Source organism: Trichomycterus rosablanca, chromosome 3 (assembly GCF_030014385.1).
Source record: "Trichomycterus rosablanca isolate fTriRos1 chromosome 3, fTriRos1.hap1, whole genome shotgun sequence".
NCBI lineage: Eukaryota > Metazoa > Chordata > Actinopteri > Siluriformes > Trichomycteridae > Trichomycterus > Trichomycterus rosablanca.
In genome coordinates, this window is record NC_085990.1 from 33686530 (window position 1) to 33799276 (window position 112747).

Genomic DNA, 112747 nt, shown 5'->3' on the forward strand with positions numbered 1-112747 from the left:
TCACACCTCTCACAATCCGCATTTTTCTTTTGCCTAATGGTACAAATTTCAGCACAAGTGTAGATCCCATATAGGCATAGTGTGCTTGTGTTTTTGGATAAAATTAGACTCCCGGTTTTCATTCAGCCTCAACTACCCCACAACCAAATATTACCCCACACTCATGACCAAAAACAGCAGAAGCATTCAAACACAAAGCAATACATATTTGCACACATACACAATCACCTGTATGAGCAAAAGTATTCACACACAGACCAAATACGTGCTTGCGCACACAATCACTTGTATGAACAAAAGTATTTGCACACAGACCAAATATGTGCCTGCACATCCACAATCACCCATATTTCCTCTTGGAGAGTTTGCCTTTTTAAGTTCTGCCTAGTGCTATTTTGTGTTATACTTGCATCATGTTTTATAGTGAGAGCTTTAACAATCCCTACTGCTGTTGTCCAAACCAGATAAAGCTTACCCTGATTTATAATCAGATACGATTTCATTTCAGTTAATCTCTTACTTGGTAAGTCCCTGATGTGTACGCTTTAGTTGGATTCATTTGTGTGAAATTGACTATAAAGCTTTAGAGTGTGAACTGTTACATTTTTCATATTTGGATTCAGGGAATTGACTCCCAGCTCTACTTACTGTGGTATTGACTCAATTGACTCAATTGTGGGGCTACTGTAACTCCAGAAGCAAAGTTAAAAATTTTATCAGTTACGCTTTTCAAAAGAAAGGGATGCTATACTGACTTAACTCTGAATTAAATATGTTTAATGACCTACTTGAAATCATGTCTTTTGTGTTTCTTTTTGTGTTTGTGTTTCTTGGTACATACAGATCCAGGATGGAGATGAGTCTGCATATCGGCAGGAGATTGAACGGTTGGTGCTCTGGTGCAGTCAGAACAACCTAGAGCACCTGAACACTCTAAAGACTGTACAGATGGTAGGGGATTTTAAAAGGAAACCCTTAACACTGCTCCCCATTATCATGTCTACTGTGGAGACCTTTAGGTTCTTGGGAGCTATAATTTCCAATGACCTAAAGTGGGAGTACAACACCAACTCCATCCTCAAAAAGGCCCAGCAAAGGATGTACTTTCTGCATCAACTGAGGAAACACGGTCTGCCTCAGGAGCTGTTGAAACAATTTTACACCGCAGTCATTGAATCTGTCCTGTGCACATCCATCACCGTACGGTTCAGTGCAGCCACAAAACAGGACAGATGCAGATTGCAGTGAGTGGATAGAGCAGAGAAAATCATCGTTGCTCCCTTGCCCACCCTACAGGACTTGTACATAACAAGAACCAGAAAGCGGCAGGAAAAATAATCATGGACTCCTCACACCCTGGACACTATCTTTTTAACCTTTTACCCTCTGGCAGACGCTACAGAGACCTGCACACAAAATCAAACAGACACAGGAACAGTCTTTTCCCAAATGCCATCAAACTTATTAATAACCAGAACTGAACTGTTGTTTACATGCCACCCTGCCGCACTTTATTCATACTGTACAATACTGTAATTTCATTTAAATTTTTTCCATTTATCTATGCTATTTTTCTATTTTCTGTATATATACAAAATTCTGTCTAGCTTGTACATTATCTGTATAGTCTTGTCTGTATATTGTATTATTTGTATATTGTAGAGAGATAACAACAGCTGAAAACAAATTCCTTGTGTGTGTAAACATACTTGGCGAATAAAGCTGATTCTGAAAAACACTTTTTGCCAAAAGGTATTGCATTAGTAAGACACATTTCTCTATCTTACTGGTACAGCATGGAATTATTCATTTTGAGTCCATTACTTTTTCATGGTCAAATAGTTTTTATCCTAAACACCTAAATCAGAATTTTCATGTTAAAGGAAAGATTCAGCTAAATGAATCTTATATAAAACAGTCACCATTTTATTTTTCTTTCCATTGGCTTACACAAGTTAGACATTTGAACTATACAAGGATTTGTTAATGCAACAGAAATGGTAATGAAAACATTAAATTGACTTTATACGTCATTCACAGCAACAATATATGCATTTTAAAAATAGTTCTTTTCTTGTCAAATTTATTTCTACCCAAATGCAAAAGTTTTTTTTATGAATTGCAAATCCATAATCCAATTTAGAAGTCAGAAACTAACATTTTTGTGTACATCATTACACTGAATGAATCGAAATGTACATACTGTATCTACAGTATATAAACTGAAATTATAAACCAATTTACATAACTATAATGGTACACTTACAAATAATTATGCTGCCAACAAACATGAATAAAACTCAAGGGCTTTAACCAAAGCTTGTTTGACTGAAATAATAAAAGGAGCATAATTAAAAAGTGGACAGCTCTAGCAGAATCAGGTGTATAGCTGAAAGGAGTTTAGGAGGCAGGGCTAAAACAAAAAAAGTGTTTGTGAAGTAAAAGCCAAATGTTTTGAACATTCACACAAAGAAAATATTTTGCTAATGGAACTGATTAACAAAATGGATTATGGAGTTGTAATTCATAAAATATTCATGTCATTTTATTACCTCCAAAAGAAGGCTGTAAAAACAGAGGAAAAAATAATTTAAAACAATGTTAAAATAACAATACATTAGCATGACACAAAAATGATAATAATAAAAAAAAAGTAATAGTGGTTATATCATTCTTTGATAGTACTAATGGAAATAGTGGTTTTAGGCTTCACCAAGAAGCAACTCTGTGTGTATAACATTCTAAATACAAAGAAAAGAATAAACTAAACTATAGTGGTTATACTAGTTACAACAATGATTAGAACATTTCATGTGACCAGCGTACACAAGTTGGAGCCATTGCAGAGGTAGCAGCATGGCAGAATTAGTAAGCAGAAAGAGAAATGCAGCTTAGCAATTCTGCTATGAAAGCCCACAATGGTTATTTCAGTCTACCTTCATATCTATTGAGCTTCAAGTTTAAATGGTCATAAGTGGCCTCAAAAGTTATCGATTTCAGAGCTTTGTTTGACAATATTGAAAATGGTTTGACATTTTATATCAGATTTAAATCTTTTTACTAGTCCTAAAACTAGTTTCATCTACATTTAAAACAGCACCATTAACAGTGGTGTTTTACTAGCCTGAAGTCCCAAACAGACAACAGGATGTTCTGGAGAAATACTATATACAACCCCAAATCAGAAAAGTTATTTTTAACTTATTTTTAATGGTAATCAAACAAACCCAGCAGTGTTTCTTACATTTACTTTGACTTTTATTTCATTGCAGACAGTATGAACCCAAGATATTTCATGTTGGGTCAACTTAATTTCATTTGTTATTATACATCCATTCCTGCATTTCAGGCCTGCAACACATCCAAGTCCTCTAAAAAAGGCCGAGACAGGGCAATTAAAGGCTAGTAATGAGGTTTAAAAATGTGATTTCACAGTGATTGTAATCATAGTTTGGTACAAAAGCAGTTTTCATGAAAAACTGAGGAGCAAAGATGGACAAAGGATCTTCAGTTTGTCAACAGATGCATTAAAATATTGTAAAAAATATGTTTAAAAATGTTTCTAGAAGAAATTCTGGAAGGGATTTGCATATTTCTCCCTCTAAGGAGATAATATCATTAAATTATTTAAGGAATTTGGAGGAACTTCAGTGCTTAAAGGGCAAGGACGCAAGCTAGATGACACTGCATCAAGAACCGCCACTCAACAATAGCTGATATAACCACATGGGCAAGGGATTACTTTGACAAACATTTGTCAAGCACTACAGTACGGAGTTACATGCACAAATGCCACTAAAACTTTACTGTGCAAAAATAAACACAATAAATCCTTTTTATGTTGACCTTGTCAAGTTCTCTGGGCTCTGAGGCATTTGGGATGGACCATCACACAGTGGAAAATGTGTATTGTAGTTAGACAAATCAGTATTTTAGATCTTTTTTGGAAAAAACAGATGTTGTGTGCTCTGGACCAAAGACAAAAAAGGACCATCCATGTTATAACCATGTTATGAGTAAGAAGTCCAAAAGCCAGAGTCTGTTATGGTATATGGTTGTGTCAGTGCCTGTTTTGAAATGTGGCCAATACAGAATGTGTGGAGAATTTTGAAATGAAAAATGTGACCACGACAACCCTGTAGGGTTGCACAGCTTAAGACGTGTTTACAGGAAGAATGTCCTCGATGCCAAAATGTCTTTTAAGTGTTGTGAGAGGGACTGGCAACATTACAAAGTGGCAAATGCTTTTACTGTCCCAACTTTTTGGATTGTGTTGCAGGTCTGAATTGCAGAGATGGATGTACAGTATATTACAAATGAAATGAAGTTGACCAGTCAAAACAGGATATATCTTGGGTTCATACTGTCTGCAATTAAATTTATATTTATTTATTTATTTGCATTTTCTATACTGTCCCAACTTTTTTTGTTTTAAGTTTTTGGGTTGTATATGGTTGCCAGGAGTTGGAATTGACTTGACGGCACTTAATCAAAATTATACATATCAGTGACAATTGTAACAGTGTTACAGAGGTTACTGGCTTGACCTTTTTTAAAGAAATAAAAAATAATATGTCAGTGTGGAGGTTGGATTCCCTCTACAGTAGGTTAGTGTTTCTTAAGCTACAGCTAAAACAATATATTTTGCTGCCACACAGTTTTGGTAAGCCATGCAAATGGCATTTTACAGTGCTAAAAATTATGTAAAAAAGGTAGCGTTACAAAAAAAAAGCTACATATACATCAATCCAAACAATACAATAAAACTATTATATGTTTAAAATGCCTTAAATAAAACACGATATTAAAACAATTTCTAGTAACAATGACTGTGCATTTAACTAAAAATGACATATAGTGTACAACAGCCACATTCACATAGCACATACAAAACAACAGAACATTGTAGTGGTGCTTCACAGGGCAAGAACAATAGTTTTTGTAAACTGTATCTGACGTCTGATCAGCCTATTTGCAAAATGGGCACATTGAGAAACTACAATAAAACCACACATTAACAGTGTTAATAGCTTACACCAGGCAAGGAATCTTCCCTGCAAACTGCTAACAAAGAGAAACAGAGCTGGGAGTGGAAATTTAGTCCACTTTACATTCAATATGGACAGCAAGGCCTCAGTTAAATGGACTAAAATTGTTCACACACAACTTCCTGTTTTCAATTCACACTTCTCAAAGAGCTGACAAAAAAGGTTAAACGACACTGGCTAGAGATTTAAAAACTTTAGTCTTCTGTGGTTAAAGAAGTACGATTTCAGTCAAACTCCTGTGATCAGCTGGATTCTCGGCTAAAAGAATGTTTAGCAAAACATGCAGTTAGCAGTGGTTGTAGACATAGTGTACTGTTGTAGAGCTAATAAAGCAAGTGTGCACACGACATAGCCCCTCTATGTGTGAGTGGGTAAATAATGGCATAACCTTTCTCTAACTTTTAAGGATACTTCTAGGATATAAAATATACTTTGACAATAGTTTTAAGGAGACTTTTCCACAACTCCAATTCCTGGACTTTATTGTTCCACCTTAAATAAAAGAGCTCCTCAAGAGCTTCACCTACAAACTATTTGACTTTAAATTGACTTCAGCTGTGACGCATAAACAGGACGATGCTGCACATGACTCCACACACCAGGATTATCTGGCAGTGGGGTCAATTTTCAAACATATAGATATATACATATTTAAAATTTAAGGGGAAAGTGTTATACTAATTGTTTAAGCACTATTTACTATAAAATGCAACATCTCTCTCGAATTCTTTTAGCCAAGCTTTTCCTCTTCTTTTTCCCGTTCTTCTCCTTGCTGTCCTCCATCTTCCTGGCACGGATTTCCCTCATTAGGTCAAAGAATACCTACAGATACAAACAGCATTCACATTTACATGCAGCATTAATGCCATCAAAAATCCAAACATTGTAAATGGGTATTAAAAATAAAAAAAATACATAAATAAAAAACAAGAAAGCAGAAAAACTATCCCGAAAAAAAAACAACAACCTTGGGACAGTATGGAAAAATGCAGTATTTACATTTACTTTGACTTTTATTTTATTGCAGACTGTATAAACTCAAGACATTTTATGTTTTGTCTGGTTAGCTTTATCTTATTTGTTAATATACCTCCATTCACATTCCAAAAAAGTCGCAACAGGAGCAATTTAGGGCTAGTAATGAGCTTAAAAAAATTATTTGATTTTACACATGTGATATCAGGTGACTGTAATCATGATTTTAAACAGAAGCAGTATTAATGAAAGGCTGAAGAACCTTTCAACTTTAAACGATTCAAACAATCTGGAGAAATTTCAGTGCATAAAAGGCAAGGGTGCAAACCTAAGCTGAATACCTATAATCTCTAATCCCTCAAACAGCACTTAATCAAGAACCACCACTCAACAATAGCTGATATACGTAAAGGAATTATTTTGGCAAAGATTTGTCAAGCACTACAATGCAGAGTTAGATTCACAAATGCCACTTAAAACTTTACTGTGCAAAAAATACATTATGTTAACCATGTCCACAAGCAGAGTCGGATTCTCTGGGTTAAGAGGCATCTGGGATGAACCATCACACAGTGGAAATGTGTACTGTGGAAAAATCAGTATTCCAAGAAATTGGAATTTGGAAGTCCACTGTGTGGAACAGTGATGAAAAGGACCATCCAGACTGTTATCAGGAACAAGTCCAAAAGGCTGGGTTTTGGTATGGGGCTGTCAGTGCCCTTGGCAAAGGTAACTTAAGCTTCTGTTATGGCAGCACATAAATACAGAAAAGTACACTGAGATTTTAGAGCAACATATGCTGCCTTCAAGACAATGCAAAATCACAACCTGCGCACGTTACAAAGGCATGGCTGCTAAAGAAGAGGCTCTGCCAGAGATAACGTGTGGAGAATTTTCAAACAAAAAACGTGATAATGACAACCCCATATTGATGCACACCTTAAGACGTGTTTACAGGAAAAACTGAAAGAAATAACCCCTAAAACACTTTATTGCTTGGTGTCCAGAACTGTCCACTGTGCCAAAACATCTTTTAAGTGTTGTGAAAAGGAATGGCAGCATTACAAAGTGTTCAATGCTTTACTGTCTTAAATTTTTTGGAATGTGTTGCAGGCCTGAAATGCAGGAATGGATGTTTATTAATAAATAAAATAAAACTGACCAGACAAATTATACAATATCTTAGATTTATACTGTCTGCAATGAAATAAAAGTCAAAGTAAATGTAAGAATCACTGATTTTATTCTATTAGAAGTTTCCATACTATACCAAGTTGTTCCGATTTTGTGTTGTAGAAAAAAAAAAACAATAATAAATGATCCTGGTGTTGGGCACCCAGAACAACTTCAATACTAAATTATTAGTCTCTGGAAATGTAATATCAGAATGGAACAGCTACTGTGGATTCTTATGAATCCTTTTAAAATACATTTGAATCTGAATTAGTTTTAATGTTGGTGGTGGTGGAGAACACAATTAAACGTGCTTCAAAATTTTGTGTGAGATCTGTAATGGCCATTTAATTACTCATCAACATATAATAAATTAAATCTAAATCTAAAGCAGTAACAGAAAAAATATTCACAAACAAATAGATATCCATTACATCACATGTACAGTGCCTTGCAAAAGTATTCAACCCCCTTGAACTTTTCAACCTTTTGCCACATTTCAGGCTTCAAACATAACGATATGAAATTGTAATTTTTTGTGAAGAATCAACAACAAGTGGGACACAATCGTGAAGTAGAACGAAATTTATTGGATATTTTAAACTTTTTTTAAAAATAAAAAACTAAAAAGTGGGGCGTGCAATATTATTCAGCCCCTTTACTTTCAGTGCAGCAAACTCACTCCAGAAGTTCAGTGAGGATCTCTGAATGATCCAATGTTGACCTAAATGACTGATGGTGATAAATAGAATCCACCTGTGTGTAATCAAGTCTCCGTATAAATGCACCTGCTCTGTGACAGTCTCAGAGTTCTGTTTAAAGCGCAGAGAGCATCATGAAGACCAAGGAACACACCAGGCAGGTCCGAGATACTGTTGTGGAGAAGTTTAAAGCCGGATTTGGATACAAAAAGATTTCCCAAGCTTTAAACATCTCAAGGAGCACTGTGCAAGCGATCATATTGAAATGGAAGGAGTATCAGACCACTGCAAATCTACCAAGACCCGGCCGTCCCTCTAAACTTTCAGCTCAAACAAGGAGAAGACTGATCAGAGATGCAGCCAAGGGGCCCATGATCACTCTGAATGAACTGCAGAGATCTACAGCTGAGGTGGGAGACTCTGTCCATAGGACACAATCAGTCGTACACTGCACAAATCTGGCCTTTATGGAAGAGTGGCAAGAAGAAAGCCATTTCTCAAAGATATCTATAAAAAGTCACCTGGGAGACACACCAAACATGTGGAAGAAGGTGCTCTGGTCAGATGAAACCAAAATCGAACTTTTTGGCCACAATGCAAAACGTTATGTTTGGCGTAAAAGCAACACAGTTCATCACCCTGAACACACCATCCCCACTGTCAAACATGGTGGTGGCAGCATCATGGTTTGGGCCTGCTTTTCTTCAGCAGGGACAGGGAAGATGGTTAAAATTGATGGGAAGATGGATGGAGCCAAATACAGGACCATTCTGGAAGAAAACCTGTTGCAGTCTGCAAAAGACCTGAGACTGGGACGGAGATTTATCTTCCAACAAGACAATGATCCAAAACATAAAGCAAAATCTACAATGGAATGGTTCACAAATAAACGTATCCAGGTGTTAGAATGGCCAAGTCAAAGTCCAGACCTGAATCCCATCGAGAATCTGTGGAAAGAGCTGAAAACTGCTGTTCACAAACGCTCTCCATCCAACCTCACTGAGCTCGAGCTGTTTTGCAAGGAAGAATGGGCAAAAATTTCTGTCTCTCGATGTGCAAAACTGATAGAGACATACCCCAAGCGACTTGCAGCTGTAATCGCAGCAAAAGGTGGCGCTACAAAGTATTAACGCAAGGGGGCTGAATAATATTGCACGCCCCACTTTTCAGTTTTTTATTTCTAAAAAAAGTTTAAAATATCCAATAAATTTCGTTCCACTTCACGATTGTGTCCCACTTGTTGTTGATTCTTCACAAAAAATTACAATTTCATATCGTTATGTTTGAAGCCTGAAATGTGGCAAAAGGTTGAAAAGTTCAAGGGGGCTGAATACTTTTGCAAGGCACTGTATATGATCTAAATAACTTCAGATCTTATGCACACATCTATTTTATTAACTACATGAATAGTTCAGGACATTTTTTGTCACAAATGACTTGCCTTGTCTACGTTGGCGCGGGTCTTGGCGGATGTTTCCACATAGCACACACCCCACTGCTCAGCTCTCGTCTTGGCCTCGTCTGCGCTCACCTGTCGCCGGTCCTCCAGGTCTGATTTGTTCCCCACCAGAAGGAAGGGGACGTTCTCATCCTCCTTCACACGCAAAATTTGCTCTCTGTATGAGGAAAAACAGGTTCATTACTTTTTTTTTTTTTTACATTATTTAAGTTTAATTATTTACATTATTTACATCATTCATTATCAAAAATATCTAATTTCATCCCTTACTCTTAACTAAGAGCCCTAGAAACACCCAGAGCCCATATTTAAGAGCCATTACCAGCCGAAGCTAACTGACGACTTCTGTGACCCTGAGTTATTTAAATAATAGAAATCGAACTCAGGACCTTCTTGCTGTGAGGCGACAGTGCTAACCACCGAGCCACTGAGCCACCCGACCAATGTAGAAGCATGACACAAAATCACAATTCAAGCAACAGAGTGCATTCCATATATTAAATTAAGACTGTCTTCATTTTATGCAAATTAGGCATGACTTATACTGCATATATGTTGTACTGGTTTTAAGACAATAACAAAGTAACACAGTGTAATGTGTTCTTTCCAATACAAATACTATTTATACATGAGCATTTCCTGGCCAATAATAATGATTATTTCTTTCAGTTGCTCCCATTAAAAGACACTACAGCAGATCATTAATCTATTCTACATATTTGATTTGGCACATTTATCTAGGCATTGGAACAGTACAAAAGGTGCTCTGATGTATAACTCCTCAATGGTTAGGTTCATGTAACACCATGCGCCTTCTGTATTTAAGAAATGACTTAATTACATCCTTGTGGTTTCAGGATGACTGGGCTTTTGTGCCCAAAGTTCCTGAAGACAACATCAGTACCTGCCATAAACCAGTAAGAGCAGTGACACCCTACATACCCAAAAAAACAGACCATGACTGACATCAGCCACTTCTGTAGCCCAACACACACACACACAAAATGCTGCTTTACCTGAAGTCAGCAGTTGCAGCAAATGACTCCAGCTCTGTAATGGAGAAGACACAGAGGAATCCCTCTCCACTGCGAAAGTAGTTGTCTCTAATGGCAGCGTAGTCCTCCTGACCTGCTGTATCCAGAATGTCAATCTGAACCTCTTCCCCATCCAGCACCACCTTCTTCCTGTAGCTGTCTGCCTTTGTGGGTTCATAGTCCTCTACAAACTGAAATGGACAAGGATAAAGGATAAAGTCCAAGCACACCTTTAATGGACAGTTAGGCATAGTAATAAAGACATTAACAGATAAACTATTTATTTTTCTTTTATTTTTTCACATATTCATCAACTACTTTATCCTGGTTAGGGTTTCAGCGGGTCCGTTACTATTGGGAAAAACTGGGTGCAAGGCAGGAATACACTAAACGGCTTTGGCCGTCCCACCGCTCCCCATCATCTGTGTAGATGCCCGGCCGACCAATGGCACCACTGAGATTTAAATGCGTATATCAACGGTACTGGCTAGAATAACAGACCACCACACCACCCAAGCAATTACATATTTATCAATGCCAATTAAATCTGGTTAATTACATTGGTTTTATAATTGAATCACATTGTTGTCTCTGTGCCATGTTTTAAAAACTCAAATATTCATTTTCCAAATAGATTTTGGTGGATAACTCGTTTTAATATCCATTGCAGACAGAGCTTAATTAAGCATTTTGCAGACTGGTATGAAGGTGCAGCTAGTAAAGTGATTGCAATATAGCAAAATGGGTCCTGTGACCGTAAGTTCCTTGTTTATGTTTTTTTTAAATACTTTTTTGCTTTTTGTTTCCAATGGATACTTCAGTTTCCTTCCAGCTACCAAAAAAACAAAGTCGAAGAGAATCTGGCAATTTTAAATGGTTCTTTAGTGTAAGTAAATGAGAGAAAGTTTGAGTCTGTATTTTAAAAGTGTTTTCAGGTGGCACCTGCCACACTGCAACCCTGACCAGAATTAAGCAGTTAGTAAAAATAAACAAGAATTCCATCTCATATTCAGCAAGTACTCAATTGTTATTATTAGTGTCTACAGACAAAACAGTACTAAAATAGTGGTGCTAGTTTAAAGACTATGTTTCTACATCACAAAGTCAATTTAATTATTTCAGAAATAAAACATCTGATGGTTTGTAAAAAAGGAGTCACTACAGCAGATCTGACCCGCATACCAGACTTGGCACAGTTTTTACGATAGATGCCCTTCCTGACACAATCCTCCTAGTTTTTACGATCCTGGGACGAGCACTGAGAGCGCACAGACAAGCGTACCTTCCAGTGGATAGGCTGTTTCGGCCACTCACCTGGGCATTAGCCAATAATGTTGGTGCTGATGCCTGACCGGCCGATAGCACTGCTGAGATTCAAACCACAGATTTCAGAGGTAGTGGGCTAGCATACCTACCTGAGTGCCCTCATGTCAAAAAATATATTTGTATCAAACAACTAGGATTTTTAAGCTTACCTCATCATACATAAATTGCAAGGTGAGTGCTGACTTGCCCACTCCTCCACTGCCAACCATGATCACCTTATGCAGGGCCAGTGAGTTCTGCCCTTTTGGCTTGGCAGCTGCCATGGCAGGGTTATAAAGGAGGATGACGAGAGACTAAGTGAGTGGGGTGAAATCACAGCAAATGCTGTAGTCACTGGGGAAGAAGCTGTATACCTGTAAGGACAAGAGCACTGGTAAATTTTACTCAAAATTAACATAAAATTGAGAAACCTTAAACTGATCTGATACAAAGCAAAGAACTTGTTAGTAAGATGAAGCCGAAAAAGTGATATTGTGGCCAGTTATTAAAGAATGGAATAGACAAGCCCTTTAATTTATCAAAATTTCAAAACTTTCAGCTATAATTTGAAATTGCATACTTTGGTCTTGCATAATATGTGTATCCTTAGTCACCACTGCAGCCCAATTAAGGTCGGAGTATGTCTGGAAACACTGGGTGCACTGCCATACTATACCAAAGACAGGGCACCAACCTAATGCAAGGTATCACTTATTTAACTGTTTACTTGGTCAAACCGAAGCACAATTTAGAGTAGCCGGCCCGCGTGTTTGGTATGTTGTCTGGAAGTGGGTGGATGGAGTAACCAAAAGAATTATAATATCTAGGTATTATTTGGGTGGTGGATCATTCTCGGCACTGCAGTGACACTGACATGGTGGTGGTGTGTTAGTGTGTGTTGTGCTGGTGTGAGTGGATCAGACACAGTGTATGCTCACTGTCCACTCTATTACACACTCATGCCTAGTTGGTCCACCTTGTATATGTAAAGTCAGACACGATCGCTCATCTATTGCTGCTGTTTGAGTTGGTCATCTTCTAGACCTTCATCAGTGGTCACAGGACGCTTCTCAGTCCAGCAGTGACAGTGAGGTGTTTAAAAACTCCATCAGCATTGCTGTGTCGTATCCACTCATACCAGCACAACACACACTAACACACCACCACCATGTCAGTGTCACTGCACTCAAATAATACCTAATCTGTGGGGGTCCTGACCATTAAAGAACAGCTTGAAAGGGGGCTAACAAAGCATGCACAGAAACAGATGGACTACAGTCAGTAATTGTAGAACTACAAAGTGCTCCTATATGGTCAGTGGAGCTGATAACATGGACAGTGAGTGTAGAAACAAGGAGGTGGTTTTAATGTTATGGCTGAGAATGGTCCTCCAGCCAAATTATATCTGGTCAGTGGTGTTTGGGTGGGTGACAAATAGTGGACTGCAACAGATGTGCACCTTCATGGTATGTGTACAAAGTAAAAATCAATAAAGATATGCATTTGGAAATTAAAAACGTCAGGTTATAGATAATGACAGAACTAGGATTTGCATATGAACTGTATGGATGGCCAGATTTCCTCTTGGTTGGGTGTATACATTTTTATTAGCAGCAGGCTAATGTCAGTGGATAAGCTGGATGATTCACCGCTAAATAGCTAAATGGCTCTTTATTGAACACGTACTGCACTAAACAAGGTTTAGAAGACATTATTTAATACCCTTCGCAGTGCACTTGATATCACCTGGGAGTCTTTTTGGAACTGAATCCATGAGTTTGTAAGGCGGTTAGCTGACAGGCTATGTGACTTGTGCGCTAACTAACCTATGCTAGACAATATTATAATTACGTATTTATTGTTACGCTGCACGTTTATACATTTTTTATCATTTCTAACAAATTTCACATTAAATATTTTTCTCCACACGCATATTTACACCCTTCAAACTTACCTTTTCCTGCCAGTAGCCCTTCAACAAAGGGGAAATCAAAAGTAAATCCAGGAGTAGCTCCTCTATTTCAACCTAAATTGATTCTTAGTGTCCCGACACTCCGGATCTCAAACGTTTCTTTTTATTCACGCCCCTCTGTTTATTACTCTAAAAACACACTGGTGAATAAACCGACAATCATTAGCCAAATGCTAAGCAGGGCTGTGAGTTGATCCCAAAAAGAGTCAATGTTCCGATTCCAAGAATTAAGAATTAGGAGTCGACTCCAAAGCTCCAGAATCAAATCAGCATATTACATGTACTTAGGCTCAAATTCACTTGTTTGTTTGTTTATTAGGATTTTAACGTCATGTTTTACACTTTGGTTACATTCATGACAGACGGTAGTTACTCATTACACAAGGTTCATCAGTTCACAAGGTTATATCGAACACAGTCATGGACAATCTCCAATTCACATCACTTGCATGTCTTTCGACTGTGGGAGGAAACCGGAGCACCCGGAGGAAACCCACGCGGACACGGGGAGAACATGCAAACTCCACACAGAAAGGACCCGGCAAATCTCAAATCTCAGCTCCGCTACCAGCAGGCCAGGTGCCAACACAGAGAAAGATTGGCTCGTCTGTGAGGTAGGACTTGTGTAAGAGGATTCTTCATAACTGCTGCTATTACGACCTCTGCTGGCGCCTGCTCGGACCTGAGGGATAATATGCATTACTACTCGTGTGTTAGTCACAGCTCTCCTCGGTCAAAAATAGAGGTCAGCAGCAGTAGAGGAAGCGAAATGCAATTGGGTAATTGGACATGACTAGTTTGCTTTCTGCAGTATCTGGTGGAGAATTGTGTCACAGATTTAACTCCTGCAAACTCATCCTACTTTCATAAGTACCCTTGCACAATCAGAAACATACAATTCACTTTTATGGCATTTAGCAGACACTTATCTAAAGTGGCTTACAATTTTAACAGAATGAAATTCAAGCAGTTGAGAGTTAAGGGCCTTGCTTAGGGGCCCAACAGTGGCACCGCTGGTGGTGGTGGTCGTGGCGGTGTTTAGATTCCTTGTCCTGTACCTTAACCACTGAGTTACCACTGCCCTAAACCATGGCAAATGAATTATGGTACGAAGAGTTCTGGATTTGGATCGATACCTAATTGTACTGTAAGGCCCCATATGTTGTGGTTTTTGTGTTTTAATTATTCATTGTTTTTATTGACAGCTTTATCCTGGTCAGGTTTGTGGGGGGTCCAGTGCCTCCTGGAAACACATTCTTACTCACATCTAGGTGCTAAATAGCCAGTACACGTTTTAGTCAATCAGAAGAAAAGTAAAGTAGTTGACTCTATTTCAAAAAAACAAAAAATGTCATAAATGAAATTTACTTTACTTTAATAGCATATGTAACAGCATACAAACTGTGTATTGCAACATTAAGAAAACATGAGATGAGATCAGTCTGTGTGGACTTCCTCTTGCCTGTTAGAAACATTAATACATAAACTGACTGTTAAAAATTTCTCTTAAATGTGAGTGTGTTGCCCTGTATGTGTAGAACGTATTTAAAATTCCAAACCCACCGCGATTCTGACCTGGATCAAGCTGTTAGTGCAAATGCATTATATTCAGATTAGATTAGATTTAACTTTATTGTCATTGTGCAGAGTACAAGAACAGAGGCAATGAAATGCAATAGCAATAGGTGCAAGATAGAGATTATTTACATATAAATAATCATACATTTTATTTGACAATTCTTACAAATATTTATTTTAATCGAACTATGAAAAATGATCATTGAATCGACTCTTGGAATCGACTTCCTTATCCACCAATTGAATTAGAATCAGAGTCGACTCTGGAATCAAACAGCACGATTAATGAGAGACCCCCGCCCAAGATAGGCGGGTCAGAGCGCATAGCTGTGGAGACAGAAGGGAGAACAGACTGTGGGTTTGCGCATGCGTAAATAGTGAAAATACTTCAATTGCACCACTTTACTGATTAATCCAGCAGTTTGGAAGTGCTAAAAGACGCGAAAGAAACATTATCGTTGGTAACTGTTTACTTATTTTATAGAAACGTTTAATATCAAGCTGTCAGGGTATTTTGCATTGACTCAATACACTTTGTTGCAGTGTTTCATTACTCCTTATTAGAAGATACTTAAAAACTAACTGACATGGAAGCAAGCGTGGACGGTAAGAGAAAAAGTTAAGAATAATAAACACCTAACACATGCCAGACATTTCTGAGGGATTTAATATTTAAACACATTAACAGTGTTGGTTTCTTGGCATTATAGCTCCATAATCACAAAATAAGTAGAAATTTTGTTTATTGTTCACTCATGTATCTACTTAAACCGTAACAATGATAATGAAGGTTCGTTTAGTTATTTTAAATTAGGTACCTCAATGTTATCACCAGTATGTAAAGTTTTCATCAGTTTTAGCAGCTGTTGATAAAATATCTGGTTAAAACTCTGGTGTTCATTGTGGTCCCAGACTCTGTAAACTGGGGAGAATGATTTAGGCCATGTACAGAAAATATGGACAAGAAAGTCTATTTTTAAAAGAGTTTAAACTCACTTGACTAGTTAGAGTCTTACATTTTTATCAGCCTCTAATTCATGGCCTTTTTTTTTGTTTTTAAACAAATTTTCTTTCAGCATAACATAACGTGTTTTAGTTCTGTCTTTGTCAAAAGACCACTTTTCCATGTAGATTTCATTTGTTAAAGTTAACATCTGTTATAATCGTTAATGTATTAGAATTTAGGAGGCCATGCCACAAATTTTAATCACATTATAGAATTTGTTCGAAATATTACACTAAATTATTAATGTTAGTTTCTGTGTGTGTATATTTGACACAACAATTTGTTTTAAAAACTCGAGTAAAGTTATGAAAAAAATAGAATCTAAATTTTTTGGCAAAAAAGTGTGTTCCTGTTATTCAGTCACAGCAATAAATAGATGTAGAAACCCCCCTTACAGCACGGACCTACACTACATATCCTTTAATATGCATGCAGACTTTTGACCATAAGTACAACATTATGAAATGGATTGGTTTTCCAATTTTTTTCTTTCTTTTTTTTCAAAATTTTGAGTTTCGAAACTTCAGTCAACTTTTTTTTTTTTATCTGTATTATGGTGAATCCTTAAATTTAAGGATGGTGAATCCTTAAATAAAAAGTAATGTTCACCTGGTCACTGAACATTACAGTGACCAGGTGTTAATCAGAGTGTCGTGTAGTGTAAACTTGGCATAAGCTGTACAACAGCCAGGTGTATGTTTACATTACATTTACAATGTTGTAGCATGTCAGACAATGTAAATTGTAAACATACACCTGGCTGTTGAATGTTACTGTTTTCTGTTTTGGATTAATTATTTATGTAAACAAAATACACAAATATTTTTAATAATGAGTGTTCTTTGTACAATTATCACATTCGTTCTCTGAACATCTGTACATATGTAAACAAAACCTGTTAATGTAACTCAAATATGCCTAAATGTGTTGAATCGAAATTGGATCGAAAATCGAATCGAAGATCGAATCGAATCGGGACCTGGTGAATCGGAATCGAATCGATCCAGGAAATTGGTGGTGATACCCAGCCCTAGTATTAATATTGAATTATTAATGGTGGTAGTACAGTATTAACATGGCAAACTTTACTAAGAAATATTTGCATTAAATTTTAAAATATGATTGCTGCCACATAGACAAATAATGAGGTGAAGCACTGAGGTTGCACGTTAAGGCTCGCTCATGTATTATAGTTAATTTAATTTATTTAAAATGTGTTCAGTACTGTAATCACTTTACTGGAATTAATGATCCCAGCACAAATCATGTAAAACAGACCTCTATTATAACCTCTTTCACCAACTGTTTTGTTTCTCTGGTATCTGCCTAACCTATATGTGTTTGTCACTTCAGAGTATGTGTTTCCAATGCTTATGAGTCTAGTGGTCTTATGCTTTAAACTGTTTCAAATGCCTGTGTGTAAGATGTTTGATCTAAACTTTATCCATGAATCTTAGAAAAAAAACTGTTCTGGGGTCTTGTTTCCATCTAGTGAGTTTTACAACCAAGGGCAGATGATTATTATATGGTACAGCACTCACTGATCCTGTTTTGTGAGTCTGTGTGGCCTAACACTATGCATTTACATTTACAGCTGAACTGTTGTTGCTTCTTGATGTTTCCACATGAAAGAAGCACTTAGTTATGTTGTAATGAACTGATTTGTTGGCAAGGTCACATCCTGTATTATTACATTTTGTACTGAGCTTTTTAATACAACACATTCTTCTGCCAGTGTTTATTTATGGTGGTTGCAATGCTGTTTGCTTAGTTTGATGCAACTATTACATTGGTGCTACTGAGATAGCCAAATAGACACCACTTAAAGGGGTGTCAACATACCGTTTGCAGTAAAATGTCAATAATTAACTTTTCTGTATTTGTGTTAATATATATGATATATGATAATATATAAGTTGAAAACTATTTTACCTGTGTTATCTTGCCTTAAAATCTACCATAATCAAATAAAACATACCCTTTTCATCTCTTCAGTCAAGAGAAAGCCTAATTTATCTAAACTAACCTCCAAGTATGCAGATAAACCATGGAGTGAAACCTTTCAGCTGGTCCACAGATGCATGGTAAGTAAACCTCCACCTTATATTATGAACCTGTTCTATTCAGGATGATATATGATGTGATTTAACTCAAGGTTGAGTCTAGTATTGACTATCTGCCAGCTGCACTCATATGCTTCAGCTGCGCTCATAAGCTTGTCTGTTATTGCATGCTTCATCCAGTTACGCAAGTGATGGCCTATTGCTCTGACCGCTGCTGTGCTGAGCCAGTTGCGTGCTGAAGCCTAACAAATGTTTTCCAGATGCACAGCTTAAGTACAACTGTTTAAGCCGGAACACCACTCTGCCAAATTAAAATGTAACCATGTGTCTTTGGGGTTGAGGAGCATATTGCTTCTGCATGCTTGTAAATGCATATTCATTTATGCAGCTATAAAATGTTTATTTCTCCTGCTTTGATAATCTGGGTGCTCCTAATTTATTACTTTTAACAATGTCCTGTAAATGATTCCTAAACCTCAAATAACATTTTCAATAGCTGAATTCAGGAAAATAGACAGAAAACAAATAATAAAAAACACAAATGTAATTTTTTTCAGATGCCCCTGTTAGGGGTCGCCACAGTGAACTTTTCATACTCGTATTTGATTTGGCACAGTTTTTATGCTGGATGCCCTTCTTGATGCAACCCTTTTATTTTTCTGGGCTTGGGACTGGCACTAAGGATGTACCACTGTTGCCCCTACCCCCTGGCTAGGTTTAGACAATGCTATGTACTTATATGTATTTGTTAGACTAATTTAGATTTTGAACCCCCGGAATACAGGCACTTCTGTTACCAGCTGCGTGACTTTTACCATTGCGCCACACAAGCTCACAATAACACAACACAATTGTCTTAGTAAAATGTTGGACAAATTCAGAGCATAAAGAGCAGACAATGAGGGTTTTGCACCAGTAAACTCTTTTGCCAACTTGATTAAAATAATCAGTTAAAAGGGTTTGCTCAGCATTTTATACACGCCACAAAATGCAGTATAATGCTAAGTGATTTATGGTATTGTGCAATTCTTTTATCTGAAAGCTCCTGTGCTTGTTTTTCTTCCACTCAATTATGTATAGCAGATGGTAAAAAACCCTGCATTAAGACAGATTCTTTTTAAACTTTTAAATTTTGGCACAAAATGCTGAACCATGACCCATGTTTTCTTGCAAAGAGTAAGCCTTTGTTGATTTTCCATTTATACCCAATAATAATTCCCTCACCTGTCAACAATTCACCTGATTATTGTGGAATGTTTCTAAATGGTGTAACTTAAATATTGCATATATCATGCTCATTTTGGCCCATCTCAAATTTTAGTCTGTGTCGTAGGCTTCAGCTTCAAAATTGGTTTATATTTACAAAATACAATCAAATTGGTCAGACAAAACATTAAGTTATTTTTTTACTTTTGTCAGTATAATAAATTACAGAACAGACATCACAGATTACTGTTTATTTACATTTTACATTGCCCAACTTTTTATGAATGATAAATGAGTTTTTATTATTTACACATTCATAAACAAGTTCTTAAAAATTCAAAACAGTTTGCGGACTGATCCCTGCTGTGCTTAAACTTTTAAACTGCTTTTTTAAAACAGTTTTGGATGGACACATGTACTCCACTACTCAGTATTCAGTACAGTGCTTTCATGTAGTTTTGGTTCATACACTGTATGTGGATAGCAATACAGTAAAAATGATTTTTTTTTTTTCTACCTTCCTACAGGAGAAAGCTAAAGCAGATGGTGAGATTTGTGAGCCGATCATGAGGTGCTTGCAGAAACTTCAGGAAGTCCAGAATGGTGAGAACGTGAAGTACATCACTGAATACATCACTAAAACATAGTGAAGTAATACAAATGCAGTATAGGGATAAAATAATGTGCATGTTTTTAATTGTTCTGTAACTCTTATTTGTAGTGACTTCTGTTAGTGCCATGGTGACCAGACTGGAGATGATTGCCAAGCAGAAAGGGTTAGAACTGTTAATTATTACTATCACCTTAAGTACCTTAAGTTTGCATCCTTATTTCCACTTACTGCATCTGCAGTGAATTAGCGATTACCACAGTGAAGTAAAAGTGCAGTGCAGAGGCACTGTGCCACAGAGCCTCTGGGAAGTGTGCCAGAAACAGTAAGCACAACTCCAGGGTTTTGGGGACCTGGGTTCAAATCATACCTGTGTGTTTGTTCTGTGTGTTTTATACATGTCAATTTTCCTTCCAGTTTTTCATGTGAAATTGCAACCTTGCATTACTCCTAGATGTGAGTGATTAAAGGAACAACTTTATATTTCTCCACTATAAATTTACACCCTGTCCGATGAGTATTTGTGCCTAGCACCCAGTATTTCCAGGTAAATAAATAAATGGACGGCATGGTGGCTTGGTGGGTTGCAATTTTGGCTCACAGCAAAAAGGTCCTGGTTTCGATTCCCAGGTGGAACGGTCCGAATCCCTTCAGTGTGGAGTTTGCATGCTCTCTCCATGTCCATGTGAGTTTCCTCTTTTCCAGTCCAAAGACGTAGTCAGGTTAATTGGAGCTACTAAAATGTGTGTGTTTGCCCTGTGATGGACTGGCGATCTTTCACCTGGAGGAATGTATCCACTACGACCCTAGATGGGATAAAGCGGTGGTAAAACAGACAGTGAATGAATGAACACATGATTAATTTCAAATGGATTACAACTTGTTTTTCTATACTGGAAAATTGTCGTTAATATTTAATAGAAGTTAATATTGTAGACAGTTTTTGGCCAGACCAATACACATGCATGTAAGTCATTACAGTAAATAAACGCCTTCCTTTAGGAGGAATAATTTGTGGTCGGGTTGTGTGGAACTGACTGGGCTGATACAACGAAACAATAATTAAGATAAATAACATCGTCTTTTCCATTGTAAGTTGAGTAAAGCTTATTGTTTGGTAGTTTAAAACAGTGTTGGTAAGACATCATTATTTATTAATTTAACAATGCTACGCTAACCAACAATTAAGTGCATGTAGTTTTTAAAAATGTATGTGTTTTTTCTTGATTGGACATTTTACCTTTGTAGACTGGGTTCTCATCTGAGTCCCACAGAAACTGCATGTTACCTGACAGCAGATTTATTCTATGTGGAGGTGTTACTGCATTCTGGAGGAGAGGTTAAAGATGTAAAGGTTGCCCAGCATGGTGAAGCTCCTGAGGTAATATTTGAACATGTATTCAAATAAGTGTTCAGTCACTCTGTGAATAGATTGTGAAATCCAGCTAATGACTTGGTATTTTTTTTTGCATTTTAGTCAAATACATCACTTCTTCAGCTGTTAAGGTAAGAATATGCTACCTAATTCTTTCCTATTGTGGATTTTTTTTTTTTCATAAAAAGCAAACCTTGTTGAGTTTAAAGAAATACCTCAGTATTTCACCTCATCAAAACTTAACAGTTGGTCTTATATGTAGCCCTTCTTTATTAGATTGGACCATGTAAAGGTATGTTCAGTATGGTTAGGGATTCATAATGAGTCTTAGTCTTCTTAATAGTGAGGTTTAACCGTCATTGAACCTCAGTGGAAAATTCTGAAAAAGTAACATTTTAGTATTTAGTATAACGGTATACAAAAATAAAAAGCTTCAATAAACAAAATCTGAATATGCTGTAGTTAATCCACAATAAAAAGCATTTATGCAATAGTTTTAATAATAATGATTATGTACTGTAGAAGTACACTGGTGTAGTTTTTAAGTACATTTGAATATACATGCCTGCAAATCAGCATAACTTTTTGTATTTGTATAGGATGAAGAAATTCGAAGAATTTTCTTTAAAGCTGGATGACCTTGCTTCTCTCTACAACATACCAGGAGACAAGTATTATTTTCTGATCATACATTTACAGTATTGATTTACTTTATTCCAGTTCTTGTATAGGTTATTTGTTTATCTTACAGTGATACTAAGATAAAGGTGTATACAGCTCTTCAGCATCTACAGAAAGACCTGCTCAAAATCTCCAATTTACCAAGGTCTGAAAATGTGCCAACATTTCAGAGCAAATATGTTTAACAGTTAGAGGAACTTACCATGAATTGTTTAGAAATGTTTTCCTTGATTTAGAAGTTTAAAAGAGAATGATGTACATGTTGACATGGTTCTGAATGGACGAATTGGGAGTGTTACACCCTGCAGAGAAGGTATTATGCCAGTCGATCATTTATGATACAGTATTAATGGCAGTATTTAAATGTAATGTTAACTCTTCCCTTTTAGGAAACCCAATGGTCTTACAGTACTACATCAGCCGATCAGATGCTCTAATAAACATCTTGCATCCAGGTAGAATCAGACACTTCTATACTTTGATCACAGAGCATTTTTGATCACAGAGCTGTACAATTGATTCAAATAAAAGTTATATATATATTTTATTGTTGCATTAATTATCCTGGGTTTGTTCCTTGGGTGGAACGGTTTGGGTCTTTTCTGTGTGATGTTTGCATGTTCTTCCTGTGTCTGTGGATTTTCAAAATAACTCAAGACTGGTTTCTGTAAAAGGTCAATTTGCTCATCTGACCTAACATTCTATTACATGAATCTCATTAAAAATGGGGATTTTACAATTGCACATCTATTAAAAGGTTATTATTATTAAATGTTATTAATTGTGGTATCTGAATGTATATTTTAGTAGTCCAGTCTATTATGACTAATTTTGAAGTGAATATATGAATGAACCTATTACATAAGAGTTTTTATTTCTGGTTATTATAGTTGAGATTATTTTGCTCATTGTTGTGCATATACACAGCATATATAAGAGTACAGTCTTTGTAAGTTTATGTTTGGACTTTGATAGGTGAAGGCAGCCTGGCCATGTCTGCTAAGGTAGTGGTGAGTGCTAGTGCCACTACACACAGGTTGCAGATGGAGTCTCTGATCCCCTCTCCACCTCAGGTGGACTCTTTGGGGTGTGTAGCTTCTACATAATTTTTTTTACTTAGTAATTGTTTTGGAACACATTTGCAGAGATCTCTCTCAGCATTATGAATTTAAATGAATTAATGTTGAAGTGTGAATATTTTTCAGGTTTCCTGTTTTCAGCCCACTGTCTGAGAAAAGTACAGAGTACCTGCCAGCCTTCTTTCTTCTGAAGCTTCAGCCACCAGTGCCTATGCTCAGCTCCTTCATCCACAGAATGAGCCAAATCACAGGTCCAGGCATTACTCAAGATGTCGTCTTTGTACATCCTTCTGGCCAAACCTAATTTCACCCAGCAGTGTCCTCACACAGAGCTTAACCTGTCGGAGCTGCAATTTTAGAAAATGAAGTATTGCTTTGGCAGTTGTCATGTCCTTGTCACTGTCTGATAAAACGCTGAGTTTGATTAATATTGTGTAGGAATTTGTCCTGATGCTGACCTGCAGAGGGAGCCTCTTATCCAGCTGCTCCAGAGGACCATTCTGGAGGACCAGCACAAGAAGTCCTCGTCTGAAGGAAAAGAATCACATTTTCTCAAGGTTTGTACCGTATTAGTCTCTCTTGAGTCTTGTGTGTGTGTGTGTCTGGTTTATATGTAAAAAAAAGAAATCACCACATATATCTTTTTGTAAATATTTGCACATTCCAAATGCGATGCCTGCAACATGTTCCAAAAAGGAGCCTGTTTACCTGTTACCTCTTTTGCTTTATAATTGTATGGCGATTAAAGACACAAGCTGATCCACTTTAAATTTATTTATTTATTAGGATTTTAACGTCATGTTTTACATTTTGGTTACATTCATGACAGGACAGGTAGTTACTAGTTACACAACATTCATCAGTTCACAAGTTTAATGTCAAACACAATTTCATCATAGACAATTTCGTATCCAGTTCACCTCATTTGCATGTCTTTCGACTGTCTGAGGAAACCGGAGCCCCCCGGAGGAAACCCACACAGACACAGGGAGAACATGCAAACTCCACACAGAAAGGACCTGGACCTTTCGAACCCAGAACCTTCTTGCTGTGAGGCGACAATGCTACCCACTGAGCCACCGTGCTGCTGATCCATTTATAAAAGAATATTTTTGTCATTCTTTAGTTATGTAAGACCTTTGCTGAGCAGAATATGGAAGATCTCTGCTGGAAGATGGGTCTGGACTACAGGCACTTTGTAGTTCTACGTACAATTAGTGACTGTAGTCCATCTGTTTCTCTGCATGCTTTGTTAGCCCCTTTTCATGCTGTTCTTCAATGGTCAAAACTCCTAGGACCACTACAGAGCAGGTATTATTTGGGTGTTGGATCATTCTCAGCACTGCAGTGACACTGACATGGTGGTGGTGTGTTAGTGTGTGTTGTGCTGGTATGAGTGGATAAGACACAGCAATGCTGATGGAGTTTTTAAACACCTCGCTGTCCCTGCTGGACTGAGAATAGTCCACCAACCAAAAATATATCCAGCCGACAGCGCCCTGTGACCACAGATGGTCTAGAAGATGACCAACTCAAACAGCAGCAATAGATGAGCGATCGTCTCTGACTTTACATTTACAAGGTGGACCAGCTAGGTAGGAGTGTCTAATAGAGTGGACAATGAGTGGACATGGTTTTTAAAAACTCCAGCAGCACTGCTGTGTCTGATCCACTCATACCAGCACAACACACACTAACACACCACCACCAAGTCAGTGTCACTTCAGGGCTGAGAATGATCCACCACCTAAATGATACCTGCTCTGTGGGGGTCCTGACCATTGATGAACAGGGTGAAAGCAGGCTAAAAAGGTATGCAGAGAAATAGATGGATTACAGTCAGTAATTGTAGAGCTACAAAGTGCTCCTATATGGTCAGTGGAGCTGATAAAATGGACAGTGAGTGTAGAAACAAGGAAGTGGTTATGTGGTTATGTTATGGCTGATCGGAGTACATTTAAACAATACAGTTTGTATAGTAGCTTCAGAGACCTATTGGGTTGCAGATTCGACTTTGGAAATAACTGCAATTTTTCTGCATTAATCTACACTTATTCAAAATTCAAAAACTACAAAAATGAAATCTTATATTCAAGTATTCTGAATCTTTATTCACTACTTTGTAGCCCAATTGGCAGCAAGGTTTGCATACAAGGATTTAGACAGTTTAGCCCATTTTTCATGACTGGTCTTCTCAAGCTCTGTCAAATTGGACGTTGGGAGTTTGTGAACTGAGTGGCTTCGGCTGGTCCACTCACGGACATTTAGTTACTCCGTTTCTGGGAAAATTGTTGTTGTTTTTTGTATTTTTAGTCTTTACCAGATGGAGAACTTCACAGCTATTTCTTTGCACTTCTTGAATGGAATTGTGATTCATGGAAAGGAGCTCTAATTCATACAGTTCCGTTCACCCATCCTGCCCATGTGCCTGCCTTGCTAGCTGTCCTTCGGCATCAGTCAGCCATCAATGTACTGTTAGCAAGCTGCATCACTAACTTTAAACGTCATCCAGGTACTAAAAGATTAATGCAGATACCTACTGAATTTATAATCTAATATATTTTTCTGATAATGCATACATTCAGTTTACATTTCTTTATTGTAGGGCTAGTATGTGAACTCAGCTGTGAAATTTTACCCGAGTCTGACTGCAGCTTTTCTGTGACCGTTGGCCTTCCAGGCAGTGACTCTCTGGCAGTTTGTATGTGTTTACGAAATTCTTTTGTTTCTACAGAGTTCAATGTTAGATATTATGTTTGACCATCATATTTTGTGTCCTCTCTTAAACATTTTGCCTTTTCTTCTTGTCTTTTGTCCTCTCATCACTTCCCAGTGTTTGTTTCAGTGACAGCCTTTAATCAGGTTTGCTGCAAGCTCTTAATGGCTGGTTTAGTGGACCCCTCCTTAGATAACTACATCTCCAGAGTCCTCACACGGTAACATTTATTTTTGCAGATGATTTCTCTAAAAGTGATTTAACACTGTCATGAACTCACACTACATGACCAAAAGGTATTGATATAGCAATGGGTGTGGCTGAAACAACAAAACTTAATAATAAAGAGGGGTGTCCACATACTTTTATGTACATAAATCAAACACCCGTGGCTGTTTTTTTGTATTTAATTTAGTTTTAGGATCTACAACAAAGACAATTTGTTAATTGATTGTTTAATTAACTGTGTGGGCAGTTTTCTTTTCTCTTAATAAATAAAATCACTTGTGTTTAACGACTTTCATGCCACTGTTACTATGTATGTATTTAGCAGTGCAATAATTACACATTCTATGCAGAACCCCAAATCAGAAAAAGTTGGGACAGCATGGAAAATACAAATAATAAAAAACACATTCTTACATTTACTTTGACTTTTATTTGATTGCAGACAGGATGAACCTGAGATATTTCATGTTTTGTTTGCTCAACTTCATTTCATTTATTAATAAACATCCATTCCTGCATTTCAGGCCTGCAACACATTCCAAAAAAGTTAGGACAGTAAAGCATTTACCACTTTGTAATGTTGCTATTCCTTTTCACCACACTTAAAATAAATTTTGGCACAGAGTGATTTAGTGTTTCAGCTTTTATTTTGTCCCATTCTTCCTGCAAACACGTCTTAAGATGTGCAACAGTACGGGGTTGTCGTTGTCGCATCAAAATTCTAGACACATTCTCTATTGGGGACAGGTCAGGACTGCAGGCAGTCCAGTACCTGTACCCTCTTCTTCCGCAGCCATGCCTTTGTTATGTGTGCAGCATGTGGTTTTGCACTGTCTAGTTGAAAAATGCATGAACGTCCCTGGAAAAGATGACGTCTTGAAGGCAGCACATGTTGCTCTAAGATCTCAATGTACTTTTCTGCATTAATGCTGCTATCACAAAAGTGTAAATGACCTTTGCCAAGGGCACTGACACAGCTCCATACCATGACAGACCGGATGGTTCTTTTCGTGTTTGATCCGAAGCACACAGCGTCCATTTGTTCCTGATTCATCTGTCTGCAATCAAATAAAAGTTAAAGTAATGTAAGGAACACTGCATTGTTATTTTATTTGCATTTTCCATACTGTCCCAACTTTTTCTGATTTGGGGTTGTAGTATAACAGGATACAATTTAAATGTACCTTAGTTTATTTATTTATTTATTTTTTTTTTATTAATTTTTTAATTTCAATTTTGTCAGAGACATCCACAAACAAGTGAAAGACACAAAGTAGAGGATATCCTAAATAAAGTAAATGAAAGAACATTGTCAATTTGCAAGAAAAGAAAAAAAAAACAACACCATACAATTGTGGGTCTCCATTTTAACATTAGAACATTTCCAAAGAAAACGTATTTCCATAAATAAACAAACAAACCTACAAACAAAATAAAACAAATAAAAATAATAATAAATTAAAAAATACGTAAATAAATAAAACAACAAATAATATTTTTAAAAGAGAATAGATAAATAGATAATAAATGAAAATATAAAATAAATAAATAGATAAGATAAATGATGAATAAAAAAAAAAGGGGGGGGGGGGGGTGGGAAAGTGGAGGGGGGGGGGGGGGGGTACTCAGTCTATCGATAATGAAGATAAAGATGCAATATGTGTAAGAAAAGGGCGCCATTTGTCATAAAAGAGGGAGGTGCGACCAATAGAAGTTGCCAAGATTTTTTCCATTCTCAAGGCCTGCAACACATCCGAAAGCCAAATTGAAATTAAAGGAGGTTTGGAAAATTTCCACAAACAAAGAACGCATCGTCTCGCCATCAGGGAAGTAAAAGCCAGCACCCCAGACTGCATGGTTGACATATGAGGGAGGTTCGGGGAAAATCCAAATATGCCGAGAGAAGCATCTGGGACAATATTTAAACCAATTACCTTGGAGAGGAAATCAAAATAATTTGTCCAAAATACAGACAGTGTGGGGCAAAAATAAAACGTGACCAAGATCGCAAGGAGAAGCACCGCATCTATTGCAACAATCATCTACTGCAACAATCATCTACTGATTGTGGATAAAATTTGGCTAATTGCGATTTTGATCGATCCACCTGTGTAGAACCTTGAATTGTAAAAATTGAAGTCTGACACAGGGCGCACACGTACGTACCACTTTGATCGCCCCGCCCCACAAGTCATCCGTAATGTTAATCCCCAACTCTCGCTCCCATTCATGTCTAGCTCTAGAGGGCGTGATATCAGTTAATGCCATGAGCTGAGAATATATTGAAGATATAAGAGATTTCTGAAAGGGGTTCAAACTAAACAAAGATTCCCAAGGCTGGGGCGACGGTAAAGTGTGATATGAGGGAAATAATATGGACAGGCAGTGTCTAACTTGCAGATATCGAAAAAAGTGAGAAGAGGGCAGCTGGAAGTCGCTCTGTAATTGGGCAAAACTACAAAAACTGCCCTCCTTGTAAAAATCACAAAGGGAAACAAGACCCTGATCATGCCAATGTCGGAAAGCCAGGTCTGTACGGGAAGGGGGAAATAAATGGTTATCTAATATAGGTAAGGATATAGAAACTTAGTGTTGCCTGAATTGGAACCAAATGCGAAGTGAAGACCTAACCACCGGGTTACCCACCAAACCCACCAGTGACTGTGGCAGAGACGTAAAGAGAAGGGCCGGAAGAGAAGAATTTGACACGGATAAAAGTTCCAGTCTACACCATAGTAAGTCCGGGGCCTTCATCCAAAAAAGGATTCTATGAATATGTGCAGACCAATAATAAAATAAAAGGTTTGGGAGAGCAAGCCTACCCCGAGATCTGAATCCCTGTAACAGAGACATTCTAACCCTGGGTGACCTGCCATCCCAAACAAAATTGGTAATCAATTTATCCAATTCAATAAAGAATTTCTTGGGCAGAACTACCGGGAGAGTCTGAAATAAGAAAAGAAATTTAGGTAAAACATTCATTTTTACAGTGTTGATCTCCTTTTAGCTTACAAATTAGAGGATCAAAATTAGTACGGATAGCGGCTTCTAGTGAATTAGTAATAAAAACACCTAAATACATGAACCCCTCATCGGAGAACCGAAAAGGGACATGAGTCCTAGCCATAGACCGAGCCAGGGAGTTTATAGGGTAACATATACTCTTCTGAAGGTTCACCTTATAACCTGAGAAGGACCCAAAACCTGATAATGTGCTCAGTATAGAGGGAAGGGAGTTAATCGGGTCAGCTACATATAATAACAAGTCATCGGCATAGAGTGTAACCTGCATAGTAATGCCCGCACGACAGATCCCCTGAAACTGATGCAGAGATTTCAACGCCACTGAGAGGGGCTCGATAGCCAAAGCAAACAATAAGGGGGATAATGGACAGCCCTGTCTAGTTCCCCTAAACAGGGGGAAATAAGAAGATTGTGTGGTATTAGTACGAACAGAGGCACACGGAGCAGTATATAATAGTCTTACCCAAGAAATAAACTTGGAACCAAAACCAAATCTGCGCAAAACTTCAAATAGATACGACCACTCCACTCTATCAAAAGCCTTCTCGGCATCTAATGAAATAACAATCTCTGGGTGGACCTTAGAACCATCCATCGATATCACATTGAGCAATGTCCGAACATTAGAAAATAAATAACGACGTTTAATAAACCCATTCTGGTCCGTCGAAATAATCCGAGGGAGAACAGATTCCAACCGCAAAGCTAATAATTTGGCTAGAATTTTATAATCCCGCCACAGTGAGAGTGGGCGGCAATGCACCCAGGGACAGGGCCTCATTATAAACTCGTAAGAGAAGGGGGGCAATTTTGGAGTTAAATTTTTTATAAAATTCGATGGGGAATCCATCTGGACCGGGCGCCTTACCTGATTGCATTCTAGAAATAGCTACAAGTATTTCCTCTAACCGAACAGGTGAATCGAGATCAGAGACACGTGCTGGGTCAACTGTTGGGAGGATTAAATTATCAAAAAATCTGTTCATTTCAGGATCGTCTGCAGTCGACTCGGATGTATATAGCACTTTATAAAATTCCTGAAAAGAACGGTTTATCGACAGGGGATCTGTGCACATGCTACCATTCTTATCCCTAACCTGTGAGATAAATCTAGCATTTGTGAGGCCCTTCAGACGATGAGCTAACAGTCTTGAGGGTCTGTCCCCACTCTCATAATATTTGCTGCGAGAGCGTAAGAGGAGTCGCTCAGTCTCCTTTGTGGTCAGAAGATCAATCTGTAATTTTAACTCAACACGTTGCTTATGTAAGGATGGAGATGGAGAGACAGAATTAAGACGATCCAGGTCAGCGAGCCTGTCTGTGAGACTCCGCAGGTCAAGTCTATATTGTTTATTGGAGTGGGCAACATAGGATATAATTTGGCCACGCAAATAAGCCTTAAGAGCCTCCCAGGCAAGGGCCGCCGAGACAGTGCCATCGTCATTGATGTGTAAGAAATCATCTATAGAGGAAACAATATAAGCACAAAAATCTTCATCAGCTAACAGTAGAGAATTGAGCCTCCAGGGAACGGTAGAACGAGGAAAATTAGAGAACTTTAGATCTAGAGAAAGAGGAGCATGATCAGAAATAATAATCGGGAGGTAATCGACAGAGGACACGTAAGAAATGAAAGAGTTAGAAATAAACAAATCAATACGGGAGTAAGACTTATGAGCATAGGAATAGTGAGAAAATGATTTACTTGCCGAATTATAATGCCTCCAAGGGTCACTGATACCATAATTAGAAAGAAACTCGGCAATAACTTGAGAAATCTGGGAATTAGGAGAGGGTGTCGAGGAAGAACGATCTAGTACAGGATCAATTACAGAATTCAGATCACCCCCCATAATCAAAGAATGAGTATGCAGGAATGGAATAGAGCTAATTAATCTACGCATGAAACCAGGATCATCAAAGTTAGGTGCATAAAAATTTACCAATAATACCGGCGTGTTAAGCAGTATACCACTCACGATCAACCACCTCCCTGATCTATCAGAGATCACTTTTTCCATTACAAATGGAGTTCCCGATCTGATCAAAATAGCAACTCCCCTGGTTCTGTAATTATACGAGTGGAAAATCTCACTTATATTAGGTTCCCGTAGTTTGCAGTGATCGGAATTATTCAAATGCGTCTCTTGTAAAAAAATCACGTCCGCCTTTAATAGTTTCAAATGTGTCATAACCCTAGATCTCTTGATGGAATTGTTAAGGCCATTAACATTCCAGCTAACTATTCTTAAAGACGTCATAAAAAAAGTTTAAAAGGTAGAATAATAGAGACGAAGAGTACCTGGGCAGAGAAAGGGTAAAATAAATAAAAACAAACGAAAAGAAAAAAAAAAAAAAAATCACACACACACACCACCCCTTTGAACATACCCACCCATTATATAAACTATAAAACAAGTCAGAAAACGAAGTCTCAACAAAGCTCAAACACAGAGCTATCCCTAAAGTAGATATACTCCCGGTAAGCTAGCCAACCTAGCCAGGGTAACCAGCAAAGCAAAATGTACACATTCAGTGTGCAAGAGTGTCAGTCTCTCTCAGAAACCAAAGATACAATCTTAAAATAACATTTCACAAAAGAGCATAAACATTCCAATAACAAACAGCCACCTAACTCAGCCCACCCGCAGCCCCCGCACAAACTGTTCAGCCTCTCCAGGAGAGGTAAAGACATGACTCTCACCGCCAGCAGTTATACGGAGACGCGCGGGATAAAGCATACCATAACGCACTCCGTCCATTGAACGAAGAGTGTTGCGCACGCCGTTAAACGCTGCTCGCGCCTTAGCAACCTTCGCCGTAAAGTCCGGGAAAACAGAAAGAGTCATGCCTGAAAACGAGCTCCGGGGCTGCAGCCTGGCTTGTTTGAGGATAGTGACGCAGTCTTCATAGTAGTGAAGTCGCGCAACAATCGGTCGGGGAGGCTGACCGGGGTTCGGCTTAGGGGCTAATGAACGATGGGCTCGATCGATCCGCGGCGGCTCGGGTAAGTGGAGCGCGTCTTTAAGTAATGTGGACACTGCAGCCGCTGAGAGGGAAAACGATCCGTCCTCAGGAACTCCGACGATACGTATATTCTGTCGCCGTGAACGAGATTCCAAATCCTCACATTTGGCCTCCAAATCAGCTACAGTCTTAGTCAGGGAAAGAACGGTAGTCTGAAGCGCCGACAGATCATCCGAGCACGCCGAGAGAGATCGCTCGACCCCATCCACGGTAGCTTGAAGAGTGGTGACGTCAGATTTCAGATTCGAGAAATCGCGAAATAAATCTGTCTTCAAAGCGAGAAGATCCGTCTTAATATTAGAATAATGCTCATTCATCACATCGCGAAATTCAGCCACCACAGCCCGAACGATCTCAGACTTAAAAGCTGCTATATCTGGAGTCAAGGCCGAAGCGAGAGGCCCACCCGACGGGCCGGATGCCCCCCGCGAAGGCAGGGATGTGGCGCAAACTGCAGGCCGGATCGAAGACTGTGAAAGTCCGGCGGTTTTAGCTGTTTTCGGTGGCATGAATGCAGCGAAAAATCGAACTGAACAAATGTAGATATGATATAGTTCACAAAAAAGTAAAGACGGACACTCAAGCACATGAAAATAATAATAATTAAGATAGGCTTTGCAGGGCCCTAAAAAAACACTGCTACTCCATGCGCTGTCGAACCGGAAGTCTGTACCTTAGTTTATTTACTTGTTTTTCCTTAGAATTTCCTTAGAATTTAAATGAATTTAAACTGTAAGACAGTCCTAGTAAGACATTGTTTCCACTCACCAGTAAACCATAATTCATTGCAAGTTTCTCCAGACATTTAAACTGGTTAAAGTCTGGCCCAGCAAAGCTGCGTTTACAATTATAGTACTTGACAGTGGCAGCTGTAGCAGGGTGGAAATTTGACAAACTGGCTTGGAAACGAGAAACCCTGGCACTGCAAAACCAATTTTCCACCATTGATTATGAAAGTTGATTTTATGCACCTGTTTGCAACGAGTCTGGCTAAGATTGCCAAATCTACAAGTACACATAATTCCGACATACCACTGGCCTTTAGACGTTAATCAATAAATAAGTCTTTTTTATGAGTAGTAATTTAGGTTTGATTTTAATCTGTTTGTTTTTTCCAGGTGCATGTCCATCCCCATCACCATGAGAGCAATTCGGAAGAGGATATCCAGCCTCAGGATTCCAGCACAGCCTCTCTCTGAGCCTGATTCCACTCCTGTTGCTGAGGGTTTACCCTCCACACTGCCACACCGCGCTGAAGAAAATAGTCCGGCCATACTCTCTTCAGCCCCTAACTCACCAGAACCCATGGAGCAGGAAGAGCTCCCCTCGAACCCCAGCCACTATGTCATGTCTGTAGCTGCTACAGCGGCGGTTGATTGTACTAATACAGAGGTGATTGCTAACCGTTCCCCTTGTGCCTCTGTGGGTGTCTATTCACACTGGGTGGCCAGCAGCATTCCGGCAGAGCTTATTTAGAGAAAAGGACAAAGATAAGAGCTGTCTAGTAAAACGGTCTAGTAAAATGAATAAAGATAATATTTTAAAAGCAAGAAATTGTGATGCAATTTGGAGATTTTTATTGGTAAAATATGTGTCATGATTAAAGGAAAGGAACATCTTTGTAACCTACAAACCTCTAGAACAGTTTTACTATGGTTCTAAGATATATTAATGTGCAAACTACCATGGGAATTTAATTGGGTTGAGATCTGATGATGGCAAAGGCCATAGTACACGGGTTTATACGGATCAAAACATCAGTCCCTTACCTTTATGGTTGGGGACCATGTCATTTGTTAAAAGACCACTCAGCTAGGACAGAAATGTTTCATTATGTTGGTCAAGTAATCAGGCCATTTAAGGGTATTATTCCAGCAAACACTCCCTCCTTTGCCTCATGGCATAACAGCCACCAGACCCACTGACTGCAGGGTTCAAGCTTTCAGGCCTGTACTGTTTTCATCATGCACATTCTGTGGTGTGACAAATTAGCAAAAATAGAAGGAATCAGGTGAAGGGCAAATACTTTGTCAAATTCAAATGTGTCAGATCTTTCAATTGCAGTAATTTTAATATCAATAATAAATAACACAGGGCGCTCAGGTGGCACAGCGGTAAAATACGCTAGCACACCAGAGCTGACATTTCAAACTCGTCGGTTTGAATCTCGGCTTTGCCATCCGGCAGGCTGGGCCTACACGAACAACAAGTGGCTATTGTTCGAGGGCAGGGTGCTGGAAGGGACCTCATAACTGATGGAATTACGACTTCCGCTGGCTGCTAATGCGTTAATCAGGTCGTGTCTCTCCATACACAAAGCTGATCCACATATAATCCCGCCTTGTGCAGATGAAAATATGCAGTCAGCTACTGCACACATGTCGGAGGGGGCGTGTGATAGTCATGGTTCTCCTCAATCATGGTGGAGATCAACATGAGTAGATAGGAAGCGTAATGCAATAGGGCAATCAGATACAACTACTGTAGATTGGAAGGAAAATTGGGGGAACAATGCAAAAGAACAATATACAATTCATAAAATGCAGCTTTTAAATGACTTTCATTTATTGACGATAAAAATTTTTTTATTATTTAAAACCTGCATCATTCCAAGAAAAGTAATTGCCACACTTGGCAGTAATTTGTGATATTACATCACCATAGAATTTCAGCCCACTGTTCTTTGCAAAATTAATTTCATTTAGTTTAATCTGGCTGCTCCGGTCACTCCAAAACCTTAATTTTGTTTTTGCAGTGTAGAGGGGAAAATATGCAAATACGTTCCAGTCTTTTTTAAGGAACATTGTTTTTAATCATTTCAATAATTTTCCTTAAGCATTTGTTGACAAACTGGAGATCCTCTGTCCATTTTTACTACTTTTACTTAAAGACTTGAGGATACTGCTTTTGTACCAAACCATGATTAGTCACTTGATTTCATCAACTGCTTGAAATCAAAACATGAAATATCTTGGGTTCATACAGTCTGCAATTAAATACAAGACAAAGAAACACTTATAGCAGGACTTGTGGAAGGAGTCAAAAGATGAGGGAGAACAAGAACAAACTGGATTGACAACATCCTCACATGGATTGCATTATCAGGGGATAGTCTGCTACAAGCAATACAAGTCAGAAGGTATTAGAGAAAGCTGACACATCTGTGCAGCCAACCGTTGTAAAGTGATAACATAGTAACATGTAGGCTTTGTTTAATACCCACTATGTATATAAAATAAGTATGTTTGTGCCTTTTTACACTGTTTATGCCAAATTCTGAGCCAAGTATCTGCATACTGTGGCAAAATGTAAGCGTAACAAGTCAGCGGTTTGTGGCTTGTCCCTCTTTATACCACTATTAGTAAGTACATTAGCTGGGTGGCATGGTGGCTTAGTGGGTAGCACTGTTGCCTCACAGCAAGAAGGTCAAGGTTTTGATTCCCAGGTGGGGTGGTCCGGGTCTTTTTTGTGTGGAGTTTGCATGTTCTCCTGTATCTGTGTGGGTTTCCTCTGGGAGCTCCGTGCAAGACGTGCAAGTAAGGTGAATTGGAGATACTAAATTGTCCAAGACTGGTTACATTCATGACAGAAATCGTAGTTACTCATTACACAAGGTTCATCAGTTCACAAGGTTATATCGAACACAGTGTAAAACATGACATTAAAATCCTAATAAACAAACAAGTACATTAACTCAATTGTCATGTCATAATGGTTTCGCCCTTATCAAAGTCACTCAGGTTTGTTGCCTGATTATATCTGCTGCATTTAACAATTGTATGAGTAACTACCATCAGCCCAACATTTATTATATTCCTGACCATGACATGGCAATGGTGTGATTATCCTAATGTTTTAGCCTATTATTTATAACTATTATAAATAATATTATAATAATAATTATTATTATTATTAAGCCTATTATTTACAGTATAACTATTACAGATAATATTATAATTATTATTATTAAGCTTATTATTTATAACTATTACAAATAATATTATAATTAGTATTATTAAGCCTATTATAAATATTACAAATAATATTATAATTATTATTATTAAGCCTATTATTTATAACTATTACAAATAATATAATTATTATTATTAAGCCTATTATTTATAACTATTACAAATAATATTATAATTATTATTATTAAGCCTAATATTTATAACTATTACAAATAATATTATAATAATTATTATTAAGCCTATTATTTATAACTATTACAAATAATATTATAATAATTATTATTAAGCTTATTATTTATAACTATTACAAATAATATTATAATTAGTATTATTAAGCCTATTATAAATATTACAAATAATATTATAATTATTAATATTAAGCCTATTATTTATAACTATTACAAATAATATAATTATTATTATTATTAAGCCTATTATTCATAACTATTACAAATAATATAATTATTATTATTAAGTCTATTATTTATAACTATTACAAATAATATTATTATTATTAAGCCTATTATTTATAACTATTACAAATAATATTATAATTATAAATATTATAATTCTTATTATTAAGCCTATTATTTAAAACTAAATAACTGCAGAAAATTACTTCTAGGTCTCATGTCACACTGCTATTTGATTTTTTTGTTTATAGTAATCTCTGCTGGTAAGTTCCTACGGAGGAAGTAGGTAGCATTCTTGGGTTGCATACCGCTAAGCGTTTGGCTGTAAAGGGTTTCTAGGGCTTGGCATTTGACCCTGTTCCAGACAGCCAGTAAAACACTGATTGGTACCATGCAAAACAAGTAAAAAAGTAAAAACTTGCCCAAGCTAGCATTTCTCTAATGTGATCTTGGAAAAACATCTGCTCAGACATTTTGCATGGTCCACAAATTGAGCAAGTCTGCAATGAATGGTTAGATATGTCCTTCCAAAAAACATTTATAATGTTTAGAGATGTTGTGGTTTGCTAAATTTAAAAAATGTTGCTTACTGTGCCAACAAAGTGAAGTTAAAACCTTGCAGACTTGTTCTCATGCAGGTTTACTAGCCTGAATAAAGTAAGTGATAGCAGTGAAACAACACAGAGTAACAGGATTGTATCTTAATTTCATCAGCTCTTATGTGTAAGCACAGAAGCCTTGTTGTCAAACAAATGTGTAATTCTACATTTTGTATTTAAATTGAGGTATTTTAAATGTTTTCTTTTTTTGAATTTTCTATCCCCCTCCGTATTGTCTCCCGCAATCTAGTCGTGTCCAATTACCCTGATTGCATCCTCCCCTGATTCAACCATCTACCGCTGACTGAGGACGCTTCTCACCTGACACAAGCCCCCTCTGACACATGCTCAGTACAGACTGCATTTTTCACCTGCACGAGTCGAGTTCATATATACCGATCAGCTCTGTGCACGGAGAGCCACACCCTGATTAGCATTTTGAGGAGGTGGAAGAAATCTGTAATGCTGAAGGTAGCCTACACAGACACACGAAAAGCAGATAAAACACCTCAGTGTGCAGAGAATAGGTTCAAGACCCTGGATCTGTGCAACACCCACACTACTTGTTGGGCCACCATGCTGTGTTTAATTCAAATCATACCCTTATCTTACCAGGCATTTCTAAAATAATAGTGGAATGGACCTTGTACTTTCTTTAGTACATCACCAAGGCCATACAAGTGATTGATATGAATGTGAAGACATTAATTTAATTCCATATGACTCCGTCCTTGGTTGTACATAATTTCCTGTTCTGCAGTACAGAGCACAATAAAGTTTCCGTTGTTAAAGGTCAGCTATTTAATTCTGTTCAGGAAGTCTCAGAGACTTACAATAGAGCAGAATGAAAGTCCACAATCAGTGACTTCTGGGGAGAGATCTGGGGTCAAATATAATACCGCTGAAGTCAAAAGTTTTCATTCATGTCTTGGAATCTCACTAATCTCTGCAGCTAATCTTTTACTGTTACTGAATAACACCACTTCTAATAACTGAGTTCAGGTGTTTTAGACACTCATTACTAACAAATGTATAAATTCAACTATAGAATAAATGAAAAGCGTTCAACCTTTTTGAGGAAGACATTTTCCTGGTCATACTGACAGTGCCCTATTCACAAAGACATGGTTTGACAACTCTGGTGTAAAGAAACTCTTTTAAAGAAATACTTTGTGTAAAGAAATACTTTTTTACAGTATTTAGCAGATACTTTTATCAATAGCAACAAACAGCAATCACCGAGTACAATGCAAGGGGTTAAGGGCCTTGTTTAGAGACAGTGGCAACTTGACAGTGGAGGAGCTTGAACCAGTCACCTTCTTACTGACTTAACTGTTGAGCTAACACTGCCTTCCAGTGGCTTGCACAGAGCCCTGGCCTTAACCTCTGCCTTCTCATCCAACATCTCTAGGGCCCTACTAAATTCACAGGAAGATGTGCTTTCATAGAACTCGATTTCACACATTTTTAAAGAAAAGTGCTACATTTCACGGCAGTCATTAAGTAACACTCTAATCTAACTACATGATAGAATAGATGGAAGCTACAATACACAGCACAGCCTACCTTAATAGATTAATTTAATCTAGAACATCCAGCAACGGTCTCAAATACAACAATACTCGTCCATGTATCATTTAGACTTTGTACATTTTAACTAACCGATTGCTAACTGAATTGCTGTAGGATTGCTAGTGTAACAGACTTTTCTGTGGTGTAGTGTGCTGACAATGTTTGATGTACTGTATGTGTTTATGTATTGAGTGCATTTTGTCTCTTTGGGGATTCCATAATCAATGAAAAAGTGTGCTCCTCTACACACGTGATCATCTCTATGTAGTCTGTGCTGCGCCTTAAAAGAACAAGCCTGTTGCCTCCGGTCGGCTGGGCGCCATCTAGCAGGCACAATTTGCAGTGCCTGCAACAGATAATAATTGGCCACCGTATCTGCAGGGTGGGGGCCAGACTATGTGTGGGTGGGTGGGGCTTCTTACGCTGTGTAAGGACCCTGATTGGCGGAAGAGACGCCTGTGCAGAATGCAGGGGCGAGAAGAGGAGGGCTGTGCACGTGTCTAAAGAGGGCGTACAGCGACGTGCTCTCCTCGGATGCAATCTGGCATCTCTCAGCAGCAGAAGACAAAATTAAGTGTGCTAAATCGGGAGGAAAATGGGGAGAAAATGCATTAAAAAAAAAAAAAAAAACAAGCCAGTAAAGTATTTTTTCTCTGATGGTTTGTCTGTGTACAGTTTATTTCTTACTTTATAAACTCAGCAAACTCTAAAGATGCTTGGTTATACTAGGAACGGCTCATAGTGCAAATTAACCAGTAAACGTGAGGCACCTGAATGCTAAGCGAATAAAAAACATTAAATCGCTAAACACAAACCTTAAATTTTGAATTTCACAGCAAATTGCATATTACACGGGAAATGGCTCATTTTGATTTTCATGGCTGTGAATTAGGTATGACCTCAAACATCACACATTGATGCTGTTGACTAAATGAGTACAAATTTCCTTAAACAAACTCCAAAATATTGTGAAAAGCCTTCCCATAAAAATGGAGGCTGGCGCCCAGGTGGCGCAGCGGGATACTCCGTTAGCACACCAGCGCCGAGATTCTGAACTCCTCGGTTTGAAACTCGGCGTTGCAACCGGTCGACTGGGCGCCATCTTGCAGGCATAATTGGTAGTGCCTGCAGCAGACAAGTTTCTGTTAGGGTGGGATGACCGACTATGTAGGTGGGCTCTTCAAACGCTGTGTAAAGGACCCTGATTAGCAGACTGAGAGGCGCCTGTGCAGAATGCATGGGTGAAAAATGGTTCAGGTGAGGGCTGCGCGTGGGTCGTAGGAGGCGTGAGCAGCAATATACCCACCTCCACTGCAATCAGGGATCCCCCAGCAGCGGAAGACAAACTGACTACGCTAAATTGGGAGAAACTAGGAGAAAATGCATAAATAAAATAGAAAAAAAGTGGAGGCATGATTTTGGAATAGGATGACCAACACAGTCATGGTCAGATGTCCACATGTTTTGGCAATATAGTGTTCTTTCTTACATGTCAGATGGTCCGTCTGCTTTTTCTTTGTCTTGGCTATCAGTATCAAATTTTAGTACTAATATTAGCCCAGGGCTTCTTTCTTACAAAGCTAGAAGCTTACTTGACCGGGGACAGTGTCTCACACATTCCAACAGCTTCTAATTTATGATAATTTAAGTTTCCTTCCCATCCTTAGCAAAAAGATGATGTATGTACTTTTTATGCACTCTCTCACTGACATGGAATTAGGAGACTGTCACAAAATTAAATGAGATTATAGAAGCTACCAAATGAAAAGTCTAAGTTGCATAAATCTAATCTAATCTAATAGAAATGTCATAGAAATAATTCTAGAGCACCATTTGTACTTTGTGAACCCAGAAAAAAACACACCCATTGCCTTGCTGGTGCATATGAAACCATTTTAAAAGAACACATTGTTTTAATTTATCAGCCTTTCCTGACACATGGGTTAAAGTTACATTATTAATCTAAAACTTCAAACATTTTCTTCTTTATGTGATTATATTGAAGTATTTTTTAAAGACTAGCCGCAGCAAAAATGTTTTTATGGTCAATAAAAAAACAGCTTCAAGTCTTTTGGTGACTAAAAAAAACTACAAAATAAAATGTCACAAGCAGACACAGGCAATATAGTGGCTAGCTGGTAGAGCGAGTACTTAAGATAAATTGGCAGCACTAAACTGCCCAGGTATGTGTGACTGAGTGTGAGCTTGTGTTGCCCACCGGTGTATTAATGTCCTGTCCATCCAAGAAGGGCTCCTGCCTTGCACCCATTGTTTTCTGGTGCTTATAAACTCACCGTGATCCTGACAACGATGAGGTCTTTACTGAAATATAATGAATTACCGCTGGAGTGTTTTGCATTAACGTTTATTTCAGTGGGGTCTGTCTGAAGTCCGTTAGTAAGTATGGATACTGAGCACTGCCATCATCAGTTTATAATTCTCTTGTTCCAAGGAACATAAGTTAAGCTAATGACCAGATTTGCAAATGTCATGTTGCTCACTTCACTGAGGTCACCATAGGAAGGAAAATGTTTTTGATGCTTTATGTGCCCACCAAACACGATCACTTAAAATATATTCACTGTAACAAAACACAAAGAAAGAAAGAATGTCTTAAATGTCAAAAATAAGTAAATAAATAAGAATAAGAAATAAATTAAGAATGGGATGTCCAACAAGTTTATGGTTCCTACCAAGTGATTTATTTTCAAGAGCCAAATGCTGCCTTAAAGCAAGGATGGTAAAACACTCTAGCATACCAGAGCTGACATGTCAAACTTGTTCGAAACTCAGCTCTGCCATCTGACCGGCTGGGCAGCTACATGAACAAAGATTGACTGTTGTTAATACAGAGTGGGAGCCGGATAGGGAACTCCTTGTAACTGAGGCAATTGCAACCTCTGCTGGCTGATTGATGGCGTCTGCACAGAGTCAAGGGATAATGTGTTGATCAGGGTGTGGCTCTCCGTACACAAAGCTGATCCACATATGAACTCGCCTTGAGCTTGTGAAAAGATGCAGTCGGCTACTGCACACATATACAGTGTATCACAAAAGTGAGTACACCCCTCACATTTTTGCAAATATTTGATTATATCTTTTCATGGGACAACACTATAGAAATAAAACTTGGATATAACTTAGAGTAGTCAGTGTACAACTTGTATAGCAGTGTAGATTTACTGTCTTCTGAAAATAACTCAACACACAGCCATTAATGTCTAAATAGCTGGCAACATAAGTGAGTACACCCCACAGTGAACATGTCCAAATTGTGCCCAAAGTGTCAATATTTTGTGTGACCACCATTATTATCCAGCACTGCCTTAACCCTCCTGGGCATGGAATTCACCAGAGCTGCACAGGTTGCTACTGGAATCCTCTTCCACTCCTCCATGATGACATCACGGAGCTGGTGGATGTTAGACACCTTGAACTCCTCCACCTTCCACTTGAGGATGCGCCACAGGTGCTCAATTGGGTTTAGTCCATCACCTTTACCTTCAGCTTCCTCAGCAAGGCAGTTGTCATCTTGGAGGTTGTGTTTGGGGTTGTTATCCTGTTGGAAAACTGCCATGAGGCCCAGTTTTCGAAGGGAGGGGATCATGCTCTGTTTCAGAATGTCACAGTACATGTTGGAATTCATGTTTCCCTCAATGAACTGCAGCTCCCCAGTGCCAGCAACACTCATGCAGCCCAAGACCATGATGCTACCACCACCATGCTTGACTGTAGGCAAGATACAGTTGTCTTGGTACTTCTCACCAGGGCGCCGCCACACATGCTGGACACCATCTGAGCCAAACAAGTTTATCTTGGTCTCGTCAGACCACAGGGCATTCCAGTAATCCATGTTCTTGGACTGCTTGTCTTCAGCAAACTGTTTGCGGACTTTCTTGTGCGTCAGCTTCCTTCTGGGATGACGACCATGCAGACTGAGTTGATGCAGTGTGCGGCGTATGGTCTGAGCACTGACAGGCTGACCTCCCACGTCTTCAACCTCTGCAGCAATGCTGGCAGCACTCATGTGTCTATTTTTTAAAGCCAACCTCTGGATATGACGCCGAACACGTGGACTCAACTTCTTTGGTCGACCCTGGCGAAGCCTGTTCCGAGTGGAACCTGTCCTGGAAAAACGCTGTATGACCTTGGCCACCATGCTGTAGCTCAGTTTCAGGGTGTTAGCAATCTTCTTATAGCCCAGGCCATCTTTGTGGAGAGCAACAATTCTATTTCTCACATCCTCAGAGAGTTCTTTGCCATGAGGTGCCATGTTGAATATCCAGTGGCCAGTATGGGAGAATTGTACCCAAAACACCAAATTTAACAGCCCTGCTCCCCATTTACACCTGGGACCTTGACACATGACACCAGGGAGGGACAACGACACATTTGGGCACAATTTGGACATGTTCACTGTGGGGTGTACTCACTTATGTTGCCAGCTATTTAGACATTAATGGCTGTGTGTTGAGTTATTTTCAGAAGACAGTAAATCTACACTGCTATACAAGCTGTACACTGACTACTCTAAGTTATATCCAAGTTTCATGTCTATAGTGTTGTCCCATGAAAAGATATAATGAAATATTTGCAGAAATGTGAGGGGTGTACTCACTTTTGTGATACACTGTAGGAGGGTGTGTGTGTCAGTCTCGCTCTCCTCAATCAGGGCGGGGATCGGCATCAGTAGAGAGGAAGCATAATGCAATTGGATAATTGGACACGCTAAAAGTCCAGAGAAGAAGGGGAGAAAATGCATTAAAAAAGCAGGGATGGGGTGCCCAGGTGGCGCAGCGGGATATTCCGCTAGAACACCAGCGCCGAGATTTTGAACTCCTCGGTTTGAAACTGGGCGTTGCCACTGGTTGGCTGGGTGCCATCTAGCGGGCATAATTGGCAGTGCCTGCAGCAGACACGGTTCTGCTAGGGCGGGATGACAGGACTATGTGGGTGGGGTCTTCAAACGCTGTGTAAAGGACCCTGATTAGCAGATAAAGAGGCGCCTGTGCAGAGTGCATAGGTGAAAAAAAGGTTCCGCAAAGGGCTGTACGCTGGTCGGAGGTATACCCACAGCAGTATACCCACCTCGACTGCAGTCAGGGATCCCCCAGCAGCAGAAGACAAATTGACTACGCTACATTGGGAGAAAATGCATTAATAAAATAGAAAAATAAAGCAAGGACAGTTTGCAGGCAATTATGAATGTACACCGATCAGCCATAACATTAAAACCACTTCCTGGTTTCTACACTCACTGTCCATTTTATCATCTCCACTTACCATATAGGAGCACTTTGTAGTTCTACAATTACTGACTGTAGTCCATCTGTTTCTCTGCATGCTTTGTTAGCCCCCTTTCATGCTGTTCTTCAATGGTCAGGACTCTCCCAGGACCACTACAGAGTAGGTATTATTCGGGTGGTGGATCATTCTCAGCACTGCAGTGACACTGACATGGTGGTGGTGTGTTAGTGTGTGTTGTGCTGTAATGAGTGGATAAGACACAACAGTGCTGATGGAGTTTTTAAACACCTTACTGTCACTGCTGGACTGAGAATAGTCAACCAACCCAAAATATCCAGTCGTCTCTGACTTTACATCTACAAGGTAGACCAACTAGGTAGGCGTGTCTAATAGAGTGGACAGTAAGTGGACATGGTATTTAAAAACTCCAGCAGTGCTGCTGTGTCTGATCCACTCATACCAGCACAACACACACTAACACACCACCACCATGTCAGTGTCACTGCAGTGCTGAGAATGATCCACCACCTAAATAATACCTGCTCTGTAGTGGTTCTGTGGGGGTCCTGACCATTGAAGAACAGGGTGAAAGCAGGTTTAAAAAGTATGTAGAGAAACAGATGGGCTACAGTCAGTAATTGTAGAACTACAAAGTGCTCCTATATGATATGATGGCTGATCGGTGTATATTTCTTATTGGATGGAAATTTGTAGTTTACATCATTTGCTCAAAGCCTAGGGTGCCACAGAGACTCATCAAACATGAATTTTATTGACAGTTGCTGCAATGTCAGGTGAACTACTAATACAAACGTTAGTAATGGTCTGATCTAAAAAAAAATACTGACTGCACCTTTAATATAAACTGTGTTTTGTTAAGTTCACTGTGAAGAGAGAGAGGGGCAGAGAGAGAGAGAGAGAGAGAGAGAGATCCTCCACTCCTGACCGCATCATTGAATCAGTACTGAACTCTTGCCTCTTTGTACGGAATACGGTGATCTGAGAAGATTTTAAAGGACATGATGATGCTGGTTTTGGACTGGAGGAAACTATTTTCTCTCTGTCACACTGCTGAAGTTGGACGTACTTTCTGACGGGTGCTTTTTGTGACATGCCGTGTGTTTTGCGTGTGTTGTAATAGAGAATCGGTGCGTAAGCGTGATGTGTGTTACAGGCAGTTGTGGATAGACAATGCGCTTTTCGGGATGGGTGCAAACAACGGGAAACAGTGCGAAAGCGAAGGTACGCTCATTATAACATGTTTGCTTTACCTTGTTTATTTATTTCTTGTAACTAACCGCTTCGTCCTGATCAGGGTCGCACAGCAGGAATACATGGAGAGGGGCCAATGTGTTTTAGGGCATCACTTACAAACAGTTTACACCTATGTGTAATTTAGAGCTGCCAATCCATCTTCTGCATGTTTTGGGAGTTAGGGAACAAGAAACATGGCACTTTACCAGCTGTGCCACTGAGCCACACGTTAACCCTTGATATTTATTAATATTTATCAATTTTATTAAAAAAAAATGTGCATACTTAAGATTATAAATAGATGACAGCATGTGATACATGTTCCTCAGCCATTCATCTATCTGTTATTGTTAGTGCAATAAGGGATCATACCACTTCCCCAGGCGTTATAATCTTAACCCCCCCCCCAACCCTAACCCTGACCCTAACCCCCAGCTCAAGTTTAGAGCTGAAACTTGTTCACTTTTCCCTTTCTGATCTCGATACTTCATGACTTCCTTGGTTTGAATTTCATCCCTGCCCATGTTGCCATGTCATCAAGTGTCTTCAACCTTGCTTGTACAGGTGATGAAGCCTCTTATTGGAGATTGACGAATGCCAAACTCCATTATCAGCCCTATGGATTCCTTCACTGCCACTGTTATGAGCATATGTATTCCATGATAAACAAGATTAGGGAGATAGTGCAGCCCATTACAATTCACTTTTCCAGGTCCTGCCACTTGGTTGTAAATTGAGCAGTAAATTGGCAGAACTGTAACTGAAGTAAATGGTTACTATTATGTGATAGGAATATGATAGTTTTCTGTAGTGGTATGGATGGTGTTGCAATCCATATGCAGCTGTCAGGTCAAGCCAGACAATAGTTAGATTGCTTCTGCTTCCCCTTGCCCCATGCTGGGATGCTTCATTCTGAACTGATGTATCCATGTACTTGTTTTATGCCATCCTTTGATGCAAAACAGCCCTCTGCCCTTCTCCAGGATACTGGCATAATGTCTTTTATCCATACGCTTCACAACAGTTTCCATAGCCTGTGCAGTAGTTTTAAGCATCTCTTGTGTACTCTATGAGGTTTACCACTTGGTCCTGGGGCAGCTGCTGACCGGCCTACTTTACAATGTCTTTGACTTCTCTCCATGTTGGCTCGCTCGTATCTTACTTTTCCTCAGGGGTTGGATTAATACCAATCTTTGGCCCGTCCCCTGTGGGTGTTCTCCACAACTTCCTTTCCAATGTTCTTTTTGCCTTTTTTAACAATTGATCTTTTCAACTGTTTATTGAGAGTCTTGATTTCTTTCCTCACTTGCAAAAATCTGTCTCACCTTCCTATTAGGACAGTTTACATGTGTTCCAGTACTGCTCTTTACCTCCTCAGTACCAATCCTTTCTCTGGCTATATTGAAGACAACTGTTGTCATGCAGCCAATTTTCCTCTTAGCTGGTACTGCCAATATGGCCTCTAGATCTCTGTCAAGGTCCTGATCCAGTTGGCTCCTTCGTGTGATGTTATTTGCTGAAGGCAATTTCACTTTCCTTTTTTAATACCGTCCTTTTTACCACCGTTACCATTTCTTGTTATTGTGGAATGTGTCAAAATGTTGTAACCTAAATATTCTATACATCTTCCTCTTATTTCGCAACTGTGCAAGCTTTTTGAGCCAAAATATTAAGTTATTTCTTTGTACTTTTATAAAGATAAAGGTAAATGAGGGTTCAGAAGAATTACAGTGTATCACAAAAGTGAGTACACCCCTCACATTTCTGCAGATATTTAAGTATATCTTTTCATGGGACAACACTGACAAAATGACACTTTGACACAATGAAAAGTAGTCTGTGTGCAGCTTATATAACAGTGTAAATTTATTCTTCCCTCAAAATAACTCAATATACAGCCATTAATGTCTAAACCACCGGCAACAAAAGTGAGTACACCCCTTAGTGAAAGTTCCTGAAGTGTCAATATTTTGTGTGGCCACCATTATTTCCCAGAACTGCCTTAACTCTCCTGGGCATGGAGTTTACCAGAGCTTCACAGGTTGCCACTGGAATGCTTTTCCACTCCTCCATGATGACATCACGGAGCTGGCGGATATTCGAGACTTTGCGCTCCTCCACCTTCCGCTTGAGGATGCCCCAAAGATGTTCTATTGGGTTTAGGTCTGGAGACATGCTTGGCCAGTCCATCACCTTTACCCTCAGCCTCTTCAATAAAGCAGTGGTCGTCTTAGAGGTGTGTTTGGGGTCATTATCATGCTGGAACACTGCCCTGCGACCCAGTTTCCGGAGGGAGGGGATCATGCTCTGCTTCAGTATTTCACAGTACATATTGGAGTTCATGTGTCCCTCAATGAAATGTAACTCCCCAACACCTGCTGCACTCATGCAGCCCCAGACCATGGCATTCCCACCACCATGCTTGACTGTAGGCATGACACACTTATCTTTGTACTCCTCACCTGATTGCCGCCACACATGCTTGAGACCATCTGAACCAAACAAATTAATCTTGGTCTCATCAGACCATAGGACATGGTTCCAGTAATCCATGTCCTTTGTTGACATGTCTTCAGCAAACTGTTTGAGGGCTTTCTTGTGTAGAGACTTCAGAAGAGGCTTCCTTCTGGGGTGACAGCCATGCAGACCAATTTGATGTAGTGTGCGGCGTATGGTCTGAGCACTGACAGGCTGACCCCCCACCTTTTCAATCTCTGCAGCAATGCTGACAGCACTCCTGCGCCTATCTTTCAAAGACAGCAGTTGGATGTGACGCTGAGCACGTGCACTCAGCTTCTTTGGACGACCAACGCGAGGTCTGTTCTGAGTGGACCCTGCTCTTTTAAAACGCTGGATGATCTTGGCCACTGTGCTGCAGCTCAGTTTCAGGGTGTTGGCAATCTTCTTGTAGCCTTGGCCATCTTCATGTAGCGCAACAATTCGTCTTTTAAGATCCTCAGAGAGTTCTTTGCCATGAGGTGCCATGTTGGAACTTTCAGTGACCAGTATGAGAGAGTGTGAGAGCTGTACTACTAAATTGAACACACCTGCTCCCTATGCACACCTGAGACCTAGTAACACTAACAAATCACATGACATTTTGGAGGGAAAATGACAAGCAGTGCTCAATTTGGACATTTAGGGGTGTAGTCTCTTAGGGGTGTACTCACTTTTGTTGCCGGTGGTTTAGACATTAATGGCTGTATATTGAGTTATTTTGAGGGAAGAATAAATTTACACTGTTATATAAGCTGCACACAGACTACTTTTCATTGTGTCAAAGTGTCATTTTGTCAGTGTTGTCCCATGAAAAGATATACTTAAATATCTGCAGAAATGTGAGGGGTGTACTCACTTCTGTGATACACTGTAACATATTACAGTTTTGTTTTTACAACATTTCACAAAATGTTCCAACCTTTACAGAGATAGGGTTTATAAATATATAATGTGATTAGTGTATTCACATTCTGTCATAAACAGTCTTAAACAGTCGTAGAAGGGTTTTGTAATTGAGCTGAATGTGTGAAATATGGCTAAACAAATGATACAAACATTTATACTGATGCTCTTCTTCTTTCTCTGCCAATTTTTTTTTTACACCGGATGCCCTTCCTGACACAACCCTCCCTATTTTATCCAGGCTTTTATCCACTAGTTTGTGCATCTAGCGGCTAGGTATCTATAGGACAATTCAGTGTTTCCAATTAGCCTGGTGGCATGTTTTTGGACTGTGGGAGGAAACCGGAGCACCCGGAGGAAAACCACGCGGACACGGAGAGAACATGCAAACTCCGCACAGAAAGGACCCGGACCGCCCCACCTGGGGATCGAACCCAGGACCTTCTTGCTGTGAGGCGACAGTGCTACCCACTAAGCCACCGTGCCGCCCAAACATTTTTTGTTTGAAAATATTTTTTTCATAACGTGATATTTTGAAACTAAAGTATGTGTATTGTGAGTGATATAAAGGCTGAAACTGGTGTTTTAATGGCTGAAGCTTTAAATGGTTCCTCAGAACTATATAGTTCTTTAAAAGACTATATAAAAATATACCCACTTTTGACGAAAAGTTGACCTCATACATCTGTTAGTCAGAAAATAATTTACCGTTTGTAAAGCCATGTAGTCTCTAATGCATTTTATTCTACTGCACTGGAAATCTGTTGCACATTAAAAAAACATTAATCTCTCTCAGAGTTTTACATATCCAATCAGTCCAAAGCACAAATCTTAATCCTAAAAGGCTGACTGGGGTATGAATTTAGGTTGATTGATTTCCAAGTGTTGATGACTAAACTATAAATATTTGACTTTATGGATCATACACTTGTTAGTACTCCTCAAACTAAGACTTAGACTTAAATAGCCCAATAAAGAACGCTACAATAAGGCACAAACTATTGGTCAGATATGGTGGGTTACTAATTTATTACACAGGTTGGACTTTAAGCTTTATTCAAGTCCTTAAAAACTAAAGGAGGTATTAGAGTGTAAGAGGTCCATTTGGACTCGGTTGCAGAATTTTTGCTTTAACTGCCATGCCAGTTAAGGCTGGTAAATGATGTGTAGTTCCTCTTAACTAACAGGTAACCTACGGCTCATTGATTGTTAATTTGCTCCAGGTGGGAGTGTTTTTATATATCATGGTTTGTTCCTTACAGATTTGCCAGCTCCTCTTTTGGAAATCTGCTTTCTCTGTGTGATACTGGGCTTGTTCCAGTCCAGTTTTTATTGCTTTCTGGGAACTTGGTCAATGTGATGGCGTGATGGACCTTTTCTGGAACAGACTCCACCAGTAAATTCACATAGCTTGGTGGGGTTGGAGTGCCGCTTGTGTATTGCTGTCTCTGGCTTGTTTTGGTTTGGGTTCCCTATCATTTTTCTTTTTTTGAGAACTTGGCTGTCACAGACAGCCAGAGTAACCTGTCATATAGTGACAATCAGTTGTCAGTTGACCCCTTTCTTTGCACTTTAACCGTTGTGGTCCGCTGGTGTTTTGCGTCTTTTGTGTTACAGTGTTACCTTGAAACTTGACGGCAGTTGGTTCAGAAGTGGCGTTGAGTTTCAGAAGATGTTTAGTTTCAGGTATTTTTTCCCATAAGGATGTATGGAAAACCTGTTAATGCGTTCCATGGTCCCATAAAATTGCATATATTTTAGGCTTATGTAAAATAATGGGGTTGTTTTTGAAACTATTATAATAAAATTTCACACAAAAATACAATTAAACCCTCACTTTACCTTTACTTCTTTATTGTTTCCTTATGCTTCTTAATCGTGGAGATGCTTGATCTTGAAATACTGTATTCTTTAGCGAGTTCAGTAAGGGTGCATTCTCATGAGAAGTGGCACAATAGCTTTGCACAGTGGCTGTGCCGTTATTTCCTATGGAGTGTGATGGTGCACAAAACTCAACGTGACTTATTGTACTAAAACAACGAGGGAGGAATTTCATTAGTGCATCTCAAGCTATAACACAAGTTTAAAAGTGAAACAGGAGGAACATCCAGACAAACACAGATACATGTGGAGCTTTCAGAGTGGATTTGATGGTTATTCCACACAAATGCAGATTCGTATATTCACACTTTGATGATGTTTTACCGCACCGTTTAAGCTAAACGTTGAACAAAGTGGCAGTCGGACAGGATTAAGGATACAAATTTCTCAACGATCGGCGTCAAGTTTCAAAGATTTCGAGTTTAGGGGACGTTGAGTTACAAGGTACTTTGTTTTTGTTATTTTGGCCACAAAATTTTTTTACCTTATCCCCTTTTTGTTAGTATTGTTGCATCTGACACCTGGTTTAATTTTCATTCTTTTAGGTACGGGCTTTCGCCTTCCTCTTTTGTAGCGAGACATGACCCACCCATTACAAATAATAATGGGGTGTCTTAGTGACACAGTCAGCGTAGTAGGTGTCACACAGCAACATGCTTTCTGAGATCAGTGTTGATGAAGACTTTTTCCTTAATTTTCCTATGTCTGTGTGACACTTTTATTTCATCCATATTTTCCGGTTTGTGATTGTGATTTACATGTCTTTAACATATTTGATTTTAAGCTAGTTAGCAGTCCTAGACAAAAGTCCACATCTGGAATATAAAGGAAAAAAAATTGCCTGTCAAAAACAATCAGAAACCATGGGCATTAAAATGGACTTGCTCTCTCTTTGTGGCTTTTGGAGAGTGGCTGAGGAAAATTGTGGCTATTTACTTAAAAGAGCGTGTATGAGGTCAGGGATTGATGTTCGAGAAGCCCTGACTTCCCATCCACATTTCAATTAATGCTACCACAAACTGCTACCACAAAGTGGACAGTGTAATTCTTTTTATATAATGGATATAATCTCTTAGTAATGGGTGTGGCTGGAATACCTAAACACAATAATAAAAAGGGATGACCACATACTTTTAGCCATATAGTGTAGGATTTTTAACTGAATAAAAAGTAGCAGTTAAAAAAGCAAAGTGTGAATGACTGTAGTTCTCTGTCGCAGAACTAACAGATGTTGGCAGCTTTCAGGCTTCTAGAAGAACGGATTTCATTTAAAATATCTGGAAGGTCAAACAGTGCACATACTATAATGATCATAAATAGTAATAATGTTCCTGACTAATACCACTAAGCAGCTACTAAGCAGCACAGTGCTGGTACATAACTGGTAGTATAGAAAACATTTAGCGTCACAGTCCTGGGAAACTGGGTTCCACCCTTGTCTCTGGTCACTGTCTGTAATGAGTTTTGCATGTGCTCTGCATGTCTGCTTTTATTTTTCTTCTGAAAAACCAGTAAGTAAATTGGCTTAATGTGTATGAGTGAGGGGCAGCACGTTGTCACAGTGGGTAGTGCTGTCGTCTCAGCAAGAAGGGCCTTGGTTTGATTCCATAGCTGGGCTGCCAGGGTCATTTCTGTGTGGAGTTTGCATATTCTTCCTGTGTCCGTGTGGGTTTCCTCTGGGTACTCTGGTTTTCTCCCATTGATGTCATTCAAGAAATACGGTCTGCCATAAATTACAGAATTGCTGGAACATACACCGATGAGGCATAACATTATGACCACCTTCCTAATATTGTGATGGTCCTCCTTTTGCTGACCCTGACCTGTTGAGGCATGGACTCCACAAGACCACTGAAGGTGTGCTGTGGTATCTGGCACAATGATGTTAGCAGCAGATCCTTTAACTCCTGTAAGTTGTAAGGTGGGGCCTCCATGGATCGGACTTGTTTGTCCAGCATTTGGAGGCCAAGTCAACACCTCAAACTCGTTGTTGTGCTCCTCAAACCATTCCTGAAGCATTTTTGCTTTGTGGCAGGGAGCATTATCCTCCTGAAAGAGGCCACAGCCTTCAGGGAATACCGTTTCCATGAAAGGGTGTACGTGGTCTGCAACCATGCTTAGGTGGGTGGTACGTGCCAAAGCATCACACTGCCTCCGCCGGTTTGCCTTCTTCCCATAGTGCATCCTGGTGCCATGTTTTCCCCAGGTAAGCGACGCACCCGGCCATCCACGTGATGTAAAAGAAAACGTGATTCATCAGACCAGGCCACCTATTTCCATTGCTCCGTGGTCCAGTTCCGATTTTCACGTGCCCATTGTTGGCGCTTTTGTCGGTGGACAGGGGTCAGCATGGGCACCTTGACTGGTCTGCAGCTATGCAGCCCCATACGCAACAAACTGTGATGCACTGTGTATTCTGACACCTTTCTATCAGAACCAGCATTAACTTCTTCAGCAGTAGCTTACCCCACAAGAGCTGCAGTTTTGGAGATGCTCTGACCCAGTCGTTTAGCCATCACAATTTGGCCCCTGTCAAACTCGCTCAAATCCTTACGCTTGCCCATTTTTCCTGCTTCTAACACATCAACTTTGAGGATAAAATGTTTACCTATGGCACCTATGGAAAAATATTCGCAGAATTCAAAGATGCATGTCTTAGAACCTTTGACATCAACTGTGTCCCTCTCATTCGACCACTTTGCATTATTCAATACAAATACAAGCCATTTTGACCATAAAAAGAAGCATTTTCAGAGAACTGTGACAGCACAGAAATTCCCGTACTTCCCTAAGTTAGTACTATCATGGACAGTGACATGTTGCAGGTGTCTGGAAAGTAAAACACCATTTGCATTTTATAAACATCTAACTTAAGCCTGCAAAAGGTTTATACATTACACATTAAGTACTTAATATTACTAATGATGGTGTCTAATAGAAATAAATAATATTTATCCTGGGTTGTATATTTGACTTAAATGTTTGTAATTTAGTTTGCAGGCAATGGCTTTGGAATTTAGCACAAATAAGTAAAACTGGATTTGATTATAACAAAACTCACAGAAGCAAAGACTTGCATGCAATGAACTTAGCAATACATGAAAAAACTAATGAGGGATTGTGACATAAATGTTATTTGAGCTACCAAATAAACCTCATAAGGATAAACTGATGGAGATTTGTTTGGACTGGTATAAATGTTTCTAAAGTCTAAGGCTACGTACATTCAAACAGCCTGATGTTTTGATTGAGGCAGCATTAAAAAAAAACACTGGATATTTTTATTTCCAGTTACCCAGTTACCCTGCCGTTTCTTTTCTTATCCAACATTGCAACAAATGGTTGTGCTAGTCAGCGGCGCCATCAAGGGGGGGCTTGGGGGTTTGGGGTTGGGGGGCATGGCCACCCTTATAAAATTGCTGCCCTTCCCCCTCGGAGAATTGATTCAGATATATTTCATTAGGTGCTGTCCATTTCAGTCAATAATGTATATTTTTACAATAGTTCAGGCAGCCACCTATCACACTCCTTGAAAAACAGCTGTATAATGATATAGATATGCTAATTTTTTTGCATTCCTCCAATGTGCATCATTCGGGTGGGCTGGCAATGAAAAACTCTCTTTTTATTGGTTGCAGAATTGTAAGTGACAGCTTAGTCAACGAATGACCAGTCTCAGCATTTAACCATGACAGTGAGTCATGAATAGAGAGAATAAATTATTAGTTGGATATGGATATAAATATTCTGGAAACATGAAGGAAAACATTTAGAAAAAAGTGGATTTTATCCTTAATGAAACAACACACTGATATAGATTTGTCTCAATTTGAAGAAGAGAAGATCAGGTAAGCAGCGGTTATGATTTTATACTGCTGTGTGGTTGATTTTTTTGTTGATTTTTTTGATTATCATTTAAAGTGAAATGGCAGTGGCCTGCCATTGTACTTTGTTAAGTTTACATTATATCGTATCGTATATCGCTACTTCTCAAAAGCATATAGAGATATGAGTTTTTTAGTCATATCGCCCAGCCCTAGTCGAATTAGCTAGCTAATAGCATTAGCATACTAGCTGCTACTATTAGTCACTGTGCTGTGCAATTTGCAGACAATGAAGAGAAAATCCACAGACATCTCGTCTTTCTTTAAGAAACGTAGGCTAACAAGCAGGGATAAGAATAGGTTGGGAGTAGGCTATAGGTAACTGTACATTGTCTGTGTTAATGCTTTTTTGGTTTTGTTTCCAATTTTGGACATAGCCGGTAATATATTTGGTTATCAAAACACAGCAGTAAAGTTCAGTAAAGCTGTACTGAAAATAATTGGAGGCCTTTGTGATGTTTTTAAACTTCAGCATTCTTGTTTTCAGTAAATTATTTGTTCCTCACAATTAATGTACTCACTCAAATTAGACCTGTATATTTGTCTTTTAAGTAGTAGGGTAACTAGCCTATTCGAAGGACAATGAATCACCTAATATACAGTGTATCACAAAAGTGAGTACACCCCTCACATTTCTGCAGATATTTAAGTATATCTTTTCATGGGACAACACTGACAAAATGACACTTTGACACAATGAAAAGTAGTCTGTGTGCAGCTTATATAACAGTGTAAATTTATTCTTCCCTCAAAATAACTCAATATACAGCCATTAATGTCTAAACAGCCGGCAACAAAAGTGAGTACACCCCTAAGAGACTACACCCCTAAATGTCCAAATTGAGCACTGCTTGTCATTTTCCCTCCAAAATGTCATGTGATTTGTTAGTGTTACTAGGTCTCAGGTGTGCATAGGGAGCAGGTGTGTTCAATTTAGTAGTACAGCTCTCAAACTCTCTCATACTGGTCACTGAAAGTTCCAACATGGCACCTCATGGCAAAAAACTCTCTGAGGATCTTAAAAGACGAATTGTTGTGCTACATGAAGATGGCCAAGGCTACAAGAAGATTGCCAACACCCTGAAACTGAGCTGCAGCACAGTGGCCAAGATCATCCAGCGTTTTAAAAGAGCAGGGTCCACTCAAAACAGACCTCGCGTTGGTTGTCCAAAGAAGCTGAGTGCACGTGCTCAGCGTCACATCCAACTGCTGTCTTTGAAAGATAGGCGCAGGAGTGCTGTCAGCATTGCTGCAGAGATTGAAAAGGTGGGGGGTCAGCCTGTCAGTGCACAGACCATACGCCGCACACTACATCAAATTGGTCTGCATGGCTGTCACCCCAGAAGGAAGCCTCTTCTGAAGTCTCTACACAAAAAAGCCCTCAAACAGTTTGCTGAAGACATGTCAACAAAGGACATGGATTACTGGAACCATGTCCTATGGTCTGATGAGACCAAGATTAATTTATTTGGTTCAGATGGTCTCAAGCATGTGTGGCGGCAATCAGGTGAGGAGTACAAAGATAAGTGTGTCATGCCTACAGTCAAGCATGGTGGTGGGAATGCCATGGTCTGGGGCTGCATGAGTGCAGCAGGTGTTGGGGAGTTACATTTCATTGAGGGACACATGAACTCCGATATGTACTGTGAAATACTGAAGCAGAGCATGATCCCCTCCCTCCGGAAACTGGGTCGCAGGGCAGTGTTCCAGCATGATAATGACCCCAAACACACCTCTAAGACGACCACTGCTTTATTGAAGAGGCTGAGGGTAAAGGTGATGGACTGGCCAAGCATGTCTCCAGACCTAAACCCAATAGAACATCTTTGGGGCATCCTCAAGCGGAAGGTGGAGGAGCGCAAAGTCTCGAATATCCGCCAGCTCCGTGATGTCGTCATGGAGGAGTGGAAAAGCATTCCAGTGGCAACCTGTGAAGCTCTGGTAAACTCCATGCCCAGGAGAGTTAAGGCAGTTCTGGGAAATAATGGTGGCCACACAAAATATTGACACTTCAGGAACTTTCACTAAGGGGTGTACTCACTTTTGTTGCCGGCTGTTTAGACATTAATGGCTGTATATTGAGTTATTTTGAGGGAAGAATAAATTTACACTGTTATATAAGCTGCACACAGACTACTTTTCATTGTGTCAAAGTGTCATTTTGTCAGTGTTGTCCCATGAAAAGATATACTTAAATATCTGCAGAAATGTGAGGGGTGTACTCACTTTTGTGATACACTGTATGTATATAAAGATACATTACACAACAAAACAGGATTGTTGTTGTACAGTAAATTTTTTATTGTACTGTATTAGTTTATGCACATCAGATAATTAGTTATCAGCTAATCTGTATACTACAATAATAGACTTTATGAAATGTAGTTATGGCTTTTGGTTTTGGTGTGCCACCTCAAGGTTTTCAGTGGCCCCATCTGGCCACCCCTATGAAAAATTTCTGGGGGCATCACTGGTGCTGGTTGTTTGTAAAAACTAATAATTAGCCGCTCAGGTGGCGCAGCGGTAAAAAGACGCGCTGCAACCAGGGCTGGATTGTGAGTACATGGTATCGAATCCAGCTTTGCTTCACCGGTTCGAAGCTGAGTGGCTGTATGAGCAACGATTGGCCGGTTGCTCATATGGGGGGGTGGGACAAAGAACCGGATGTGGGTCTCTCTCTGTCAGAATGCGATTACGTTCTCTGCCGGCTGATTAGAGGCGCCTGCACAAGAGATGGGGGAGGGTGCCCTTAGGGTGTGTCTCTCCGCATGCAACGCTAGGTGGCGCCAAACTCATCAATGTGTGGGTGGCAAAGATGCATCTGGCTGCTGCTCGTGTTTCGGAGGGGATATGGGTTAGCTTCGATCTCCTCTGTCAGGGTTCGGCATAGACAGAGATGAAACATGATGCAAATTGAACAATTGGATGCGCTAAAGGGGGAGAAAAAGGGGGGAAAAAAACCAAAAAACTAATAATTAGTTACTTTCTTTTCACATTAATAACAGTGGTGATCCTGTAAATAAGGCTTGTACCATTTTCCTGTCAATTAAAGCTCATTCCACTAACTGGGCTTTGTTTGTGTATGCCTGTTTCAGTGTTTTACCTGCTGTTTAGAATGATCTTACAAGGTCCCAATAGGATGAAGGCCCAGTTTTTCAGCTGTGATGTGTTTTTAATCAAACGATCAAATTCATTGTAGTTGAAACTCTCACAGTGGCTCGGTGGGTAGCGCTGTCGCCTCACTGTCGCCTCACAGCAAGAAGGTCCTGGGTTCGATCCCCAGGCGGGGTGGTCTGTGTCCTTTCTGTTCGGAGTTTGCATGTTCTCCCCGTGTCCGTGTGGGTTTCCTTCGACAGTCCAAAAACATGCAGTCAGTTTAACTGGAGACACTGAATTGCCCTATAGGTGAATGGGTGTGTGTATGTGTGTCTGCCCTGTGATGGACTGGCACCCTGTCCAGGGTGTTACTGTGTGCCTTGTGCCCATTGCAAAGCTGGGATAGGCTTCAGCACTGCCATCCCCCCGCGCAACCCTAATTGGATAAGCGGTTAAGAAAGTGAGTGAGAGCCGCTCAGGTGGTGCAGCGGTAAAAACACACGCTGGAACCAGAGCTGGATCTCGAATACATCGTATCGAATCCCAGCTCTGCCTTGCCGGCTGAGGCTGAGCGGTCACATGAATAACGATTGGCCTGTTGTTCAGATGGGTGGGAGGATTGAGAAGTGATGAGAAGAGAGAAAATGATTTTATTGTCTGTGGACTTACTGTTCCTAAAAGATGGGTAATTTTACTTGTTATACAGGTTGCAAAGTAACTCCTTTAACCACCTCTGTGTTCACCATTTCATGTCTAATAAATTTTAAATAATTTCTAAAGCATGAGTATTGTTACAGTGGTGGGCAGTGGTAGATCAGCAGTTAAGGTACTGGATATGCAAAAGATGGTTTGACTTCTCTTATTTGCCCCTATGTGTGAGTAAATGAATGGGTGAGTGTGCTTTGCAGTGTATTGGTTCTTTTTAAGGTGAATTGAAGTATGTGCTCATCTTTTCCAGGTGTTACCAAACCCTTATTTGGATTAAGTGTTTACAAAATTAATGAATAAACAATGTTACAGACTTGTAAATAAGCCACTTGGAATTCACATGCATGTCTGCATGATCTGATATCTATCAAGGCTTCCCAAACAAATTTTTCTCTACCTTTGCCTCTAGCATCTGTACTTAAGATTGGCCTTGGCTTGAGTTTCACTTAGTGAACCTAAACTCTCTTTGTACCTTATATAAGCACAAGAGAGGAACCCGGTGAAAAGTTTTTGGCAGGTTGTTTTTTAGAAAAGTAAGCAAGCAGGTCGCTTAGTAGTGGAACTTTTCACAATATGCTTGCTGTGAATGTGTCATTGGCATGTGGAGAGATAAGTTTAATGGAGGTTAAACTAAAAAAAGGCATTTACTCCAGTGTCTTGGTCTGTTCCTACATGGTAGTATCTGCTGGAAAATTGAGTAGACAAAGAAAATTTCCATTGAAATAAATCCTTGTCCGTGAAATCTGGCAAGCAATTCAGCTTGCTGCATCTTATAAAGATGACAGATAAAATATGACTGTGAAAACAGATCCAGTTTACTCCTGAGAACAACTACTCCAGGTGATTTCTTTTTTCTTTTTTTTGTAATTAAACAGAATGCAGAAGTCATTTGCAGATATTAAGAGCACATAGTGATTAGGTGGTCCTGTGTTATTGGTCTACGTACAGAAGCAAGTAAAATTGGTTTATTAATTCAAGCTGTGCTGTTCTCTGCTTACAATTCACATTCTATCAGTGGAAAATAGTTGTCAATGGGTGCTAAGCTCTTAAGTAATGGATTTTGCATGGTGAAATGTTTTACACACCATTTAGAAGGATATTTTATTGAAGATCTGGTAATAAAGTGAGTTTGATCAAATAGCCAAGCTTCCACTAGATTTACTGCACTAAGAAGATGTTTAGGTCATGTACCATGCTTGCAGGTCCCATATAAAAGCCAAGGTGTTGTTGGAAAGTGATTTAAATAGGTTTCCCTCAACAATAAAAATGCACTGATGTTTAGGACATACACAATAAGCATACTTATGTTGTCTATTATTTGTTTTACATCAAACGAAAGGTTTTATCAACCTATTGGGCTGGCATGATCATTTCCATGTTTTTCAGCCCTCTGCTGTTTATTGTGGATTGGTGTTTTTACATTTTTACAGCAATATACAGTATACTGCTCTGCAGTTTATTACTGTTAATAGGTTTTATACTTCTTATGCTCTGGAGTTCATCACATGAGCAGGAAAAGCGTCTCACTATTAGAGAAAATCAGTCGCCAGATTTTTGTGGTTTTGCTTTTTAATTTCAGTGATGGGAACTGTTGTGTTGCCTTGGGCAACTTGTAATAATAATATAGTATTCATTTCACCATTCAGCATGAAGCTATGCAGAGAAAGCTAACAAGTATTTATAATTTTAGCTAATAAATGCCACCTGACAATGCAACAACTGGCATCTACTTGCTTGGTTAGTCACATTCCACAGCTGATGAGGAAATTGAAGCAGATGAGACAGATGTGCTGGTTCTATAGATTTACCACAACATGTCTTTACAGTGCTAATGCAATGACTTCTAAAGCCACAGTTTTTCAATAGCTGGTTTACCAAAGAAATTAGAGTTAGCATGGGGCATTTTATGTAGTCAGTGATGAGTTGTTGAATGGGATTTAAATAGGAATGGGTAATGATGGTAATAGTGTAGCATGACATGGCACTGAGTAAAATGTGTATATATTTGTCTATATACTATATATATATATACTGTATATATACAGTATATACAGTAGTTTTATATATACTGTATATATAATGTGCATTAAAAGTATGAGAAGACGAGATTGTTTACAGATTTAATGCTTTATGTGGAATGAGAGAACAAGTTGATCTTGCACGAACCCACTTGTGGTTCGAGTTTATGACCTGCCATAAAACAGACTGTTCACATCTCTCTCTCTCTCACTTTTCTTCTTTTCCCTCTCTCACACACACACATATTACCACACATTTATGCCAGTTTCCTTATTAGTGCATACTTGCAATATACACTGATCAGCCATAACATTAAAACCACCTTCTTGTTTATACACACATTGTCCCTTTTATCAGCTCCACTTACCATATGGAAGCATTTTGTAGTTCTACAATTACTGACTGTAGTCCATCTGTTTCTCTACATACTTTTTAGCGCGCATTCACCCTTCAATGGTCAGGACCCCCACAGGACCACCACAGAGTAGGTATTATTTAGGTAATGGATCATTCGCAGCACTGCAGTGACAGTGACATGGTGGTGGTGTGTTAGTGTGTGTTGTGCTGGTATGAGTGGATAAGACACAGCAATGCTGATGAAGTTTATAAACACCTCACTCACTGCTGGACTGACAATAGTCCACCAACCAAAAACATCCAGCCAACAGCACCCCATGGGCAGCGTCCTGTGTCCACTGATGAAGGTCCAAAAGATGACCAACTCAAACAGCAGCAATAGATGAGCGATCGTCTCTGACTTTACACCAGCAGCACTGCTGTGTCTGATCCACTCATACCAGCACAACACACACTAACACACCACCACCATGTCAGTGTCACTGCAGTGCTGAGAATGATCCACCACCTAAATAATACCTGCTCTGTGGTGGTCCTGTGGGGGTTCTGACCATTGAAAAACAGGTTGAAAGCAGGCTAAAAAGGTATGTAGAGAAATACAAGAATAATTGTAGAACTACACAGTGCTTCTGTATGGTAAGTGGAGCTGATAAAATGGACAGTGAGTGTAGAAACAAGGAGGTGGTTTTAATGTTATGGCTGATCGGTGTATATACATGTTTTAAACCCCTTGTTTTGGAACAATGGGGATTAATATGAAATGTATGTTGTATATTAGAATATGAAGTTTTGCTGATGTTACAGGCTACAAGCTGATAGTAAAGGACAGACAGCAACAGAACAGCTAATGGTAAAGAACAGCAAGAATATCAGTTTTCTGGAATGTCATTTATGCTGTATGAATAGGCTAGATCAGGGGTGTCAAACTCATTTTCACATCAGCATTATGGTGGCCCTCAAAGGGCCGATTGTAACGTATCCTGCTGTGATTGCAGTCTGTTGTTTTTCTTGGAGGCTGAATTCTGCATTTATATTGTCCTCCTTGACCACAGACACAGCCTCATAACACAAGAGACACACCTGTTTCTCTTCCTGAAGCACAAACTTGTTTTCACTTTCATTACATTTCCTCCTTCTGCTTAATTTTCTTACTTATCTTCTTGCACATTTTGGGATTATGTGTAAATATTTCTTAACATTATCTACTGGCAGGCTGTGTCACTTTACAGGTAACAAAATTAGGCATTTTGAGAGATGCAGTTTGTTTAGGATTTTACAGTGTATTTTTAAGACAATCATTCTGCCCTCACTAATAGTTTATCCCCCTTTCTCAGCTAGACAGACAGACACACAGACAGACAGACACACAGACAGCTCCCTTCAGAATACAGTTGGTTTTATTTGCTTCCCAGCTGTGTGATACACTGTGTGCATCAAAATAAAGTAAACATACAAACAATAAAAACAATAAAGAACTTAATACAGTAAAAGCACACAGCTGTAGTCAGGTGTTACATCTGGTACAATATGAGATTTAACCAAACGTAAAATAGCGCTAACGAGTTAGCATTTTGTGTAAAGATACTAATTGCTATAGTAACGGTAACAATTGTATTTAATTACGGTAAATTTGTAACTAAAACGCTGTGATATACTCACTAAACATTTACAAACAACTGAGAATATAAACGCCACTACTTACAGACGATGCTTCTGTATTATACTGCAAGATATTTATCTGTATTTATTTATTATTGTTCACATTACTAACTACGCTACCCCGCGTTCTTTTGCCGTAAAAGTCACATGGCTTCTAGCGAAGGTCAAAGTTAGTTGCCATGACTACGATGTCAACGGTTGCCACCTAAAGGCGCAGGACTCCCATTACACTAGTACGGTGTAATGACTCAACCCATCACAACAATCGTACAGTCGTTTAAGCTCTCGCGGGCCACATGAAATGACGTGGCGGGCCGGATGTGGCCCGCGGGCCGTGAGTTTGACACCCCTGGGCTAGATGATGAAGCATGTTTTATTTTTCACAGGGTTTCACACACTCTAATGTCTGTGTGCTTTGCACCAATTCAGCAGACACTTGACATTTAGCATAACAACCTTAAGCTTCTGTGCAGCATCAGTTTTGTCAGGTAAACCCATGAATCCATGAAGCTCTTAACATACAGTTTGTTCGTATGTTGCTTTTTGGGGTTGTTCTAAAATTAGTAAAGTATTAAAAATGAGGACAGTTTTTTTGGATGGCCAGTAAGCTTTTATACAGTTCAGTTTGCACAACAACTGAAAGAAAAAAAATCTATCATGATAAAAAAAGAGTACAATCATTGGCACCCTTTTATTTAGTACTCTGTGCAGCTTCACTTTGCTGTGATAACAGCCTAAAATCATATGATATAAAGCTTAATAAGACTGAAGAATTCATGGCATGGATTCTGAGACCATTCCTCCATAAAGAATCACTGCACGTCCTTTCAGATTCAAGGTCCATCCGTGAGAGCTGTGCTTTAGCGCATTCTAAAGTCAGGGGACTGCGATGGCCAAACTTGACAAAAACTTGATTCTGTGGTGATTGAACCAATTATGTATTGATTTTGAGGTTTGCTTTAGATCGTTGAACCATCAACATTTTAGACTTAACCATTTCACATTTAACCATGACCCTGTTTAGGTTTCCTGGCTAAGGCTGTCAGGTTTTGATTTAGCATCTGCTGGTCATCCGAGATCATGACACTGTATATTCAAGTTGTCCATGACTTTAGGAAATAAACACCTTGACACCACAGATCCACCACTATGCTTCACGGTAGGTTTGAGGTATGTTTCTGTATAGCTATGTCAGTGTTTGTGGTGTTTGTTGCCAAAAAGCTTGATTTTGGTCTCATCTGCCCATTAACCTGTTAGAGTACTGTATGCCAAGCTGTAGTAACTTCAGCAAGGTCACTCCAATATTTATCATATATTCAATATAAATTAAATACACGAGGGATCTTCAAAATGTTTCTGCACTTTTATATTTTCATTGGAAACAGTGAGGGTGGGAGGAGTAGTAATTGGTCATGTCTGAGATACTGAGAGAGAGCTTATAGCTTATAGATTTAGCGCCATCTTTTTGGACACTCAAAGAAGCTTTAAGGGGAAGAAGATTTTCATGTGATGATGATGTGAAAGCAGCAGTGCATCAGTGGCTATGGTTGATAGATCATTTTAAAAAGCTTATTGGGCTTTTGCTTGCTGGCTTTTTGGCTTTGTGTTGTATGATGTTTGTGCCTCAGGTTCACTCTTCGAGGCCGATATCTTTTGTTTTTGCCAGCTCATATGCCGACATAAGCCCCACAAACGAATCCACTCTAAATGTGGGCTGTGTCAGTGATGGATTGGCTGCCCTGCTCCTTTTTAACTGCTGCCTGGCATATACTGAGTTGTTATTTTATTGGCAACTCAGTTTTCCGTCCTTTCCTTTTATAATTTTTGCCCCACTTTCCTCTGTGGTTGTGCATTTCACTGTGGTCACTGGCGCCCCTATGCCGCACGCACATGGCCACCTGAGTTTTCTAAAGTTTATAGGCTTATGTCTCTGTGGGTGAACGTCCCTTTTCTTTACATTCAAAAGTCATAACCTTAATAATTAAAATGGTGTAGACATAAATAATGGCTATTTTATTTAATACTGTATATGACTAAACACTTTATAAGTGCTTTTACCTGAAGTCATTATCTGATTGTTGTACTACCTGAAATATTTATTTCATATTTAAAACTGAACCCAACACTAATCAGAATAAAGCAGTTACCAAAAATAAATGAATAAATCTAAACATTTTTTGTGTTGTTTAAAAAATAGATCTCTGTATTGTTCCTGTGGTTATACTGGCTTATTTTAATTGGCAGTAAAGTATAAACTAAAGTGTTTTTAGTTTGCTCTGCTGCGTTCTTAATGAGTTTTTCTCAAAATCCTTAATCATGAAATCACTCAAACCTCATATTGGAAATAGCATGTCTACATAGCACTTGTAATTATTCACCAAATTCCTGACCGTAAGGCTTGTATAACTTTTTAGTATTTACGCCCAACTCCTATATGCTACCAAACACCAGCTTTTCCACCACTGTGGAACTGCCTCACAATAAATTCCACCACAAAACAGAAATGTGTCTCTGACAGATAAGCCTTTTAAAATGAGTTTTAAAGGTATTACAGGTTCAAATGAAAAATCTTATTAAAATGTAATGTAATTAAAATTTCCCAGCGTCATGCCAACTTTTTAATGCTAACAGCAATAACTGTTTTTGGTTGAGTGCGTAGCCACTGATGCACCACTGCTTTCTCATCATCATCACATGAAAATCTTCTTCCCCTTAAAGCTTTTTTGAGCAGTCCAAAAAGGTGGAAAGCCGGAATATAAGCTCTCTCTTAGTCTCTCAGACACAACCACACAACCAATTACTACTGATATACTGATACTACTATACACACATATATACTGTATATGGAACATTACAAGCAAAAGTGCTCCATAACAAAATTATTTTAGTACTATTTGTGTCTGTTTGTATCCAAATAAAAAACTGTTGCAGGCGTATTGGGGCGATATAACATTGGACCATACCACTACTAAAAAAAGGCTGGTACTAGGTTAAAAAAAACATAATGAAGTGATTTCAAAGATGTGATGTCAACAGATGATTGTACTTATGATTTGGAACAAAAGCAGTATCCATGAAAGGCTCTGAGGAGCAAAAATGGGCAGAAGATTACCTGTTTGCCAACAAATGCCTGAGAAAATTATTGAAACATTTAAACAATGTTTTTACAAGAATGATTAGAAGGGATTTGCATATTTCTCTCTATGTAGTGCATAATATCATTAAACAATGTAAGAAATCTGGTGAAATTTCAGTGCATAAAGAGCAAGTGTGCAAGCTTTAGCTGAACACCCGTGATCTCCGATCCGTTAGACAGTACTTTTTTTTTTAAGGGCCAGCCATGCATTTATCAACAAGCCAATGCAAAACTACATGCTGCACACTTCACAAAGGCATGGCTGTGGAAGAAGGGGGTATGGTACTGGACTGGCCTGCCTGCAGTCCTGACCTGTCCCCAATAGGGAATGTGTGGAGAATTTTGAAACCGAATAATGGGACAGCAGCAACCCTACACAATTTTTACAACTTAAGACGTGTTTGCAGGAAGAATGGGACAAAATAAAACCTGAACCACTAAATTGCTTGGTATCCTCTGTGCCAAAATGTCTTTTTAGTGTTATGATAAGGAATGGCAACATCACAAAGTGGTAAATGCTTTACCGTCTCAACTTTTTTGGAATGTGTTGCAGGCCTGAAATGCAGGAATGGATGTATATTAACAAATTAAATAAAGTTGACCAGACAAAACATGACATATCTCAGGGTCATACTGTCTGCAATCAAATAAAAGTCAAAGTAAATGTAAGAAACTTTGTGTTTTTATTTGCATTGTCCATGCTGTCCCAACCTTTGGGGTTGTAATTGTGTTTTGCTCTCCTAACTAGTGTGTTGCGGGCTTTAAATTTAAATGTGTTTATCTTTAATGCATTTAAGTTGCTCAGTCAATAGAAATGTTTGGAATCAAAATTCTTCTATTTCAACCCTGGTTATTTTACTTGAGGGCTTGACTTGCACACAAAAAATACCATTAACACAATGTACGTCATCCAAACGAACAGCGAAATAGCACGATGATCCACGTGTCGATGTGTTTTCATTCATGCAGGTAAAGGAAGCTCAAGTATTTCCTCCGACGTGAGCTCCGGCACAGATCATACACCCACCAAAGCTCCCAGGAATGTAGCTGCCAGTGAAGGTAGGACATCTGGTTCTTATTATGTTTGAACTCTCCTGCTCAACCCTTGACTATTTTTAGCACGTGAATGTTCCAAGGATAACCTGAAATCAAACCGAAGTTGTCGTGCCCAATAGACTAAATCACCTACAGGCTGTTCATATAGACCAGTTCTTATCTGTAGTATGTTATCTGTGTTTGCATGCTCCAACATGTTTAATGGCTTCTTTTAAGTTTGTAAATTAAGGTCTGGACTTACTGGAAAGCAAGACAGTGTTTTGTTTCCTAATTGATTCCTTAAAAGAAGGAACGTAAGGAAGGAATGTAAGATTATAATGCAGATAAAAGATTGTTGTGAGATCTTCATAAAATGCTGGCAAACAATGATAGGCTATCTAAAGTGCTTTTATATTTCATGTTTTGGAAATCATTTTTTCAGCTTGCTTGTCAAAACAACATGAGAAAAATCCCAGATAGGTTTGGCAGAACACAGGAATTAATACTTTAAAACGTTATACTAACTAATATTAATGTTAAAATTAGCTAAATGTCAAGTTAAACCCTAAACAACAAAAAACCTGGAAGCTACACTAAGCTAACTGCTAAAACTATTTGCTTATGCCAACCACTAACAACAGAAAAGCAGGGGTACAGAAAAACATTAGAAAATTACAAGAGAAACAAGGAACTAGGGAACTAAGAACAAAACAGAGTGAACAATCAAACAACAGAGGATCAGAACAAACATGAGGAATCATAATGCCAAACAAGGAAAAACAGGACAGAATGTGTTTTTATATAAAACTAATTGGTGTAAATGTGGAACAGCTGGGCATGATAAACCAAAGAATGAATCAGAGGTGGTGGGTAGAGGGTGAAAACAAAAACAGTGAGTCCATGTGCATGCCACGAGGAGGACTGGACTGGGATTGTTACACTTTTCCTTGCAACAATTTAATTTTAGGATCCCCAGACAATTCCTTGGACTTAATGGCCTGTTATTTGTTCTGGCAATGCAGTTTAAACTGTGGGCCCTATTAAGCCCAGGTGTGTATTATTCCAAACTATGTCCAAGAATTCAAAATTGCAGCAGGTGGAGAGTGGCATGGCGACTCAGTGGGTAGCACCTCATCTTGAGTTTGTGTGTGTGTGTGTGTGTGTGTGTGTGTTTGCCCTGTAATAGACTGGCAACCTGTCCTGGTTGTTTACCTCCTTTCACCCAGTGAACTGTACCCACTGTGACCCTAAGTAAGATAAAGCAGTGATAAAGCAGACTGAATGAATGAATGAATGAATGAATGCAAGAGGTTGACTCTAGTTGATTTCTAGACATCTCTTAACAATAATTAAAGCAACTAGAATGCACCAAGCTACATTTTGTAGTGCAAAAACAAAGGGTCTGAATATGGGTAAGGCCCCATATAATTCATGGACCGTTAAATGATCTGTTTTTCGTGTAATATGCAATTTGCTGTGAAATAAAAAAATAGGGTTTAGCGATTCCACATTTTGTATTCGTGTAGCATTCAATTGCCTCATGTTTACTGGTTAATTTGCACTACTAAAAACACTACCAACTAAGTTTGGAAAACTCCCAACCAATTCTGTAGATGCAGAGAAGGGTGTGTCAAAACACGGCCAAGAATTTTCATCTGAGACAGAGCCTCAAGTTGTTGCTGAATGTTCTAGGTTTACATTTAACCGTTAAGGTAGGCTGTGCGGTGTATTGTAGCTTGTCAGTTGGGTCTTCTTTGGGCAACAGTGCTATTAGGTTTACAGATGTCATTTTTTTCCAAACATCTCTTGTGGTGATGTGGTCGAGGTATCAGATCTTAAGGATTAGGCAAAGGCATCTCTGGTGGAAGATGCTCACTGATGCTGAAGTCTTGCTGGCATAGACAGCTGTAGATTGATGGGTAAAATGGTAAATTTAGCCATTTAAAAATAAATACACAACATAATAAAGTACTCGAAATGCAAGGGGACTGAATACTTGCCAATTTCACAGTATTTAAGAGTAAATATCAGTGCATTATAGCTAAATAATGCTGTAAAATTAGCTGTTACATACAAGCATTAAAAAAAAACTCCAAAAGAACGTAAAATTGTAAATCACTTGTATTATGGTATTATATTTCTTGTAAACTTGTATTATTATTATTTAGGTTTGAGACAGTGTTTTGCATGTGTTATAGTAGATTCAAATCTTCTGTTGTTGTGGCGGATTTGAGAAAAACTGTCTGGAACCATGCAAAATGTGGTGATAGACGTACCTTTCAAAAACAGATTTTACCCAAATATATAATTTTTTTCTCAGTAATTTTATTTTATTAATTGAAAGAATGGTAGGTAATAATGTTCCTGATTTAATGGCCTAAACCAGAGGTCTGGAAGCCTGAAATTTTCCTCAGTTTTCTTCTCCTTGTTTGATTAAAACCAGTTCCTAACCAGTTTTCACCCGAGTCTCCCCTAGTGCATTACAGCTTTTAGTCTGTGACTCCTCCAAAATGTGAACCACCCATTGCCTGATCGGGATCTTAATTCAAATTTTGACGTTCTTATAAAATATACTCTTTAGGAAACACATAGTTTGCCACTGAAATTACAAAGGCTTAGCAAACCACATATGAAACAATCTTATGGGCAAACAATATCCATATCTAATCTCTGTATATCTCTGTGTAATTGTGTATAACTGTGCATGATCTGGTCTTGCTTGCTAATGACCACTGGTCAGGTGTCAGTCTGTGCAATATTTTGTGCTCAGCTGTACAATTTAGCTGCAAATCTCCTTTCTTTTTTCCCTTCAAATCTTAATTGTGGAAAGGTTGTTAATGTTTCTTTATTTACCATATACAGTGTATCACAAAAGTGAGTACACCCCTCACATTTCTGCAAATATTTTATTATATCTTTTCATGGGACAACACTATAGACATGAAACTTGGATATAACTTAGAGTAGTCAGTGTACAACTTGTATAGCAGTGTAGATTTACTGTCTTCTGAAAATAACTCAACACACAGCCATTAATGTCTAAATAGCTGGCAACATAAGTGAGTACACCCCACAGTGAACATGTCCAAATTGTGCCCAAAGTGTCAATATTTTGGGTGACCACCATTATTATCCAGCACTGCCTTAACCCTCCTGGGCATGGAATTCACCAGAGCTGCACAGGTTGCTACTGGAATCCTCTTCCACTCCTCCATGATGACATCACGGAGCTGGTGGATGTTAGACACCTTGAACTCCTCCACCTTCCACTTGAGGATGCGCCACAGGTGCTCAATTGGGTTTAGTCCATCACCTTTACCTTCAGCTTCCTCAGCAAGGCAGTTGTCATCTTGGAGGTTGTGTTTGGGGTCGTTATCCTGTTGGAAAACTGCCATGAGGCCCAGTTTTCGAAGGGAGAGGATCATGCTCTGTTTCAGAATGTCACAGTACATGTTGGAATTCATGTTTCCCTCAATGAACTGCAGCTCCCCAGTGCCAGCAACACTCATGCAGCCCAAGACCATGATGCTACCACCACCATGCTTGACTGTAGGCAAGATACAGTTGTCTTGGTACTTCTTACCAGGGCGCCGCCACACATGCTGGACACCATTCAGCTTCCTTCTTAGATGACGACCATGCAGACCGAGTTGATGCAGTGTGCGGCAGATGGTCTGAGCACTGACAGGCTGACCTCCCACGTCTTCAACCTCTGCAGCAATGCTGGCAGCACTCATGTGTCTATTTTTTAAAGCCAACCTCTGGATATGACGCCGAACACGTGGACTCAACTTCTTTGGTCGACCCTGGCGAAGCCTGTTCCGAGTGGAACCTGTCCTGGAAAACCGCTGTATGACCTTGGCCACCATGCTGTAGCTCAGTTTCAGGGTGTTAGCAATCTTCTTATAGCCCAGGCCATCTTTGTGGAGAGCAACAATTCTATTTCTCACATCCTCAGAGAGTTCTTTGCCATGAGGTGCCATGTTGAATATCCAGTGGCCAGTATGAGAGAATTGTACCCAAAACACCAAATTTAACAGCCCTGCTCCCCATTTACACCTGGGACCTTGACACATGACACCAGGAAGGGACAACGACACATTTGGGCACAATTTGGACATGTTCACTGTGGGGTGTACTCACTTATGTTGCCAGCTATTTAGACATTAATGGCTGTGTGTTGAGTTATTTTCAGAAGACAGTAAATCTACACTGCTATACAAGTTGTACACTGACTACTCTAAGTTATATCCAAGTTTCATGTCTATAGTGTTGTCCCATGAAAAGATATAATGAAATATTTGCAGAAATGTGAGGGGTGTACTCACTTTTGTGATACACTGTATAAGCTCTAAATAGCATTCTTGTTTATAGTGGTTGTAATGGTGCTGTTCATAGTGTGCTTGTTCTGTAAAAAACAGCCTTCCAGGCGGGCATAGTTTTTATTACGGCATGGCACACACTTTTTTAAGGTTTGGTGCCAGTAGTGCTTGGTCCAGAAATGTATTTTGCCTTCAAACTAGTTTGAGTGCATGAGAATGTAATAGTAAGTGCCAGGTACTCAGTGGAACCTCAGTGGATTTTGAAAGCCTTAGTGGTTTCAGTCATAATTTCACTGTCAACATTTATTTAGATCTGCACTGAATGCAATTTTAAGTTTGTGATGTGCCTAGCTCAGTGTTTTCCAGGTGGATTTAGGCTTAAGAGAAAATTCAAAGAAAGGTTATACGGTATGTTAGCAGCAAGCACAGAAATTATGAATTTAATATTATAGATGACAAACGATTATGTTTTCAGATACCAGCATGTCATTTGTTTCAATTATTTTATTTTAAGAGATTCTACATTGATTGTTTTTTGGTGTTGCTTAATAACATTATTTTACACATGGCAACCACTAAGAAATTATGCATGACCTACTGCAGCTTCAGATATTTACTGCTTTTTTTTTTCTACCCTTTTTTCTCCCACTTTAGCACATCCAATTTCTGCCCGTCAATCATCCTCTTACTAATGCTGGTCCCTGCTCCTGATTGGGGAGGACGAGGCTGCTCCACGCCCCCTCCGACAGGTGCACAGCAATCAAACATCTTATCACCTACACTTGACGAGTGCAGTGCAGTACAGCGCTGTGTATGGAGAGCCACACCTTCTACCGCACTCCTTTCCCATCTCCGTGCAGGTGCCACCAACCAGCCAGCAGAGGTCGTGATCGCACTAGTCTGAGAGAGAGTCCCCATCCGGCTTAATCCCGCCCCTATCTGAACAACAGGCCAATCATTGTTCATGTGGCCGCTCAGCCTCAGCCGACAGGCAGAGCTGAGATTCGATACGATGTATTCGAGTTCTCAGCTCTGATGAACAGCGTGTGTTTTTACCGCTGCGCCACCTGAGCGGCGATTTACTGCTTTTTAAATTGTCACCTGGCTATTTTTATGTAACGTAATCTTTAAAATTTAAATTAAATTAAACAAAGCAAGTCTGCAAATAAGTATCTTTTTAAATTCAAATAGTGCATTCTACTCTAGTTTGGAGCATCAATGATAGTGTACTACTTTGAAACAGTATAGTACCACTTAAAGCACAATCTTGTGCTAAGATTAAATGCTGAAGTACGTCCTACTTGTGCGGAGACTCATTGCTTCTTTCCACCTGCACAAGGTGAGTTCATATGGAGATCCTTATCAAGCATGGAGCCATGCACTGATCTCCATTATCCCCTGTCTTACTGTGCAGGTGCCATTGATCAGCCAACAGAGGTAGTAATTGCAGCAGTAATGAGGAATCTGCTCTTACATGCCATCCATGGATGAACCAGTCATTGTCTGAATGGGCACCCAGCCTGACGGTAGCAGAGCTGAGATTTGAACTTGTGTGTTCGAGATGTCAGAACTTGCAGGCTAGGGTGTTTTACTGTTGTGCCACCTGAGTGCCAAGTCTTTTGCCATCTGATAGTAGTTTTGGAGATTTGTTGATCCCAAGATGCATTTGTTTTCTTGTAACTGCAACAACACATTTCTTTGGAATTTTGGGTCCTTGTCCAAGCAAGTTTGTCACATTTCCAGTTGATTGGAAAGTTTTTCATTATTACTCTAAGTGTACATATGGGCATTTTTAGGACAGTAACTATTTTTTTTAGACAGTCCCTGACTTATGAAGGTTAATACACTTTTTCCTTATTTGAACTGTGTGTTCTCTTTTGTTTTCCAGTGTTGGCACACACATTATATGGACAACAGTACATAGTCACCTAATCATAACATACTTTTCCATTCCAAAGTCATGGCCATTAAGATTAACAGTTCACAGCTATAACAGCATTCACCCTTCTGTGAAGGCTTTTCACACGATTGTGTGTGTGTGTGTGTGTGTGTGTGTGTGTGTGTGTGTGTGTGTTTGTAGGAACTTGGGCCAGAGGCCTGTTCTCAGAACTCTGTGCAGCCCAGTCAGCCACACCAGTTTCGACAATTTCTTTTAATGAACTCTGCTTCCTAAATGATTCCCGAAAAGTCAAGTACATACAGTTCTTTAAAATGTACATGAATGTTGGAGCATTACGATTTATCTCAAATGGAACAAGGTTCCAACCTTGGAATGGCCACAGACTTTTATTTTTTCTTTACAAATGTAGTGTGCCCCTGACGCTTTAATGTGTCCCAGAGGTGCTCAGTTGAGAGTTCCCACACACTAAAATTGTCAAACTCTATCTTTATAGAACTTTCTTTGTGCACAGGGGCACAGTCATGCTCGGAACAGTAATGGGTCTTTGTCTTATGTTACCACAAATGTGAATTTATTAGAGAAACTCTTACACTGTTGTACGTGATTTCTGACACAGCGTGCATCTTCCAGGCTGTAGATGTTAACTACTGTCATTACTGTTGTCTTGTCAGTATAGCAGACAATGTTAAAAACACAGACTGTACTAGTTCCACAGTAGTAAGCAATGAACCAAACCAACCATATTAACAGTTTTCCCCTAAATTGCCAGCATTAGCCACTTATCTGTGTGGGCTACAATAGGTTGTTATTCATATATAATACTAAGTGTTTCTGTTTGACTACCCAACAAAGCTGTAGCAGCCAGAGAGCAGATTTATGAATTTATGATACAATCCTTTCCCATTTCCCAATGGCCAGCAGCCAAAATGTTTTAGCATATGGTCAAACGGAGATGGAAACGCATGTCAGCATATAAACGAGCAAAATATAAAAATCACATACAAAATTGCACTAGTCTACAACAGAAAGGAAGTATTTCACTATTGGGGGTGTCCAATGTAGCAGCATCATAAGAGAATAATCTCTAAGAGTGTAATACAGTCCATATGATTGTGCTGTGAGATTTAATTGCAGGTACAAAGTATTTACGGGGGGCATCAGATCTAAGGTGTATATTCCAGAGGTGGTATTGATTATTCCAGGTAGATGGTGGAAGGCAATGGTGTGATTGACTCAGGTCTGCTATTGATAGTTTAGTGGGTCATCATCAAAGCCAGTGAAATTTGTAAATACAGCTAGTATCCACTTGCAGAGGTTCACCAACATGGAATTTCATTCTACAGTCTGTGATGGTCTGAATGTCCATGTATAAGCTTAAATGCCGTGCATGGTAATTTTGAGACTGCTACATTTCACAGCACCTTTCACCTGACAATTTAATGGTGATTTATTACATAGGGCAGTGGTGCCCAACCACCAGATGGTACCGGTCCGTGGGTCATTTATTACTGGGCCACACAGAAAGAATAAATAATTAGAGATCGCTACAAAAGCAATGAAAACACTGCTTTCATTCCCCTTATCCTATCTTTGTGAAGCGGGATTTTCTGCAGTAATGGCAACCAAAACAAAGTTAGGAAAGTAGACATAAAGAACACGCTTCGGGAGTTATTGTCTCCTATCACCCCTAGGTGGAAGCGTTTTGTTGCAGCGAAAAAAGCTCAGGGTTCCCTCTGATCATTGGTGAGTAGTATCGTTATGCACTTTGTGTTTTTTATTATGCTCGTCATATAATTTTATTTGAAATCCTCCCGCCCCTGCTGGTCCGTAAAATTACACCCAACAGGCATAACATGATGACCTAATATTGTGTTGGTCCCCCTGTGTATTCTGACACCTTTCTATCAGAACCAGCTTTAACTTCTTCAACATTATGCGCTACAGTAGCTCATCTGTTGGATTTGATCACACGGGCCAGCCTTCACTTCCTACATGCATCAATGAGCCTTGGCCAACCATGACCATGTTGCCGGTTTACCACTGTTCCTTCCTTGGACCAGACCAGGAACATGCCACAAGAGCTGCAGTTTTGGAGATGCTCTGACACGGTCGTCTAGCCATCACAATTTGGCCCTTGTCAAACTTGCTCAAATCCTTACGCCATTTTTCCTGCTTCTAACACATCAACTTTGAGGATAAAATGTTCACGTACTGCCTACAGTACGTCCCACCCACTAACAGGTGCCGTGTTGTCAGTGGTCATAATATTATGCCTCGTCGGTGTATATCTTACATGAAACCGGTCCATGGTGCAAAAAAGGTTGGGGACCGCTGACATAGGGATTAAGTAGAATTGGAAACTAGAGTTAAAATCATAAATAAATTGGTGTTTAACTAGATGCTATCTAGAAAAATTACTGGCCATTAAGTAAAGGGCTCACTTATAAATAAAAGCAGTAGGATTAGTATGACCGATAGGAAAGCGATTACATTTTAAATCATATTTGGATGGTTCATAAATTCCTTGATGGTGGACTGGGGTTGAGAACGTAACCTTAGAACACACAGATTTTAAACACCTGCAATCTCAAGTGGTAAAGAGACCAGACAGAGCAGCCTTGGTTTGATTTATGAATAATAAACTATGAGTTATCTTAGAATTTATTATTTTATTGCTAAGCTGTGATTGTAAACCTCTTGACAAAAACCCTGACAAACCAGATGTGTCATTGCTTTACTACGTTACTTCATTCCTAAGCTTTTTTCCAAGACAAATACAGCAGTGCTGTTTTTTCCACATGCATTATGTAGTACTTTTACATTTTTACATCTTAGAGATAAGTAGATAATATGATTTTCAGGAGCTGGTTTATCTAATGTGTGATACACTGTTAAGCTGAGTGCTTTACATTTTCCCTTCCAAGAGGAAATTGGTTTAGTTTAAGCTTCTTAAGTTCTAGTCTAGCGTGGGAATGACTGTCCTTGGACGGTTTTCCTTGGCATGTAGAAGCTGTAGAGCTTGGTTTCAAGTGCTTCACCACAGAGAGTAAATGGAGACACTGTATTAGCACACTGCTTTAAGTATTTCGTCAATATTAGCCTTGCAGATACTGGTTATTAATAATAAAGGGCATAAATAAAAAAGGGCAAGCTGTAGCCTAGTGGTTAGGGCACAGGACTGGTAATCCAAAGGTTGCTGGTTCAAGCCCCACCACTGCTAGGTTGCTTTTGTTGGGCCCTTGAGCAAGGCCCTTTACCCTTAGTTGCTCAGACTGTATACTGTAATGTAAGTCGCTTTGGATAAAGGCATCTGCTAAATGCCGAAAATGTAAATGTAAATGTAATACTTGTTACTATTTGACAGTTTTTTTTAAGGGGAGGTTAGCTGACATTTTTAAACTTCATAACTCAACCCATCACAGGGCAGTACACACATGCTTACACAATTTAAGGTAACCAATCTGGGTGGCACAGTGGTGCAGTGCCTAGTGCTGTCACCTCACAGCAAGAAGGGACTGTGTTCAATCCTTTTTGTGTGGAGTTTGCATGTTCGCCATGCGCCTGCATGGGTCTTCATCCGGATGCTCCACTTTTTTCCCACAGCTTCAAAGACATGCAGTCATGCTAATTGGCGCTACTAAGAATTCTTAAGAGGTGTGTCTGGTCCATCAGATCTGGCATCATTTCTTGTGATCCAACACAAGACGCTACTGTAGCTCAAATTGCTGAAGAAGTTAATGCTGGTTCTGAGGTGTCAGAATACACAGTGCATCACAGTTTGTTGCGTATGGGGCTGCATAGCCGCAAACCAGTCAGGATGCCCATGCTGACCCCTGTCCACCACCGAAATCACCAACAATGGGCACGTGAGCATTGGAACTGGACCACGGAGCAATGGAAGAAGGTGGCCTGGTCTGATGAATCATGTTTTCTTTTACATCACGTGGATGACACGTGGTGCGTGTGCGTTGTTTACATGGGGAACACATGGTACCAGGATGCACTATGGGCAATGTTCTGCTGGGAAACCTTGGGTCCTGCCATCCATGTGGATGTTACTTTGACCTGTACCACCTACCTAAGCATGGTTGCAGACCACGTACACCCTTCCATGGAAACGGTATTCCCTGATGGCTGAGGCCTCTTTCAGCAGGATAATGCGCCCTGCCACAAAGCAAAAATGGTTTAGGAATGGTTTGTGGAGCACAACAATGAGTTTGAGGTGTTGACTTGGCCTCCAAATTCCCCAGATCTCAATCCAGTCGAGCATCTGTGGGATGTGCTGGACAAACAAGTCTGATCCATGGAGACCCCACCTCACAACTTACAGGAGTTAAAGGATCTGCTGCTAACATCTTGGTGCCAGATACCACAGCACACCTTCAGGGGTCTAGTGGAGTCCATGCCTCGACGGGTCAGGGTTGTTTTGGCAGCAAAAGGGGGACCAACACAATATTAGGAAGGTGGTCATAATGTTATGCCTGATCGGTGTATATTGCTAAATATACATATATTAAACATTTTTTGGGAGGGGGAGTGGTAGGTATCAGAAAGATAGGTCTCTAAAATCTTAACATGTGGAAATTGAATGATTGAATGATTATGAAGTATTGTGTCTGCATAACTTACAAAGTATGTTTAATAGTGTTCCATTTCCTTTCCAATTCCATTTTCTTTTCCATTCAATTTCCTTTTCCATTTCATAGAAATTGACAAGGTCATCTGGTGTACCACCCAGATGTTGGGAACCACTGATCTAACACAGTCACTTTAAAGCTCAACAGCTTTTAGCTTTACTCGTCTCACAATGATTAATCTTAACATCATCCTCAGTGCTGAGGTACATTATTCTTTTTGTATTAAAAACAGGGATATAGCCTTTCCTTGGGCAAGAGCCTAGTTGTATTCCCATCTGGAGTCGTTAAACTTGCTCTACTTTGCCTTCCCTTTGTCAGTAATAAGCGTGGTCCTTTTCTGTTTTTTCTCTGCTGTGTTTTGGGGTCAATAGAGGCAAGTACACTGAAGCAGTCTAAACACACTTTGGTCTCATCCTTACATTTGTAATGTTGTAGCATTCCTGCCCTGCTGCTTGTAAACAGGCCAAATGCCCACACCTTTCATGTTTTCATTCATTTACTGTCTAACACAAACAGTCCCAGGACTCAAGAGTGTCAGTGTTGATGTTCTGCTTGCCAGGAAGGAAAGGACTGAGGAGATATTTATTATACAGGGCCTTAGAGACCAGATCTAAAACTAATGGAGTTTTAAAGGCCAAGTGACAGTGCAAATTACTATTGGTGAGCTCTAAATAACACCAGATTAGACATTTGAGACTGAGCAGATCCAACAAATCACTATTTCCTGATTGTGATTGAGAACGTGGCCAGAAATATTCAGTTTATTTAAACACTGTATGAAAAATTATGGGGAATGTTATACATACTTACTTTCTCCTAAGTAAACCCTGTGATACAAAGGCAAAGAAACTTTACTCCTTGGAATGTGCAAGTATATGCGCTAGTATTTGTGGCATCTAAATACAATGTGGTTTGGTAAAAAAAAAAAACTACCTAATATAAGTACAGGTGTAAGGCAGTATAAAAAAAATACATAACATTGTTTATTTATTCATTCATTCTTTATCCTAATGGCTTTATCTTGGATTGTCTGAATTGGTTCAGCACAACAAAAGTGACCTAACTTTCACCCTTTAACAACCTCAACTATTTCTCCCCTTTTCCAAAGCCTACTTATCAATCACTAAACCTTCCTCCTCCACTATCTTCCTCTCCAAAACCGTTATATTGTTATAACCAATAATTGTTGGCAGATCAAATAAGAGAATGAAGGCTGAGGAACAAGAAGAAGATCAAATAAGAGAATGCAAAAGAAGTATTATGGATTTGGATAAATACCTCTGATTTGATAAACATGACTTTTTAACAGTTAACTCTTGGATGGCTGGTTTGGATAACACTCTTAAAAGTGTGCAGGCCTGGCTTATACTTAAGTATAATTCAACACTTATTTCTCTTCAGTATAGTGGAACATAATGCCAGGTTTAGGCAGAGATTTGCCTGGTATGCTGTGGTGGAAAAATCCTAAATCTTTTTATACTTGTTGGTGACCTTGTAGGACAGTGGAAGATTCCACTATTAAAAGAGATTTCTTTGCTAAACCAGCTAGGACTTGGTTTTGGAGGTCATACAAAGCAATTGACGCAATCACGTACACCATGTTAACATTCTATTGTAGCAGTATTATTGGAATATGACTACTGGTAAAAATGCCCTAAGCATATCTACATTTTCCAAGGAGTAACTGATTATTAATACTTCTAGTGTAAATTAACATTTTTCTGTAACAATTCTGAAGGGCAGTTGTAGCCTAGTGGTTAAGGTACAGGACTGGTAATCAAAAGGTTACTCGTTCAAGCCCCCACCACTGCCAGGTTGCCACTGTTGGGCCCTTGAGCTAGGCTTTTAACCCTCAATTGCTCAGACTGTATACTGTCACAGTACTGTAAGTCGCTTTGGATTAAAGCATCTGCTAAATGCTGAAAATGTAAACTGTAAATTAAGTCCTAAAATGTCCCTATTTGTGTGGTAGTAAAACATGCAGGAATGGCATTGAAATAATGCTTGTGGATCTACCCTAATAACTAATAATTTGATTGTTTTTAAATGAGAATGCATCAGTTTAAAGCTTTCTTGATGTTGATGGTCTATTTTATTAAGCAGTTGTAAGTATTCAGCCACTCCAATTGTGATGTTCTCCTTGTTGTTGCACCAGTCTACCTTTTTGTATCACTGTTTTTTATATTAGTTGAAGGTTTAGATAAAATTGGGTAACAAATAATAAATTAGGACCAAACACGGAGTAATCATTTTCTGTTTGGATAACAACATGCTTCCAGGTTTCTCTATTAGTGCCATAACAACTGTTGATGTCTTGTTACAAATTCTTAATTGACTTAATTTACAGCATTAGAAAACAACTCAGCTGTGTTATTAGTGCTGCTCTGTTTAGCATACATTTTTATTTAAGAACCATTCTGTCTTGTGCTCCTTATTGTTATTATTATTATCATGTGTGACTTTTCGCTCCTCTTGCTGAAAAATTACAGCTCCTGTTACAGTTGATTTATAGTGATACTTAACGTTTTCATACCAGTCCCTTTATATTGTATTCATTTGATAAATTCTCTACAAAACTACACAAAACAAACAATTATTGTAATAAATGTTCTGTAATAATGTATTATCATGTCTTTAAATGTAATCCTACAATCCCTTTGGAAATGCATGTTTGAAAGATTGTACTACTGAAAGAGTCAGTAATTCCCCTGGGTGCTGTAAATAGTCTCCTGCTGAAATGCCTTCCATGTACAGAACATTTATTCTGCTCCACGCTGTTCATAATTTTAACTATAACCACGTTCATTTAGGTTCCTATTTGGCACAGATTCAAAAAGCTTTACTGTTACTAAGGTTTTTAGGAGTAGGTTTGTCAGGCCAGTATGCAAAGTTGCCTGAGAAGTCTCTGTGTCCATGCATTCCTGCTATAATCCAATTATTAATAAACAATAATGTATTACTCCATCAAACACCACAGCTCTCTAAACACGTTCATAATTTATTAGAAAAAATTCCTTCTAATTATATTGTATTGACAACAAATAAAGTTTCCATTCGGTTTGGGTTTGAGCCATTTAATTCAACATTTCATTATCATAAGCTTACTGGAAATGGATCAGGAAAGACTTCATTTGGAGGAGGAATATGAGAGCCCAGCAGGAAAGTGAGGTTTGGCTCTCGTGCATTTGGACCGAATGTGCTCTGTCTGTCTTTATGACATGAGTATGAAGTAGTTTGTTTCTTTCATTCCATTTTGTCACAATGATACGCTGCTAAGTTGTTTTTGGGCCCTTCTCAAAGAGGACATTCAGTTAGATCTCTACATTCCTATTAAATAAATACAAAAGCTCAGCGGTCAAAGAATGTCATAGCACTGTCAGGTATTCATCTGAACGTCACAAGTCTTTATTTTAGTGACTTTTTCAATCTTTTAATTTAGGGTTTGACCATTGTCAAGGTAGCAAGGTGCTTTATTCTAACTGTTTGACAACAGTTCATGAAACATCTCATACTTTGGAGAAAGTGCAAGCCAAAATTTACATCTGCATGACATATAATGACAAATCCAAACCTCAGCCCTTTTTTATTTGAGGAGAAACCACATTATGTTTTATTGCGTTTTGCCTCACTTTATAGCTAAGCTAGAATGAACAGATTTATTTAACCATCAGTGTAAACAGAGTTTCATGAAGGCCAAATAGTTACCCAAATCCCAGGGATATCAGTCACAAAAACTGGCCACTATATAGCATTGCCTCAATAAAAATGAAGGAGTCTGAACTTTACTGCAACCCTGATTTGGTAAAATGGGTCTCAAAATGATAGTGCCATTTGAGAATTTTACTACCTGTGTGAATGGAGTTTAATCCAGGCTAAACAGTGAGTGTTTAAATTGCTGGGAAATGAGTCACAAAAAATAAGAAAATGATTTGACAAACAGCACACTGGCAGCCATAGATTTACATTTACATTTTCGGCATGTAGCAGACGCTCTTATCCAGAGCAACTTACAGAAGTGCATCCACAGTAAACATTTCTCACTGTAGTTTAGGTAAACAACAGTCCAAGAACACAAATCTGCTAAAACCCTGTTAGAACAATTTTTTTTAGGAAATAAGAAATGAATAAGAGGGTTAGTGAGTACATGTTAGTTCTCAGCTGAAGTGTTTAGTAAAGAGGTGGTTTTTTAATCGTCTTGAGAGAGGCTTTTGAGAGACTTGGATGTTCCACCACTTGGGTGCTAGTACAGAAAAGTGCCTTGATGCTTGTCTTCCCCGAGTTCTGGGTGGAGGATCAAGGTGAGTGAGACTAATGGCTCTGGGGTTCCGTGGTACAGAGTGGGGTGTTCTCTAAGGTAGTTTGAAGCTGGTAAATTTTTGGCTTTGTAGGCAAGCATCAGTGTTTTAAACTGAATGCGGGCAGCTACAGGAAGCCAGTGAAGAGAACAGTGGATGGGCTATTTACTAAGACATTGTTTATTCTGTTGAGACTAGGTCATAGCTGATGTTTCTTGAATTGTGTGGTTGTTTTTTGTGTTTATATATACACAATGTTAGAGCTTAATCAAGCTTTCATTTATGGTAGCACTGCCATTAAGAAGCATTTTTCAATCAAAGGTCAAAGCCTCAAGCAATAAAAATTTAAATATATAAAATAATATTGCAACATTGGTGAGTATGGGGTTCACGCCCACCAGACTTTACGTTTGAAGAATTTTGACTGCTGTATGTAGTTATGCATTATGGCTATTCATTTTTGGGAGCCACAGTAGGCTGTAATATGTATAACATGCTTGCACTTGCATGTATTGTGGTTGGTGTCACTGCACAAGCAGTTGTGCAAGCCACAAAAGAGCTTGATGCATGGTTTGCATGTTTGAATGGTTTTTGTGGATAGTTAGCTAGCACTTCAATATGATGTTAAATATTAACGTTTTTCCAATTGCCAGACGGTTGACATTGGAGAAATACAAAGGATCACTTGTCTGCTGCCAACTATTAAGTATATTTGGGTTTGGAAAGGCAATGAAAGAAGTTTGGGTTCTGTTGATCAAATCATTTTAAAACATTAAATAGGTCAGCCTGATTTAATCTCCTTTTTTAATCTCCTTAATTTTAATATTAACAAACCTGTACACTTTCTTATTAGACAAGAAGTAGAACTCATTTTTAATTAAAAATAAGATTACATTAAAAACTCTTTTCATGAATAATTTCACCAAACAGAAGTATAAGACTGTACTGTCTGATTTAGTAATCTAGTAAATAGTTTTAGTAAAGAGTCTAGTAAAGAGTCCCCATTTAATTAGATGTTAAGATGTTGAGTGTGAGGTTTATAAAGCCAGTGTTTGATAAGTTTGATGTGGAGGAACTCCAAACACTTGTGGATGAATTAGAATGTTGATTGTGACCCAGGCCTTCTTGTCCACCATCAGTGACTAAACTCACATCCAGTGTTGGCTTTGTCAGTTAAGGTTTTGCAGAGAGTGTACTAATGTTTTCTGACCTGATGTTCTCTGGCACAAGTGGACAACTGAGTGTGTAGAAAAGTCTGATGAAGTGGAACATTGTGTTTGCACTAAGTTCATCGTCTTTGGCAGTTTGTTGCACTAAGAACATCCAAGAGTTTTTCAGTGGAGTAGTTAATCTCAGCTAAAGAGTTTTTCTTTGATTATTAAAGCTTAGTAACTCAAAGGAAAATGTGATAAGATCTTTTATTTGCAAGCTGTCCCTTCTTTCTCCCTTTCAGATCTGTCCTTCATCTTTAAAAGATAATTAGACCACATGTTCCATAAATATTTTATTGCCTTAATCCAATTTTTTGTCTTTATAGTTTAATAAAGCTGTTAGCAAATGCAGTCTTCCCCTTTGACTGATCAGCCATAACAATAAAACCACCTCCTTGTTTCCACACTCACTGCCATTTTATCAGCTCCACTTACCATATAGAAGCACTTTGTAGTTCTACGATTACTGACTGTAGTCAATCTATTTCTTTACATACCTTTTTAGCCTGCTTTCACCCTGTTCTTCAATGGTCAGGACCCCCACAGGACCACCACAGAGCAGGTATTATTTAGGTGGTGGATCATTCTCAGCACTGCAGTGACACTGACATGGTGGTGGTGTGTTAGTGTGTGTTGTGCTGGTATGAGTGGATCAGACACAGCAGCCCTGCTGGAGTTTTTAAATACCGTGTCCACTCACTGCCCACTCTATTAGACACTCCTACCTAGTTGGTCCACCTTGTAGATGTAAATTCAGAGACGATCGCTCATCTATTGCTGCGCAGTGACAGTGAGGTGTTTAAAAACTCCATCAGCATTGCACTAACACACCACCACCATGTAAGTGTCACTGCAGTGCTGAGAATGACCCACCACCCAAATTATACCTACTCTGTAGTGGTCCTGGGAGAGTCCTGACCATTGAAGAACAGCATGAAAGGAGGCTAACAAAGCATGCGGACAAACAGATGGACTACAGTCAGTAATTGTAGAACTTCAAAGTGCTTCTATATGGTAAGTGGAGCTGATAACATGTACAGTGTTAGGAGGTGGTTTTAATGTTAAAGCTGATAGGTGTATATGGAAAATTAATAACAGCAAAACATTATGAACATTACCAAAAATGTAAAGTGCAAAGTTCTGGCTAATTGGAGATGCAAAAAAGTGTGAATGAGTATAAATGTGTCTATTTGTGTTTGCCCGTTATGGACTGGCAACCTGTTTGGGGTGTTTCCTGCCTTTTACTCAATGAATCAGATTCCCTCTGACTAGGATAAAACAGTGGTAAAACAGACAATGAATGAATGTGAATGAATGAATGAATGAATCACAGTCTAGATTAGATGTTGGTAGTTACTTGTGGTTTCATGCAACAGATATTTGCAGGCAAAAACATAAGGCTTGTAGGGTGCTCAAAGGCATATTCAGTGGCACATTAGAGTATAAGTCATTATTTTGAGCTATATAAGCTACACCTCAATTCACTGAAATGTGGTAGCTAATAATGGTTCTGCAGGAACTTGATGAGCCCAAATGCTGATCACTGCTGGTTTATCAATCACTGGTGAATAGTGTCAGCCAAAATACCTTGCTGTGGTTAGCAACTTAAAATGCAGAAGGTTTTCTTTTACTCTCATTTTCTCTCTTTTTACTGTGCTCTGCTCCAGCCAAAGACCAGATGTTTAACGAGTTTTTCTTTGATATCTCAAACATGTGGATTCATCCACCATGTGCAGCCATTGGTGGTTCATGTCAAGGTCAGACTGCTGGAAGAGATATGAGCCTCATTATATACAAACAGCAGTCTGATTAGATATAAACAACATCTATATTAGGAATAATTCAACAGGTTAAATAAGTTCATGTGGAACTTGTAAACTGGTAGTTTTATATTTGCAGTATGTTCCGATTTTGCCTGTTTATTTACAGTATGTGCTTTATTTATATTTTATCTTTAGTAACTGCTTTATCCAGATCAGCGTAGTGGTGGGTCTGGAGTTACCAGATAACACTGGGCACAGAGCAGAATTACACCATATGCTAAAATCTACAGTACTGGCATGTTTTTAGAGGTTGAAAAGAAACTGAAACTGAGTAAATTGAAGTAACCTATGATACACAATACCAGTCAAGTTTCCCCTACACCAAACCCATAAAATCATGTTTTAATTGACCCAGTTTGTAAACAGGGGCACAGTCATACTGCAACAGAAAAGGACATAACATTTATTTTACATTATAAAATCATAATTTTTTTTATACCTGTTAGCAATGGTTGTAACTACAACACCCGGAATACTTAAATAGTGTTACAACAGCATCTACTCCTTAACAGGGCCCAATTTTACTTAGGAAAGGACAAGTGTTTCTCAAGTCTCATTCAGACCCATCATAGTCTACAAAGAATATGACTTTCTGACCTCAGTTTGTAAGCAAAGCTACTGAAGAATATATATGGCTTCATACCAAAGAAATCAGAAACCAGCTCCGAAAATAGAGCAAAAGAAAACAATTCAACAGCCAAATAAATCTATCTATTTTTGCCAGATGTGATGTTCTGTGGAGAAGTATTTGGGCTAATTACCTCTGTATGATTAGATGATTATGGAATTATGCCCTGTTTAGTGAGACACATTTACACTTATTTGCTTCTTGGCCACCCTCAGCTGAATGGATTGATGCAAAGTATAAATATGTTCTACTGTATTCATATTCATTTATGTAAACAAATCAGATGCAAATTCTTATATTATCTCATTTTATTCTCTATTCTCTATCTAAGATCTGTAGTGTGAGACTGAGTAACCTGTACAATATTTTCACCACACTTCTACAGTTTGAAAGTATGTAGACACTTCTGCTCATGAAAGTAATCATTAGTGCTGTGACACCTGCTTTCACCAGCAGAAGAAAGAGCAGGCTGATGCGCAGTAGTTCTTAGTAGACTACATATCCAAAGATCTACCATGTTTGTTAGTGGTAACACACGCACTTGAGCTCAGTGCAAAAAAGCTGGGCTTACAACTGTGCGGTGCTGAGTCTTTGTCTTTGCTTGACTAGCTAGTAAGGTATGGCTGGGGTTGTGTTTTGCCTTTGTAAAATCAAAATTATCTTTTAAGCAAAAGTGAAACTTTACACAGATCAGTGATCTGATTTCTCTGATTTGATTCATCAGTTGCTGGATTGAGTAGGTGGCATGTCATGTTTAATTGCTGTTCCAACCTAACACTCCCATCACGTTTTTCTTTTTTGACAGGTTGTTTCTGATGCTCTACAGTTCTGTTTCAAATCCTTCCTTTGGCAAATGCAATTTTCTCTTTCTTTTCTTTCTAATCAGCCAGTCTGAGTAGTGTGGCTTCTTGAATGGATTTAAATATGTATCAGTCAGTCAGGGCATATTTCATAGACTAGTATTTGTTTTAATAAGCCCAATCCAAATACAATCCTTCATCCTGTTTGTGCAAAATCTCTTTTAAACAGTGTTGTAATGTAAAATCTGTTTATCTTAGTGGCATAGTGCCTACTGTTCTTAAACTATTAGCATAGTGCGTAATCTGTCTAGTAGTGGCATAGAAAAGAATCTTTCTGTAGTGTGCAGAATCTGTATTTAGGCTATTGCCATAGTGTGCAATCCGTTTGTGAAAGCTTACATTGGTAGCATTGTTTGGAGTCTGTTTGTTCTAGTGGTGAAATACTAATCTGTTTACACTAGGTGCATAGTAAGATACTGTATCTGTTTACACAAGTGGCACAGTATGGTTTTTGTCTATCAAACATAACCTTAGTAGCCATATGTAATATCTGCAGTGTCAGTGGTTTACGAGGTAATAACACTGCTACATTTAGTGCAACGAATATGATAATGTTAATATAATAAAATAACAAAAGACTAAACATTCGTGCAAGTTTATACACGTCACAGTAGTTAATGGAATGGATTTCTTGAGACTGAATGAAAATTATGATACCCAGAATCTAGTGTAAAGCCTTTCCAGAATAGTGTAGGCTATGAACCCTCCTATTACCTTCAAATTTACTAACACCTTTTATGCTTGGGGTCAATTTGACCCAAGCAATTTAAATCTCCAGAAAATGATTATAATTAAAATTGTTACCCAAATGTATGTCACATACTTTTTGTTTGTTCATTGACCACCTACATAGCCTTTTGAAAAATAAACAACCCCCCCACCCACCCCCTTATACATCCAGAATACCTGTTGCGCGACTATGGAGAAATATGCAGATCAACATCATATCTCATTGATTGACCTAAAATTGGAAGTAGAGATCTTTTTGGTGTTTTAATGGATTTACAGTGTATCACAAAAGTGAGTACACCCCTCACATTTCTGCAGATATTTAAGTATATCTTTTCATGGGACAACACTGACAAAATGACACTTTGACACAATGAAAAAAAGTCTGTGTGCAGCTTATATAACAGTGTAAATTTATTCTTCCCTCAAAATAACTCAATATACAGCCATTAATGTCTAAACCACCAGCAACAAAAGTGAGTACACCCCTTAGTGAAAGTTCCTGAAGTGTCAATATTTTGTGTGGCCACCATTATTTCCCAGAACTGCCTTAACTCTCCTGGGCATGGAGTTTACCAGAGCTTCACAGGTTGCCACTGGAATGCTTTTCCACTCCTCCATGACGACATCACGGAGCTGGCGAATATTCGAGACTTTGCGCTCCTCCACCTTCCGCTTGAGGATGCCCCAAAGATGTTCTATTGGGTTTAGGTCTGGAGACATGCTTGGCCAGTCCATCACCTTTACCCTCAGCCTCTTCAATAATGCAGTGGTCGTCTTAGAGGTGTGTTTGGGGTCATTATCATGCTGGAACACTGCCCTGCGACCCAGTTTCCGGAGGTAGGGGATCATGCTCTGCTTCAGTATTTCACAGTACATATTGGAGTTCATGTGTCCCTCAATGAAATGTAACTCCCCAACACCTGCTGCACTCATGCAGCCCCAGACCATGGCATTCCCACCACCATGCTTGACTGTAGGCATGACACACTTATCTTTGTACTCCTCACCTGATTGCCGCCACACATGCTTGAGACCATCTGAACCAAACTAATTAATCTTGGTCTCTTCAGACCATAGGACATGGTTCCAGTAATCCATGTCCTTTGTTTACATGTCTTCAGCAAACTGTTTGCGGGCTTTCTTGTGTAGAAACTTTAGAAGAGGCTTCCTTCCGGGGTGACAGCCATGCAGACCAATTTGATGTAGTGTGTGGCGTATGGTCTGAGCACTGACAGGCTGACCCCCCACCTTTTCAATCTCTGCAGCAATGCTGACAGCACTCCTGCGCCTATCTTTCAAAGACAGCAGTTGGATGTGATGCTGAGCACGTGCACTCAGGTTCTTTGGACGACCAACGCGAGTTCTGTTCTGAGAACAGTTCTCTTTTAAAACGCTGGATGATCTTGGCCACTGTGCTGCAGCTCAGTTTCAGGGCGTTGGCAATCTTCTTGTAGCCTTGGCCATCTTCATGTAGTGCAGCAATTCGTCTTTTAAGATCCTCAGAGAGTTCTTTGCTATGAGGTGCCATGTTGGAACTTTCAGTGACCAGTAAGAGAGAGTGTGAGAGCTGTACTACTAAATTGAACACACCTGCTCCCTATGCACACCTGAAACCTAGTAACACTAACAAATCACATGACATTTTGGAGGGAAAATGACAAGCAGTGCTCAATTTTGACATTTAGGGGTGAAGTCTCTTAGGGGTGTACTCACTTTTGTTGCCGGTGGTTTAGACATTAATGGCTGTATATTGAGTTATTTTGAGGGAAGAATAAATTTACACTGTTATATAAGCTGCACACAGACTAATTTTCATTGTGTCAAAGTGTCATTTTGTCAGTGTTGTCCCATGAAAAGATATACTTAAATATCTGCAGAAATGTGAGGGGTGTACTCACTTTTGTGATACACTGTATATGAGTGACATATTTTTGCTATCTATAACATTTGGAATGAAAAACAATTTCTGTTATATGGAATAGTAACCTGTTTGGGGTCAATTTGACACACACAGTTTCAAAAATGTAAAAGGATTTTATTTGTAAAACAGATCATCATTATGGGCATGTATTGTCTGAAAGGACAGAGCCCACAAAATGCAATTAGACATTCATCCACAGTCACGGTGGGGCCTGGATTGTAAAGAAAGGGTAATCGCTGAACCCACTTGTCCCATACATCCCATATTGCTGCAAGTTTGTCACGCTCTCGTCGGCCCTGCCCTGTTTCTCTGTCATCAAAGCTTATGACACAGGAGAAAACATGGAATGTGTTTAGAGACATGGTGGCTGGAAATATTGCCCTTCCAGTGTTAGCAGCCCAAAGACTTGCTGTTGTTTCGCCTTTTGACTTGTACACTCCTGCCAAAATAAGCAACCCAATGTAGGCTTGCAAGTGGGTCACATCCAAGTCTTTCCAACTGTCCCCATACACGTGCCTCCCCTCTAACTTTGTCATCTCAAGTATATCCTTTTCAATTGATCGTGTCATGAAGAGTTCAAATGCTGATTTTATGTCTTGGACATGACTGACAGCATATCTGGTGGGGTCTGGAAGCATTTTGTTGACATTAGCAGCACTAAGTCTGCCTTGTTATTTCAGTGGGGAGACAGACCATAATAACTTTTCAGTTTTGGAAGGTAGTGTGTTTGCTGGTGGTTGAGAGACAAAAGAAGGGTCAACACTGAGGGTCTCATTCTTATCAGAGGAGGATGCCTAATAATCCGGGTCCTCCTCATCATCATCTTCTGTCTCTATTCGCAGAAACCATATTTTCCTGTCCCCACAGCATGGGAAATATGAAAAGTCTTGTGAGGATGATGTTTCCCCCTCCCCCAGGTTGTGTGAACTATTAGTGGTTCTCGCACTACTACAGTTATGGTTATGTGAGGTTAGGGCCTTAAAGTTTTTTGAAGATTATAAAATTGCATGTCATAGTGACCTCAATATCTTCCTAAACAACCAAAACAAATGTGTGTAAAATGTTGATATTTTTTATATGTTTTATACAGCTAAAACAGCCTGGGGTCAAATTGACCCCAAAGAACACCGATGCGTACAACATGTGTACAGGAAATTGAAAACATAACATCGTGTTAATTTTATGTTTACCCAGTTGTCCCCATTAAATTAGGAAAAGTCATAAAATATGAAGCAAAAAAAATGATGTCAATCATTTATTTAAAGACGTTAAACATTGAATGGGGTCAAATTGACCCCAAAGGTAATAGGAGGGTTAAATCAGCTAAAGAAAAAGAAAATCCACCAAACTGATGTTAAATAAATCATTATGTCAAAATAAATAATGATGTCAACAATCATGGTCATGGTGCATACACTAATTTACCAGTATACTCGACTGGAATGTGATGAGCTTGAGTGGCATAATGGTAAGAGCCACACCACAGGTAACAGCACTGCCTCAGTCCTGAGGGGTTTGAATCCTAAGGTGGGCTTTCAAATACAGAAGGTGCATGGCATTACCTGAACTTGGTTAGTGGGTCATCAGGGAACCCTTAGTGCTTGTCCCAAGGGATGGTTTAGGAAGGGCATTTTATTAGGATTAACTAGGTAACTGAAATAATGTAACACTATTCACTTTGTAGTTTTACAATTACTGACTGTAGTCCATCTGTTTCTCTACAAACCTTTTTAACCTGCTTTCACCCTGTTCTTCAATGGTCAGGACCCACAGGACCACCACAGAGTAGGTATTATTTGGGTGTTCCCAGCCCTGCAGTGACACTGACCGTGTCCACTCACTGTCCACTCTATTAGACACTCCTACGTAGTTTGTCCACCTTGTAGATGTAAAGTCAGAGACGATCGCTCATCTATTGCTGCTGTTTGAGTTGGTCATCGTCTAGACCTTCATCAGTGGTCACAGGATGCTGCCTACGGGGTGCTGTTGGCTGGATATTTTTGGTTGGTGGACTATTCTTAGTCCAGCAGGGACAGTGAGGTGTTTAAAAACTCCATTAGCACTGCTGTGTCTGATCCACTCATACCAGCACAACACACACTAACACACCACCACCATGTCAGTGTCACTGCAGTGCTGAGAATGACCCACCACCCAAATAATACCTGCTCTGTAGTGGTCCTGGGAGACTCCTGACCATTGAAGAACAGCATGAAAGGGGGCTAACAAAGCATGCAGAGAAACAGATGGACTACAGTCAGTAATTGTCGAACTACAAAGTGCTTCTATATGGTAAGTGAAGCTAATAAAATGGACAGTGAGTGTAGAAACAAGGAGGTGGTTTTAATGTTATGGTTGTTTAGTGTATATATTGAACAGTTACTGTGTTACATTTGTGTAGTACTTTTTATTGGTTTTATCTGATGTGTTCAGGTTAAGTTAGGTTAGCTGTCTGATTTTTATGATAGCAGTTGGACAGCCATGCACAAAAATTGCAGGACATAAAACAATACATAATACTCCAGCCATGAAAATGGCTTTTACACACTGACCACAACAGTCAACCCTTTGTTACACTTTATTATTCTAAAGTGTTCTGTCTGAAGTCTGTAAAAATAAGATCTTTTTTTTGTTACTGTTTTCTCATGGTTACTGTGATGATGTAAATGATTTGGCAAATGTTCAGTTATTTTGTGGGTGCATTCAGGAGTCTGGGTATGTCAGAATACAGGTGGAAAAAAACACCATTAATGCCTCAGCTATTAAAAATCAAAGAAAGGAAATAATTTGATCCTGGGTTAGTTTTCTATAAAGTTACTGTAATTAAATTTTTTGTGTGATAGCTCTAGAAAAAAACATACGGCTCCTGCGACACAATGGCTTATCTTAAAGTCTTTTATGCAGAAATGGCAGGTATGCAAACTGTAGCAGATGTGGCTACTGCAGATGTGGTAGATCATGAAGCACTTGTTTTTGCAAGTAGAAATGATTTTTCCTCCCATGAGACAGATTACAGTAGTGTTCAGTGTGTAAAAAAATGTGGATATGCCATAGAGTACATGCCCCCTGGGAATGGCCACACGTAGGGACCACCCAGGACTAAGATTTTGGTTGTTCAGGGGCTCAGTTATAGAAAAAGAAACAACCTATTCCCTCCTCTCTCCTTTGTTACAATCCTGAAGCTTTTCTGAGGCTTATCATTTAATACTAGGTCCTGAGGCAAATTCATTTTGAGGTCTTTTGTTGTGGGTGGTATCCTAAATTGAGTCAAGAGGAATGGAATTACTTGTTACACAGTGCATCTAGTGTCATAATTTTTGGTAGAAACACACATTGTCATGTATGTTAGCAGCAAAGTACACCCTCACAAATCCCCATCCAAACTTAGAGGCTTAGTACAGGGTGCATCAATATTTTGGCTTGATTTGCTTTAATCTTTTAAAGCAGTTGTTTTCAACCAGGGGCTGAGGCCCCTTGTGCGTAGTTAACATTTTTGCCCTGATTTTCGCTTGCCGACTGGTCGGCGCTAGATATGCTGGCTCGGAGGCAACTCGGCGTTCGCTCATCGATCAAAACTCAGCTCTTGATCACTATGTGTGAACTGTTTACCAACTCCATCCGAGCAGCTCGCGGAACGCTCGCCGACTGAAGACAGACATCTAACGTTAAATATCTGGATCAGTTGGTCGACTGGCAGTGATTGCAGTATCGAACTACAGCCAATGAGAACGCAGGTTACGGGGTGAGGAGAAACGCGGGGGAGGAGTGTAAATACGTGGGACGGGCATAATATAGTTTCTATCAGAATACATCGGCACACACAAACGCTTTACAGTATTTGTAACCTTATCGTCCATGCCAAACGCTGCATTGCAAAAACCTCCAACTACAGAACAGACGATCCCTGCTGGTTGTGTACCCAAATCCACTCAGATTCATTTATTGTTCCTCTTTGATTTTATGCTGCACATCAGCGCACAAACAACTTTGATCACTCGCTTATTGCTGACGTGCATTTTTAAACATGGCATCATTAAATTCGCTTGTCACTTCTAGCGTTTGTTTTCGTGACAAAACGTAGTCTGGGAGACCAGACCGACTCATCCTGGAGATAGATTGTGTAGTGTGAAACCCCCTATCGCCAATCAGTCGTGTAGTGTGCAAACCACAACGACTTAAAAGACTCCCGACTGCAAGAGATCCAGTTGTGTAGTGACCCGGCAACTCCGAAAGTCGTGTAGTGTGAACTTGGCATTAGGTGGCATCAGTGAGCCTGGGGGGGTTAATTTAGAGAAGTAAAAAAGAATCACATGTGATGGAATGGGAAAATCAATAGGCTATTGGCATATGGGACATTTCTTGCGATGTTATATAAATCCATTTTGAACTGCCTATAGCCTACCATGGGTATTTGAGAATGGACACATATTTGACTTGCCCACCACAAAAGTGCAAATGTCAATGGCCGGTGTTTACAAAAGACTCCAATTCAGTTGTTGATGCAGATCCCGCTGAAGCAGACCTAGGTGAGGAAGCTTCCACCATCAGTTCACCAGAAGTAAACCCACGACATCAACCAAAATACCAAGATATTTACCTTCATTATGCGTTTATCAAATTTCCCACTAGCGAGAGGAGGGTCTGCTGAGAGAGGATCCCAGAAAATGTTTGAACACAGAGAGGTCTAGGAGAAACAAAAAGGTTGAGAACCACTGTTAAAGGGAACACTGAATTCAAATGATCAAGATGTGTTACAGAAACATTAGGTTACCAGTCCATTCTTTGAAACTTAAACAACACATTAAGACTAAAGTACACAAGAACATCTTCAACTGAATGTTTATAAAGACATTTTAAAATGGCCAAATCACAATTCTAACTAACTTAGTTAAGAAGTGGGGCTTGAGGGCCGCTCAGGTGGCGCAGCGGTAAAAAGTACGCTAGCACACCAGAGTTGGGGTTTTGAATACATCGTATCGAATCTCAGCTCTGCCTTCCGACTGGGCTGGGCAACATGAACAACGATTGGCTGTTGTTCATAGGGGTAAAAAGTCGGATCATAGGTCCTCATAACTGGTGCCACTGTGGCCCCTGCTGGCTGACTGATTGCGCCTGCACAGGGCTGAGGAATAATGCTGATGGGGGTGTGGCCCTCCGTAAACAGTGCCCGTCAGTGTATGAACTTGACTCGTGCAGGTGAAAAATGCAGTTTGTACTGACTGTACGTGCCGGAGGGGGCGTATGTCAGTTGAGAGGCATCCTAAGTCAGCGGTGAAGGGTCGAATCAGTATAGAGGACACAATCAGGGTAATTGGACACGACTAGATTATGGATTGGGGGGAAAATAGAAAAAAAAGTGGGGCATGGCCTGAGAAGGCTCTTTATTCAAGAAATCCTAGGTACCTTTTGCAGCCAACTGTAAATGATTGATTTAATTTAAATTGTTTGTTAGTTTAGGCAGTATGACTTGTCTGTTATTACTTGGATGAAGATCTGACCACATTGTTTGAATAATTGACAAACTTTTTACTTGACAAAAAATTGGCAGGCAGCTATTAAAAACACAATATGTAATACAGACATGTGGCTGGGTTAGAGTTGGTTCTACTAATAAAAGTAAATGATCTAAGTAATGAGACAAACATTTCCATTGGAGTGAACTATATTGACATTGTACTAAAACCAGCTAAGAATGGAAAAAATTCTTCCTTTTTTAGTAATTCAGAACTACTTCTGGTTCACACAGATTTACAAAGGTCATAGGCAGGTTCTAGGATTTTTTGACAATGCACGTCTTAAAAGAGACCTTTGAGTTATAGTCATAGGTTTGAAGACCTTTGGCAGACCAGACCAAGATTTTACAACTACATAGACATAAAATAATAGATTACTTATATTGCATAAAGATAATTTGTTTTCATTTGTCACATACGACTCTCTGGGTAGCACTGAGTAAATCCCTGGTTTGTTTCAACATGTCTGAGAGATGGTTGGTTAGTTTTCATGAAGCCGACTGTTGTTGTGGTGAAGACATTTTGCTCCCAGGAGACACTGTCATGTGTTTATCATGAACTGGCCATCAATCAGGATGGTCTCAGGTCATGTCTGGAATACACATCTGCATTACATTCTGTATGTCCAGAGACACACACACACAAAGATTTGTGTCACAGAGATTTGCAAGGCAGAGAGACTGAAGCATTTGTGTTACAGTTTTGAATCAATTAATCTAAATTGTGTAATTGAGTCTTTTAATCAATGTTTAATAGATGTTAATTAAGTTAAATAAGTGGTGGTGGAGAAAGTTATTTGAGCTCATCCAACTTTGTGGCATGACCTACTAATTCCTTGTTGGTAATTATGATTGACTACAGCAACTTCTTGCCCATGTAGATAGGGCTGGTTTGACTGCTCTCAATAAAAAGTACATTAGACATTAGTCTTTTGCCAACATTAAACTGTCAACTTGGACCTGTCATAAACAGGTCTGCCATGAGTTAGAAGCTGGTAGAACATGGCCTGATCAGTCACTTAACTGCGTCTGCATGAGGAAATCATCTTTAAGTAGGCTCCAGACCACTTGTGGCCTTCATCAGTATAAAATGATGAAGATAAATGAAATGTAACACAAATGTATTTGGTGCAGCTGCGTTAATGATTTTGTTATGTAGTTCTATGACCAGATTATACTAGATGCTGGGAAATTTAATGGGATATAGGGATTGGAAATGCATTTCAGTTCTTTCAGACTGTTCAATCCTGTTAGTGCAATTTAAAGAGCCCTGGTTCACTAATAAAGACTTTTCCTTTATATAAAGACGTATCATGTATAAACCCTTATTTCCTCGCCAGGATCCTCTCCCAAAATTTAGCAAATAGAGCAATTTATTGTCAGCTTGTGGAATCAGAACCAATGCCTCTGCAAGACAAATTTATGAAGTGGTTTTCTCCTTTTACATTTGTACTGTTTTTCCCAACAGGAAGCCGGCCAGAGTGGTAAAAGGGAGACAAAAACAATTTATGAAAAGAGAAAAAACAAATTCATGATAACTCTGCTTGTGTTGTGGGTTATGCAAAAGACCAGAGCCCCATGGACCTGGGTTCAAATCCTGCCTCATGTCACAAAATAAGGATGCATAAATTGAAATATGTAATTATATACAGTAAGGTAGCAATTATATAATAACATATGGCCCAAATGTATGTGAAAACCCTTAGGCTGCTATAGACAGATTATTGCCCATGGTCTTGGAATATGAAGATTATGGTCAGGTGCTCATGGTCAGGTGTCCACATGCTTTTATACCTAACATGTCTTTACAGATTTACACACATTTTTGTTTTAAAATATTTTCTAATTGTAATCATGAAAGGATGTAGCCAAAATAAAAATATGCTTAACAAACCAAATTACCATAAATGGAGAGATTTATCTGAACATACTAGGGGAGAATTTAATATAATTTTCCCAAAAACTTAATCTGTTCTTTTTCACAAGACCACAACCCAAAACACACAGCCAAATAAAACCTCAAGACAGATAAAAAAGGTAAATGTGCTTGCATGTTCTGAGTTGGGTTTCACTAAAAATATATTTATGTACAACATTTTTAAACTGTAAGTTTATTAGAGATACCCTATCATGACCCTAAAATGGCTTGCCAAGGGAAATAGACGAAAATGCTAAAATGAAACCAGAATAATATTAATAATTATGTCTTACCATAGACATAAATCTGCAATTGGCAACAACAGCTTTGCAGAAAACCACTAATGGTATTAATTTGTACAGGCTAAATGTATGTGGCCAGAGTTTGTAGGCACATTGAAGCAACTGACTGGCCCTCACATTTCTCAGATCTGAATCCAATTGCGAATCTATGGGACATGAAATATATCGGTGCATCTGCCATCACCAAGTAGTGCCACAGACTGTCCAGGAGCTCAGTGATGCTGATCCAGGTCTGTGAGGAGATCCCTAAGGCTGCCATCCACCATCTATCTTATCAGGAGCATGGCCTGTTGTGGGGGCCATACTTACCACTGTGTCACCTAATGAGTTGCTGTGATGAAATTCACACAGATTGGATCAGACTGTGATTTCAGTTTTTACATTGATTTTGTTACAATTTGGAATCCAGGCCTCAATGGGTTGATGATTTTAGTTTCCACTTACTGTTTTATGTCATTTTATTCTCAATAAATTACACATTTTATATTAGTAAAGATTTTCAACTTGAATCTTTTGTTCGCCAAGATCAGATGCTTAAGTGTGTCCTTATTTTTGTGCAGTGTTTATTGATAATTTTATCATATTTATCATCACAAAGTTGGTTAACGTTATGTGGGTATGGCTGCACAGACAAAGACAAACTTTCATACAAGGTGGCCTCTGATTCTGATCAAAATATAAATGTGTTATAATCTAAAACGTTTTATTCTTGGTAAATCTGGTAATGTGATGAGAGTGGATAACTTAGACATAATCCCTAATGAAAAAATCTTTAAAATCTTCCTTTAAATGTTTGATCAAAGCTCAAAAATGGTTAGCAGTGTTATTCCCTAGACAAAATGTTCTTATCTGAAGCCAGGGAATGACATAAATTGTATGATGCTGTATTTGCTTAAATGGTTTATTCTTGAATAATACTTTGTTGAAAGGCCTTAAACATTTGGAAGGTCAGGTGCTTCTGTGAGTTGTTTGTGTTTTCCTCTCCCAATCAGAGTGAAAACTATTAGGGCTGCTTGAGAGTACTCTTTGCATGCAGTGTTGATGAGTTCCAGCCGAGAATCTTTTGGTTTCTATGTTCGCATTTGCTTGATATCTGTAATCATTCAGACATCTGTAGATAGTAGGAGATGTAGTGTTTATAATGACCAATTAAGAAAAGTCCACCCCGTAAATGTATTTCCTCTGATGAATTTAAGATGAAAGTGACACATGATCAGCGTGAAACTGCATTAACATGATAGCTGTAGAAACATGACAGCTGTAAATCCAGGCTTTAGTCAGTTGTGTACTCAGCATTTAATTGGATTTTCTGCCTGAACTGTGGACCAGACTGAAACTATTTGACATGATAATGAAACCTCAAAGACAATGGTTTACACCACATTAGAATGCATCAGCATGTGTTGATCAAAGCTTCAAAGATCAAAGATCAGAAAGTGATCATGACTATGTTCTAATCCTACATTGTCCACAGTAGGGGTTCAGTAGGGGTTCAAAAAAACAAGTGCCATGTGATATGTGCATCAAGTATTCTAGTAACATTTTAATGTCTAGTAACATTATATTTAATTTTGTCTTCTTGTTGTTTACCACCGCTTTATCCCAGTCAAAGTCTTGGTGGATCCAGCCTCCCTGAAATCACTGGGCGCAATAAAGTAATACATTGGACAGGATGCAGATCCATTGTAGGGTTTGGCCATCCCAACATAGCCAATCATGTATTTATGTAGATGCCTGACCGGCTGATGGCACCACTGTGGATTCGAACCCTAAAACCCAGTATTAGTGGACTAGTATAAGTTTGCTGCTTTAGTTGCCTGCATTTCTTAGCACAAATGTACTGTGTAGTAGGAATTTGTGCCCATTAAAATTAAAAGAAGCACTTATGTTGGACGAAAACGCCTTACTTGCCGTCTACTTTCTCATGCATCCCAAAGTTGTTAATAGTTTTTAAGTCACACTTATGTCAGATCAGGTAATGACCTTTTAATATGTTGCCAGAAAACATAATAGGATATAAATATTTTAGATAATTTAAATTAATTATTAAATCATTGATTTTAAACAGGGTGGCATGGTGGCACAGTGGGCAGCGCTGACACCTCACAGGAAGGAGGGCCTGAGTTGAGGTCCCCAGCTGGGTAGCCAAGGTTTTTTGTGTATGGGTTTTATTCTGGGTGCTCCGGTTTCTTTCCACAAGTCCAAAGACATGCAGTTGCTCTAAGGGTGCATGTATGTCTGAATGTGTGTTTGTGTTTCCAGTGTGATAAACTGGTAACCTTAAGCAATTTACTGTCATTTTTTCTGTTGTACAACCATATGCTTGACTCACAGGTGCATACATCAGTTTTTTCCATTCCAAATGTACTGTTTTACAAGCCATTTTAAAGCTTTTCTACACTTTAGTTTAAAACAATCCCACTGTGGGCTGTTGTGGGTGGTCCCCCTGTTGTAGCTTCTGAATAAACATCAACCAGCATGTGTGTTAACTTCTGTCTTCATCTCTCTTCTCTCTTTCAGACTCAGACCTGAGCATGAGGACACTCAGTACTCCCAGTCCTGCCCTCATCCTAAACCTAAGTCCTTCTCATCTTTCTCCCCAAACTCTACTCAATGGAACTGACACTCCGTCCTCATCCCCATCCTCTTCACCCAGCATTCCCAGAGAAACAGTTGCTATTGTTCATGCCCCACCAGGAACGCCAGGCTGCAAGAAACCCTCTCGGACTCACTCCACTTCAATCATTGACTTTCTTCCAGACCCTGTCCTCTTGCAGATCCTTGCTCACCTGTCCACACCACAGCTGTGCCGATGTGCCCGAGTGTGCCGTCGCTGGTACAACCTGGCATGGGACCCTCGTCTCTGGAGAACTATCAGGTTAAGTGGAGAATCGCTTAATACTGACCGGGCACTGAAAGTCCTCACACAGCGCCTGTGCCAGGATACCCCCAATGTGTGTCTTACTTTGGAGACAGTGGTGGCTAGTGGATGCTCGAGACTGTCTGATCGAGGTCTGCGTGTGCTGGCTCAGTGCTGCCCTGAATTACGTTGGCTTGAGATCTCAGGCTGTTACAATGTGTCCAATAATGCAATATTCGATGTGGTGTCCTGCTGCCCTATCCTAGAACACCTGGATGTCTCGGGTAAGCAGATTAATGTTTATTATTAAAAAATAAGTGATAATGCAAGGCTGTTAACTCATAGGTTATTTTGTACTTGTCAGCTTTGGTTTGTTCAAACTGGAACCCTGGTGCACTTGCTCAGTTAGTGACTACAGTTAGTGGTACGATTGTTAATTTGTAAGTGTGAACACTAAGCAAACCAGGACTAAATTTCATTATTTTTCTTGTGCGATCCAGACAAAAAGAACCAAACTACAAGTATAAACACCACCGTAGTTTTGGTCTTGGTTTGGTCATAATAATAATAATAATAAGTGACTTTGGATAAAACCATATGCTAAACCACATGTATTTATGTACACTCTTGTTTTTGCTTGGCTGGCAGGTTTGCAATATTTTTGGAAAATCAAACACCTCTAAAAACAAAGTAAAGGATCACCTCTTTTTAATTAAACCCTATTATAATATAGTAAGTAGTATAGTTTAAAATGTACAAACTGGAATGGGGCTTAAATTAATAAATAAATAAACAAATAATAAAAGTAACAGGGTATATATCAGGTACCACTTTGTTAAATTAAAAAAGACACATTTTAAAATCCATTTAAGTGCAAATCTTTCCTCCACCTAATCTGTTAACACACTACTGGCCATTTCTCTTACACAACTCGTAGCTCTAACAAGTGGTGTTGGCTGCAAGCTAAATCTAAATCCAAAGTTTTTAACATTACGAGAAAGAAAACTTAATTATTATTTTTATATTAATAAAATTAAAGCATACATTGTGTGGCCCTAAATAGGAAAATTTTACAACAGATTGAACAGAGTAAAATTAACAAACCCGTCCAAAAATACTTTGGTCAGTGGTGAGAGAGGAGGAATGAAGATTGACTGAGAACTTTTAGTCCAAGAAAAATATCACTTAATTTGGCATGTTAACAGAATTACATACTCTGGGGTTGCAGTTATGAAAAATATTAACGTGAGGATGGTAAAGGCACCTAAGCTGTAAGATGTGTTTTAATCCTTAAATACTGACTGAGGAATTTATTTACAGTCTCCCTATTTGCATGTTTATGTATTTTTTGATATCTTTTTTTCTCCCAGTCTAGCCATTCCAATTCCTTTATTATAATTCCTATGCCGCTCGAACCACCCCTCAGTTAACCAGAGAGACTATCAGGTGCCTCCTCAGACATGTCCTGCAGTCGATGTGCTCTTCTTTGTACCTGCTAGTAGCAGACTTGCCAGTATCAGTAGCCCCTGGTGAATCACCCACCACTAGTGTAGGTTCATTTAAAAGAATCACCCAATGATTTTGACAAAGAAGCTCTACACTGTGCTTTTTGGTCATTTGCTTCTTGTTTTCTAAGTTTTTCTTGTCACACAGCAGCTAGGAGGTCAATGGGCAAGTCAGCCAGTTCAGAAGAGGGCATTGAATACCTAGGATTGACTTGCGCCACCTGATTGACATGGGTGACAGAAATGCCTCATTTCCCTTAATTACAAAGCAGAACCAGCTAAGCTAATATGTTACTTCACACTCTTAGCTCTTAGCCCTTAAAAAGTTTTGTTGGAATTTTAACCAAGGAGGCTGAATGTACTGATATTAGGGCAGCGCTCAGAGTGCAACATTTTGTCCTCACCCCTTGTCAATGTCGGTTGGGACTTTCACCATCCCCATTAAACTTCTTCAGCATGTTTTCAGGGGGTGGGAGGAAACCAAATGACCCTGAAAACATCCTGAAGAAATTTCTGTGGATGCATTAGTAGATGCTGAAGTATGTGTTGCTTTGCTATTGATAGGTACCTGATTCAGGGTGTTTTAGTGTTTCTAAAGGGTGCTGAATTAACTAATACCCTGACCAGTGGTTAGTAAGAAACATTAATAAAGGTTTGTTTTGTCATTTTGTTTTTGTCATTTTACAATTATACAGTGGATTTACTATGCTGTATTCATATTTAGATGGAACAAGGCTATTTTTTAATATTAAGCTCTTGATAAAAGGTAAACAGTACTGACTGTTGAAAATACAATGTGTCTATTCAATGAGGAAATTGGGAGTAACGATTTCACATAATTACTCTCAACTGCAAGCTATATTTCTATTCCGGAATAGCTTGCCATCATACATCATGCTGTCTGTTTTTGGGTTTGATAGTCTAAAAATTCATAGCAGTGCTGCCTTTAGCAAAAAGCTGGAAAAAGCATTACAGGATTTGGAAATTACTACCAGTCTTACAGTTCCCTCCGGGAAACGGAGAGGTCTGCTCCGAGCTCTGTAAGTCTTAACCTTAAGCAGAGGAAAAGGTTGTTCTGCTGCATTCATTAATGCACTGTCACACTTGGAATTCCTTGGTGGGTGAAGCTAATGTTTGACCATTCAGGAAAGGAAGTAAACTCTTTGTTAGTTGTGGTTTTACATGCTAAGAGAGAAAAGTGATGCCACATCAGTTTAAACGGAAGGAAAACAGACACGGAACATTTCCTTTAATATTAAACGTTGAGCTGGGCTTTCCTATATCGTTGTATTTCTTTCTATCCCACCAGTTGCAAAATTGTACCCCACCCACACACTTTTTTCCCCCAAACTGCTTCATCCTGGTCAGGTCTGCAATAAACACTGGGCCCTTTAAACTCTTTAAACAGAGGGATCTTCAAAAAGTTTCCACACTTTTATATTTTCGCTAGAAATGGTGAGGGTGGGAGTAATCATTGGTCGTGTCTGATAGACTGAGAGAGAGCTTATAGTCCGAATTTAGCGCCATCTGATTTCCACCTTTTTGGACCACTCAAAGCTTTAAGGGGAAGAAGATTTTCATGTGATGATGATGTAAAAGCAGCGGTGCATTAGTGGCTACACACTCAACCAAAAACATATTTTGCTGATGGTGTTAAAAAGGTACAACGCTGGGTAAAATGCATTGGAAGGTGACTATGTAGAAAAGTGATGTAATTTGTTTTTGAAATGCTTAATAAATAGAGTTATTTACATTTACATTTTCGGCATTTAGCAGACTCTTTTATCCAAGCGACTTACATTACAGTATACAGTCTGAGCAATTGAGGGTTAATGGCCTTGCTCAGGGGCCCAACAGCAGCAACCTGGCAGTGGTGGGGCTTGAACCAGCGACCTTCTGATTACTAGTCCAGTACCTTAACCACTAGGCTACAGCTTGCGTCATAAAGCTTGAGTTATAAAAAGTGTGAAAACTTTTTGAAGAACCTTTGTACATTGCAGACAACACAGGTTTACACATTTACTCTTACTTGGGGCAGTTTGTAATTAGTTAGTTGTTAGTTATCTTGTGCATGTTTTTGGGTGGAAACCTAAGTACTGAAAAGAAAACTCGCACAGTTGGGACACAGACTGTAATTTGTGGCAAGGATCAAACCCAGGTCCTCAGATCCATGTTGCAGTACAATCACATAATTGCCTTTTTTTGCATTTTCCCCAATTTTCTTCCAATCTAGTTTTATCCAATTACTCTATTGCTTACTCTTCCTCTCTACTGATGTTGATCTCCACTCTGACTGAGGAGAGCCGTAACTAACACACGTGTGCAGTAGCCGACTGCATCTTTTCACCTGCACGAGGCGAGTTCATGTGGATCATCTTTGTGTACGGAGAGCCACACCCCGATCAACGCATTATCCCTCATTTCTGTGCCAGCAGAGGTCGTAATTGCATCAGTTATGAGGTCCCGTCGACACCCCCCTTGAACAACAGCCAAACATTGTTCGTGTAGGCGCCCAGCCTGCCGGATGGCAGAGCTGAGTTTCAAACTGACCGACCTGAGCACCTGGATTTTTTAAATAATTGTGTTATTTATAAAATGTCTCTGGGTATGTGAAAGGCGCTATATAAATTGAACTTATTATTATTATTATTAAAATCCTATAAAAGTCTATAAAAAGGATGACAATTGTTGGTTTATTGATGCTTTTAAATGGTTTGATTGAAATGCACCACTATTTTTTTCACAGGTTGCTCACAGGTGACATGCATCAGTCTGACCAAAGAGACTTCAGTCCCTTTCCCTGCGCTTCATGGCCAGCAGATTAGCCTGCGATACCTGGACATGACAGACTGCACATCTCTAGAAGACCAGGGTCTGCGTACCATTGCCCTGCACTGTCCACGCCTAACCTTCATTTATCTGCGCCGCTGCAGTCTACTGACCGATGATGCCGTGCGTCAGCTGGCACTTCACTGCCCTGCTCTGCGTGAACTTAGCCTGAGTGACTGCCACCTGCTGGGTGACTTTAGTCTGCGCGAGGTGGCCCGCATGGAAGGCCAGCTGCGCCATCTGAGTGTGGCACACTGTAGTCGCATCACTGATGTAGGTCTGCGCTACGTGGCACGCTACTGCCCGCGTCTGCGCTACCTGAATGCTCGAGGCTGCGAGGGCATCACGGACCAGGGCCTTGGCCATCTTGCCCGTGGGTGCCCCAAGCTGCGGGCGCTGGACATAGGGCGTTGCCCGTTAGTTACCAACATGGGGCTAGAAATGCTAGCACGTTGCTGCACCAGGCTCAGAAGGCTTAACTTGAGGGGATGTGAGAGTGTCACTGGTAGAGGGTTAAAGGCATTAGCAACAGGATGCTCTGAACTGCAGATGCTTAATGTACAAGATTGTGAGGTGGCGGCAGAGGCACTGCAGATGGTACGACGCCACTGCAAACGCTGTGTGATCGAGCATACAATCCCAGCTTTTTACTAATTACACAATTGATTGTTTGACAAGTGGATAAGTTTACTTACCGCAGCTTTAGTTAAAGTGGGGTGGGTGAGACACGGTGTGCAATACATCTGTAAGAAAATATTCATTCCTTGCTATATTAATATAATAGTATTTATCAGATAAAAAAGTTTAACTTGAATATAAGCTGGTATTCTAACAATACTGTTGTTTCTTCATATATATATATATGAAACATTTTCATATATTTTTTAAAGCTTTTATCAAAATAAACTGACACAAGCTATGTCTACAGCATCTTTACTGCACAAAGGTACTCTGTTGCCTTTTTAATCTAACATAAACTGATCAGCCATAACATTAAAACCACCTTTTTGTTTCTACACTCACTGTCCATTTTATCAGCCCCACTTACCATATATAAGAACCTTGTACTTCTACAATTACTGACTGTAGTCCATCTGTTTCTCTGCATACTTTATTAAGCCTCTTTTCATGCTGTTCTTCAATGGTCAGGACCCCCACAGGACCACCACAGAGCAGGTATTATTTAGGTGGTGGATCATTCTCAGCACTGCAGTGACACTGACATGGTGGTGATGTGTTAGTGTGTGTTGTGCTGATATGAGTGGATCAGACACAGCAGTGCTGATGGAGTTTTTAATACCGTGTCCACTCACTGTCCACTCTATTAGACACGCCTACCTAGTTGGTCCACTTTGTAGATGTAAAGTCAGAGACGATCGCTCATCTATTGCTGCTGTTTGAGTTGGTCATCTTCTAGACCTTTATTAGTAAACACAGGACGCTGTCCACTGGATGTTGGCTGGATGTTTTTAATTGGTGGACTATTCTCAGTCCAGCAGGGACAGTGAGGTGTTTAAAAACTCCATCAGCGGTGCTGTGTCTTTTCCACTCATACCATCACAACACACTAACACACCACCACCATGTCAGTGTCACTGCAGTGCTGAGAACCACCCAAATAATACCTGCTCTGTAGTGGTCCTGGAACAGTCCTGACCATTGAAAAACAGCATGAAAGGAGGCTAACAAAGCAAGCAGAGAAACAGATTACAGTCCACAGGACTACAGTCAGTAATTGTAGAACTACAAAGTGCTTCCATATGGTAAGTGGAGCTGATAAAATGGACAGTGGGTGTAGAAACAAGGAGGTGGTTTTAATGTTATGGCTGATCAGTGTACATGTCTACTATGTCTTTTCGGGTTTGTCTTCTTAATTTGTTTTATTAGTGTCTGTACAATTAGCTGTTTTAATGATATTTGCACTTTAAAATTAGTTTACTATTGTGAAAGGGTGTCATTGTACTACTTTAATCTTTTTTCAAATTTTTTAACATTTTTCACAGTTGTGTGGTGTATTATTCATGTATTTTTACTTTTTTAATCTTACTTTTTTAAAACAGCCTTTTACTTCTAATGGTGGATTTGTTTATTTGTTACACACTTTTGGTTACATTCATGACAGGACATGTACAGTAGTTACTGGTTACAAAATATTCTGTCAGACGCAGTCATGGACAATTTTGTATCGCCAATTAACCTGACTGCATGTCTTTGGACTGTGGGAGGAAACCAGAGCTTCCGGAGGAAACCCACGCAGTCACGGGGAGAACATGCAAACTCCACACAGAAAGGACCCAGGCCGCTCTACCTGGGAATTAAACCCAGAACCTTTATGCTGTGAGGCGACCTAATGGTGGATAAAGTAGCAAAACAGTTACTCAGTTTCAAGGTAAAGTAAACAACTACTCTTCGCTAAAATAAGAATTCTATGTAGAAGAAATTTGAATAAAAGTATTCAAAAACAGTTGTTCAGATGGAAGCTCATATTGCAGCAAAAAGCAAATGTAATCCTCAGCATTATAGTACATTTACAGATATGCAAGCATTGTGGAGCCTTTTGAAGCACAATATGCAAGAACAGAGACCCAAGAGCAGTGTGTTTTATTCTGAAAATAAACTCAACAGTTTTACGTGTCCTTAGTTTTCTGACAATTACAAAACTTTAAATGAAAGGTGGTGTGACAGTGATAAACGACTGTGTCCCATTTTTTGAAATGTGTTTACATTTCTTCAGACACTTGTGAATCTGATTTTGACTTGATATAATTGCCATTTGTACCTACACTTACATACCTATTTGTTGTGGTGCATCCTGTTTGCTTTAATTATCCCTGAGATGTTTGGGCTTAAACCCAGCTGAAGTCCACCTGTTGTACTGAGACACCCCTTCTAATTATTACATTCATGGGTTTAAGCCAAAACAATTACTAACATGTGTACAAAGTAAGTTGTATAAAGTATATGCTTACAACTTTGCAGCATCAATCTAGGGAAGGTTCTTTCCAGTTCCAGCATGACTGTACCCCTGTGCACAAAGCAAGGTCTATGAATACACGAAGAAAAGCTTGGTTTAAAGAAACTCCAGTGGCCTGCACATGAGCGTCATGACCACAACCCTACTGAACAGCTTTAAAATGAACTGGAACATCAATTTCTTGACCAACATCAGTGCTCAGCCATACAAATGCTATATTAACGGAATACTTAAAAAGTCTTGTGAGAAGCCGGTGACTGTTGTTATAGCTGAAAAGATTGCATAGAGCTCACTCTATTTTAATACCATTTGTTTTTGAACTGGGATGTCCAACAAGCTCATGGTCAGGTGTCCAATAACTTTAGGTCATAAACTGTTCCTTAAAATAAAGCATCCCAGTGGGATTAAAGTCAGGACATGGCCACCCTTAATTTTGTTTCTTTTAAGCATTTCAGAGATAAACTTGCTTGTGTGCTTTGGATTGCTGTCCTGCTCTATAACCCAACTGGGCAGACATTCTCCTTCAGGATCTTCTGAGAAAGAGCAGACTTCATGGTTCCTGCAATTATGACGTCTAAGTCGTCTAGATCCTGTTGAACCTAAGCAGCCCCAGACCATCACACTTTCACCACCATATTTGACTGTTGCTATGATGTGCTTATGGTGGAATGCAGTGTTAGCTTTACGCCAAATATAACAGGACCCATGTCTTTCAAAAGGTTCCACTATTGACTTATCAGTCCACAGAATATTGCTCCAAAAGCCTTGTAATCGTTTGTAGCATGGATATTAAACATAGACCAGGTAAACAATACATATGTATATAAACACTATATATATATATATATATTAGGGCTGTCGAAGTTAACGCGATAATAACGCATTAACGCAATCTCAATTTAACGCGATTAAAAAAATTAGTGCCATTAACGCAAATTCTAGTTCATGTTGACACTTGACTGGTAGAACAAACGTTTTAATGTCGGACTTGCCACCGTTTTTCATTTGCGGTTTGTTAACATAATGTTACCGATCGTGGTAGTGATGCACTTGCATAATAAATAAATAAATACACGCTATATTCACAAGTTGTCGGGAGCAGAACACTTTATTACACTTAATTAACTTATTCTTCTGTACCGAATACCGGAAAGCTGAGTCGAGCACGTTAGTTCATGAACTATGGAAGCCCCAAAGGGTCAAAACACACTCACTTCGTGTAGAAACGTCCATCAAACCATCGTCACGATACAACCACAGACAAGTCTGATACAATAACTACGCCTTATCCCACCTAAAGCACCGCTGATCTACAATGTTTGCTGATGGAGAAATTCTAACCTACAATCTGACATTTACTGCCTAGTATGTGAGTGAATAAAACTCCCTTACAGTTTTCTCTTGTCCCAGCAGTTTTTAACATCAGTACATTTAGCATAAAATGTGTTCACCATTTTAATTGTAACATTTCACTTAAAAATCCTTGTTTTCTATAACATTTACACAGATTTTTTTTAATGCGATTATTCGCGATTAACTATATGAAATTCTGAGATTAATTGCGATTAAAAAATTTAATATATACAGCCCTAATATATATATACCGATCAGCCATAACATTAAAACCATAAAACATAAAAACCACACTGTTCCTCTTATCAGCTCCACTTACAATATAGAAGCACTTTGTAGTTCTACAATTACTGACTGTAGTCCATTTGTTTCTCTGCATGCTTTGTTAGCCCCCTTTCATAATGTTCTTTAATGGTCAGGACTCTCCCAGGACCACTACAGAGCAGGTATTATTTGGGTGGTGGATCATTCTCAGCACTGCAGTGACACTGACATGGTGGTGGTGTGTTAGTGTGTGTTGTGCTGGTATGAGTGGAAAAGACACAGCAATTCTGATGGAGTTTTTAAACACCTCACTGTCCCTGCTGGACTGAGAATAGTCCACCAACCAAAAATATATCCAGCCAACAGCGCCCTGTGGGCAGCGTCCTGTGACCACTGATGAAGGTCTAGAAGATGACCAACTCAAACAGCAGCAATAGATAAGCGATTGTCTCTGACTTTACATCTACAACGTGGACCAACTAGGTAGGATTGGCTAATAGAGTGGACAGTGAGTGGACACGGTATTTAAAAACTCCAGCAGCGCTGCTGTGTCTGATTCACTCATACCAGCACAACACACACTAACACACCACCACTACGTCAGTGTCACTGCAGTGCTGAGAATGATCCAACACCCAAATAATACCTGCTATGTTATGGCTGATCAGTATATATACAGTGTATCACAAAAGTGAGTACACCCCTCACATTTCTGCAGATATTTAAGTATATCTTTTCATGGGACAACACTGACAAAATGACACTTTGACACAATGAAAAGTAGTCTGTGTGCAGCTTATATAACAGTGTAACTTTATTCTTCCCTCAAAATAACTCAATATACAGCCATTAATGTCTAAACCACCGGCAACAAAAGTGAGTACACCACTTAGTGAAAGTTCCTGAAGTGTCAATATTTTGTGTGGCCACCATTATTTCCCAGAACTGCCTTAACTCTCCTGGGCATGGAGTTTACCAGAGCTTCACAGGTTGCCACTGGAATGCTTTTCCACTCCTCCATGACGACATCACGGAGCTGGCGGATATTCGAGACTTTACGCTCCTCCACCTTCCGCTTGAGGATGCCCCAAAGATGTTCTATTGGGTTTAGGTCTGGAGACATGCTTGGCCAGTCCATCACCTTTACCCTCAGCCTCTTCAATAAAGCAGTGGTCGTCTTAGAGGTGTGTTTGGGGTCATTATCATGCTGGAACACTGCCCTGCGACCCAGTTTCCGGAGGGAGGGGATCATGCTCTGCTTCAGTATTTCACAGTACATATTGGAGTTCATGTGTCTTTCAATGAAATGTAACTCCCCAACACCTGCTGCACTCATACAGCCCCAGACCATGGCATTCCCACCACCATGCTTGACTGTAGGCATGACACACTTATCTTTGTACTCCTCACCTGATTGCCGCCACACATGCTTGAGACCATCTGAACCAAACAAATTAATCTTGGTCTCATCAGACCATAGGACATGGTTCCAGTAATCCATGTCCTTTGTTGACATGTCTTCAGCAAACTGTTTGCGGGCTTTCTTGTGTAGAGACTTCAGAAGAGGCTTCCTTCTGGGGTGACAGCCATGCAGACCAATTTGATGTAGTGTGCGGCGTATGGTCTGAGCACTGACAGGCTGACCCCCCACCTTTTCAATCTCTGCAGCAATGCTGACAGCACTCCTGCACCTATCTTTCAAAGACAACAGTTGGATGTGACGCTGAGCACGTGCACTCAGCTTCTTTGGACGACCAACGCGAGGTCTGTTCTGAGTGGACCCTGCTCTTTTAAAACGCTGGATGATCTTGGCCACTGTGCTGCAGCTCAGTTTCAGGGTGTTGGCAATCTTCTTGTAGCCTTGGCCATCTTCATGTAGCGCAACAATTCGTCTTTTAAGATCCTCAGAGAGTTCTTTGCCATGAGGTGCCATGTTGGAACTTTCAGTGACCAGTATGAGAGAGTGTGAGAGCTGTACTACTAAATTGAACACACCTGCTCCCTATGCACACCTGAGACCTAGTAACACTAACAAATCACATGACATTTTGGAGGGAAAATGGCAAGCAGTGCTCAATTTGGACATTTCGGGGTGTAGTCTCTTAGGGGTGTACTCACTTTTGTTGCCGGTGGTTTAGACATTAATGGCTGTATATTGAGTTATTTTGAGGGAAGAATAAATTTACACTGTTATATAAGCTGCACACAGACTACTTTTCATTGTGTCAAAGTGTCATTTTGTCAGTGTTGTCCCATGAAAAGATATACTTAAATATCTGCAGAAATGTGAGGGGTGTACTCACTTTTGTGATACACTGTATATACATATATATTATATTAGTTTTAGGGTTTAGTAACTCAAATTGACCTGACTTCAGTTCTTTGGACTTGTTGGAGGAAGCCATAGCACCCGCAAGGAGCCCACACCGGTTTCTGCATTAATGTTTTTTCACAGTGTTTTATTTTATACTTTTACAATTATTACATTATTAAGTATTGTACATATTTATGTTTCCCTACATTTGGTGGCATAATTACCCATACCTTGTTTTAAAGATGTCTACAATAAGTAAATATATTAGAAAAACATTTTGTTTGATGAAGTTTGGTAATTCAGTGAAGTATTTCTTCTGCTTTTACAACTGTACTTAAAGCTGAAATATGTTCTTGTAAAGCCACAGTAGCAAACTTTGAGATTAGACGAGTAACACACATTTAATCAATACAGTGCTCATTTATACTGAAACCATCTTCTTGTTAGATGAGATCACATCATCCTCCTTGAATTTAGAAAAACGTCCATATATAGTGCGCCACCTACAGGCCATTCTTGGTGTTACTGGTTGATTATGCTAAAACCCGAAGACTTCATTTTACATTTACAGCAACATTACTTTTGGTAAAAACCCTCAGCGTTACCTTCTAGGAATTGCCGTTGAGAAATTTTACAGTTCATTGTACCCCCAAAATTGAAAAGAATTTTACGCCCTGGTGCCTCACCATGAAAACTGAGCATTTCAATGTAAACAGAGAGCAAAAAAACAAGGAACATAAAACACCACTGTTGACATAAAACGGCCTGAATAATAATAATAATAATAATAAAACAAGAGTGAATGGAGTGGACAGTGAGTGGACACGGTATTTAAAAACTCCAGCAGCGCTGCTGTGTCTGATCCACTCATACCAACACAACACACACTAACACACCACCACCATGTCATTGTCACTGCAGTGCTGAGAATGATCCACCACCTAAATAATACCTGCTCTGTAGTGGTCCTGTTGGGGTCCTGACCATTGAAGAACAGGGTGAAAGCAAGCTAAAAAAGTATGCAGAGATGGACTACAGTCAGTAATTGCAGAAGTACAAAGTGCTTCTATATGATAAGTGGAGCTGATAAAATGGACAGTGAGTGTAGAAACAAGGAGGTGGTTTTAATGTTATGGCTGATCAGTGTATTTCATTATTACTATTATTCCTCTTGTAGTGTTTTACCTGATAGCTGGGGGGCAGTGCGGATCTAGGGTTAGATAGAGAAATAAACATAAATTTTTTCCCACCTGTATTTGATTAGTTTCCGCCTTTTCATGTAGCATCATTACTATTCGGTCTTTTAACGTTATAATCATGGAGTGCAGAAGTTTGCGTACATGTAAAAGTATTTAACCCTGTGAAAACTGTACATCGCATCCATCAGTAGATTTGCAGACATCCCAAGTCTCCCGCATATACATAGCGGTTCCCTGATGCCCGCAAGTCAGATAAAATCTCCCGGAATCTAGAACGAGCGGTCAAGAGCGCGCGCGCACGCGCACGCACGCACGCACGCACGCACACACACACACACACACACACACACACACACACACACACACACACACACACACACACGATAAAATGATAAAATCATAGCAGTAACGCACGGTCTCGAGTGGCTCATTGCTTTTATAAAACGCCGGTCAACATAAAATATAATAAAATACAACGTTTAATTTATAAATGTTTTTATTTACAAAAACACTTACAAAACGCATTCTTCCGCGACCCCAGGTAGTTCGTTAAGAGGGCGAACATAACATTCACTTTTTCTTTTCAGTGGCGTATTAATATGGAACGATGTGAGGTGGTCATAGGTGTGCGTTTATCGGGGATTTTACAACGGCTTCGAACGCGGCTCAGCCAATCAGATTTTAGGACCGGAACTATCTGTTTTATAATATCTAGTACACTATCTAGTGCACTAAGTAAGGAACATAAATTCTTTTCTAATATACAATCTAGTGCACTATGTAGGGAACATAAATCTATTATCTTTCACACCATCTAGTGCACTATGTAGTACACATTAATGTGTTTGTGACGCGACCAGTTAGCTTAGTAGCTCAGTTAGCAGCTCCTAAAAGT

At 39.4% G+C, this 112747-nt stretch overlaps 3 protein-coding genes across 3 annotated transcripts; 2 read left to right on the plus strand and 1 right to left on the minus strand.

Moving 5' to 3' along the window:
* Nucleotides 1–5513: 5513 nt before the first annotated feature.
* Nucleotides 5514–13749, minus strand: ralaa (v-ral simian leukemia viral oncogene homolog Aa (ras related)). The gene is made up of 5 exons (XM_062991190.1): nt 13650–13749; nt 11866–12069; nt 10373–10581; nt 9339–9513; nt 5514–5870 (listed from the first exon to the last, which is right to left on the minus strand). The coding sequence occupies exons 2-5, from the start codon at nt 11977–11979 to the stop codon at nt 5748–5750; spliced, it is 621 nt and encodes a 206-aa protein (XP_062847260.1). The 5' UTR covers nt 11980–12069; nt 13650–13749; the 3' UTR covers nt 5514–5747.
* A 1927-nt stretch (nt 13750–15676) lies between these two features.
* On the plus strand, nt 15677–33825 carry zgc:111976 (mediator of RNA polymerase II transcription subunit 1-like). The gene is made up of 18 exons (XM_062991191.1): nt 15677–15706; nt 15789–15851; nt 18247–18335; nt 20048–20123; nt 20242–20296; nt 21379–21511; nt 21608–21636; nt 22105–22176; nt 22257–22331; nt 22423–22499; nt 22576–22641; nt 23162–23273; nt 23392–23516; nt 23704–23822; nt 25579–25777; nt 25871–25966; nt 26099–26201; nt 33379–33825. Exons 2-18 carry the CDS (start codon nt 15833–15835, stop codon nt 33734–33736), a joined length of 1803 nt encoding a protein of 600 aa, XP_062847261.1. The 5' UTR covers nt 15677–15706; nt 15789–15832; the 3' UTR covers nt 33737–33825.
* Nucleotides 33826–45148: 11323 nt separating this feature from the next.
* si:dkey-192l18.9 (F-box/LRR-repeat protein 7) lies at nt 45149–104561 on the plus strand. Its single transcript, XM_062992050.1, has 4 exons — nt 45149–45304; nt 66428–66517; nt 99075–99698; nt 103666–104561. Exons 1-4 carry the CDS (start codon nt 45268–45270, stop codon nt 104400–104402), a joined length of 1488 nt encoding a protein of 495 aa, XP_062848120.1. The 5' UTR covers nt 45149–45267; the 3' UTR covers nt 104403–104561.
* Nucleotides 104562–112747: the final 8186 nt, after the last annotated feature.

What these genes read in the sequence shown, in the direction of transcription:
- zgc:111976 (XM_062991191.1), top strand. An exon ending in AGCTGGTCCACAGATGCATG is followed by an intron (nt 18,336 to 20,047) that starts GTAAGTAAACCT and finishes ACCTTCCTACAG; the next exon opens with GAGAAAGCTAAAGCAGATGG. An exon ending in AAGAATCACATTTTCTCAAG is followed by an intron (nt 23,823 to 25,578) that starts GTTTGTACCGTA and finishes TTGTATTTTTAG; the next exon opens with TCTTTACCAGATGGAGAACT.
- ralaa (XM_062991190.1), bottom strand. Translation starts at nt 11,979, where the DNA reads ATGGCAGCTGCCAAGCCAAAAGGGCAGAACTCACTGGCCCTGCATAAG. An exon ending in GCTGCAACTGCTGACTTCAG is followed by an intron (nt 9,514 to 10,372) that starts GTAAAGCAGCAT and finishes TTCCTCATACAG; the next exon opens with AGAGCAAATTTTGCGTGTGA. An exon ending in CCCGCGCCAACGTAGACAAG is followed by an intron (nt 5,871 to 9,338) that starts GCAAGTCATTTG and finishes TTGTATCTGTAG; the next exon opens with GTATTCTTTGACCTAATGAG.
- si:dkey-192l18.9 (XM_062992050.1), top strand. Translation starts at nt 45,268, where the DNA reads ATGGGTGCAAACAACGGGAAACAGTGCGAAAGCGAAG. An exon ending in GAATGTAGCTGCCAGTGAAG is followed by an intron (nt 66,518 to 99,074) that starts GTAGGACATCTG and finishes TCTCTCTTTCAG; the next exon opens with ACTCAGACCTGAGCATGAGG. An exon ending in AGAACACCTGGATGTCTCGG is followed by an intron (nt 99,699 to 103,665) that starts GTAAGCAGATTA and finishes TTTTTTTCACAG; the next exon opens with GTTGCTCACAGGTGACATGC.